The sequence below is a fragment of the Carya illinoinensis genome, chromosome 8, assembly GCF_018687715.1.
Source record: "Carya illinoinensis cultivar Pawnee chromosome 8, C.illinoinensisPawnee_v1, whole genome shotgun sequence".
Taxonomy (NCBI): domain Eukaryota; kingdom Viridiplantae; phylum Streptophyta; class Magnoliopsida; order Fagales; family Juglandaceae; genus Carya; species Carya illinoinensis.
Window position 1 is genome coordinate 11,885,758 of NC_056759.1, and position 144,179 is coordinate 12,029,936.

At 35.7% G+C, this 144,179-nt stretch overlaps 7 protein-coding genes, 1 long non-coding RNA gene and 1 pseudogene across 9 annotated transcripts; 6 read left to right on the top strand and 3 right to left on the bottom strand.

Moving 5' to 3' along the window:
* The first annotated feature begins 33,422 nt into the window (after positions 1-33,422).
* Positions 33,423-39,852, top strand: LOC122318399 (kinesin-like protein KIN-14I). Its single transcript, XM_043135699.1, has 19 exons — positions 33,423-33,881; positions 34,069-34,235; positions 34,336-34,479; positions 34,765-35,001; positions 35,101-35,172; positions 35,524-35,592; positions 35,813-35,884; positions 36,032-36,163; positions 36,256-36,337; positions 36,440-36,535; positions 36,648-36,818; positions 36,903-37,009; positions 37,114-37,292; positions 37,431-37,592; positions 37,703-37,956; positions 38,064-38,227; positions 38,329-38,526; positions 38,803-39,290; positions 39,395-39,852. Exons 1-19 carry the CDS (start codon positions 33,749-33,751, stop codon positions 39,525-39,527), a joined length of 3,060 nt encoding a protein of 1,019 aa, XP_042991633.1. The 5' UTR covers positions 33,423-33,748; the 3' UTR covers positions 39,528-39,852.
* A 2,538-nt stretch (positions 39,853-42,390) lies between these two features.
* LOC122318400 (major strawberry allergen Fra a 1-3-like) lies at positions 42,391-43,298 on the top strand. Its single transcript, XM_043135700.1, has 2 exons — positions 42,391-42,574; positions 43,003-43,298. The coding sequence occupies exons 1-2, from the start codon at positions 42,391-42,393 to the stop codon at positions 43,296-43,298; spliced, it is 480 nt and encodes a 159-aa protein (XP_042991634.1).
* Positions 43,299-48,595: 5,297 nt separating this feature from the next.
* Positions 48,596-56,603, top strand: LOC122318401 (annotated as a pseudogene).
* Positions 56,604-58,280: 1,677 nt separating this feature from the next.
* On the top strand, positions 58,281-60,378 carry LOC122318402 (60S ribosomal protein L19-1). The gene is made up of 5 exons (XM_043135702.1): positions 58,281-58,465; positions 58,989-59,111; positions 59,536-59,849; positions 60,006-60,061; positions 60,135-60,378. Exons 1-5 carry the CDS (start codon positions 58,354-58,356, stop codon positions 60,157-60,159), a joined length of 630 nt encoding a protein of 209 aa, XP_042991636.1. The 5' UTR covers positions 58,281-58,353; the 3' UTR covers positions 60,160-60,378.
* A 4,251-nt stretch (positions 60,379-64,629) lies between these two features.
* On the top strand, positions 64,630-66,163 carry LOC122318273. The gene is made up of 2 exons (XR_006244781.1): positions 64,630-64,918; positions 65,524-66,163. It is a non-coding gene; the product is annotated as an uncharacterized LOC122318273 (long non-coding RNA).
* A 9,841-nt stretch (positions 66,164-76,004) lies between these two features.
* On the bottom strand, positions 76,005-77,368 carry LOC122318075 (ethylene-responsive transcription factor ERF113-like). The gene is made up of 2 exons (XM_043135208.1): positions 77,100-77,368; positions 76,005-76,987 (listed from the first exon to the last, which is right to left on the bottom strand). Exons 1-2 carry the CDS (start codon positions 77,239-77,241, stop codon positions 76,215-76,217), a joined length of 915 nt encoding a protein of 304 aa, XP_042991142.1. The 5' UTR covers positions 77,242-77,368; the 3' UTR covers positions 76,005-76,214.
* A 6,863-nt stretch (positions 77,369-84,231) lies between these two features.
* Positions 84,232-89,307, bottom strand: LOC122319415 (exopolygalacturonase-like). 2 transcript variants are annotated; one of them, XM_043137479.1, is made up of 6 exons: positions 89,061-89,307; positions 86,337-86,645; positions 85,949-86,238; positions 85,152-85,368; positions 84,588-84,835; positions 84,232-84,489 (listed from the first exon to the last, which is right to left on the bottom strand). In XM_043137479.1, exons 1-5 carry the CDS (start codon positions 89,244-89,246, stop codon positions 84,596-84,598), a joined length of 1,242 nt encoding a protein of 413 aa, XP_042993413.1. In that variant the 5' UTR covers positions 89,247-89,307; the 3' UTR covers positions 84,232-84,489; positions 84,588-84,595. The 2 variants fall into 2 exon arrangements, with proteins under 2 accessions (XP_042993413.1, XP_042993412.1); XM_043137478.1 differs by having other exon boundaries at positions 84,232-84,835.
* A 2,048-nt stretch (positions 89,308-91,355) lies between these two features.
* Positions 91,356-97,535, bottom strand: LOC122317958 (pectinesterase-like). The gene is made up of 3 exons (XM_043135047.1): positions 96,580-97,535; positions 95,892-96,052; positions 91,356-92,234 (listed from the first exon to the last, which is right to left on the bottom strand). The coding sequence occupies exons 1-3, from the start codon at positions 97,401-97,403 to the stop codon at positions 91,507-91,509; spliced, it is 1,713 nt and encodes a 570-aa protein (XP_042990981.1). The 5' UTR covers positions 97,404-97,535; the 3' UTR covers positions 91,356-91,506.
* A 39,643-nt stretch (positions 97,536-137,178) lies between these two features.
* On the top strand, positions 137,179-139,213 carry LOC122319366 (probable pectinesterase/pectinesterase inhibitor 7). The gene is made up of 2 exons (XM_043137407.1): positions 137,179-138,181; positions 138,333-139,213. Exons 1-2 carry the CDS (start codon positions 137,179-137,181, stop codon positions 139,022-139,024), a joined length of 1,695 nt encoding a protein of 564 aa, XP_042993341.1. The 3' UTR covers positions 139,025-139,213.
* The last annotated feature ends 4,966 nt before the right edge of the window (positions 139,214-144,179 follow it).

The window sequence follows — 144,179 nt, forward strand, 5'->3', positions numbered from 1 at the left end:
AATATGAAATAACAATAAATATAAAGAGTAAGGATAAGAGAGAAGCAAACTCAGTATGTTAACGAGGTTCGGCCCCACTGCCTACGTCCTCGCCTCAAGCTACCCCTTGAGGATTCTCAAATTCACTATTCAACCTCCTTCAGGTGGAGATAGAAACCTATTACACCTTTGAACAACACCGCTACAAAGGATCCGTGTAGAACACCCTCTACACTTGCAATCACCTTACACGTGGTGATTCAACTATTCTTCGTGTAGAATACTTTCTACACACACAAGGGTTATACACACTCTTTTTCTGATACAAGAGCTAATAGTGGGTAGGTTATCAGAAAACACTCCTCAATAAGTGAAATAAGAACAATACAGTGCAAACTATATCTCTTAAAATGAACAAGGATTAAGGCTCAATTGCTTAGAGAAGAGAGAATGAAAGTTTTGAATGAATGTTGTATGCTCTTGGTGTTGTGAATGTGAAGCTCTCAAATGATCTATTTATAGGCATATGAGACTTCATATTCAAATTTAAAAAGATTCACATGTCAAAGACAACATCATTCACTTTTTCAAAAAAATTCAAATAAAAAGTTCTTCTTTTTCAATTGTCAAAGACAACATTATTCACTTTTTCAAAAAAATCAAATCTAATTTTTTACTTTTTGCATATGACAAAAGTAGCACAATTTCCTTTTCAAAAAATTCAAACCTAATCTTTTACTTTTTGTATATGACAAAAGGAGCACACTTTCCTTTTCAAAAAATTCAAATCTAATCTTTTACATTTTGTATAAGTCTAAAAAAGCATCAATCACTTTTGAAAATATTCAAATAAAACATACACATGTGAAAGATGACAATCAATCATCTTTAATATTTTCAAAGTTCAACCCTTTAATCAAGGCATGCACATGTAAAAGATGACAATCAATCATCTTTCAAAATTTTCAAATTTAATTTTCAAAAATATTCATGCACATGTGGAAAATGTATTTTAATGCTTTATGATAAAATATTAATTTTGAGCATTAATCCTAATTTTGAATTTTAAGAGATTTACAACATTACTCTATGAATTTAATGTGAACTTGTTTCCTTCTTACTCATGCTTGGTTCTTTGATGTGCTTGATTTCATTGTGTGGACAACTTGAGCTTGAAACTCCTTTATTCTTTGAATTCATTTGTTATCATCAAAATCCATGTGTAAATTTATAATCACATGAAACTTGAAACATTGGGTTCAACAATCTCCCCCTTTTTGATGATGACAAATGCTTGATAGAACTTGAAACCTGTATTAATACTTAAGCTCCCCCTGAAAATATGCGTTAGTTTTTCAAGCAAAAGTATAAATATAATTTCAAGCATATATAACAAGTTTAGCAATTTAAACAATGTTAATGTAGCAAGAGTATAAATATAATTTCAAGCATATATAACAAGTTTAGCAATTTAAACAATGTTAATGTTCTAGTTTAAAACTTCTCCCCCTTTTGGCATCATTAAAAAGGATCGGCAGCAAGTAAATGGACTGAAGAAAACGGTGCGTTAGTAGACACTGTAGATAGTTAAAAAAAAATAAATAAATAAATTTCATTCGTCCGTGACCCGACAAGTGCGGCTGGAGATTTGAAAAAAATGCTTGATGTTGTTGACAAAGGAGATTGAAGGCTCCGAGTTTCTAAAAATGTCATTTTCACCGATCAGGAAAAAAATATATTACTCTTTGACTTGGATGATAGCTTGTCTTATTCTTTATGCTATCTCTATAAAATCAGTCCTGAAGTTCATCCAATCCGCATCAAGTTTTCTTCTCATCTCTATAACTCATCTGTATTCCTTCAACATTCTCGTTTTAAGCCTTCTATTCTTTTCTCAATTGCTCATTCTTCTAACATTTCTCTAGATCCATCCATGAGGCATTTTGTATCTCAACCTCCTGTTCTTTCTGCAGCTACCATTGGTGCCATGTTGCAGCAAGAAAATAATAATCTGACTAATAAATCAGATTCTGATGCTATTTATGACTTGGTGAGTCTTGTGACTCGCTACTCTTCCTCTGTTGTTGCTTTTTCTTAGCGGCTACAAGCCAAAAATCACGAAGTTGAAAAGCTCAAAGAACAAATTGTTGTACTTCAACGAATTGTTCAAGAGTCTCACACAAGGGAAGGAATCATTCGGCAGAAGAATAAACAGTTGAAATTTTTATTAGATTCTTCATTCCGCTTGCCGGTTCCCATGGATAAGAATGACATGATATTGTATGAAGAGAATGAGCGTTTCAAACATGAGGCTAAGAATCTCAAGTTTATGTAAAAGTATTTAAAAAAATCTATCCCTATTTTTATTGACTCTGGTCTATCTTTTAAGAGATATTCATAGCATGCATCATACCTATTTCTCTTCTGATCATACATAATCTATCTTCTGGTAAAGGCTTTGTGAAAATATCTGCTAACTGATCGTGTGTGTTTGTGAATTCTAGTACTATATCGCCTTTCTGCACATGATTTCGAAGAAAATGATATCTTATTTCAATATGCTTAGTTCTAGAATGTTGTATTGGGTTCTTTGAAAAATTTATAACACTTGTATTATCACATTTGATTGGAATGTGATTATACATGAGTTTAAAATCTTCAAGTTGTTGCTTCATGTAGAGAACTTGAGCACAACAACTACCCGCAGCAACATATTCTGCCTCAGCAGTAGATAGTGCAACAAAATTTTGTTTTTTACTAAACCAGGAAATTAGTGCATGACCTAAGAAATGGCATGCTCCGCTAGTGCTTTTTCGATCTATTTTACAGCCAACATAATCTGCATCTGTGTAGCTGATTAGATCGAAAAATGTGTGCTTAGGGTACCATAACCCTAAGTTAATTGTACCACTAAGATATCTAAGAATGCGCTTAACTGCAATTAAATGTGATTCTTTTGGAGATGATTGAAAGCGTGCACATAAGCACACACTAAACATAATATCTGGTCTACTGCCTGTTAAATATAATAAGCTACCAATCATATCTCGATATATGTTCGAGTCAACTGGCTTACCGGATTCATCTTTATCAAGTTTAGTTGATGGACTCATTGGTATTCCAATTTCCTTAGCATTTTCCATCCCAAACTTCTTTAGTGATTCCTTAATATATTTTGATTGATTGATGAATGTCCCACTTTTTGCTTGCTTAATTTGCAATCCGAGAAAGAATGTAAGTTCTCTCATCATGCTCATCTCAAATTCTTTCTGCATAGTCTTAGCAAAAACTTGACACATATTTTCATTAGTAGCACCGAATATTATATCATCAACATAAATCTGAATCAAAAGAATATCATCATTTTCATATTTAATGAAAAGAATTGTGTCGATTTTTCCTCTTGAAAAACCTTTTTCAATCAAGAAACCACTAAGTCTTTCGGACCAAGCTCTAGGAGCTTGTTTAAGTCCATATAATGCTTTTGTGAGTTTGAAAACATGATTTGGGGAAATATGATTTTCAAAACCTGGAGGTTGCTCCACATATACCTCTTCATTTATAAAATTATTTAAGAAAGCACTTTTAACATCCATTTGAAAAAGTTTGAAATCTTTATAACAAGCATATGCAAGTAGCATTCGAATAGCTTCTAATCCTGCGACAGGTGCATATGTCTTATCATAATCGATTCCTTATTCTTGATTAAAACCTTGGGCTACAAATCGAGCCTTATTTCTAGTAATAACTTCGGACTTATTTTTCTTGTTTCTAAAAACCCATTTGTTCCAATAATAGTATGATTTTTGGGTCTAGGAACAAGTGTCCAAACATCATTTCTTTCAAACTGATTTAACTCTTCTTGCATAGCTAGAATCCAAAATTCATCAAGAAGTGCGTCATCAATATTTTTGGGTTCAATTTGAGGTAGAAAAGTAGTATGATTGCAAATATTTCTAAGAGATGATCGAGTACTTACACCTTGTGAAGGTTCTCTCAAAATTTGTTCCACTGGATGATCTTTCACAAATTTCCACTGTTTGGTTGCATCTTGCAATAAATTTTGATAATCTTTCCTGATGGCTCCATGTTAAACTTCCTCTATTGTTTTCTCTTTGTTGAAATTGAGACTTTCCGTATTATTTATACCTCCTGTTTCTTCATCAATAGATTTCTTGGAGAGTGAAGAATTAGATTAATCAAATACTACATGCATAGATTTTTGTACAGTCAAAGTCTTTTTATTGAATACTCTATAAACTTTACTATTAGTAGAATACCCGAAAAAGATATTTTCATTAGATTTCGCATCAAATTTGCCTAAATTATCCCTGTCAGTCAAAATAAAACATTTGCATCTAAATACATAAAAGTAACCAATGTTGGGCTTTTTCTCATTCCAAAGCTCATAGGGGGTTTTATCTAACTTAGACCTTAGCATAACTCGATTTATAACATAACATGCAATACTTACCGCTTCGGCCCAAAAATAACTAGGCAAGTTGTTCTCATTGCGCATTATTCTTGCCATCTCTTGAAGAGATCTATTTTTCCTCTCTACTACCCCATTTTGTTGAGGAGTTCGAGGAGCAGAAAAATTATGCACAAAACAGTTTTCATCACAAAATGTTTCAATATTTTTATTAACAAACTCTTTTCCCCTATCACTTCGGATACTTGAAATAGTATAGCCCTTTTCATTTTGAATTCTCTTGCATAACTTGGTAAAGGCATTATGTGCCTCATCTTTATGAGCAAGAAAGATGACCCAAGTATATCTAGAGAAATCATCAACAATAACAAATGCATAATATTTTCCTCCTAGACTTGCAACTCTATTTGGTCCAAAAAGATCCATGTGTATCAGTTGCAATGGTTTAGTAGTGGAAATATGTTTCTTAGTTTTAAAAGAAGTTTTTGTTTGTTTACCAAATTGACATGCATCACAAATTTTGTCTTTAAGAAAATATGTTCTTGGTAAACCTCTCACAAGATCATTTTTTGAAAGTTTGGAAATAAGTTCCATGTTGGCATGACCTAATCTTCTATGCCATAACCAACTAGTTTCATTTTGAGTTGAAAAGCAAATAGCATCTTGTGAGGTAATTTCTTCAAAATCAATTGTATAAACATTATTGTTTCTAAAAGCAATAAAACAAATATTACAATCATGATCATTCAAAATAATGCACTTATCCATTTTGAAAGTAACTGTAAATCTTTTATCACATAATTGACTTATGCTCAAAAAATTATGTTTTAGACCTTCAACAAGTAGAACATCTTCAATTATGAGAGAAGATTCATTACCAATTTTACCTATTCCCACGATCTTCCCTTTCGAGTTGTCTCCAAATGTCACGTGTCCTTCTTCTTTAGATCTAAGATCAAAGAACTTAATCTTGTCTCCCGTCATGTGTCTTGAATATCCACTATCTAAAAACCATTTGTTTTTGCTTGTGGAAGACTTCATGCATATCTATAAAAATAATTAAAATGATTTTTCTTGGTACCCAAGTTCTTTGGGTCCTTTATTTATTAGTATTAGAAGAAATAAGATTTTTAGGTACCCATATGACCCTAATAGTCATTGTATGATTTCTTCTAATAGGACAAGTATGATAATTATGACCATTTCTATTACAAAAATTGCAAATAACATGTGACATATATGAAAAACTTGAATGATTATAATAATATCCTTTTTTGACAAAATTATTTTTATAAAAAGAATTTTGAGTATTAGTCTTTGATGTAGAATGATTATTAAAGAAATTTTTATAAGGTTTTTATTTTTGTTTTGACATATATTCCAAACCTGCCTTGTCAAAAACACATCTTTGACTACCAAAAAGTTTTTCAAAATTTCTTTTTCCATTCGTAAAGTTTTCAACAATATTTTCTAAATCGGTTTTCTTCTTATTCAATTCAAGATTTTCATTTTTCAAAATGATACTTTCTTTTCTTAAAATTTCAATTTCGTTTGTTAAAGAAGAATTTTTCTTTTTTAAAGCAGTATACTTGATACCCAATTTTTCAAATTCCTCATATACCTCTTCTAAAACATTTTGCAATTCTTCATATGAAGGATCTTCAATATTATCAAGATTTGTTACCTCAATGTCATCTTTAACCATAAGACAAAGATTTGCTGATTCTCTATTGCTTACTTCACTATCTGAACTACTTGAATCATCATCCCATGTAGCTTTCATTGTTTTCTTGCCCTTGTTTCGATGTTTCTTTAGCAGAGGACAATCTGGTTTGATATGACCAGGTTTATTGCATTTATAACAAATTAAAGTGTCATTTTTACCTGAATCTTTCTTGGAAAACTTTTTGAAAGATTTCCTTGGAGGAGTTCTATTTTTCTTCAAGAACCTCTGAATTCTTCTTGTTATAATCATCGCAACTTCTTCATCTTTATCTTCATTTTCCTCATTTTCATCACTTTCACTTTCATGAGGAACAGCTTTAAGTGCTAAGCTCTTCTTTGGCTTTCATTCTTCTTATCCTCTTTTCAATGTGTACTCATGGGTGATAAGTGACCCGATGAGTTCATTGACTTCGAGCTTCTTGAGGTCTCTAGCTTCAAGAATCGCTGTCACTTTTGATTCCCAGCGTTTTGATAGAGAGTTGAGAATTTTTCTTACTATCTCCACCTTGGAATAAATTTTGCCAAGAGCTGTCAAGCTGTTTATAATGTTAGTAAAACGAGTGTGCATACTAGAAATAGATTCATCATCGTTCATCTTAAACATTTCATATTCATGAGTAAAAATATAAATTTTTGATTCCTTGACTTGCGAAGTTCCTTCATAAGTAACTTCCAAGTTATCCCAAATTTCTTTTGCCGTAGCACAAGTCATTATTCTATTAAACTCATTTCCATTGAGAGCATTAAATAATAAATTCATAGCAGTTAAATTCAAAGTATAAAGTCTATTGTCTTCACGATCAAACTCTTATTCTTCCTTTTTGACCTTTACTCTATCAACCACTTTTGTTGGAATATAAGGTCCACTTACAATACATTTCTAGATTTCTCGACCTTGAGGGTGAAGGAATATTCTCATTCTAACTTTCCAGAATGAGTAATTATCTCTACAAAAGAGTGGAGGCCGATTGCTAGATTGACCTTCACCAAACGAAACTGAAATGTTAGCCATAAGATCTTAACTCAAAAGATAGTTAGTCTTATAATAGAGCTCTTAGCTCTGATACCAATTGTTGCCTAGATGACTAACACAAGAGGGGGGTGAATTGAGTTATATTAAAAAAAATAACAATTATAAATCAAATATATAATATAAAATATAAATAAAATATGAAATAACAATAAATATAAAGAGTAAGGATAAGAGAGAAGCAAACTCAGTATGTTAACGAGATTCGGCCCCACTGCCTACGTCCTCGCCTCAAGCTACCCCTTGAGGATTCCCAAATTCACTATTCAACCTCCTTCAGGTGGAGATAAAAACCTATTACACCTTTGAACAACACCGCTACAAAGGATCCATGTAGAACACCCTCTACACTTGCAATAACCTTACACGTGGTGATTCAACTATTCCCCGTGTAGAATACTTTCTACACACACAAGGGTTATACACACCCTTTTCTGATACAAGAGCTGATAGTGGGTAGGTTATCAGAAAACACTCCTCAATGAGTAAAATAAGAACAATACAACGCAAACTATATCTCTCAAAATAAATAAGGATTAAGGCTCAATGCTTAGAGAAGAGAGAATGAAAGCTTTGAATGAATGTTGTATGCTCTTGGTGTTGTGAATGTGAAACTCTCAAATGATATATTTATAAGCATATGAGACTTCATATTCAAATTTAAAAAGATTCACATGTCAAAGACAACATCATTCACTTTTTCAAAAAAATTCAAATAAAAAGTTCTTCTTTTTCAATTGTCAAAGACAACATCATTCACTTTTTTAAAAAAATCAAATCAAATCTTTTACTTTTTGTATATGACAAAAGTAGCACAATTTCATTTTCAAAAAATTCAAATCTAATCTTTTACTTTTTGTATATGACAAAAGGAGCACACTTTCCTTTTCAAAAAATTCAAACCTAATCTTTTACTTTTTGTATAAGTCTAAAAAAGCATCAATCACTTTTGAAAATATTCAAATAAAACATACACATGTGAAAGATAACAATCAGTCATCTTTAATATTTTCAAAGTTTAACCCTTTAATCAAGGCATGCACATGTAAAAGATGACAATCAATCATCTTTCAAAATTTTCAAATTTAATTTTCAAAAATATTCATGCACATGTGGAAAATGTATTTTAATGCTTTATGATAAAATATTAATTTTAAGCATTAATTCTAATTTTGAATTTTAAAAGATTTACAACATTACTCTATGAATTTAATGTGAACTTGTTTCCTTCTTACTCATGTTTGGTTCTTTGATGTGCTTGATTCCATTGTGTGGACAACTTGAGCTTGAAACTCCTTTATTCTTTGAATTCATTTGTTATCATCAAAATCCATGTGTAAATTTATAATCACATGAAACTTGAAACCTTGGGTTCAACAGAAATGATTTGTACAAGCCTCACATTAAAGTAAAAAATTGAACAACATGCTAGAATGAAGGAAAGAGTAATCTCTAGCTCACAATGGTGATTCGAACTTCAATTCAATGCTCTTCACGTTCATCAATGAAAATAAATAGTAAATAAACAAATAAAATAAATAAATAGAGATAAAGATTTACATGGTTCGGCATAATACCTACGTCCACAGATTGTTTGGGGGCAAAATCCACTATAATGAGCAATTTTACAATATCTCATGACCTCACATATCTCATAATATAATGGAGGAATTTAGAATTTTGAGAGGCTGAAGATGATACCTCTCTTGAGAGAAGATCCTTTCAAGTCATTGTCTGTGGTGGAATCTGTACCTAGGGAGCCCTTGTAGATTTGTGGAGACCTCCTCTTTATATAGAGGTTTCTTTCCTTCCTTAGAGTGATTGAGTCATACTTGGCTTATGAAACTTTTTCATTCTAGGAGTCTAAATCAACTTGCCTTATTATTTACTATAGATTTTCAATGGGCTGGACCCAATCAACTTTATACCAAATATTGTTTGAGATTCTTAAGATCGATTTGCTCAATAATAAGGCCTTAAGAATTTTCAAGTCAATAATTTTAAGAAAAAACAAACTTCAAAAATTGGTCCCTAATTTTCTATTTGTTTTGTGCTAAGCAGTGATGAGCTTAGCTTGGAGAGATAGGCAGGAGATGTGTTCAACCACGTAAGGTGCAAGCGCGAAGCTGGGCTTGGGTAGGAGATGTGCTCGACTGCACTAGGTGTGAGTGCGTAACTTGACTTTGAGTTTGTTTGTGTGAACGTTTGCCTGATTGGTTACATAAGACTGTTTATTGTCAGCGAAAAGTGCATATTTTCATGATTTTTTTATTTTGCTATTTGTTTGTAGTAGTAGACTTTTTGCCCATTGGTGTAAATTACTGATTGATGTTCCCATTTTGAGGTTGATGTTAGACTTTATTTGCAGTAACTCATGCTTAAGTGGTTAGGAAGCCCATCGTAGGAGGTTGCTGAGCCCGTTGACTCATTTTCATGGGTAACCAGTTCGCGGCGGTTGTGGCATAAGTGTCGTGCAGTCTGAGGACTCAACATTAGTGGGCAAGGGTTGCACTATCTGAGGACTTGTGTGCTTTGTTCCTCATTGCATGTTTAAGGACTCGACATTAGTGAAGGAGATGCTCGACTCCATCGTTGTGGTGGGAGGCTGAGTTCGATTGCGTTGCTGTGGCGGGAGACGAAGTTCGACTGACCTAAAAGGTTTTCACCAAAAACCAAATAGGTTAGTGTAACATAAACTACAAGTTTGAGATTTGTAAACCTGAGTCATTTTGCTAGAGTATGATGAAGGTCTTGAGATTTGTAAACCTAACACATATTACAAGTTACAAGTTTGAGAGAGACAAAACCATAGTGATTTAGCTACTATTTTCAATTCTCCCTTGAGTGAGATTGTTATCTACTAAATTATTTTTGCACAGCAAAATTGCCCATCTTTGAGCTTTGTTGTAGCGATGACATCTGTCTATCTCGGAATGATTTTTTTCTTTTTACTATCGAATCTGAGCGAGCCGCTAAATGTGGCAAGAAAGACTTACTGTGGGCGAGTAAAATATTTTGGGCTAGAGGGAGAGAAACTTACAGTGGGTGAGCAAAGACAATTGCGGCGACCCCTCATCGGCAAGTAAAGTTTTTGTGGAAGAGTAACATGAACTATGGCGAGCAAACTCAATAGGAGTTCAAGCTGAAGCAGTAACCTAGCAGTGAAGTAGTGACTTAAATTTCACTATTGTTGGCGTGTTGATGGCTTGAAGTAGTGACTTGGCATGTTGCAAGATCGCATTAACAGTACCAATGTTGTCATTGCTCGGGAAGACATAGTGGCAGTGAAGCAGAAACTCGGCAATTTCTCAAAGCGAAGTGTGGCTTCTTGGCGGTGACCATACCTGCGATAAACAGGTGAGGTAGAGTGGAGAGCTCACTTGGACTGGATGAGGTAGATGACAATGCCTTGCCAAGTGGTGAGACTGCTTTCATTGCTTGCCAATAAGTGTTGCCTGCCATGTGACTCACAATCGGGAGATGTTGTCTATATTAGTGTAAGGCTGGCAAGATGTTGGTTGCAATGGGGGTGGCGAGATGCTGCCTCGAATAAGGCTGGCTAGATTTGCCACGGTGGTGAGGAGCGATATGGTGGTGGAAGAAAACACCACCGAAGGTTTCTGAGTTCCCTGCCAGTGGGCTCTACAGTACGTCTTCGGTACGCTTGTAAGGGGCTAGTGGTGCGGAGGAGACTTCATGGCTACATCTGGTGACATGCTGCAGTGATGGTTGCAAGGAGCTTTACAATAGACTTAGTTAGTGGATGAGGATCACTGTGACGGTGATAGAGAGCGCCTTAGGTTCACGACGTGGTCGTGGATGGTTCTACGAGTTCACAGTTGGGCTAGTCCTGGGCATGTCGCGAGTGGAAAGTGCCATAGAGGATGGAGCTACCGGGGTAGAGGACCATTGTACTGGTTACAGAGGCCACCGGTGAGCCGTGTGGTGGTCACTAATGGCCTTGCTGGCTAGCTAGTTGTTAGCGGGTGGCGATGCTCGCATCATGTATCATGCACAAATCATCCACCTCCCTTCATTTTTTTGATCTAGGCATACCACTGGGTGAGAAGCACCTCATCGATGACAGACAAAGCCGACAAGCCTTGTCATGGCCACCCGGCCTTAACCGTGCCTAGGTAGCTAATGGGTCGTTTCTCACCAGCTTTTGTGTTCTTGACAGGGAGATATTGATGGGAAAACCACTGCCAGCCTTATCTTAGTGACCTAGTGGTTGGGATTGTGCCACGCCATGCATGGAGGTGGCAGGAAGCAAGCCCGCCATGTACATCAAGCCCTACATAGGGTTGTGTCGTGTTATTCACAAAGTGCATGGGGCTATGCACATTACGTGCCTGTGCATGGCATGCATAGTTTATGTCGTGGACTTACAAATTCTTGGTGCACATTCACAGTGCACGCCCCCTTTCCTTGGGTCTCTCCATATATATATATTCTAATAGTATCGACGAAATAAAGTAATAGGTGTAAGGTTGAGGAATTTATCTGATATTTTCTGAAGAAGATCTTGAGAGTTAGACAATCATCCTCCTATCATTATTGAAAATAAAATTCGAATCCCACATACAACACTACTATTAAAGTCAAAAATTGCACAACAGGTCAGAATGGAAGAAAGAGTTATTTTCCGCCCATAATAGTGATTTGGGCTTCAATTTGGTGCTTTTCATGTTCATCTATGAAAATAAATAGTAAATAAACAAATAAAAATAATAAAGGGAGACATATAAATTCACGTGGTTCAATGTAATGCCTACGTCCATGAATTGTTTAGGGTCAAAATTCACTATAATAAATGATTTTACAATCTCTCATAGTCTCACATATCTTACAATACAATTGAGGAATTTAAGATTTTAGGAGGTTAAAGACAATGCCTCCCTTGAGAAAAGATCCTTTCGAGTTATTGTGAGTGGTGGAGTCTATAAGTAGGGAGCCCCTGTAAATTTGTGGAGATCTTATTCTTTATAGAGGTTTCTTTCATTCCTTGAGGTGATTGAGTCTTCCTTGTCTTATGAAGTCCTTCCTTCCATGAGTCGGAGTCAACTTATCTTGTCTTATTATTAATGATAAATTTTCAATGGGCTGGACCCGATTAACTTTATCCCAATACTTCAAATAGACAAGTGCCGCACAAATCTTTGTAAAAAAGTAGACCCAACCTTGAAAAATTGTAAAAAAGCTATTTTTTATTAGTAGGACTTACTCTTTTACAAAAGGCTTGAACGATTATTTGGGACTTGTATCTAACATTACTTATTTAGAAATGATTAGTCATTTCTGCTCATCCATGTCTTTATATTTTTACAAAAATGCTTAGAGAATTGATCAAATTCTTGCCTGTCTTGCAATTCTCTTATAAAACAAAATCCATAGTGTTGATGTCATGTTTCAAATCTGGGCTATTAGAGCATATGCACCTGCTGTAGAAGATCACACCTCATAAGCCACGTCTGCTGCATGTCCTCAATAGAATGCCTCCTCTACTGATCGTATTTCCTCTGCTAATTGTTCTCAACAAAAGGCCATAATCGACTCTACACTTCATACGGAATAATATAGAATCTTTTAGAATTATTTTCTTGTAAATGATACATTTTCTATTATAAATATGAGCACTATTGTACGGAGGAAATTACATAAAGTAACTTATTTGAAATACACTTTTTCTCTGATGCATTCTTACAAGCATATGAGCTTCATCTATTATTCCTCTGGTTTTAACATGGTATCGAGAGCCTAATAGGGCTAACTCCCATCTTCTCTTTCTCCAATCATCATGGCATCACCCAAACCTTCCTCTCCGAATCCCTCCATCACAAACTCAACTGCCCAATCCATCACCATCAAACTCTCTTCCGAAAACTATCTCCTCTAGTATGCCCAGATCACTACCTTTCTCCGAGGCAACCAACTATTTGGCTATGTCGATGGTTCTACCCCCGCACCTCCCTCCATTGACGATGCTCCCAACCCAAACTACACCTCCTGGCTTACTCAACATCAACTCATAATGTCGGCCATTTATTTGTCTCTCATCGAGAATGTCCTCTCTCACATTCTTGATTGCCTTACTTCTCAGAAAATCTGGGATGCCCTTCACAATCTTTACTCTGCTCACTCCACAGCCCACCTCATGACCACGAAATTTCAACTTGCCACCCTCAAAAAAGGATCCGATTCGGTTTCCACCTATTTCCACAAAGCTAAAGCACTCTTGGCATCTCTCAATGCTGTAGGCCATCCTATCCCTGAATCTGAATTCATCATTTACTTTTTGACTGGTCTAGGATCTGATTTTGAGTCTGTAGTGTCCTCCATCACTATGCGTCCTAAACCTCTTTCCATCTCTCAGGTCTATATTTTTCTTGTAAATCATGAATCACATCTTGCACATCTAACACAATCCCTTCTTTCCAACCAATCTGTCATTGCCAACTTCACCACTACGCATGGCTCTTTTACTCCTCCTAACTGAAGCTGTGGCCGTGGCTATTGGCATGGATGGGGTGGTCATATTTTTTCTCCATCTCCCCTAAATTTCTTTTCCTCCTCTCAGAACAATCACCTTACCTGTCAGCTCTATAATCGCATCGATCACACGGTTGTCTCCTGTTATCATCGTTTTGATCATGCATATCAATCTCCTCCTCCCTCTTTTCTCTCGGCTAATTTCACCAATTTTCCAAATACTTCCACTTCATCCACAAATTGGTTTCCAGATACTACTGCTTCGACTCACTTCACTTTTGATTTTTCCAAACTTAATCTGAAATCCACTGCTTATTAAGGACCGGATCAAGTAACAATTGGAGATGGATCATCCCTTGCTATACAGAACTCTGGCTCAGGCTTACTTCCAACACCCTCTGTTAATTTCCTTCTCTGTCAATTACTCCATGTTCCTTTGATTTCCTGGAATTTATTATCAGTTAGACAATTTTGTTTAGATAATTTCGTTTTCTTTGAATTTAACTCTTCTAGCTTTTTTGTAAAGGATTTGCATTCCCAAGAAGTACTTCTTCAGGGCTCCGTTAAAAATGGCTTGTACGTCCTTCCAACTGATGCTAAGAATGTCAAATTCCTTCATGACATGCTTTCATTGGCAAACGGACCTCACCCACTACATGGCACGCTCGTCTTGGTCATCCCTCCCCTTGGATCACCTCTTTTACCATAAGATATCACAATCTTCCAGTCACTTTAGCATCAACTTCATCACCCTGCTCGGCATGTCTTCAAGCCAAGTCTCATGCTCTTCCTCACTCACCATCACCCTCTTAATCCCAATTTCCCTTTCAGTTGTTATTTTTAGATGTATGGGGACCTGCGTCTGTGCTATCCTCCAATGATTTTAGGTTTTATTTTTCTATTTTTGATGATTTTACGAAGTATGTTTGGCTCTTTCCTTTATATGCAAAATCTAATGTTTCTCAAATTTTTCTCAACTTTGTTAAATTTGTCAAGAATACTTTTTCAAAAAATATTATAACTCTTCAATCCGACTGGGGTGGTGAATTTTGCCCCTTTCATGCTATCTTGCAAACTCTTGGCATTTCCCATAGAATTTATTCTTCTTACTCTCATGCACAAAATGGTAGCACTGAACGGCGTCATCACCATATTGTTAAAACTGGGCTCTCTCTTTTAGCCAGTCTTCGGTTCTTATTAAGTATTGGGTTGATGCATTTCAAATAGCCGTTTTTCTCATTAATAGAATGCCTACACCCATTCTTCATCATTTTTCTCTATTGTAGTCTCTTTTTAATTCTTCTCATGGTTACAAATTTTTATGTGTTTTTGGTTCGGCATATTGGCCCAACCTTCGTCCCTTTAATCATCATAAATTAGACATGAGATCTAAACTCTGTGTCTTTTTAGGCTACACTCTTGTTCACAAAGGGTATAATTGTTTGCATGTTTCATCTGGTCGTATTTACATTTCACATGATGTACGCTTTGATAAAACTCACTTCCCATTCGCATCTGCTCAATTTGTGTCTACACAGAACCCTTCTTCACTTTCTTCTTCATTATTGAATCGGGCCTTCCCCTCATATCCACAACCCTTAGCCCAACCCGCTTCTTCCCATGATAACACTCATTCAACTCCCTCTACCTCCATTCAGCCTTCTGCCCGGTCCACTCCAACCCAACCCATTTCTCCATCTCCTTTCAATTCTAACATCGCAGCCCATGAGCCCATTACCACAAACCCTAATTCTGCTTCCTCCTTTTCTCCCGAAATCATACCTCCTGCACCGTCACCTTCATCAATTTTTCCTGCGCCATCTTCTTCAACCCAGACCTCCTCTTTACCAGATAATCCTTCTTCTACCTTCATCAATATTCACCCCATGACGACTTGGTCCAAAGCTCTCATAACTCGTTTTCTTCAACGTCATGATGGCACCATTTTATGGCCTCCACCAAAACATAATGCTTTCCTCACCACACATTCCTCTGTTCTCAATGAGCCCACCTTCTACACGGAAGCTTCAAAATTTCTTGCTTGGCGTGCGGCCATGGCCATCGAATTTGAAGCTCTCCTCTAAAATGAAATATGGTCTCTCGTCCCTCCCCATCCTTCTCAAAATCTTCTTGGTTCAAAATGAGTCCTTAAGACCAAACGACTTGCTGATGAAACCATTGAAAGGCACAAGGCTCGCCTTGTTGCCAAGAGATTTCATCAACAAGCCGATCTTGATTATTCTGAGACTTTTAGTCCGGTTGTTAATTCTATCACTATATGTCTTTTGCTCTCTATTACAGTGTCTCGGAACTGGCCTCTTCATCAGTTGGATATATAGAACGCCTTCTTGCATGGGAACTTGGAAAAAGATGTCTTCATGTAGCAACATACTGGGTTTGTTCATTCTAATTTTCCTCATTATGTTTGTAAATTAAAAAAAATCCATCTATGGCTTGAACTAAGCCCCTAGGGCTTGGTTTGCAAAACTCAGTTCGAAATTAATTTCTCTTGGTTTTCATGCTTCCATTTCTGATTCATCCCTCTTCATTTTTACATATGCTACTGTCTCTATGTATGTTTTAATTCATGTTGAAGATATAGTGGTTACTGCTTTTGATTCCTCTCTCATTACTGATTTTATTTCATCTCTGTCCACATCTTTCCCTGTCAAAGACCTAGGTTCACTTCATTTCTTTTTAGGAATTCATGTCTGTCGCACAACTAAAGGCCTTTTTTTTTTTTTTTTTTTTTTTTTTATCTCATTCTCGTTACGTCTCTGATCTATTAAGGAAGACTAATATGCATGAGTCTAAAACTGTGTCAACACCGATGTCAACATCTGATAAACTCTCTACTCTTGATGGATCCTAATTTGAGGATCCCCAGCTTTATCGTAGTATTGTTGGTAGTCTCCAATATCTATCTTTCACTCGTCCAGATATCTCCTATGCAGTCAATAAAGTCTATCAATACATGTACTGTCCTCGTCATTCCCATAGGAAAGCTGTCAAACGCATATTGCGTCATCTCAAACTCACTGTCTCCCTTGGTCTATTCTTTTCCTCTATCTCTCCCCTTAAACTCACAGCATTTTCAGATGCTGATTGAGTTGGTTGCCAGGATGATCGGAAATCGACTGGTGGTTTTTCTGTCTATTTTGGGTCTCACGTTGTGTCTTGGGGTTCCAAGAAATAACCAACAATAGCTAGATCCTCGACTGAAGTGGAATATAAATCAATTACAAATACTGCTTGTGAACTTTTGTGGATACAAGCACTGTTAAAAGAATTGGGAATTTTTTTGTCTAAAGCACCCCACTTGTTATGTGATAATATAGGTGCAACTTACCTTTAGGCTAATCCTGTTTTACACTCATGGACTAAACATGTGGATCTTGATTATCATTTTGTACGTGATCGTGTTGCCAACAAAACCCTCATTGTCTTCTTTGTCTCAAGTAAAGAAAAAATTGTAGATATTTTTACTAAGCCGCTCTCCTCGGCACGGTTTGCACTCCTACGATCAAGCCTCACCATTCTATCGGTACCACTTGAATCGCGGGGGGATATTAGAGCATGTGCACCTGCTGTAGAAGATCACACCTCACAAGCCACGTCTGCTGCATGTCCTCAATAGAATGCCTCCTCTGCTGATTGTTCTAAACAAAAGGCCATAACTGACTCTGCACTTCATACAGAATAATATAGAATCTTGTAGAATTATTCTCTTGTAAATGATACATTTTTTGTTATAAATATGAGCACTATTGTACTGAGAAAATTACGTAAAATAAGAAACACTTATTTGAAACACACCTTTTCTCTAATGTATTCTTACAAGTATCTGAGCTTCATCTATTATTCCTCTAGTTTTAACATGGGCAATCCAGATGTTCCTCTTGGTGACCTGCAAGACCCAAAGAGATGAAGGCTTAGGGTGGTGAGGCATACATCTGATGCTCAAGTCAGAATAATTTTTATTTATTTATTTATTTGTAGGGAAAGAAGGCTAGGAAAAAGTATTCAAAGAGCTCTACCTGAGCCTAGGATGTGTTTATATACCCGGTAGGGGTGATGCCCTCCTATTGCTAGCAGGTCGTGCAAGGGTGTATTGGTGGCAAGTTTTCCCTCTATCATGTTAGTCGTCGCCTTACCATATTGTGCATGGGTCTCCAGTTTGTCCCCTATGGTAGGTAAAGGGGGGAGGTGCTCGCATTACCATGGCCACAGAGGTGAGTGGATGCCTGGCTTTGTTATTGCATGTTGGCCTCTCAAATCATTTAATATGGCATGCTCATTGTCCGGCAGTTTGGGCTGCAGTTTGAACAGGTGACGTGGCTAACCACCAAATCAGAAGGGCTCCCTTGGGCCTGGTATAGCTCTCATTGCTTTGTGGCCTTGGCCCGACTTGGGCCCTAAGGGGTATCAATCCTCTCAGCCCAATGGAGGAAATAAACTTCCCCCACACATAACTTTATGCTTTTACAGTTCATTTGGTTGTGTATTTTTCAGTTTTTCCTAAAATAGTGATCCATTAAAGTCATTTTCCTAATTGGGTTTTCAATAAGGCTTGGAGAATTACTCTTACCACACATTGCTACCCGTAAATGTTTAGATATTCTAATCTTATTGAGCGGTCACACACACACACACACACACACACACACACACACACACACACACACACACACACACACACACACACACACACACACACACACACACACACACACACACACACTAACGTTAGAGAAACCTACATTGTATTGAGGGAGTGTCCCTTTTTATACACATTTGTAAAAATATTTCTGTTACAAGATAATCAATAAGAAAATGACAAGTATAAAAGAGTACACATTCTAGAATATTCTAAAAATCAAGCAAAACGAGCTTATCTAGGCTAATATGTCCCCTATAACAACAATGAGAATCACCCAAAACCTTGAGAAACTATAAGAAACTAAAGGCTTTGTTAACACATCAGACAATTGATCTTTAGAGCTGTAGAAGGAAACTGTTAAAGTCTTGGCAGCAACCCAATCACGAATGAATTGATAATCAATGTTCATATACTTTGTCTTGGAATAATATACAGGGTTAGCTGATAAATGCGTTGCCCCGATGTTGTCACATCACAAAATTGGAGATTTTGGAAGAAACAATCCTAGTTCCTGAATCATTTTCTGCAACCAAATTAATTTTGTAGCAGTTGAGGCAAGAGATTTATATTCTACTTCTATACTTGATCTTGCAACTGTCTTTCATTTCTTCGAACTCTAAGAAATAAGATGATTTCCCAAGTATACACAGAAACCAGATGTGGATTGTCTGTCATCTGGACATCCTGTCCAGTCTGTGTCTGAATAGGCTTGAAGAGTGAGGGCTGAGGAAAATTTGAACATCAAGCCATAATTAATTATGGCTTTAAGATACCTTAGTATCCGCTTAACAACAGACCAATGTGATTTCTTTGGAGAGTGCATAAATTGACAAACTTTGTTCAATGAGAAGGATATATCAGGTCTAGTAAAAGACAGATACTGCAATGCACCAACCACACTTCTAAACAAAGTGTTGTCATCAAAAGATGGAGTATCAAACTGTGAAAGTTTGATAGAAGCAGTTGTAAGAGAAGTCACAGGTTTAGCATGTAGCATGTTACTTCTGGCAAGTAAATCTTTAATGTTCTTGTATCAGGACTAAAACAAACCAGACCTAGAGTAATCAATTGAAGACCAAGGAAATATGAAAGTTGACCAAGGTCTTTAACAAGAAAAGCAAGGCTCAAACCTTTCATAAAACTGTTAATGGCACTCTATTTGGATGGTGTCAGAACAATATCATCAACGTATATAAGCAAAAACATATGTAAATCACCATGATTCAATATGAATAGAGATGGGTTAGATTGAGAGGAAGAGAAGAGTTTGAGTTAGAGGAAGAGTCATCGAGATTTTAGATTGGAAGTCACAACCCATCTCCAACACGGATTGCTTTAGGTCGATGGTACGACTTAGATGACAGGTTCAAGTAGCTCAAGTCACTAGTTATGTGATGGGTGGCAACGGAGTTAGGGTACCATGTAGGGTCAGAAAAAGTAATTGGGTTGTTTGAAGTGGTGTAGTGTGCGGAAAGGATTGGGGGGGGGGGGGGGGGTCAAGCTGATAAGAGTAGTCAAATCTGTGATGACACTCGAGAGCAATATGACCAATTTTATGGCATACTTGACATGTAGGTCGAGGCCCACCAGATGTTTGATAGTTGTTTCTTGAGGCTTGAGAAAATTGTCTTCCACCTCGGCCATTATAACGACCCCTGCAGCGTACTTGTCTTCCACCACGAAAAGGAGCACGACCACGAGTATCACAACTACCATTTGTAGTAAAATTTGCTGAAGGTTCAAGTATGATTTTAGAAGTATGACTGATTCAATTTTCAAGAACAAGCAAGAGCCGATAAAGCTCATGAGAAGATAGAGGCTCAGCTCGAGTGGTAATAGAAGTCACAAAGCTTTCATAAGCAGGCCCTAGGCCAATGAGCAGATAAGTGACAAAATCTTTGTCTGGAATAGGTGAGCCAGTGGTAGCAAGTGTATCAGCGAGATTTTTGACCTTCTCAAAGTAATTGGAGGTAGATTGGTCTTTGTGGGACAGGTGAGTTACCTAGAACCTAATTTGAAATTCTTTTGTCTGAGAGTGTGAAGTAAACATAGAGGTTAGAGAAAGCCATAAGGCTTGAGCTGTTTTTGTTGAGAGAATATTAAAATCAAGGTTGGTTTGAGGAGAAGAAGAGGAATAGGTATTTGGTAAAAATTGAGAAGGACATGGCAGAGTTCCATCAACATAACCATAGAGATCTTGCCCTCTAAGGTATGCCGAAATCTACACTTTCCATAGTAAAAAAATTTTAGTTGTTAGCTTTGTAGTAACAACATGGGAGAAGGAAGAAATAACATAGGAATTGAGATGAGTGGGAGAGGAAGTTGGTATGAGGGAGGCCATGGATCAAGAGGACTGCTAGTTGAGCAGCTTTGGTACCACGTCAAAGAAACATTTCTATGAATAACGGAATCCTACATTGTATTGAGAGAGTGTCCCTTTTTATACAAATTTACAAGAATATTTCTATTACAAGATAACCAATAGGAAAATGACAAGTATAAAAGAGTACATATTTTGGAATATTCTAATAATCAAGCAAGACAAGCTTTTCTAGGCTAATAACTAATATTATATTTGGTAAAAAAAAATAATATTATATGATAAATATTGTTCTTAGTTCTAACCTTTTTAAGTTCTAGTCATATTAACTACTATGTTATTTTTAAATAGTTTTTCTTTTAAGTGATTTACTTGTTAAGCTGCTAAGATGTGTCGCATCAGCCAGTATAATTGAAGATGATAAAATTAAAAAAAAAAAAAGATAAAATTGTATAAACTTCGTGATCAAACTAAACAAATGAAGTTTTAGAGTATTCTAAAAACAAGCCGACTTAAGCATATTTTTGTGATGTGGATCAAGAACCATAAACTTTTTTTTACTCCATAATCTCTTTAAAATTATTTCTTAGAGTCATTCTATTTACAAGTTAGTGAGAAAAATACACCTTTTTTTTTACAAGATTTAAATCTGTATGGAAGGGATATTTGAGTCCCCACTACTTTAGCTAAGAGATAAAATCAAGAAGAGATAAGACAGACCGACTCATTTTCCAAAGAGAAAACAGACTTAGATTCCTAATAAGAGATAAATTTAGACTCTTAAAAGAAAAATGCTTCACGAGACTAATTGGACTTCTATCACTTCAAGAAAATAACCTCTATAAATAATTTACGGGAGGTAACAAATTCTTAACATGATTTACGATATACTCTTATTCTCATATTATATTTTTGACTTTGACATTGGAGATTCCACAGGGCAACCAGTGCTGCCCCTTCGTTTATTATAGATGATCCGTGTGGTAAGTAGCGGTAAAACACGTCCTTAATACTATACTTCTTTATTACAAATTAAATCATGTCACATAAGTAGTACCCAGTATGTACTACACACCAATTTATATATAGAATTCTTCTTTCATTATCCAACATCATTCAACGGCATTCTCATCTTTTGCAAAAATCCATAAAATCTTATCACGACATTGTTTTAAAAAATACTATAATTTTGAACCCAACATTCAAACATCCGCTTACAATTAGGGCTGCAAATGAACAGAACCTTTCGTGAATAATTCGAGATCGACTCGTATAAACTCGACTCGGACTCGGTTCATTTAATAAATGAGTTGTTCGTGAACATTAATATTGGTTCGAATATTAAACGAGCAAAACTCGTATAATCTCGACTCGATTCGGTTTAGGCTCGTGAACAATATTCGTATAAATTCGATTTGACTCGTTTTGAACTCGTCACAATACTCGTAATATTTATATATATATTTACATATATACTTACATGTATTCTTTTATTATATATATTTTATATGCTATGTATATTATTTTTTATACTTTGTATAAGTAATATATATAAAAAATAATATATGTTGTTATTTTAAGTTTATGTATAAGTAACATGTTTTATTATTTTACAATAATAATTTATCTAGTTCATAAAAGAATTATTGAGTCAAATATAAAAGTTTTATAAAAATAAACAACTCTAATTGATTGCGACACTTTCTTAACTAATCATATTTTGATTATTTGGCCATATTTAATATTATATCAAAGATAATCGAATATTTAATATTAAATTAATAGTTTAATTATGTAATTTTTTAAATGACTTTAATGTATTAGACATTCTTGATGCCATATGTATTGAAAAGTGACAATGAATCAATGTTACATTGATATCTAGTTAAAATTGATTAAAAGAAATAATCTCATTTATTTATAAAAAAAAAAATATCATTTGTGCTTCAGCCAACCAAAAATAAAATAAAATTGTGGATCAGATTTTAACCGAGCTCGAGTCGAGCTACTCGAGCTCGTATAAACTCGTATATTTTTTGTACTCGAGTTCGAGTCGAGTTCGATCATCATTTATTTTATACGAGCCGAGCTCGATCAGAAATTTTCAATATTTTTCGAGCTCGAGCCGAGTTCGAGCGGATATATATGCTAAACGAGCTTTTGACCCCATGCTCGAATTCGACTCGATTCGGTTCGTTTGCAGCCCTACTTACAATGTTAGATGTTCTCCACGGCGATACGTTATGGCACGCGCTTCAGGTGCCAGTGGTTCTGTGCAAGACTAATTGAGAGGCTCTTAACAAGCTTTTTGAGGTTGTAAACAACTATACGAATATCCAACGAAAATGAACCACGTGGACAGATTCGATTCTTGTTCGCTCCGTGGGCATTTTTAATTGGTGGTTCACTGGCACTCAGTGCCACGAGTGGTGTTGTAATATGCCTGCGAAAGTGCCCGTGACGTGGGCCTTTAGTTAGTAACCGAACCTCGTAGCTCTGGTGCCGAACCAGCGATTTGAATTTTTTGAACGTTGAAGCCAACCAACATTTGAATTGACGAACTTGCCCTCATATCAGGGACCCTCCCTGAGGCTTCTACATGTTCCACACCACCTCTTATCGTGCCCCATCCTTTCAATTATTTAAAAAATGAAAAAGGATACGATGATTTTACTCATCAATTATTTTTTCCAAAGAAGTGAAAAAGAAAAATGATCTGTAGAGTCATGTAATCTTTATAAATTTTAAAATTTATTTAAAAAAATTTATTTTTTTAATAATATGTCGCATTATTTCTTAAAAAGATTGTGCGTTTATAATAAAAATAGTATCTTTTTATGATTAAGGTTACTCAAGAAAATCAATCGGTTAAAAATTTGGAATCTTATTTATTTTTGACTTTATATTTTAAAGCATTAATTAATCAATGCCTAATAAATTTTATAATAGCAAAAACAAAATATATATGAAACTCTTTAAGTTGTCTCTCTTGTTTAGCTATACTCTTTTAATCTGTATCCAAATTTTGAACAGAAAGTCTCTCAAATTCTAATTACGTAATTTGAAGACAGATAAATTCACTTTTGCATGCCTCGAAACATTTAATATTGTTCATATAAATTCATTTTCTAGGATAAGTGATTTCGATTTCTTCATACTCGATTGTTTGCCACACTCCTAGCGTGGTGCGTGGCATGTGTTCCTCACGCGCCATCATAGCTTCTTTGTTTCATGTATTTTGTTTCTTTTAAGTTAAAAAGGTGGATCTACAATTTTCCAATATACTGGAGGCATCCTATGTCATATGGCTGATTTCGAAGTCTACCAGAATAGATGTAAGTTTGTCATATCTATCTTTATGTTTATTGTTATATATATTTTTTTTATTTAGGTAGAATAAAAATGAAATAGTCTCTTGAACATTTTGTACATAGAGTGTAAGTTCTCTCCTCATATGGAATGTGGGGTTTGAAATCTTTGTTTTAGGCAGAGTATTATCTCTTAGGTTATTTGTATGTAGAGAGATATAGTAGTTGTTAAGACTATGTCAATTACAAAGAAATTTATATACTGGGAAGCTTTTAAACGTAGTAATTGACTTGTAATCTAGAAATTTCTCTGTATGTATTAGCTCAAATATGTAACTTATCTTTTATGAATTAATAAAGCATATTTCCCATAATATATATAAGATTTTCGCCACAATGTAAAACTCTGCAGCATCTCTATTTAATTTTGACCATCCAATTCAATAGATAATTAAAAAAAAAATCTCATTCTCCATTTACTATATATATATACTAGGTTTTAGTAACGTGCAAAACATGTTTGCTTAGTTAGATATAACAAGATTTTTAATAAAAATAATATGATTTTTTACAAAAAATTAATTAATGCACCAAGTTGAATTACATCTTTGTAAAGTCCGTGTTGCAATGTTCTCCAAATATGACAAATGCTCCTACATGATATGAATTTAATGCTTGTTATGATCAATAGAAAAGTAAAGAATATAAATGAAAAAAATTCAAAACATGGTAAATCAATACAAATTATAGACAGTGAGATCAAATTATCCCCCACCCTTTTCTATTATTTCTGAACAAAATATATAAAAGAGATACTCATTGACTTTAAAATCAAAAGCTAGCACATTAACTTCTCTTAATCACTATGTCTACAAATTAAGGCCCAGAAAGCCAACCTCTACAAATAAAAGATGTTGTGAGAGACATATAATATATATGTTAGTATGAATAAGCTGTATTCAAAGTTATACCCATAATAGAATTAAATAATATTACAAAAACTAGACAGATTATGAGAATCAGTTATGGATTTAAACTTGATTAAAATGATAGTAAATTATAAATGAAAAAGTAATTTTGAATTGAGAAAATAAAAAAACAAATGTAAATATATGACTAGTAATAATAAATATATATCTAAGGAACAAAAATCACAGATAATTAAATCCATAAATAAAATATTACACAAATACACATCTTAGATGATATACTAATATTAAATAGTAAATACCAACTATACAAAAATACTTGTATTAAGGCGCTGCTAGCTAAATCTTCTAATGATTGACACTCTATTTTTAGAATTTTGTGAAATTTGAGTATCTTGGTTGAGTGGTTGAGTGGAATTATTTTTGTGAAAACTTATTTTCAAGTTTAAGGATAGAGAACGAATGTCCAGTTGAAAATAAGTTTTCACAAAAATAATTATACTCAACCACTCCATGCAGAGCAAGTATGTCCAATTTAATGTTTTCGACATTTATCTCAGTTTCTATCCATTTTTTCCTCCATGTGGAAGACAAGAAACATGGGAAAATAAAAAGTTAAATCTATGTATTAACAACATTTGCAGTTTATATATGTTGATCACGCACACATTATGAATGGGTGTCATGCACGTACATGAATTACATATTGATTTCTATTGAATGCCAAAACTAATAAGTTCTGACATTAATTTTGTGTATGAATTTATAGAGAAATCACAAAAACTTGGAACCATGTAAAACTAATAATATTTGACGAAGTTCTCGACAAAATTTGTCGCATATATAAGCAAGTCTAGTCAACTTCAATAAATCAAATAACTTTTGATCTCAAAAATATTATTTATATTTTAATTTTTCCATTTGATTAAAAGTTGAATAGACTATATATTATTTCTCTTACTTACCAGACTATTTCAATTATTCCAAGTTGATATATTTTTAAGAGATCACAACTGTACACCATATTACAGACATAAAAAATGTGATTAATTGTTTAATAAGTTTTTTATTCAAATTAATTCTTTAATTAGTGGAAGTGTTTGCTTAATTATGAGATAAATTGTTGTCAGCTTCATGAGTATTATTGATGAGTAGTATAGAGAGAGTGGGTCAGCTTTCACTCTTATCTATTTTATTGCCTACCTCTTTTCTGCATCATGCATTCAACATGCACGTTGATTAATTTTAAAAGAAAAAATTGCATATAGTACACCTACGACTTACCTATCTAGCAAATGCCTTCATCTAAAAATTATAATTTTGAAATAGTAATAGTATATTTAATTAAAGAAAATGATGATTAGAAAGAAAGACTTATTTGTCCACAAAGCATGCAGACCCGGCATATAGGAGAATGTGTTCGTGAGATCCCTAGAGATTTATTTTTTATTTTTTATTACCCATTGGCCATCAAACAGAAAAGGCTTCAATTGAAAGGATATTTTTTCTCAACTTTAACTATGTGCATGCATCCATCTTTCTCTTCTTCCAATACAACAAACAACCTTGATCTATTGCAAATGAAATAATTAAGGCTAATAATAGGTAGCAAATTAACAGGGAAGCAAAAGTTAACGAAAAAAGAAAAAAAGTTACTGTAACAATTAGATAGTCACTTATTATAATAGAATAGATATCTAAAAAACAAATATCATTGGCAAAGTATCTTAAATTTTAATTCCCAATATGTTTGGATGAAGTGTTTTTGGTCTATAATAAAAGTTTTTCTCCAACTAATTCCTATCAAATCGTACAAAGAACTTTCTCAATCTTAACATATTTCAATTTTTCATTAAAAATTTATTATTCTAATATAAAAATATTTAGAAAAATATTTAAAATTTTCACAACTTTATGAAAAATATATTGTTTAATTATATTTTTAAGGTGAGACCCACAACTCACAAAAACCTAGTGCAAATCTATACAACTTTCATGTCGACTTCATTTCTTTACAATTCATACAAAACCTCACAGTTTTGTACATTCAAACGTCACCAATTAAGTATAAGAATCAACTTGTACTTATAATTAATTATCATTTACACAATATAAATCCATCCCAAGTTTATATAAAAAAAAATGTGATGTTAATTGTCACTTGTCTATGTCGCAAGAAAATTGTTTATTTGTAGCCTCATATTTCTTGCGAAAACCTTTCTTTTCTCTTAAAATGAGTCTGCTTTCGTCTCAAATAGTTATTCTAATCGTAAATAATCCGTCATAAATATTCCTTTTTTTAATTGTAGTGAATTAATTAATTATATATATATGTCATTAATTAGGATGAATCTATACTTTCTGGGGCAAGTTCTTCCACTGATCATTGATCTTCACAGCTAATTAGCAATATTTCTGGTTGGTCCCTAGTAATATGGTATGGTCATTATCTGTTGGATAACTTTAGTCATCTGAAAGGATATAGTTTTACCCTCTTTAAAGTTTGAAAGAGTGAAAAGAAAAGAAAGGGCCCCAAATGAGGGAACAGATTCAAAGCATCTCTTAGTAATTGGATGACAAGCTCAATGGCCGGCCAAGCTCTGGTGAGGGAAGAGATTTAAAGCATCTCTTAATTCCATTGCAATCAGCTTAGTCGATAACTATTTCTAACAACCACATTCCCATTAGCTGAGATAGACATATTGCCTAACACCTGCTGGGACATTCTGTAATAACATTTGGATGTATTAGATGATTAAAACAAGCTTGCTTTCAAACTTTCGTGGCTTTGAAACTTTTACCCCAAAGTCTTTTTCTGCTGATGCAAAGAAAATTTATGTATTTTACTATATACAAATCGGTGTGTTAACACACCACTTCTTGCAGGAATATGATTTTTTTGTTGGAAATTTGGACCTCCCAAATTCACCCCCTTAGGATCTACCCTTTGTAGAATAACAAGAAAAATAAAAAAATAATAACAACACAAGAAATTTACGTGGAAACTCCAAAACAGGAGAAAAACACCAGACCCAGAAAAGAAAATTAGCTATGTGAAAAAGTGTTACAATCACACAATTTTTCTCCTACGACACCTACAAAGTTACCCCACTAGTAAAACTTTAACTTTACATCTCTTTCCCTTTTACAAAAGGCTAATAGAGGAATTTAACTAAAGTCAAAAGTTACTAGATAAGCTTTCAACTGGTGCGCTTAAACTAAGAGGCTAAGCCTCTTATTTATAATACATGGCCTGTGCCAATTTTATTAATCCCACCGATGTGGGACTAACAAAGTGCAATATTCAACAATTTCCACCTTACGACTTTGACTGGTCCCACAGCCAAGCTTCACCTCAATGAAGATTTTCATAGCTTCTGCTATCATGCTTCACCATAAAAGCATATCCACTTAGAATAAACCAATTCCAAGCATTTCACTTCGGCCCATGTCGAAAACAATCTTGCTGAAAATTATGGTGTAACTTCCACATTTGGATTTTCTGGAAGTTCATTAGCCATCGACATGAATTTCCACCACACACCCTGCATTAATGCCAAACCAATGCCTATGTGCAAACTTGTGGACCCGCTAATATTAACACATTCTCTATCATGACAATTTTGGGAATTAGCGTCATGCCATGAGAATGTACATGTCTCTTTTTAAAGATCAAAATTTTTCATGAAGAGAGACACAATATTAGCATCAATATCAGTATCTCCATTTACTAACTTAGAGCCACTTGCCGAACCTGCTCCAGCTCTTGGACAATTTTTCTTAACGTGCCCAGATTGTCCACACTCCCAGCAGACTATTTTCTTCTTCATGGAGTTCTTCATCTTCCCATTTCCAGCTGCTACCATCACTAAGTTCTCAAGTGGAATATTATTTCCACTACTTAGTTTTCTCTCTTCAGAAAATATTTTACTGGTAACTTCTGAAAAAATTATTTTCTCCTTCCCATGTATCAAAATAGGCTTCATGTACTCATAGGAAGGTGGAAGAGACCAGATGAATCTCAAGGCTTGATCCTCATTATCAATTTTAACTCCAATAGCTTCTAACTCAGCGACAATGCCATTGAGATCGCTTAAATGATCTGAAATAGTCGTACCTTCACTCATCCGCAGTGTATGAAACTGCTCCTTCAGGTATACACAATTTGAGACGCCCTTCGTCTAATACAACTCTTCAAGTTTTTCCCTGAATTCCTTTGCCGTAGATATTTCATGCACATTTGCAAGAACATTTTTGGCCAGACACAAACGTATCGCACTTGCTGTTCTCAAATCCAGATCCTCTCAATCTTCATCGCTCAGTTTAGATCTACTCCTTTCACCAGTCACACTAGTACCAGTGCTGACTTCAGGTGTTGGTCTGCCCTTCAATGCTTTGTGTAATCCTGATTGAATCAAGACATCCTTGACTTGTACTTGCCACAAGCCAAAATTGATTTTTCCATCAAATTTCTCCACCTCAAATTTGACAAGATTTGAAAGCCTATTTCCTGACATTGCTTTGATGAATTTACTGTAGAAATGAATAGTACCTCACTAAGTTAGTTCCCAGAAAAATTTGGAGGGTCATAATGGACATACTTAAAATTTCCAATCTCCTAAACAGAACCTCCTTAGACTGTATGTATCCACACTACCACACCAAAACTCCACCCCACAAAAAGAACCTAGTGGCTCTGATACCAATTGTTGGAAATTTGGACCTCCCAAATTCACCCCCCTAGGATCTACCATTTGCAGGAATAACAAGAAAAATAAAGAAATAATAACAACATAAGAAATTTACGTAGAAACTCCAAAACAGGAAAAAAACCACTAGATCCAGAAAAGAAAATGTACTATGTGAAAAATTGTTACAATCACACAATTTTTCTCCTCACCACACCTACAAAGCTACCCTACTAGTAAAACTTTAATTTTACACCTCTTCTCATTTTACAAAAGGCTAATAGAGGAATTTAACTAAAGTCAAAAGTTAGTAGATAAATTTTCAACTGGTGTACTTAAACTAAGAGGCTAAACCTCTTATTTATAATACATGGCCTGTGCCAATTTTATTAATCCCATCGATGTGGGATTAACAAAGTGCAATATTCAACATTTTTACACACCGTACACATTGCTAAAATAGAAAACTTCAATGTCAACTATGTTAAAAAATTGTTAGTACTGTTTCTATTTTTTAAAGTTGTAATGCGTCATACTCTAAATGATGCATTTATATGCTGGCTTGATATGTTTCCATAACAACAATCATGTGTTGGGCGTATAAAAAAAATAAAGTTTTACAAATAGACTCTTTCATTTATGTATGGATATGGGTACAAGTTTATTGCTCATCTTATTTTAAATATGAATAATGTTAATATGTTTCCTCATTTTGATCGTTCATATATTTAATTTTTTTTAATAAAATTAATTTTTACTTATTAATTAAGGAAGTACTGACTATTAGTGTATTAATATTTTTTTATTTTTTAAAAATGTTTAAACATGTTTAAAAAATGCAAGCAAAAAAGAAAAAAAAAAGAAAAGAAAAGTACAGTTTGTACTAGGAAACACACCAAATAAACAAATTGAGGGGATGTGATAGTGCTACCCTTCAAATATATATCCGTCACCATTCAAAGTATTTCTAAATTCAAATATGATGCTACAAAAAGCTGGTAGCTAGCTAGTAATATTTTGTGGGCATCTTTTCTCTTTTTCTTTTTTAATTCTTCAAAGGAAATCATATATATATATATATATATATATATAGATCTATATATGGAGTTTAGGTGAGAAGTTTACGCCTAATGATTCAGCTTAGTGCGAATGCACAGACATTAGGAGAGATTAAATTCTTCCAATCCTATGCCCATGCATGCTCATGCCATTCATGAATGCAGTACTAAAATATAGGATTAAGGTTTGATTAGGCATCGAAGAGCTACCCTACAATCTAATTATTAGTGGATGCTTGGCTTTAGGGTCCTACTAATTAGAGTCTCTAGTTTGTCGTTAGTGTAATTGAATTCGATTCTCGTGGATATCATGATGAGCAAATGATGACCAAGTTTGACGTACTTAATGTATGAAGAGAGCGTAAACTAAACGGACAAATTAACCCTCCAACTTCCAAGCTATATATGAATTAAAGAATATCATATCTTTCATGGGACCTCTTAATGCATGGTGGGATTTGTTTGGATAGAAAACGAAGATCAAGAGGCTAATGTAAGAAGAGTTTCTAGAAATTGAATAAGAGGCTAGTAATTGTGCATCAGTACGTACCACTCACTTGCTTTTAGACAAAAGTTTGTTTCTTATAGCGATGCTTCTCACAAAGAATTAAGGTGCATTTTGATGGAACATGGGAAGATTATTGCATATGCCTCACCAAAGTTTATAAAGGGCAATGGCTGGTACTATCAATTCTTATCCTACTACGATGATAAAATTTAATTATCAATGTAAGAGAGTTTTTTCCCTCGAGCTTAAGGCTCAAAAGACAAGTCTAAACATAGGGAGCTTGGCCCAGCTGGATAGCCCCTTGGCCCAAGGTCCACGGCTTTAAAGTAGAGGTCGGTCTATGGCTATAATCACACAATAAGTTCCCAAAACACAAGAAATGAATGAACACCTCACCTCGATATTCTCCTTATGACGCTTAGCCTCAAATAGCATTGTGTAGGTAGGTGGAAGAAAAACGCGGGGAGCCCTTGAAGGACAAGGAGCCTAATAATATGTATCCGCTGGATAAAAATGACAGGAAGTCACGTCACATTAATTTTGCCACCCCAGAAGCTATACCACATTAAATGAATCTGATTAAATGAACTATTGAGGGGACATATCCCCCTGACATAGGGCTATAGGTGGTTGACCTCTAGAAACTTAGTATAAAACACAATCCTTAGGTATGAAAAGATTCTCTTTGAACTTTTTACTCACTCGCACAAACTATTAAACCAATACTGACTTAAGCAAACTCCTTGGCCTCTACCATGGCTCCCGATTCTCTGTGGTTTTTTTGTGTGTGTAAGTCCAAGATTGAAGACTCTAGTTGTTGGAGCCTAACTCAAAAGTATGCGAAACACGACGTTAACAATCATGATTAATAAAAATATAACATTAATATAATATGATAAATGTGAGATGAGAAAGTAGTATATAACATACTTCAAATACAATAGAGTCTCTATTTTGATTCTATTTAGGTTAGAACTTAAATCCATATAACTTTCTATCATTTGAATATAACTTTTATTTTCTCAAATATTTTTAAAAATTAAGAGTTGGTGATGATAATGATGATAATAACCACGACCTAGTGATGTCGGCGGTATGCTAATATCATAATGTCGATGGGTGTAGATACAATAACAATAATGTTAATCACAATGATGACAACAATAGTGAGCATGACTTGAAAAGTAATCATGATAGCAATATGATAATCACAACATTAATTTAGTTTATAAATCACAAACTTTTCCATAAACTTAGATAATCTTTAGAGTCCAAGGTGGTACGTGGTCCTCCAAACCTATTACAATATAGTATGATATTGAAATTATTCTTAATGACATTAAATTATTTGTGCAAACATTACTTTTTAATTACATGACATTCCATGTTAGATTTCGAATACACGTATCTATATTATGAAACTACTTAATAATTATTCTATCATTCTTTCGTACAAAAGTTAAACAAATATTCAAAGGTTTTTATTTTTTAGTTTTTTTTTTTTTTTTTTTACATTTGAACTTTTAAGATATTAATTTTGAATAAGCTAGAAAAAGTTAGTCGAGCTGTTTTCGACGCGAGTAATATGACATTTATGCATAACATATAGAGAATCTCATTATTTAATATTGAGATTTACGGTGTCTATGCTGACCATTTAATATCAAGAGATTCGCATGTATATCTTTCTCACTTTAGATTATAAAAAAATATTTTTATGATAAAAATTACAAAGTAGGGTAATTCACATCCTACCAAAATAAAAAATGTTATTTCTACCGATAGTTAGGTTTCATTAAGTCCTGATATTTTTTTTAATTTAATAATTAAGTAAGTATTTTTAATTAGAAAAATACTAAGATCATTGTTGGTGGCTCCTGCGAGAAGTTATTGTTGGCCTAAATTTTTTTTTTAATGATTAGGAAATTTTTTTAATATTATTATAATTTTTTTATTTATCGCTCGGAGGCATCAACGATATCTGTAGCACCATCCTTTTAATTAATGTTATAAAACTTTTAAAAAAATGTTTAAGAAAAAAAAAATCTTTTTACACTTATCGGTAGCCGTATAGGTACCCGTGTCGGTGGGTGTAGCACTGCGCCACCAACGTACAAATCTCAAGCTGAAAATCCCAACTCCCACCCACTCTCTTGAATCCTGATGGCTTTTAACGTAACCTTCCTTCCTTGACCACCTCTATCTCTTCCATGACTGCGCGTAGCTTCACGCGAATGTCTCGATTCCTTTTCAGAACCCAAAAAAGAAAAGAAAAAAGAAAAGAAGAAACAGGTTCGGAGAGTAGCTTTGGGTAAAGATAAGCGAATATAAAGGCAAAGGCTAAAAACTGAAAGCGAAATGAAAGACAGAGAAGTCTAATGGAGAATGTGACTCTGTAACTCTCTGTGTGTTCGTGTAACTGTATGTTCTGCGTATTGTGTTGGTGATAAAAAGAAGCCTTCAAAGGAAAACACCACCCACCCACCAACAAATAGCATATCTGAGACTGTGAAAAACCCAAACCTCCATTAATCTTCTACATCTTCAAACGAGCCTCCAGAAGATCTTTTCATCGTATATAGTTAATGCTAGCTGCTGGTTTTTCTCTCGGATTTTGATGTGATGGCGGCGAAGACGACGACGATGGAGGGTGCATTGTCATTTTCGGTGGCGGATGTGGTCGAGGATGTACTCCAGCAGCACGGGAACCGCCACAGTGGTTTTGATCTCGAGTCTAGAAAAGCTCAGGAAGAAGGTAATTCTTTTTCTTTTTCTCTCTCTCTTTTTTTCCCTCTCTTTTTGTTTCTTCATCTTTCATTTTTTTGTCTCGACGTACAAACGGTGAAAGAAAGATCTTTCATTTTGAAACTCGAGTTTCGATGCGGTGTTCTATAAGATGATTTCAGTGAGACTGTTTAGTTGTTTTGTTTGGGAATTGGCAGCGTCGAGAAGAAAAGAAGCGGCGGGGTGGCTGAGAAAGATGGTAGGTGTAGTCGCGGCGAAGGATTTGCTGGCGGAGCCTTCGGAGGAAGAGTTCAGGCTTGGATTGAGAAGTGGGATTATTCTGTGCAATGCTCTCAATAAGGTTCACCCAGGAGCTGTACCCAAGGTGTCAACTTCATCCTTCATATTCGTCTCAATTTTGGGTCCCTTTTACTTAGTTTTCTTTTTCCTGAATATGGGAAACTTATGTATGTAATTGGTTTCAGGTGGTGGAGAGTCCATGTGATTCTGCTCTGATTCCTGATGGAGCGGCATTGTCGGCTTTTCAGTACTTTGAGAATGTGAGAAATTTCCTCGTGGCTGTGCAGGAAATGGGAATTCCTACTTTCGAGGCATCTGATCTGGAACAAGTATGTATTCAGGCATTAGGATCATCTTGATTTCCTAGGACATTCAACGTAGAATTGTTAAAATGTTTTCTATTGTTTTAACTTAACCGATTTAGATTTTCCTATTTAATTCTACAATTCGGTAACTTATCGTTATTTTTCTTTAGTTAGGAAATTTATGTTACTTTCAATCTAGTTTTCACATACACCAGATGCTTAGGATTGAATGACCATGGTGCTGGAGTAGAACTTTGTGGAAGAGAGTATCTTAATGGTAAATTTTTAAATAAATTTGTTAAATTTCAGGGAGGAAAATCTGCAAGAATAGTGAATTGTGTTCTGGCGCTTAAATCCTACAGCGAATGGAAACAGACTGGGGGAAATGGGGTATGGAAATTTGGTGGAAGTGTGAAACCCACCGTGTCAGCCAAATCTTTTGTTAGGAAAAATTCGGAGCCTTTCACAAATTCCTTGTCAAGGAACTTCTCAATGGGTGAGAAATCTTTGAATGCGCTGTCCTTCGACATTGAGTCTAATAAAATGGTCGGTAAGCTTAACTCTTCTTTTTATTTATTATTTGATTTGTCTTATTAATCCGAAAGGCATAATTTCTTTAGAATTTATTCATGTTCTTTCTTGCAGCCTACAAATTGTTCATTGAGTATGCTTGTTCGTGCAGTTCTGCTAGATAAGAAGCCTGAGGAAGTTCCAATGGTGAGGATTAATATACTCCCTGCTGTAAAAACTTGTCGAAATTAGCTAAGAAAAGTTTGCTAGTCAAGCTGGGCTAGTAGGATCTGTATCCATAACAGTGTGCAAGTTTGCGATATTAGAAGCCTACCATGATAGATTTTAGGTGATTTTCACCCATCATGGTTATTCCATTCAATTCCATTACCATGAAAAATGGAAAGCTTCATGAATGGACTGAACTTGTCCTGTGAGAGGAATGAATACAAATACCATTACAACTGCTACCATCACAACTTTGAGAGTGCTTATAATTGCTACTTATCCTGCTCTACTAGTTATTTGTGAATTATATTGCTCCTCTGTGTGAAACAGTTGGTGGAATCTGTGCTAAGTAAGGTTGTGGAGGAGTTTGAGCATCGTATTGCAAGCCAATTGGAGCTGGTATGTTAATGTGGATTAAGGACCAATTACGCATTCAAATGTGTTTGAAATTCCATGTAATGTGAAGAATTAATGCGAATTCTAAATCACCAAAACTTGGTCTCTTGGTTGGGTCGTTACTGAATTTTTGTCCTTTCCTATTTTCCATTATAACTTAATCGTTTCTACCAGTGTATGTATCTGACTAGTTATTTTTTATTGATTTCTTGGCAATCCCTAGATGAAAACAACTCCAAAAGATATGGCCTTGTCTCATGGCAACAGATTGAAATTTGCTTCAGCTGATAAAAAGGTATTCTGTTGTTTCTTACCCTCTGAACAGGTAGCTAATTAAAGGTTAAAGAATCAATAAAATAGGCACAAATTTTATGTCAGAGCCCATGATCAGAATACTACTTGGATTTCTGACATTTTATTTTGTGTTGCTGTGATATTTCAGACTGAAGACAAAAATGAAAAGGTGAGAAAGAAAGAGGAATTCATCCAAAAAACCTATGTTTCTGACGAGAAATCAAAAGGGCAACTCCTGAAACAACAAATGGCCTTTGATCAACAACAAAGAGACCTTCAAGTATGAGCAATGCGGATGTTTCCTCCATCATTTTTGCTTTTCCTCTTTGTTTAACTGCATAGTGCACTAATTCTAATTTTATTTTTTCATAGGAACTAAAGCATACTCTTCACACTACAAAAGCTGGTATGCAGTTTATGCAGATGAAGTTTCACGAAGAGCTGGACAATCTTGGTATGATTCAGCAAATGAATTGTTCTTTTCTGTCCTTTCTGTAGGGGTGTTTGAGAATAAAAAGGAACTTTGTCTTATTTGAGCTTGCACATTTCTTTGTAGGTATGCACATTCATGGTCTAGCTCATGCTGCTTCTGGGTACCATAGAGTTCTTGAGGATAATCGCAAGCTATACAATCAAGTGCAGGATCTCAAGGGTAAGAAGATAAATGGTAGCCTGCTTGGGGTAAAGGAAAGAAGGAACATCACTGAATGCCTAAAGCTTGAGCACTCAAAACGGATTAATGGTTACTTGTTTTGTTTGATCAGGAAGTATTAGGGTTTACTGTCGAGTGAGACCCTTCTTGTCAGGACAATCCAATCATTTCAGCATCGTAGATTATACAGAAGATGAAATTATCACCATCAGTACACCATTGAAGCATGGGAAAGGCCAGTCTTTCAGTTTCAATAAGGTCTTTGGGCCATCTGCAACTCAAGGTTGATAGGATTTTCATTCATATGCTTTTGACATTCTATGATCTTAGCATTACTTTTACACTTGTTTTTCCTAATGTATTGCAGCGGAGGTCTTCTCTGATATGCAGCCTTTGATTTGGTCTGTTCTTGATGGTTTTAATGTTTGCATATTTGCATATGGCCAAACGGGATCTGGAAAAACTTACACCATGGTAAGACTGTTAGGTTTAGCTCTGGAGATATGAAACGCATGTGCAATGCTGTCTGTTTGTCAAATTATGCAAATGTGGCTAACTTTTGTTGTTTACATCTCCAGACTGGACCCAAAGAGCTTACAGAGAAAAGCCAAGGAGTAAATTATAGGGCTTTGAGTGATTTGTTTCATTTAGCAAAGCAAAGAGAGGAAACTTTCTGCTATGATGTTTCTGTTCAGATGATTGAGATTTATAATGAGCAAGTCAGGGATCTCCTCATTATTGATGGAACAAACAAAAGATATCCTTTATAATGTATTTGTGTCTGTTACTGACATTCAAACGGTTTTCTAAATCTCATTCAAATTTATAGACTTTGATTCTCTGCCACTCTTCCCCCCACCCCTCCCACCAAAAGGCTTTCCTTAATGGTTGATACATTAGAAATTCGTAATAATTCTCATAACGGACTTAGTGTACCAGATGCAAACCTTGTGCCAGTGTCATCAACGTCTGATGTTATTGATCTGATGAACCTTGGACAAAAGAATCGTGCAGTGGGTGCAACAGCCCTAAATGATCGTAGTAGTCGCTCTCATAGGTAAGAACACAATTCTTTGCATAGTTAAATCTATGGATTGGTCTATAACAATGCTTCTTATTGGCTGATTTTTTTTTTTTTTTCGGTTCGTTTGAATTTTCAATTTGCAGTTGTTTGACTGTTCATGTTCAAGGAAGAGACTTGACATCCGGAACTATTCTCCGTGGTTGTATGCATCTGGTTGATCTGGCAGGAAGTGAGAGGGTAAACAAATCTGAAGTGACAGGAGATAGGCTCAAAGAAGCACAGCATATAAACAGATCTCTGTCAGCTTTGGGTGATGTAATATCTTCCCTTGCCCAAAAGAATCCGCATGTTCCTTATAGAAATAGCAAACTCACACAACTGCTCCAAGATTCACTTGGTAAGGTTAAACTAACACATTTCTCCAAAGAGTTAGTGAGGAAATGTACACTTCTTTTTTTTGGAAAGATAGGAGGTATGATTTTGGTGTTGTAACTACATTTTTAGGAGGGCAGGCCAAGACACTGATGTTCGTTCACATAGGCCCTGAGCCTGATGCTATTGGAGAAACAATCAGTACACTTAAATTCGCAGAGAGAGTTGCCACCGTCGAGCTTGGTGCTGCCAGAGTAAACAAAGATAACGCAGATGTCAAGGAGCTCAAAGAACAGGTTCTAATATTTTCTGTCACCTGTGCATTCTCATAATACCATGTAAAAGGGCCTTGTCCATTTGTATTAGTTTTCGACAAATATTTTGAATTCTTCTTCAGATTGCCAGTCTTAAGGCAGCACTGGCCAGGAAAGAGGAGCCGGAGCACATGCAAACTTCTGTTTCTCGAAGCTCTGAAAAATACAGGATGAAACCTAGTGGGTTATCTCCATTTCAATCTAAAAAGCAGGATGCAAGTTTTCTGGGAGATCAAAATAGCTGTCGGCTACCAATGGGTGATGTTGGCAACAATATTGAGGTAAATAATTTTCTCCGATCATGACTTGATAGATTCTTATCATTTCCATGAAAGTAATTTCTAGTATGCACACTGTATTTTTTTAATTGACTTTTTCAAAGTGATGTAAATTATACTATCGATTGAAGTGCTAGTGTGATCCCAATGAGTAGGATAGAAGGATTTATTGCCATTTATAGACTGGCAGATTTGCATCTTTTCCTTTTTCCTATATAAAGTTATCCAGTAATTAGTATTGCGAACCTCAACATGAAACGACACGAAATGATTCTGCAGGTCCTTAGGAAATCTGCCTTGAGGCAAAAGACACAAAGTTTTGATCTTGATGAGCTATTAGTGAATTCTCCTCCCTGGTCTCCGGTGGGTAGTAATGGCCGGAACTATGGAGAAGATGACATGGAAATGGGATCGGGTCAGTGGGTTGATAAAGTCATGGTAAATAAGCATGATGTAGGCAAAGTTCTGAACCCTTTTGGAAGTTGGGCAGAAGATAATGGGGACTTAGCTGATGTATTTTACCAGAAATATCTCCCAAATTCTTCCCAAAGTTACCCACATCAATCCAATAATATGTTTATGGGAGGCAACCAGTTCAATGTCACTAGTACTGATGAAATGGATGAACATGATGCCACCACCAGTGATTCTTCAGAGCCAGACTTGCTTTGGCAATTCAATCATACAAAACTTACCAGCATGACGCATGGAATTGGAGCAAAACCCAAGAAATCCAATCCAAAGCCAGAAAAGAGCCCAGAACCAAGGTAACCACAATTGATCTTTCGTTAGCATATACCATTTAGTCCTTTTTTAATACCGTCCGCCAGGTAAAATTAACATTTTTCTGACAAGTTGTCAACTTCTGCAGCAAGAATACCAAGGCTTCTCTAGGCCCTTCACCTTTAGGGAAACTATCAAATGGGGCGGGGGCTCATCTGCAGCGGAGTGGGAAGCTGCAATCTTCAATGGAGACGAAACGCAAAGCTGGCAACAGAAAATAAAAACTTGACACACTGGTTATTTCCGATGCTGTTCTTTCTTTCTTCCTTCCTTTATTTTCCATTTCTTTGAATTTGTTGTGGAGTGAGAGAGAGAGAGAGGTCTTACTATATCGTCTTAATTTTTTATTTTTATTTTGTTATAATCGTAAATAGTTAAATGCAGCAATAATTACAGATGGCTGTAATCCCCACAGACGAGTTTATTAATTACTGATGTGTTTGTATATACTTCCCAGAATATTATTTGTAATTAATGGAACATAAACCCAAAAACCATTGGCTAATTGAAACAACACAAAGGTGCCTCCAATTTTCTGCTAGTCAAGTTTTCAGGCTCTTCAAGGTGGTCTTTCTGCACTGACTTCTCTATTTATGGAGCAAAAGATTTCAATTAAAACGCTCAGGATTTAATCTGCACATCAAACAACTAGTACTGTTTATCCGGGATTTTTTCAAACCAATGAAAAATGGGTACTGGGTATACCAGATTTTTTTTATGCGGTTCCGGTTCAGGTATACGGGCACCCGCCTAAAGAAAAAATTATTCTAAAATCTAACCCCACAGAATGATCTACCAATGTAATACATTATTTACGATAAATTTTAACGAGAATACTATAGTTACAAAAAGATTTCATAAAAATAACTAATAAATTTTTATAATTTCATGTAATACGTTAGATTTATTTTATAATAAAATAATTTTATAATTTGAGATACTATATTAAGTTATGTCAGTTTATAGATTTATTTTTGTGAAATCTTTTTTATAGTTAAAGTATTTCTTAATTTTAAATTAATGAATAAAATATAACGGTGTGTGACATGGAAGTTCTTAAAGAAAATGAGACCCGTTCCTACAAGTTGGAATTTCCCCTTACACATTTCAAATCAAGCCACAATGTGGAAAACCAACTACCTCAGTTAGGCTTAATGAGTCATCTCATCTGGAGGGCTGAAAGCAACATTCTCCAAAGGAGTGCGGTGTTGGCCATTTTTTTTTTTTTGAAATAGACTTCAATTCATGAATGAATGAAGAAAGTTACAGCTGTGACCAATAAGTTCAGGTATAAACCCTGATTACAAATCAACTACATATCGGTTATACGTTCCCCCGCCCATAACTTTCATTGTGTCGAGTATTGTCTAAAAAATTTCAAAAGAAACTCTCTAAAGACACAGCCGTTTTGAGATGTGAGGCTCTGTAAAAACAGAGATGTCCCTCTCGACTTGTCTATGAGAAAAACACAACTCATAATCCCCCACCCTCCAAAAGAGGAGGGAGATTTTCACCCTCATCCTCCAAAAAAGGATAGGGACTAAACTACCCTTATCCTCCAAGAGGAAAGGGAATTGCCTATTTCAAACTTTTTATTTAAACTCTAACAGACAAAATAAACTAACAAGGAAACTATACTGTCCACGCCGAAAGCTCCTTGACTGTCTGCCCCACTTTGTCCCCCACTATCCTGCTACCTGTAACTGCCTCCAGCCTGCATCCTGCCACATCTTGCAACTTGCAGGTAAGCAACAAACAGCTCCAAAGAGCAACCGACGAGCCATCCTCAAAGCACAACCAGACAAGCACACAGGCAACAGAAGAACTTCATCGTAGGCCCTTATTACAGATAAAATAAACACCAGGAAAACATAAAACCGAGACTAAACAACCCAACGGCAGGCCTCACTGCCTCCTTAACGCTTAAAATATACTAGCCAAAAACCAAAAGAAAGACTAAAACCAAATGAAAGAACCAAACTAAACAGAAAGACTACCCGAAAAGACTAAACAGACTAAAACCGTCTGTAAAAACCAGACTATAACCTTACTGTAATCATAAAAACCACCGTCACCGATCCCCTTCTCCGACCACCATCCATGAAGAAACCTCCAGGAGCTATGGCCGGGCTCCACCCCAGAAAAGGCACCTTAACCCCTCATGCATGTTTACGTGCAAACCGAGACCTCTGTTTTTTATGGATGAAACAGAGTCCTTAAAACTCGCCGAAATGCATCCCAAACTTAGCACGCAAATCTTCACCTCCGAGAGCAAGCCGTAACCTCGCTCCCATCGTAGATCCTCCACAACCGTCCCCTCAGCAGACCAATACGTCGTGTAAACCACCCAAAAACAATTGGTCAGGGACACCCCTTAGCAAACCAACTATTGCCATACGCACCCGATATCCCCCACCGCCGTCGTATAAGTTTCTCCCTGCCCAACTGCGTGTTTAGTGGAGGTTGAGGACTCGGGAACTAGGCCTGGTGATGGCCATTCACCCCATCAGAGACACGGCCACAACTTTTATTAGCAACCCGGATGGTTAGCTTTGACCATACCATGCCATGGCCAAGAACGACATCAAGGCCCTCCTTCACATGCAAGCATCACTCCGTCCACTGCGGGATATAAAAAGAAGGATGGCTTCGGGCTTCTTGACCGGGAGGATGGCTTCCACCTCCAAACTAAAACTTTATTGTAAACAAAAAAATAAAAGCACAAATAGAGGAAAGGAAACGGAAAGGAAAACAGAGAGATGGTCCCTCAGACGGAAACTCGGCCTTTGTTTTTCTAGAGAGATGGAGGAGCTTCTCTCTCTAGTATCGAGACTCTCTTTACATCGATATCGTAGTTGTCAATTATTCTGTAAAGATTAATTTATTCGTAATTAAGGGGGCTTGCGGTGTTGGCCATTGAACTTTGACCCACGACCCTCACATGCATTAATGTACTCGGTGACTCTCAGTCTCTCAGTACTCTATATAAACCAATGTCACTCTTCTTTGTTTTCACATATCCACAGCTTTCAATTCTAAACCTAATTCATATTTCTTCCCGTAAAAACCAAATTTTAGGACAACATGGGTGTCACCACATTTACCCAGGAGTTCACCACTTCAATCGCCCCAGCCAAGTTGTTCAAGGCTTTGATTCTTGACTCTCACAACCTTGTCCCCAAGCTCTTGCCCCAGTCCATCAAGAGCATTGAGTTTATTGAAGGCGATGGCGGTGTCGGTAGCATCAAGCAAACCAACTTCCCTGAGGGTTTGTTACTTTAACACACTTATAATTGGTACCCAAAATCGAAAAATGTTATATCCTCTATCTTACTCTTATCCTACTAGTATAATGACGTGGCAATATGTATCAACTATTGAGTCGTCGTTTAAAAAAAGAACAATGATATATACTGTATTATTATCTTATTTTCATCTTATTATGTAAAATATGACACATTTATTACTATTGAATGATTCTCAATGATGATAAATATGTCACATATTATATAATGGGATGAAAGTGAGATGATAGTGTAATGTATAGAATTTTTCATTAAAAAATAAGAGTTGTTCTAGCGGTTGATATAGATAATACCGCAGTTAGCCTATAAGGTAAGATATATACTGCATAAGATAACTCTGCATTACGAATGCAAATAACAAAAATGGCATGTTGTGCTTGAATCTTTGCAGGGAGTCACTTCAAATACTTGAAGCACAATATTGACGAACTTGATGTGGACAACAATGTGTGCAAGTACAGTTTGATCGAAGGAGATGTGCTGGGTGACAAGCTTGAATCAATCTCATACGAGGTCAAGTTCGAGGCTTCAGGTTCAGGCAGCGTGTGCAAGATGACAAGCCACTACCACACAAAGGGTGAGTTTGTGATTAAGGAAGAGGAAATTAAAGAAGGCAAAGACAAGGCCCTTGGGTTGTACAAGGTTGTGGAGGAATATCTCCTCGCAAACCCCGATGTCTACGCTTAAAATGTTGTGTTTTCTGCTCTAGTTCCTGCTCTGAGCGTGATATTTTTCCTTTTTCCTCGTTGTTTTTGTCTTGTTTCTTCCTTCCTTAGCAGAATGCCCTCGGTTTGTTTAACAAAAAGCCTGATATTGATAAAGCAATATTGTATCATTGGATTTCGTTTTAGATATATGTTTGTACTAAATCATGAATCAATTGCAGACCTCAAAATTGTTCTCAATGTATGGTTCTTTTGAGATAGGTTGATTTTGTTTTTGTTTTTGTCAGACATCGGGACAAAATATGGACCATAAAGAATAAAGCAGGAAAGCATAAAGCAGGAAAGCATAAAGCAGAAAAGCATAAAGCAGGAAAGCAGAAAGAAAATATATTTCTAGTATATTTCGCCCCTTGTCCTTTGTACAACAGTATCCATATTTATAGAGATATTTCTCATAACAGAAAATCATCACCAAAATGATCACACGGCTCTTATTACTTCAGGTTGTTAGGATAGAAAGTTCTAGAGCTTTGGACAGCTGGCGTGCCATCACTAGAGCTCCTAAGTGCCACTGTGTCACACTCCTTTTGTGTGTTGGTTGTGTGCTGCTGTGATGCTGGAAGCAGAGTAGTCTTGTGCTGCTGTGATGCTGGAAGCAGAGTAGGCTCAATAGCCCCCCTCGAGTCAAGCGGCACCGGAGAGATGGTGAGGCTTGATCGAAGTAAGTTGAACCTAGCTGTTGACAAAGGCTTGGTGAAGATGTCCACAAGTTGATCCTTGCTTGAAACAAATGAGACTTTCAAGGTCTTGGCAGCAACGCGATCTCGCACAAAATAATAGTCAAGTTCAATGTGTTTGGTGCGTGAGTGCATTACGGGATTAACAGATAAATAAGTTGCCCCAAGGTTATCACACCAAAGAGTTGGTGGTGTGGATAAAAAAATGCCAAGTTCTCCAAGAAGGGATTGTAGCCAAATTAATTCACATGTGGTGTTGGCTACTGCTTTATACTCGGCCTCAGTAGAGGATCGAGCGATGGTTGGTTGTTTCTTGGATCCCCAAGAGACAAGATGAGAACCAAAGAAAACACAAAAACCACCGGTGGATTTGCGGTCATCAGGGCACCCGGCCCAGTCAGCATCAGAAAAGGCAGCTAAAGAAAACTGAGATGAGACTGAAAAGTGAAGACCAAAATGAGGGGTTAGACGAAGGTAACGCAAAATGCGTTTAACTGCTTGCCAATGAGAAGTGCGAGGACAGTGCATAAATTGGCAGACTTTGTTAACAGCAAAAGAGATATCGGGACGGGTGAAAGAAAGATACTGCAAACTCCCAACAACACTGCGATAGAGTTGAGGATCTTCAAATGAAGATCCATCCAAAGTCGTGAGTTTGGTTGCAGTGGACATAGGTGTGGACACGGGTTTTGAATGATGCATGTTAGTGCGTGTGAGTAAATCAGACACATATTTTGATTGAGACAAAAACAGACCCTGACTGTTTCGAGACACCTCTATTCCTAAAAAATAATGGAGTGCGCCGAGATTTTTAACTGGAAATGAAGTGCGAAGTGAACTAATAAAATCAGAAATGAACGATGCACTTGAACCAGTGACTATAATGTCATCGACGTAGACTAAGACATAAATCGAAACAGAGGAATTACGATAAATAAACAGGGAAGAGTCAGATTTAGAAGCATGAAAATCAAGAGCTAATAATTTCGAATTTAATTTAGAGAACCAAGCCCGAGGGGCTTGTTTGAGTCCATAGAGAGACTTACGTAACTTGCAGATATGAGATGGATAGTCAGGATTTGCAAACCCCGGCGGTTGATGCATATAGACAGTCTCCTCCAAGTCACCGTGTAAGAAGGCATTTTGTACGTCCAACTGATGCAAAGGCCAACCGGAAGAGACAGCAATGGAGAGGAGTAGACGGATTGTAACTGGTTTTACAACAGGACTATAGGTTTCAGAGAAGTCAACTCCAGCTTGTTGATGAAAACCCTTGGTGACAAGACGTGCCTTGCACCGCTCAAGGGAGCCATCAGCTCGCCGCTTAGTTTTAAGGACCCACTTCGAACCGAGAACGTTAAGGGAGGAAGAGTACGGAACTAAATCCCAAGTCCGGTTATGAAGCAGAGCTTCGAATTCGGAAGCCATGGCGTCGCGCCATTCAGGATACTTGGAAGCTTCTGTGAAGGAAGTGGGTTCTTCAGGCACGGAAGAGGAAACCGAGGTGGTGAGATGAAGAGTGGGTTTCGGTGGTGGCCACGGAACAGTTCCATCTGTGCGATGAAGAGGTTGATGAATGTTATTTTTAGATCGGGTCACCATGGGATGAAAAGACAATGCATTGTTGTGCTGAGAAGATGAGGGCAGTGAAGATGGCAGCGGCGTAGGAAAATTATCAGAGTAAATATGAGAAGTTGACCTAGCAGAAGGAGAAGAGGCATTCGGACTTGAGATAGGTGGACTTTGGGCCGAGACTCTGTGAGTTTCTGAAGGTGAGTTATTACGGAAAGAAGATGAGAGGGTGGGCTGAAGGGGCCCAGTGGAGGAAGGAGGGGTCAACGAATTAAAAGGGATTGAGAGAGGGACGACTGAAGAAGGCTTAGGCCCATGACGTAAGGAAGAAGCAGAGTCTTGATGAAGAGGTAACACAGAATTGACTGAAGAAAAGGGGAAAACTGACTCGTGAAACTGAACATCTCGTGAAGTATAGACACGGCCTGTAGGTAGATGAAGACACAAATAGCCTTTGTGGTCAGGGCTATAGCCGATAAATATACATGGTTTGGATCGGTAATCCATTTTATGACGGTTAAAGGGTCGCAAATTAGGCCAACAAAGACAGCCAAAGGTGCGAAGAAAATTATACTCTGGGGGCTTGTGAAACAATTTCTCAAAGGGAGACTTATTTTTGAGAAGAGATGTGGGCATTCAATTGATAAGGAAGACAGAGGTTAAAAATGCTTCAGCCCAGAATTTTTGAGGAACCGATGCATGAGCCATTAGTGATAACCCGGTTTCCACGATGTGGCGGTGTCGACGTTCGACAGTACCATTTTGTGCATGTGAGTAGGGACAAGTTAACTGAGACTGAATGCCAAGTTGTTGAAACAATTTATGAAGCGGCTTAAATTCCCCACCCCCATCGGTTTGTACTGAAAGAATACGGGAAGAAAAAAAATTCTGTACAAACTTAAGGAAAGCAGAAAAAATGGTGAAAACGTTGGATTTAGTTTGAAGAGGAAATAGCCATATGTATTTAGTATAGTCATCTACGATAGACAAGTAGAAACGACAACCAGTGGAGGAAGGCACAGGCGCCGGTCCCCACACATCAAGAAATAACAAAGAAAAAGGTGTACTGGACCTAGAAGAAGAGAGAGGATGGGGAAGAGAATGAGATTTAGCCTGAGGACAGGAGCTACAAAGAAACTGACGACTAGTATTATCAACTGGAAGATGAAACTGGTTGATGGTGAATGAGGTGGTACGTGAATTGGGATGGCCAAGCCGTGAGTGCCAGACTTGAGGAGATGTTCTTTCACCGAGCAAAGCTTGAGGAGAAGATGGTGTGGTCGATACATCAGCTGGTAGTACGTAAAGGCCATTCCTAATGCTGCCCCGAAGAAGATTCGCCCGGGTGTGTAAATCCTTCACAAGAAAAAAATCAGAGTGAAATTCAAAATAAACGGAGTTGTCAAGACAGAACTGGCGGACTGAAAGTAAATTGCGTGTAATTAAAGGGACATGAAGCAGTTTGTGAAGGAGAAAATTGCGAGATGAAGAATGCAAGGTGGCTGAACCAATATTTTGGATGGGGAGATTGGAGCCATCGCCGATGCTAACTTGATCGGAGCCCTGATAACTTGCTGAATCCAAGTTTAAGTTGGCGAGGTCTGCTGTGAAATGATTGGCAGCCGCTGTGTCCGGGAACCAGGCGCTAGTGTTGAAATTAGGAGAAGGCAAAGCAGTATAATGGGCAGCAAAAGAACCAGGAGCAGGGGACTGAAAGGCATGGTCAAAGCGGTGATAACACGCTGTGACGAGATGACCAGGCTTCTGACAGAGCTGACAAACAGGTCGTGGTTGGGACTGTGAGAAACCACCTCGGCGACCGCCTCGTCCTCGTCTACCACGAATAAAACCACCACGGGCTCGATTGGAGAAGGAGCTTTGATTGCCTGGAGAGAGTTGGCGAGTGGTCGTATTGGCCGAAAGTGAAGAACCTGCAAGAAGTGAGTTAGTTTGATGTGCAAGCCGAGACTCGTGATTTAAGAGGTAGCTGTAAACTTGTGGTGTGGTGAGAGGCTCGGGTCGAGTGGTGAGGGAGGTGACTAGAGACTCATAATCATTCCCCAAACCAGCAAGGAGATAGATAATGAATTCAGAGGAAGAAAGAGGCTGGCCGGCGTTGTCCAAAACAGAGGCAAGGGAGGTGGCTTTGTGGAAATAGGATGTGATAGAGTCAGATCCTTTTTTTAACGTAGCAAGTTGAAACTTAGTTTGCATTATGTGTGCTGAGCTCTGGGCGGAAGCAGAGTAGTCTTGTGCTGCTGTGATGCTGGAAGCAGAGTAGGCTCAATAGACCATTCTTGAAAGTGCGTAAGCCCATATACATGTGCCATGTCATGTGCAGTTTAAGGGTGCGTTTGAAAATATAACTATTTTCATACTATTTCATTATTATTTATAAATAATTCATTACTATTTTGAAACTATTATTTATAGATAAATTATGATACTTTCAACATCTAAACGAGCCTAATTGTCATGGGTCAATTCTATCAAAGATAATCATACTATTAGTCCCAAAACCCATTTTTCTATAAATATATAGCAAGCTTGTTCTTCCTAATTTGTACAACTGAAGGAGAGGCGTTGGGTGACAAGATTGAGTCAATTTCTTACCATTTTAAGTTCGAAGCTAGCCGTGAGTTTGGCGGATCAGAAAGTTTCAACAAGATGACTAGCCATTATCACACAAAGGGTGACATCGAGCTTAAAGAAACTACTTTCATTTGAATATTAGTTACTAAGATTTAAGAATGTTATATACTATACTATTATTTATCGTCTACTAAAAAATTAGCAAGATGATCGGATTTAAGATGACTTGGGATGATAAAATGAGTGAGCACGAATACATACATGGATACAAAAAATAATGTTAGACTTTACATTTTTTAAAATGAGTAAATGATCATTGCACAACCTATATTTAGCATTATTCTTTATGGATATTGAGTTGAGATTTATTATTAAGGCGAACCTCTTTTCTCGCCGGTTTTGTTCGAAATTTCTTTAGCGTAGTCTCACAAGTCACGACGTTACACAGGGGTCCCGTGTACCCCACCACTCGCCGCAATATCTTTTTTCATTGTCGATCTAACTTCCTTCCAGTTCTCTGTAATCTTCTACACAATCACCACCTTCCCCATCTTGGTCTCACGCTCTCAGCTCCTACGCTCCTTAGGTTCCCTTTTCTCTCTCTCTTTCTATTATATATACATATATGCACGTATGTGTTGTTGATGATTTGGTAGGTCAGGTAGACTGAGAAATGGTGGTGTATATTGTGTCGCGGCGATTACTCGGCAGGTCTGCGGTCGGGGCGTGGCGTTATGCTACGCTATGGAGACCCTATTCAACGTCTTTCAGAGAGGAGAGAGACACTTTCGGGCCAATCCTCGTCCCCGCAGACAAGTTCGTCTCTCTTTTTCATCCCCTTTCGATTCTACAAAATTCTTTGCTTTCCGTCAGCACTTTAAACTATTTTTTTGAAAGCAACGCTTATTCTGTTTTCTTTATCTTATATATATATATATATATATATATATATATATATATATATATATATATTATGAAAGGTTGTGGGGGGCACATACTCAAAGATCATTGCAGAACTTTGAGATTGGCGGCGAGCGTGAACGAATCCCTGAACCTATCATTCGTGCGTTTGGCATCCTAAAGAAAAGCGCAGCCAAGGTTGGTTATTTTCAGCTTTACTCTTTTGATCCTTCAGATTTAGGGCCATTTCTTCCTAAATTATTTGAAATTAAACTTATGTCTGGATATGTATAATTTTTCCTCTACCATTATAGGAATTATAGTACATCGTGTTCTTCTTATTAAATTATATAAGTCAAAATTAGCATTAGACGTATATAGCAGTTAGTTATGTTACTTATTCTTCTGTATGTGTAAAAATAGACATAAGATACATGTAAAAGAGTTAAGATTACTCAATAGAATTTGATACATTTTCTCTCCAAGATTCTTCTGCTCTCTGTTCTTTCTTGCATTTCATTTCTCTTTCGTTCAATCTGATATGGTATCAGTAGAAGTGAACTCTGATATGAATTCAAAAAATTCGGCTTCTGCCAATATCCACTTTCCTTCTTCATATCATATTCTAATCTTTCCTCCTCTCATAAAGCTTTCACACTTTCTATTTCATCTCACAAAGAACCAACATCCTTAAGAGAAGCCATACAACATAATCAGTGGTGTGATGTTATGGCTGCTGAAATCAAAGCTTCGGAAGATAATAAGACTTGGACTCTAACTCAATATGATTACTTAATACAATTCGATGCATTTTCTCTCCAAGATTCTTCTGCTCTCTGTTCTTTCTTGCGTTTCATTTCTCTTTTGTTCAATCCAAGACTTCTTTCAAAAAAATAAAAAATTATATCGAACAAATGTGTTAAATATACTTTTAGTTGCAGTGTTACAGTCATTGGTCGTGATTCTGTAGCATGCTTTTTAAGATGTAGTTAATGTGTTGCGTTGCAGGTGAACATGGAGTACGGACTTGACTCATCAATAGCGAAGGCGATAATGCAAGCAGCCCAAGAAGTGGCAGAAGGAAAGCTAAACAATCATTTTCCCCTTGTTGTGTGGCAAACTGGCAGTGGTACTCAGACTAACATGAATGCTAATGAGGTTAGTGCTGGCTTATGTGTGTGCTTATGGGTTTTCTGATCTGTTATTGGTTCTCTATGGTTGCCATAGACACCCTATTTACATGGCTTGCTTAATTTGTTTAAGTACTTTCATTGAGTGAAAAAAAGTGTGGTTGAGTCTGATTGTCTAAGGGTTCATTGGGAACTGAGTACTGGTAATAAAATTTCAGACGGATGGCCTAAGTCAACAATCATTGTGATAGTGCTTTTGATTGTCCATTAGATATTCTGTTTAAGAGACACCTCACCACAATGAAGAAAATTATGTGTCTGAGCTTAAAGCATCCAACCAAGTGCTCATAATTTCAGGGAGGTGACGAGATGTGGTGTCTTCTACTGATGAAGCGTATGGTTATTTGTCTTTTCCTTGGTATTGAGTTGTAATTTACTTTTTGTGATTAATCATGAATATAATTTTTGTTTCTAACTTCTAGTATAGTTATGTACTATTTCTAGGTCATTGCAAACAGAGCAGCTGAGATCCTTGGTCATAAGCGTGGCGAAAAGTTTGTGCACCCTAATGATCACGTGAACAGATCACAATCTTCTAATGACACTTTCCCTACTGTAATCTTTTTGAAACTTTTATATGGGCTGGATTATATCTAAGCTGATGTGTAGTTGATTTTAGTTTTAGCTGATTCATTTTTATTGCTTGAGATCAATCACTAGCAATTCCTCCCCATGGCTTTCAATCCATGTCTGGTCTGATCAACCTGGTTTCTTGCTGGCTTTTTATTAAGTAATGTGGTTTTCTTGTTCTCCAGGCAATGCATATTGCAGCTGCAATGGAAATCAATTCAAGATTACTTCCAAATTTGAAATATTTGCATACTTCACTTAATTCAGAGGTTTGAAAGTTATTTTGTCGTTCCTAAGCAGAGTGAAACATGATAGTCAAATTACTAGGTTTTATGTGCCATGTTGGATGTTTCATCTTTTGAAATCCCTTATAAATTTGAGAAATTCATGTGGATTTGTCCCTCTGACATACATGTGATTCAACTTTATATTTACTTTTGGCCATATTGAGATTTTGAGAATTTGTGATGTCACCCACCTGTGCTTTTTGGTCTTTTCACATTAAGACCCTAATTTACACTTTTGGAAAGTTGAGAACTAAGTTTCTCACCAGTGGAAAATCGATATCTCAGTCACATTTTCCATCAAGACGAGGCCCTATAATGCTCTGTCATAAATATAATAATAAAAAAAAGATACAAATACAATAAAAAAAATGAAGTAGCAGTTTTTTTTTCTCTATTTATCTGTCTTATATAGATTTATAATATAGTAACAATTAGAAAAATAAAATAAAATAAAAAAGCTTTTAAAAAATAAAGCAAGAGTTTAATAACAAAACACACAAAAAAAAAAAAAAGCTAAGAGAAATAAACAAACGTTTAAACATAAAAATTAAACATGCATAATTTTTATTAAAAAAGATTGAGGGAGGACATCCCCTTCTTTTCACTTCGTAACCCCATGGAGGAGGAGCCTCCCCCAGCAGGCAGGGGTGGTGAGAGTCATTTTGACACTTCGATCCTCCGTGCGCCCGCCCCCCCCCCCCCCCCCCCCCCCCCACCCCCTTTTTTAAGGGTTTGGCTCTATGAATTTTTCTCTTTTTATTGTATTTGTTTTTTTAGCTTTCTCATCGAAAAATATGTTCTTTGGTTTTCTTTTAACTTTTTTGTTACTGCTATTTTATTATTTTCTACTCGTATTTTTATTTTTTTTATTAATTTTATCATATGTGCATTATATGCTACAATTTACATTTTCTGTCAAGAAAATGATGGAAAATGAGATGGGAGGTCTTGGACTCTTGATTTTCTAATGGTGTGAGACTCAGGTCTTAAATTTCCAAAATAAAAAATGAGCTCTAATATAAATAAATAAAAAAGTCTAAAAAGGCAGGCAAGTATAATCATAAATTTCTTAGGCTTCATTTGGATAGTCAATGAGATGACATAATTTGTGAATAATAGTAAAATAGTTTGTGAATAATAGTGAAATGACTTAAGTTAAGATGTTTTATGGGGTTTTGGGAAAGGAGAGAGAGAAAGTTGAATAAAAATTTATAAAGTTAAAATATTGTTAGAATATATATTTTTTAAGATTATTTTTGTTTTGGGATTTGAAAAGGTTTAATTATTTTTTTTGTTTTGTTGGGAAGTTTGGGAAAGTTGTAATTTTTAGGTAATAATTAGATGAAAAAGTTGAAGATTTGAAATTGAAAAGTGTTTGTGTTTGTGGTGTTTTGATGTTGAGAAGAGATGAAAGGATCTTGCAATCCAAACGGGGCCTTAATCTTTATGATGTGAACCTTGCAGCATTAGGTGGCCTTAATCTCAGTGTGAAATGTATTCCCTCATTTCACATTTGTTTGGGGATGTTGTAATTTTTACATTTGTTAATTTCATGTAGTTGATGCCCATTTGCCCGTGCAACTATGTATTCTGTAAGTAACATGAGAAGTTCAGTATAGGCTTAAGCTTTTTTGGTATGCTTTTGATATAACACTCCTAATTCTTATTTTGTTTCAGCAGTCTTTTGAATTCAGAGATATAGTAAAAATTGGATGAACTCACACCCAAGATGCCACACCTTTGACACTTGGGCAAGAGTTTAGTGGCTATTCTACACAAGTAAGATGGCATATCTTGATTGGAAGGATAGATCATGCTTGATGTTTGTTGTGATGGACTGCTCATTTCTTTGTGCTTTTCTTTCAGGTGAAGTATGGAATTGATTGGGTTGTGTGCACTCTACCCCGAATGTATCTGGTTAACAAATCATATTGAAGTGTTAAACTGTTATTTTTCTCTCTCTCCTTTTACATTTCTGACTGGTTGGAGATTTTATTTGAGCAGCTTGCATAGGGTGGCACTGCTGTAGGAACAGGATTGAACACAAAGAAAGGGTCTGTTATTGCTTTAAGGTTGAATCTGTTTGTAACGTGTACTACTCAAAAAACAAGCATAATTGCTTTGTTATCATTCTTCTTATTTGGTTATGCTATGCTTTATCGATGTTCTAACACCTTTTTGTAAATAATGATTTCTAAAACTCTGCCCTTAATGTCTTTTCTTGTTTGTTTTAGGAAAAATATTGGGTTAATTGCAAAAAAATTTCACATTTTTGCAATAATTTTTTTGCAATTTGAGGCCTTAGTTTTTAATTTTTACAAAATTGATACTTGAACTTCAAGACACTCACAAGTAAGTGCCTCTGTTAATTTGCCGTTAATTACTACATGATTGGCACGTGGCATCAACATGCCATGTGTCAGCCTTTGATTGGCTGGCGTGGATATTGATGCCATGTGTCAGCCAATCAAAAAATGACACATGGCCTCCCATCATTTTTCTTATGGAAAATTGGCGAAGGTATCTAATTGCGAATGTCCTAAAATTCAGGAATCAATTTTGCACAAATTGAAATTTAAGGCCTCGAATTGCAAAAATGTGAAAACTCAAGTACCGATTTTGCAATTAATCTAAAAAGAGAAATGTTGTAATCACAAAGAGATCAGACAAAAGTAAATTTACAAACTGGCATGTCTTGATTTGATATGTTAGATTATAAAGTTATTTTTATTTGTAAAGTAGATCTAATGTATTATATGAAGCCATGTCAGCTTGTGGATTTATTTTTATGGTATCTCTTCGTAGCTGTAGGACTTCTAATCTAAAGATATTTCCATATAACTGCTTTCTTGTTTTCTGTATTGCTTCCTTTAAACATTGTTCGAAAAGATGCTTGCAAGTTTTTTCTTTTTTCTTTTTTTTTTTAATGTTTTGCTTGACAATAGCTTCCATTGGCTGTATTTTAGGTTTGATGTAAAGATAGCTGCAGCTGTAGCTGAAGAAACAAACTTAACATTTATTACTGCAGAAAACAAGTTTGAAGCTTTGGTTAGCTTCTAATTCCCTCATTCTGTTTTTCATCTTTCATTTTTGTTATTTTTATGGTGTAAAAATTGATTTTTTTCACTTTTTTGAGCTATTGGTTCTTCTCATATAGTCCCACATGGGATAGAATAACGTTGTGTGCTCATATATACTTTTTGGCAGGCTGCACATGATGCTTTTGTTGAAACCAGCGGATCCCTTAACACAGTTGCTGTTTCTTTGATGAAGATTGGAAATGACGTACGATTATTTGGAAGGTCTGTCTGCCTAACCCTTACATATTTGTGTTATCATATATTTTGAAAGATTTTCAGCGTTTTCTGTGTACAGTGGTCCACGATGTGGCCTTGGTGAACTCATTCTTCCTGAAAATGAGCCAGGCAGCAGTATTATGCCTGTAAAATCTCCTTGTTCCTTATTTTCATTTTTTTACTAAAAACCTCAAATTCCTTTCAGTTGACTAAGCCTATTTTCTTTCAGGGAAAAGTCAATCCTACTTAGTGTGAAGCTCTCACTATGGTCTGTGCTCAGGTAAGTTTATGTGTGCCGATTTTTGGTTAATTAAATTAATTGACCAATGAGGAAAAAAATTAGCACTGGGGGACTCATCAGCAAGCAAGTAGTAAGATGTATAGAAATGATAAGACTTTCCTAATTCTCCTATAGGATTCAGTCATACAGTGCTACTTCTATAATAATTGGTTTTCAATTAATTTGATTCTCATTTTTAACCTTTCCTTAATTGCTTTTTTCCTGAATATCTTTCAGGTTATGGGAAACCATGTAGCTGTTACATGTATTCAAGCCAATGATTGCAAATGATCTTCTACATGTATGTTCTATTCTTGTATTATTATGGTTTTACTTATTAATGTGTTCTGCTGGATGTAATCTCAGAATCAGTTCCTTATTGGAGGTGCTAAGTGCATCCATTGCTCAATGTCAACTGACCACGATAGTATAGGAAAAATCATTTTGTATCGTCAGTGCTTTGGGGTAGAAGTCAGTCAGCCTGGCAGTTCTTTGTAAATTTTCAAGCTTAGGCCAAAAAAGCTAGTTGGGAATTTTGAAAGTTATGCATATTAAAGTGTTAGTTGGTGGACGTGCGTAGAATAGTTTTACAGAACACCATTTGAATCTATGTTCTTAATCTCTTGATGTCTTCAAGCAAAGTCTCGTGCCCTGCTATTATTCCTAATGCATGCACTGTTACGAGCTTACCCAACCAATGATTATGTTCTCTTACTTAGCTAGCGTTTTTGTTTCCCTACCGACAGTCGCTGAGATTGCTTGCAGATGCATCTGCCTCCTTTGAAAAGAACTGTGTGAGAGGAATTCAAGCTAATAGGGAAAGGATTTCAAAATTGCTGCATGAGGTCAGTTGATGCTGGGTACGGAATATAAAACTTGTAAATATTATTCTATGCTCTAGATTTCAGTGCTAATGGACATTTGTTGTTGCTGCTGCTTGGCATTGCAGTCATTAATGCTTGTCACATCCTTGAACCCTGTAAGTTTCCACCTATAGTCTTCCAGTGTTCATGTCTATGCTTCTGCATCCCACTGCTTGGTGTTTCAACTCTTGTCACTGATTCTGTTACAAAAAGTTGGTTATGACAATGCTGCTGCCGTTGCCAAGAAAGCACACAAGGAGGGAACTACTCTGAAGGTATAATTCCTTCTCTTGTCCATGCAATATTCAGTATGTTCCCTTGCGACATTTGAATTTTTGAATGACACAATGCTCGTTCTTGAGTAGTGAGCCTAGTATGCAAAAATCAATTGCTTGTGATATTGTATTTCGCTTGTAAAAATATCCTGTTCTTGTTTGGCATTATTTTCTTTCAGTGCTTCTTGTTTGGTCGATTGGTGCAACATGCTAGTAACCTCGCTGTTTTATTTAACTCTTGGGAAGGATGGGTTTGTCTTTAGGTGGAATATAATGTCTACTGTGGAGCGTTTTATGTTGGTATCTAGTAATAGTGTTTTTGGTGCCCTTTGGATGGGTGAAATACCAGATCTAACCAATATTTAACTCTGCAGGAAGCTGCATTGAAACTGGGATGCTAAGTGGCGATGAATTTGATAATCTTGTAATGCCTGAGAAAATGATTGGCCCATCTGACTGACAAGCTTATCAAGATTTTTAAGCTCCTGATAATTGATTTCAGCAGTAAGTGTCTGATGTTTCATTTGCGCATTATATCTTTCAAACAGATGAATTAGGAATCTAACATACAACAGACACAGTTTTGAGTTACAAACACGAGTATTGCTTCTTATAATACCACCAACTTTTAAATCCAAGTAACTTTAGAACTCAAAAATCAAACCAGGCTCATTCAATACATGCCTGTCACATTAGTTGTGTTATGTGGATATTTCGCCAGTGATGTTATTATAAGAATTAGTCTTAAAGCAATATTCTTGAGGTTGTCTCCGTGGCTGGTCTTGGTCATTGACTCATTAGGGTATTGATGATGCCGGTTGATTTGGTAAACAAGGGGGAAGCCTCTCCCATTTTGTAGTGGTTCGTAGAGAAATCTAAGCGCCATAAGTAAAACAAATGTTCGCTTTTTGGAAATGCATTTGTACTGTCTTGTACGTTAAAGGAGTATCGGAAGAATTAAAGTATAGATTCCGTTTAGTCACGTGTCAAACCGGTTTAAATATATATATATAAATTAAATTTTTAATATTATATAAAATATTTTATATATAGAATTTTTATATATAATTATATATGAAGTTTTTATATATAATTATATATCATATATGAAACAATTTTATATTATAATTTATAACATGAAATTTTAATTTTAAATATGAATATTTGTAATTTGTTTGATCATATGTTATAAGAATTATAGAATAATATAGTTAACTTAATATGTTAGTGTTAATACTATGATATTAGTATAATACGATACTATGATATATATTAGTATTATATTATGATATTATCATAATATTAGAATTTATAGAATTAACACTATAATACTATGATAGATTAATATATAATATAAATTGATATTTGATTAAAATCGAAAAATTAGACCGAACTAGAATCGGTAAAATCGAAAGTACCAGTTTATGAGGGTAATTAGTGTGAAATTAGTTTTTGAAAATGTAAAACTGATATAACATGTTTGATCCCAAAAATTCTATAAAACAGGACCAAACTGGATTGGTTACATCCCTAATTGAAGTGATAGAGTCTATTAAAAAATGTTTAAAAAGAAAAACTTTGGAAATATTTATTTTTTTATGTTTGTAAAAGTAGTGAAATTCATTTAAAGTAAAAAAAATGTTATAGTGTTCCTTTAGTTTCAATAAAAATAGTGAAATCCTCTCATAGTTTGATGAAAGAATAATGATATATACAAGCTTTAAATGTACAAGTTTCGTGTAGTGATATATGTTTTGAATAATTCTTGATATAGTCGTAAAGTGCATAAGTGTTGTGCAATCATTTTGAAAAAAGAGTAGGGTTCACTTTAAAAAAATTACATTTGTATCGTGTGTATCTTATATTTATTCATTTTTTTTCAAAATGATTATGCAATACTTGTGTATTTCATGACTGCAAATATAATTTCTCTTAAAAAATAATGGTCCCACTATGAAAATATGTGAAAAACTCAATTTTCTTAGTAAGATCTAATTTTTTACAAAGGCTTGTGTGAAATTTGTGTATTTAAAAACGTGTCTCTAACATTTGAAAATTATGTTGGAAAAATTGAGAAGTAATTATGGAGTTTAAAAGCATATGTATTGAAAGTTATAAACTTGGCAAAAAAGAATTTATTGGCAAGAGAAATGTTATTCTAAGGAGTTTACACTACACATTATCTACATAATATAATTTCAAAAATTTAAATTTTAAAATTTATTTTTTAAATTAAATTACGTTACTTTGATAATCTGTAATGTAGAGTTCTTCGAACAGAGTTATTCTAACGTTTTTAAAAAGCCCAAGTCGATTACAGGAGGGCCGAGGCACATATCTAAGATAGTATGACACGTGTAAGCATCGGCACCGTTTACATCCAGCCCTAAAACGCCCAATAATGTCGAACCTGTCCCAAACCCTAGGGTAATCACATTTCTGTGGCCATATATAAACCTCAGCTTTCACAAACCCTCATCCTCTCTGCCATAGCAGCTACCACAGAAAGAGAGAGATGGTTTCGCTGAAACTCCAGAAGCGGCTTGCCGCCAGCGTTCTCAAGTGCGGTCGAGGAAAGGTCTGGATCGACCCGAATGAAGTAAACGAAATCTCCATGGCCAACTCTCGTAGGCTCTCTCTCTCTCTCTCTCTCTCTCTCTCTAATTTCTCATACCGGAAAATCAATAAGGAGAAATATCCCTTTTTATTTTTATAATTTAGTTCTTGATGGTTGAGATACGTTTGCTATTGGATCGATGTGATTAGGTTTAAATCTTCGAACTTTGTTTGGTTGCCAATTTTTCTGGTAGGTTTTTTGTTTGCTGATAAGTCGTACGCAAAAGAAAAGAAATGGAAAGCGTTTTAGGGTACTGTAGCCTACAGCTGCAGTAGTCGCTAATGAAAATTCTTAGTTTTTTTTTTTTTTTTTATTCTGCTTATTGCCGTATTGTCTTTTTCAGCAGCCAAACGAGGCATTAAAACCTGAATTTGTCTGTTAGGTTTTCTGCTGTCGCTAAAACTGGTATGCGCTGGGGTTTAGGGTCTGTGCTGTTAGGGTGATTTGCAACTGTCAGTTTATATTTTTTTAGCTTGTTTTGCTGTATGGAATTTTTTATTTGGTAGATGATGATTGTTCATTGCTAACTGCAGGCCAAAACATAAGAAAGCTGGTTAAGGACGGTTTCATCATCAGGAAGCCAACCAAGATTCACTCGCGTTCTCGTGCACGCCGCATGAAGGAGGCCAAGAGGAAGGGACGCCATTCTGGATATGGTATTCTTTCACCCCTGAGAAATGTGTAAATTTTGTTTCAAATTAAATGAATATTGACTTCAGAACTTAGACCAATCATCACCCATGATGACTAAACGTCCTCTAGTTATTTGCTGAAGATATTGACACCAGAAAATTAGCATGCCCCTGCTGAACAGGCCCATTTGTACATGCTAGTTAGTCAAGGAGTGGTCTAGTTTCTAATAATTTATTTAGATGCATCTGTAAAAGATCTTCTATACCATATTTAGAAAACCGAAGAACTAGAAGTGATGGATCTCGGGTAGAACATGATGATTTATTACAACTTGCCAAGAGGCTTTCAATTATATGAAACACGCAATATATATTTGGGGTTTGGTTGCTGATGTAAGAGCTGAAGTTAGTCGATATTTTGTAAAACTGATTTATGAATTGCTTTCAGGTAAGCGTAAGGGTACAAGGGAAGCAAGGTTGCCCACCAAAGTGCTATGGATGAGGAGAATGCGCGTACTCAGGCGCTTGCTCCGAAAGTATAGGGAATCAAAGAAGATTGACAAGCACATGTATCACGACATGTACATGAAGGTGAAGGGTAACGTTTTCAAGAACAAGCGAGTCCTGATGGAGAGCATCCACAAGTCCAAGGCTGAGAAGGCAAGAGAGAAGACTTTGTCTGATCAATTTGAGGCAAAGCGGGCGAAGAACAAGGCCAGCAGGGAGAGGAAATTTGCAAGAAGGGAGGAGCGATTGGCCCAGGTAAGGTTTTTCATTTTTCTTTTGTATGCTATCCTGCAAGTGCTTGTAGGGATGCGTAAATATTAGATCGTGTTAACAGATGATTATAGAATTGGTTACTGTGTTTCCTTAGATTGTGACTTTATTGTGATTTCTACTTTTTGGCAAAAATTGTAGGGACCTGGAGAAAAACCAGTGGCAGCTCCACCCGTCGCTGCTTCTCAACCTACTCAGTAAGTAATATAGTTATGTTCTGCACCTCTTTGAATTCAGCATGTATAATAAGTAAATTTCTATCACTTACAGGGCAGCAAAAAAATCCAAGAAGTGAGACCTCATTGAAGAGCACTGAAGGATGCTTGACTTTTGATGGTCCATGCATCCTCCGTTGTCGTGCTAGAGTAATTTTGACGAGTATGTGTGTTATTCGATGGTTTTGGAACTTGTTATTAGTTTATATCCTGGACAAAAGGAGTCCTGTTTTGTTGCGTTGTTCAATTAATGTTTTCTTTTGTTATATTATTGATTCTTCAAGTTTGAATCTGACTTAGTTTGAAGTGTCTTTATATTTTTTTTCCCCCGAATGAGCCCTGCTACATGCACGGAGCAGAACACACCAAATGCATGGACAGGAACAAATCTTTTTACCCTTCATGCATGTTCAAACCTTAAACCATGCATGGTTAAGCCATTTCTCTTCAAGTACACGGTACAAATGTTCAACAAATTTGAATTTCCGTAATGGGGATAGCTTTGTTAGGGATGTAGTTTGGGAATTGTGAAAAGAAACCGACGTGTGCATCGATCGAATTTAGCTGGTGAAGTCGAGATCATCAACTGGCTAGTAGGGCTCTGTACATAAATAACCGGTGCAGATAACTTGGAGGTGGGTTTTTTACTAGGACTTTCCTTGGATCATTCGAGAAAGTTGTAAGGGTTGTTCTTAAATGGCTGAATCTATTCCTCTTTTCTTTCTCAATTATTGAGAAGGCTCATTAGGCTGAGATATTTTTTTGGCATAATAAAATAGAAATAAAATTATGATTTTGGAAACAAGGGAGATTGATCAAAACCTGCAACAGCTCCAGGTGTAGGATTTTCGCTTGGGACCGAGAAAGTCGACCAGATTGAATTTTCCTCGAGAGTCGTTTTACGGAGCAGTCATTGTAACAGTGCACATATTGCATTCATTATGTGGCAGCTTTGGATTTTATTTTTATTTTTATTTGTTTTGGTAATGAAGCATCCTCCTCCCTCGACAGCAAAATCTATTGCATGCAAAAGTTTGTAACCTTATATTTGGTTGCCGAGAAAACAAAAAAGAAAATAACAATAAAAAAGGGAATAAACTAAAAATTTGAGATTTGATTCTTCGTTTTTCTTGATGATTTGATCTCCAGAATTAGAATCTTGTGCTATAAATATTAAATATAAAATTTTTACTCAAGAATGGAAAGCCAATGGAAATTGAAGCTAACAAGAGAATGATGTACCTTTTTCAACGGGAGTGAGACAAGGGGGTTGGGTTTGGGCAGCTGAGAGATAGAATGTCAAGAGGGTTCAGGAGTTGAGAGAGAGAAGGTATAGAGGGATGAGTTTTGGAAATGAGAGAATAGGAATGAGTTTGAGAGAAGGTACGGAGATGGGTTTCGATGGCTTTGAGGGCTCAGTGCTTCAAGGGGGTGGGATGGGTCTTGGGAGGGAGAGAGTAGGGATGAGTTTGAGAGAAGGTGCATAGATGAGTTTTCGATGGCTTTGAGGGCTCGGGGGGTGATTTAGGCTGCTTCTTTCAAGGGGGTGGGATGGGTCTTAGGAGCTAGAGAACATGGGGTTTGAAAGAAGGTGCAGATATGGTTTCAATGGCTTTGAGGGCTCGGGGGGATGCCTTCGGTGGGGTGGGATGGATCTCGAGAGGGAGAGAACAGAAATGGATTTGAGAGAAGGTGCAAAGCTCGGGCGCGGGGGGGGGGGGGGGGGGGGGGGGAGAATTTCTGAACGAGGGGAATGAGGGCTGAGACGGAACAGGGGATGTCTTCGGTGGGGTGGGATGGGTCTCGGAAGGGAGAGAACATGGATGGGTTTGAGAGAAGGTGCAGAGCTCAAGAAAAAATTTCTGAACGAGGGGAATGAGGGCTGAGACGGAACGGGAGTAAACCAGTTCATTGGTGTTAATAAACCCGGTCTACACGTCATGTGTGCACTGGATGTAGCCAAATAGTGGCTGCTACGTAGATTTATTCTTTCCTAGATTGGTTTACACTGGACTGATTAAGGAACCGGTTGGTCTCGGTTCAAGAAGGTAAAGAAATTAAATTTCCAGTTCGGTCTCTGGGTAGGGTTTTTCACCCCCGAACCAACCGAGTTTAATATATTTAAGTTTTAAAATAATTTTTATATGATATTTTATAATTTTTGTAATTATTTATATAAATTAAAAGCAAGTAGTTATGTAATTTTCTTTAACTAATTATAAATAATTATTTAATTTTCTTCTGACCTAAATGTTAGAATATACAAAAATTAAAGGTTAAGAACTTTAAGACAAATTATTAACTATTAATTATTGATAGTACACACTACTAACATGATCAATTTATTATACTTAATTAAAACACGTAGTTTAGTTAGTATATACTTAGTTAGACAATTTAGATTATATCATTCACTTAATTTTTTTTTTTTATTATAGAATCTTTTGTCAAAAACTTGAAAAAAGAAGAAGAAGAAGAAGAAGAAGAAATGGTCTGGACCAAAACACCTCAATTAGAGGTGTAACTGATTCAATTCGATTTGGTTTTGAATAAATTTGGGAATTGAATTGGTAAACATTGGTTTTAAAAGATTAAGAACCAATCTGTCACTAAAATTGGGATTTTCAAAATTTTCAATTTTGGTTCGGTCTTATTTGCCTAGTTTTTAGATTAATAACTTAATATTAATGTTTATATTTAAGATTAAAATTTTATATTATATTAATTTTATGTTATAAAATTAAAATTTATATGTTATATCAAAATTCAAATGTTTTGTTAAAAACTATAAGATTATTTTATGTTATAGCATAATCAGATGTTATATTAGAATTTATAAGATTAATTTTATGTTATATAAATGCTATATAAATTTTATGTTATAACATAAATAGACATGAATAATAAGATTAAAATTTTATGTTATATTAATTAGCAATTTAGCATATACTATATATAATGAAAAATTTTATACACCATACTACTATCTAACTTTTATCTTATTAAGAAAGATATGGTACATTTATCATCACTGAATGATAATTTATATGTAATGATAATTTATTTATTACATACTTCTTTATCATCTAATAATGATAAATGTGTCATATCTTATTTAGTATGATAAAAATAGGATAAGAGTGTGGTGTATAACATTACTCATACATAATATAACATAAAATATATATATTATAAAAATCATATAAAAGATATTTTATATAATATTAAAAATATATGAATTCATCAATCCGATCCAGTTCAAATTGGTTTTGTAAATTTTAAAACCGGAACAAGACTGATTTCTATCCAGTTTTGATTATTATGAATTAGAATTGAACCAAATCGGCTACGAACTAGAATTGGACCAGTATAAACCGGACTGAACCAACTGATTTGGTCTTGTTTGGTTTGTTTTATCGGTTCACCTATTTTTTTTACACTCTTAACCTCAAAAAGACTGATCAAACTGAACCAAAGTGGCTCGACGAGATGTTTGGTGGATTGAAAAAATCAGTTTGGTCTGAATTTTCCCTCCAAGACCGAACGGACCAAACTGATTACATGTCTACATGCAACATTATTGTTTGATAATGAATCGAATGATACGTTTTTGAGATTTATTTAGAGATTTGATAATGTTTTGTAGTCGATGAATCATTCTGTAGATACTTATAATCATTATAACAAATGAATATTGGTGATAATAATAAAAAATTCATTTTATGTTCATTTTTCTTTTCTCTTTCTTTTGAAGAAAACCTATTCATTTTTCTATTTTAATATAACATGACATTGCCAAATCAAGCGGTCCATCGAAACGATAAGAGTCGAGGAGTCCCTTTTCAAAGTGATATTTCTGGTTTAAAAAGTTTTAACTGATCCATGGTTTAAGTACCTATAAAAAACGATATTTATGTGAGAATGTTAACTTATATGGAAAATACTGACAACATCATGTCAATATTTTTTTAACACTTTTAAATATATATATATATATATATATTTAAAAAAATTATAATATTATTAAAAAAATACTTTCTTAATCATGAAATAAAAAGAAAATTAAAAAAAAAAATGTCAGCAGTAGCTCCAACAAGAGTTGGAGCGGTCGGACTACCATTTTCCATTAATTAAGGAAGGATACATGTCCTATACAAACATACTTATCTTTTTAATAAATATTCACGGTGAACATGCTATTTTAGCAAAAACTATTAAAAAAATAGAAAATACCATAAAATATAAAACTTATTTTGTAAAATTATAAAACTTAAAATCACATAGAATCCCACAAAAATAAATTTAAGAAATAAGAAAAAGAATTTATAAACTAATGTGTTTTACAAAATAAATAGATATAACTGCCAGAAAAAATATAAAAATATGTAAAAAATAAATAAAAGGAAAATGTTAGTTTGTCCTTGGCTTTGCCTCTAGGTTTGACCCCTAATGTAATTTATTTTATTTTTTAATTTTTTTCTAAAATATTTAAACAAATAGAAAATCTCTTATAACCAGCCCACCTGGTTATCTTAGAAAATCAACCCTCCAATCTGAACGTGACATGTCATTATATTTGCATAATAACCATGCATCTCACTACACCTGAACACAACACCTTTTTATGCTTAAACCCCTTTCTTCATATTCAAACACTCACCTGATTCTATTCAAACCCACACCCAACGGCTTGCATTCAACCAAACTAAAAGTCGATGACACCTCACTCCATCCCAACCCAAAGTTGACGGCAGAGAACCGGCAACTGCCTCTCGAAGGAGCTCGCGCTCAACAGCACCCAACTCATCCCAACAAATTGCATTTTCATTGGATTGGCGGGTAAAATGTGTATATTTTGATTTTTTCATGCTTAACAGAACTTGTATTGGAGTTATTGTATTGGAGTTAGATCTCATTTTGAAGTGATTGTAATTTGGGCTATAGAAATTATCTTGGCGTGGATTGATAACTCATCTAAATCTATGAATACCAACTGTTTGTAAAAAAGTCTCAAAGCCCTTCGGCCACGGCACCCCACCAAAAATATGAAAGCCAGCGAAAACTATAATAGTAGTTTACCTTTTCGTAAGGTGGAAAATAATTACATCAATTTTAATTAAAGCCATTAAGTGGGGCCACATCATAGTCTAACTATATGTAGCTAATCAAATAAATAACTAGGGCCATATCATGTTTGTGTTTGAGCTGCAGTAGCTTAGCTCTCAAAAGACTTTGCTGACTTTGTCTGGTTCCTTTGATGGTAGGTACGTGAGATATAGAGATCCCTTTGTATATTTGAAGTCCGCCCACCGCTGTCCAAATTCTTACCAAGCCAATTGTTGGATTTTAAGAGCATTCATATTTGACATTTTCTGCTTAATATTAGGCATTCAGACTTGGGAAAACTTTTTACCTTATTATTTATTGTTTTCTGTATATCACAGCCAAGCATTTATGGCAGCATTTTCTTCATTCAGTAGCATTTTGAACCATGGGCCTTTGAACCATCAGTTTGCAGTTGAACCATGAGCCTTTGGTAGCATTTTGAACCATGAGCTGTTGGAGGATTTTCTGCATTCTCTAATACTTTCTCCAGTGGAATTTTCACAAGCACTTGCTACTATGTGAATGAAAGAGGCAACAAGCAGGGGAAAAAAATCAAATTCAAAAGTGAAAAAAATCAAACCATTAGGTGATGACGGCAACCATAGTGGGTTTGCTTGCTGGTTTCGGAGTGATTTCTCTAATACTTCCGTTTGCTGGCTGGTTTCAGCGTGATGGTTTCAGAGTGCAGCTTTGGCTTGGAGCTCCTTTGGTTTCGGTGTGAAGTAGTCGGATTGAAGTGCACGATTTCTCCCCTTTTTACTTTCTATCTCTTGTGTTTTGGTCTATAGTATTAATTCCACAATTACTTACGTGTCTCACTTAGATTGGAGGGCTGGTTTTCCTATAAAATCAGATGGGCTGTTTAGAAGCATTCCCCTTAAACAAATTACCACTAGTGATTTGTGTATTTTTTTAAAAATGATTGAAAAACATTAAAAAGATTTTTTGAAAAAAAAAAAGAAGAAGACTAGTTGCACTGTTGTTCTGTGTTTTGTAGCCACCAAGCAACGACAACTCTCCCGTACTTGTGAGGGTGGATGGTAGGGGTGGTTGTGTCATCTCCGATGCTAAAGTAGAACTTTCCTCCAAGAACCATGAAAACAAGAAGCTACGAAAAGTTAGAGAGAGATACCGATCGCACGTAACCCCTTTCCAATTGTCAACCAACTTTCCTCTATTTATAGCTGATTTCTCGTGGGATCATTCTATCGCTATAATGTTTGCATTTGTCCCAGACGACATGAAATTGCATTTAATGCAGCTAGTCCTGTTAGCTATAGGAGCCTGACCTCAAGGCTGGCCACTTCGAGCTACATTCAATGCCACCAATTTTGCAGAGGACATGATCTTGGTCTATTTGCTCCCCATTAATGCATTGTGACTGGAGGAACCACCGGCTGCCTTTCCCCTTCTTGGGCACTTGGTTCACTTGGGTCTCCCTCCCCTTGCCATTCCCTGGTTCCCCTATCAGCAGTCATGGGCCTTGGCGCGAGGGACCTGGTCCTAGCCTGGAATACGTAAAACCCCATTTCCAGTTACCTCACAAATTCTTATCACGTGGGTGTGGCAGGAATTTAGTTTGCATACACGATCCCTCTTCCCCTTGAGTTTTTCCTACCACTATTTGGCATTAGAATGATGGCCTTCCAATTGCGAGAGGTGATATCGAGGACTAGAACAAAAGTTGCAAATGGTGCCTTCCAACACCTTGATTGCGTGAGTAGCAAGGAACTCTTGAACAGTTAAATCGGGATACTCCTCTCTAGTAGGTTCCAAAATCATTCTCCAAGCAACTAGGGGTGAGAATCGGCAGGTCCGGACCGGCCATTTTTGGACCGGACCGAACCGGTCCATTTTTAGGAGGATCAAAGTCATTCGGTTCGGTCCTGGTCCAGGGGTTTTTCACCCCGAGCCGGATCGAATGAAAAAAAAATAAAAAAAAATAAATATAATTTATATAAATAATTTTATAAATTAATTATATAATTTTTTACTTATACTAATATTTATAATTATATACTAATACTAATAGTCTAATATGGTATTAAAAATAATAATATTAATAGTCTAATATTATAATATACTACAGTTATACTTATACTAATATAGACTATATAGTTATATTAAATACTATAAGTAATACTAATACTAATATATAGCTAAATCACTATAAGTATAACTGTGTAACTATATATATTTAGTATGAATGTATTATTATATTTTTTAATGTATAACTATAATATATAATACTACTATATATATTAATATATTAACATATTATAAGAGTTATAGTATAAATTATAATATAGAAATTATAATATACTAAATCACTATAACAATATAACTAATACTAATATATAGATATACAATTAGTCTACTATTAGCACTATTATATAGTTATACTTTTCATTATAATTACTATTAATATATAGTTATACAGTTGTACTAATACTATTAGTCTCTTATATAGTCTAAGACTCTTAAGTCTAATATAGGATATATGGTTATAACTAATACTAATATTATTAATACTAATAATGTAGAAAATAATTATACTAACTGATTGATTCAATATAACTAACACTACTGATATAATATAACTATACTAAATTACTAATAGTTTAATACAAATTACTGATAGTTATACTAACTGATTGATTCAACATAACTAATATTACTAATACTAGTATAAGTCTATAACTATATATATTACTAATAGTTATAGACTATTAGTATAGTCTATAAATTCTTATAGACTATACTAATAGTCTATACTAATCGTAAATTATAGTACTAATACTATAAGTAATACTATACTAATTTATACCATAACTCTTATAATATGTTAATATATTAATATATACTAGTACTATGTATCATAATTAATAGTTATACATTAAATAGTATAATAATACATTGATACTAAATATATAGTTATAGACTTATAATGGATTCGTAATATATAGACTTTACTAATAGTCTATAACTATATATATTTAGTATCAATGTATTATTATACTATTTAATGTATAACTATTAACTATAATATATAGTACTAGTATATATTAATATATTATAAGAGTTATGGTATAAATTATAATATATCATATATGTATAAATTTATAATGTATTAGTATAGTTAACTTAATATATAATATGTTAGTATTAAATCACTATAACTATATAGAGTATTAGTAATATAGTATTTAATATAACTAAATAGAGTATTAGTAATAAGAGTATTACTATTATTTAATATAGTATGACATAGAGTATTAATAAATGTGTAGTGTTTGAAGAGATATAGTAATACTAGTATATTACATATAGTATTACTATTATTACATATAGTTATTAATTATAGTATTAGTACTAGTGTATTATTAGTTATATCAAATAAGTTAATAACTATTACTAATTTACTATATACTAATAGACTAATAGTATTAGCATATTATTAATATATATTGATATATATAATAGTATACTATATATATATATATATTAAATATATCACAATATAATTACATAAGTATTAAACAAAATGTCATAGGATTAAAAAAAAAAAAAAAGTCAACTGTGGACTGAATGGACCGAACCGAATGGGATCGGATCCAATAGGTCCGGTCCGGTCCGTAAAACCTCCCCGGACCGGATCAAACTCACCCCTACAAGCAACACAACAACACATTAGAATTCTCCAAGCATTAAAGTGAAGTTGAGCTGGTGCTAACTTCAAGTAGTTGAGAACGTCATGCACTAGCTGACAAAAAGGGAGTTGTAACCCATGAGAAAAGGCACAAGTAGTGAGGGCCACCTTCTTAACGAAGCCCTCAGAGTTGATGACCTTGTGGGGAGGAACCTCAAGAGTCATTGAATTGGGGATTCCATACGAAACCCTCAACTTCCTAAGGTTGGCTGTGGTGAGGACAGATGACCAATCGTAACCTTCATAATAAGGTTAATGGTCCTATGATAGAATTACTCACCCACCGTGAACTCATCAATATCCTAGAGTGACATACATATCTCGAAGGAAGTCTTTTCGACCCTATGATAGAGGTTACTCAGCCATCGTGAGTACTCACCCATAGTGTGTTATTTGTCACGATCAATGCACACCATGGTACCTCCATACACGATTCCTTATCATCTCTTCAACATGATTGGTGGGCAAGCTCCCTTGCCTGCCCAATGGATTTTACCAACCACAGATGATATCAGTCAAGTGAAAATTGGAAGTAGTGACTAGATTGCTCCGATTTATCTCTCTAAAAACTTGCTATTGAATTTTATTTCTACTACAAATTTGGTTTTTGGAGGTTCTTCCCATAAATGCTCAGGTTCCACATAATCCAAGTGTCCGCACACCCCGGGAGCATACTTTGTCAGGAATTGCATGTGTAGCTCAAACTACCAGCCACAAAAGCCCCTCGCGGGTACCACACAAGCATCTCTACTTGTCTTCATAAGAGTAGATAGCTCAGTATTGCGAATGAATCTTTGTTATCACTAAAGCATGGTTGTCGGATGGCCTCGCCTATGCCCTTTAGGCCTTCACCACATTCAAGTGAAATGATTTAGGTTTGCAGATCTTGAACTCCTAATTTGGCATTTTCTATAAAGTCTGTTTGGCTTTTTATGGAAAATCCACAGCTCGGTCGAGCTCTGTCTCTTGACCCACCAGATCGATAGAGCTATGTCTCTCGACACATCAGTGTGGTCGAGCTCTATCTCTCAACGCAACAGCACGCCTGAGCTCCATATCCCGTTGCAGCAGCATAGTCTAGCTTTCTCTCCTGTCACACTCGACAATCAACCATGGGAACACCTTTCCCAAGTGTCCTGCTCCTTTCCTACCAAAAGTAAATGCTATGCACTCGCACCCGACTATCAACGAAGGGAACATCTCTCCTAAGTGTCCCATCTCTCCTAGCTTCAATGCGATCGAGTCCACCTCCCTCCATTAGCTGAACTCTGCGCTCGCATCCAGCAATCAATTGAGGGAGCACCTCTCCCAAGTGTCCCACTCCCTCCTTACATAAGTCAATGCTTTGTGCTCACACCAAGCGATCAATAGAGGGAACACCTCTCCCAACTATCCCATCTCTCCTAGTCTCAATATGGTTGAGTCCATCTCCCACCATAAGCTAAGTTCCAAGCTTGCACTAGTCAATCAACAGAGAGAACACCTCTTCCAAGTGTACCACTCCCTTTCTACTATAAGTCGATGCGTTGTGCTCGCACCTAGCAATCAATGAAGGGAACACCTCTCCCAAGTGTCCCATCACTCCTCACCTTAATGTGGTCAAGTTTATCTCTCGCCATAAGCTGAGCTCCGCACTCACACCTAGCAATCAATGGAGGGAACGCCTTTCCCAAGTATCCCATTCCTCCATGCAATAAGTCGATGCTCTGCGCTCGCACCCGAAGATCAACAGAGAGAACACCTATCCTAAGTGTCCTATATCTCTCCGTATCTATGCAGTCAAGTCTATCTCCCACTATAAGCCTAGCTTCATGCTCACACATAGCAATCAACGAATGGAACACCCCTTCCAACTGTCTAACTTCCTCCCTACCATAAGTCGATGCTCCGCGCTCGCACCTAGAGATCAACGAGGGAAAACCTCTCCCAACTGTCCCATCTTTCCTCGCCTCAATGCAGTTGAGTCCATCTCCCGCCACAAGCTAAGCTCCATGCTCGTACCCAGCATCTATTGGAGAGAACACTTCTCCCAAGTGTCTCACTCCCTCCCTGCCATAATCCAATGCTCCACGCTCGCACCTGATGATCAAATAAGGGAACACCTCTCCTCATTGTCCCAATCTCTCCTCACCACCCAAATAGGTATCCAAGCCAATGCTTCTTGCTTGTGCCTGGTGATCAAATGAGAAAACGCTTTTCCCAAATATCCCAGTCTCTCCTTGCCACCTAATGTGATCGAATGCATCTATAGCCTGGTCACTTAAGTCAATGATCCACGCTCGCACCTCGAAGATCATAGGAGGGAACACTTCTCCCAAGTGTCCCAGACTCTTCTCGCCACCTAGTGTGGTTGAGCAGGCCTCCCACTTGGATCAAAACAGATCAATGTGCTTGCACTTGGACAACAATGTTGGCACAACATCTTCTCCAACAAACATCGAGTGTTTACACTCGTGCCACAACCACTGTTGGCGGGTTACATTCGAGCTCCACAATTGCCTCATGTGAGTTTTCTTTAGGAACAAGTCGATGGGCTTGACAACCACCTAGGATGGACCCAGGGCGTTGACGAGCTCCCTGACCACTTAAGTGGGGATTATTATAAACAAATTCTAACATCAACACCAAGATGGAAACATCAAACAACAGCTCACATCAAGGGGCAAAAATTTATTGAACACTCACAGGGATACACACTCTTTGCTACCAGGCAAACGTTCATGCATAAGACGAGCTTCACACTCGTCACCTCACGCAGTTGAGTCATCTCCCACCTAGCTCGACAAGCCCAGCTCCACGCTCGTCACCTCGCACGATCGAGTTATCTCCACCTAGCTCTACAAGTCGAGCTTTGTGCTTGCCACCTAGCGTGATTGAGCCATCTTCCGCCTAGCTCTACAATTTGAGCTCTGTACTCATGACATAGCACGGACTAGTCATCTCTTGCCTAACAAGCGAGCTCCATGCTAACCACCTGGCACGATTTAGTCATCCCCCGCCTAGCACTACAAGCTAAGTTTTGCACTCGGAGGTCTCCATTACTTACATAAATAAACGGAAGATGAGGGACCAATTTCTAGAATTTATTTTTCTACAAGATTTTGCAGGCTATCTCTATCACAACTTGACTTGAAAGATTTTCAAGGTCTTCTTGTCGAGAAAGTCGACCTTAAGAATCATGGACATAATGGAAGGGATAAAATATCCCAAGTCCAGCCCACCAAAGGACCATCATTAGGAAATAAGGAAGGGAAAGAAAAGAAGAGAAACTGAAGGGAGAAAAAAAAGTTAAGTGTTAGAGGGAAAGAGAGAAGTAACTGGAAAAAGACAAAAAGAGAGAGAGGTTCAGGTGTGCAAAAGTGTACAATGAAGAGACATAAAGCAGAGTTCTTCGCTTATACCATTGATAATGGCTCAATCAAAGGGATTAGATTGGCTAAAAGATGGGATCTCTTCTGGACTGCTTCTGGGTAACTTCACAAAAGAGCTTTTTCAACCTTCATATGGGTAACTCCAGCTTAATTACTTTCTAGGTAAAGGGGTTCACCGACCCCCTTCTGTGTATTGGGCTACGAGAAATTGTAAAATATTCATATTATAGTGGATTTTCCCTCCAAACGACTTGTGGATGTAGGTCTTGTACCAAACCACATAAATCTATATGTATCCCTTTCTATTTATATTTTATACATTTATTTTCTATTTATTGCTTGGTTAGAGCACTCGCGAGCAAAGTGCCCTATCTGGCCACATTTGAAACTTTGGGTCCCACGATGGCTGCACTTGCCCTCGTGGGATCTATTACATCTACTGCAAACTGGAACTCAGCCTCCCATACGTACACCGGAGGCTGCTTGCAATCGGGCTCCAGTCCTCTGCACAAACTTCTGTGGCAACCTGGGACTACTCCATTCTCTAGCAAAATTTCAAGTCCTCTGACTCAGAGGGGAGCCTACCTCAAAAGTATTTTCTCGCTCTGCAATAGTGGCTTCCTCGACCAACTTTTGAAAATCTTGAATTTCATGCAAGCAACCTGCTTATGAATCTGTTGGTGTAACCCTTCTTGAAAATGTTCTGCACGTATCTTCTCAGTGGCTATTAGATGGGTTGCAAATCGCCCCAGCTCTATAAACTTTGAGGCATACTACTTGACAGTCATATCCCCTTGGACCAAATTTTTGAATTCCCGCTCCTTCTGCTGCCTCACAGAAACAGGGAAGAAATGGTCATCGAACTCTTTCTTGAAGCACTACCAAGACACAGCCTCAAATGATCCCAACTCCTTCTCCAAGAGTTTTCACTTGGTCTTCCACCAAGTAGCCGCTTCACCTTGCAGTAGATAACTCACATACAACACCTTTTGGACCTTCATGCAACCACAAACTTCGAATGTCCTTTCTATATCTTCAATCCACTTCCCAGCCTGAAGCGGATCCTCTTAACTTGTGAAGGTAGGGGTCCTATGTGCTAAAAGGCGCTCATAGGTGCATCCGGCTTGTGCTGCCCTATTTTGATCTCCTTATGGTGGATAAAAATTCTACTGAAGGAACTGTCATTTGATTCAATGCCTTGGCCATGGCGTAGTTCTCATTGCCTCTTAGCAAATCATCCACAGGCTCATCGGATGGCCTTCTCGGTCGTATCATCTTCCAACCATAGCATAACCCTTAACCCTACTTTTAACTCAAAATAAAATACAATCAAAATGCAATTCCATAAAATAAAATAAAATAAAATAATTTCAAAACAATTTCAAATTAAAGCTTTAATAATTTATGGTACTGCACCTACAGGACATGTGGTTTTATCTAGAACTAAATTGCTCTGATACCACCTGTGGTGCCATTGACTCTCACGTAAGGAAATACGGGAATCGTGACATTGGGATGATGATAATACGGGGGTCACACACCCCAAACGACAAATGCTAAGTGTGTATAGATGCAAAAAGTATACAACAAACATTACAGTGGATAAATAAATACAGATTCACCAAAATAAAAGCTTTTCAAAAGGTTATACAATTATTTAGTAAAATATAATACAAAGACAAAATACACAGCCAAAAAAGGGAAAATAAATCCCAAAGCCAACAAGCGACCCCAGGTCACTCCTTCGACAAAGCTGAAATCTCAAGCTCGATGTCCTCATTTGTATCAAAATCTACGATTTTATAAAATGAAACTGTAGGGTAGGACTACCACACGAGATTATGAGTCTCAGTCAGTAACCAACCAAACAACCCAAGAGATAGAAAGAAACACATTTAAACAATCAACATATATACACGCATGTGCTAAAACATACATGAGACCAAAACTATAATTTTCTCTGAAAAATGACCATTTTTTCAACGCATGCCAAAATATCTCATTTGGCCTAAAACAAGTTCATTAAAATACCAACCGTCATTTTTCTAAAAAACGGCCACATATATCCATTTATCAAAATCTGCTATTTTTTCAGAAAATTGCCCACATATCCAATTATCTCGTATGCACCATGATCTCCTCTAAGGACCATTTGCACATTCTAGCTCCCTTCATCACACCATGAGTAAAGACTGTGCGCGAGACTTCGTAACGAGCGATGCCTAGCTCCACGCCCAGGGCATTCGTGACCAAGCATCCTCTAGCCCCCGCTAGTAGAGGGCCACAGAGTCGACACGAGAGTATTATCATCTCGTCAGATCTTGTTGTCATGTTGTCACTTGGTGACATCTTAGGAGACGTCACTCAGTTTTACACGCTCCCGAGTGACCAGAGAAGCTCCACTGAGATAATACCTAATCACGGCTTGGGGTCGTGATACACACGCACCCAAAAATCTTTTCTAAACAATGAAAGTCCAGTTTTCGTTCATAACACATGAAAATGTTTGCAACAGTGTAATGAATGTCAAGACACAATACTCAACTGAATAAAATACCCAATCATAGTCTAACTCTATAAATCAACCCATCCTCCAATCCGGCCCAAGGCCCACATTCGATACCAACTACCATTATTAATCCCAACACTTCACAGGCCCGAGGCCATCACAACCAACCAGACTGCAGAAAAAAAGGTAATTTAAAAATATATTTAAATCTCATTAAATTCTTTGAAAAATTGCTTACAATGAAGAAAAGGCAAAAACTCTGAAAGATCAAAGCGCACAAACACCCGATTAATGCTAAAAGTGAACTCGAAATAAAATAACCAACAAGCACGATTTGAGACTAAAAAATGGACTCGAAATCAAGGAAATTCAAGACGAAATGTAAGGGAGAATTGGTCTGATTTACAAGATGAAATGAAGATGATAGTGGCCGGACAATGGCGTTCACGACAAGAGAACATACAACCAAGCAAACTAAAATGAAGCTCACGGGTTGGACCAAAACAGGGGCAGGGGTAAGGCCAAAAATAGAGCACGAGTTAAGGGAGAAATGAAGGTGGCACGAGTGGATGGTGTAAGGCTGAGACTAGTGCTTGAATGGTGGGGGTTCGGAGGTGAAAATGGGCGGCCTCACGGTTGGGTAGTAGGGCAAAAACAAGTGAAAAAAACTATAAAGAGGGAAGAGGGAGTCACGTCTTCCAAATGAAAAAAAAGAAAAAAAAAAAAGAGAAACAAACCAAAGGAAGAGGAAAACAAAAATAGAGGAAAGAGATAGAAGCTATGATAACACAGATTTGCAGAAGAAAAAGAAAGAAACTTAAAAGAAGAAGAAAAAGAAGAAGTTGATCGGTGCAAAGGAGAAGAAGGAAAATTAAGCCCTAAGGGCAAAAGCCAAAACGACACCATTTAGAGAGAAATTGAGGGTTGAAAGCAAGCCCACGGGCTGGGCTTGGATACCGAATGAGTTGGGCCCAAAATAAAATAAAACCTACCAAAAAGCAAGTCCAAATCCAAAAGGTAGTCCAAAAAAAATGCACAATAAAATAGATAAAAGATAAAAAAAAAAATATAACTAAATATTAATAAAAATAAACAATAAAACCCAACAATAAATTAAATTAAAATTGAGAGCAATTAAATAATAAATAATAATCAATATCAAGCACTTTAAAATAAATTCCACAATTTATGAAATAATACAAAAATCATGTTAAATTTAAAACAAGACAATTAATATTAATAATAAATTAAATAGATATTTAATTAAAACACACAAATTATACGGGATGTCACTCCGGTCTGCCACCCATCTCCACCTCGCACATGCAACGATGGAATTTCATTGGGGGAAAAAAGTAGACAAATACAAGACAATTTCACAAGAAGACCAACTTCTAGAAGATAATGAACAGAAGTAAGGATCGATCCCAATGGACGCCATTACTGAACCGAAGAGGTCCAAGAGGCAGGTTCAGGAACGACGTCCTCTTCATTGAAGCTCCAGAAATCAGCCACAACGCTTTCCTGAGCAGTACGGGGTGCTGGTGGTGCCGATTGGCTATCGTAGTACGGAGTCTGACAGAATTTCATGTAGTTCTCGTCCTCTATTAGCTCTTCAGACAGCTTCTGCACCTCTCTCGCTTCCTCGATTTTGTTAACCACTTTCTCCTCCTCTTCAGCTTTCGCCTCCTGGTCATTAGCGCAAACCAACGCTGTCGATGGATAAATATTGTAATTTGCAGAAACAGTGGTTGGGTCAGTGTTCGGTTCCCCAACAGACTCAAACCCATTAAAACCGAATCCTCCAATTTGGTTCAGATCATAACCGAACCCAAAATCTGAACCTCTTGAATATTTATTGTTCAAGTCAGCATTGTCCTGGGGATGATGATCAGGGAAACTGGGGACGCTTCGAACAAAGGGCGGGTTATAGTGATTTTGGTTTTGGGAGGTGGTAGTGAAGTAGCAGACCTCGTTCTCGTCTTCATTGGGGAAATTAACTTTGGCTTTCTTTCCACGGATCTTCCGGGCCTCTCGATCGTAGGCGCGGGCCGCTTCCTCGGCAGTGTTGAAGGTACCGAGCCAGACGCGAACTCCTTTCCTCGGATCGCGTATCTCGGCGGCCCATTTACCCCACGGGCGTTGCCGAATCCCTCTGTAGAGATTCTTCCTCTGCCTCTTCGAGGGCTTCTCAGCTTCTCCACGAACATCACCTGTTTACATAAAGCTCACGCTCAGAACCTCACTTCACTTCTCTTGTTTTGAAAAAACTATGGATAAATTACATTTGCTAATCCCTCTGTACAGTAAGAGAAGGGTATGTACCTGAAGGAAGCTGCTCTCGTTTGAGTGGGGATGAGACATCATGGACGACTCCACTCAGATTTGACTCGAAGGGGTTGAGCTCGGCGTTGGGCAAGGGATCAGAATCGGGGATGAGATTGGCGAGGATGGCACCGCCACACATTCTTGAAGCGTAAAAATAAGTTCAAATCGTGAGATTTATGAAGGGTTTTAGGGAAGATAATATGAGGGGCTTTCTTTCAGACGATAATGAAAGAGTTGTCAAAACTCAAAAAAGGATTGAAGAAAGAGTGAAGGCAGAGGATGGGCCTTTTTGTAGGGGTAGGAAGTGCCTGACACTGGTGGATCATGATTTGCGTGACAAAGGAAACTTCATGGGTTTCAATTTTTTTTTTTTTTTTGATAATTATTAGAACAGTTTATCATCTTTCTGGTTTATACTTTGACTACCAAAAAAATTATATAAAAATAATCTTAAAATTAATGTAGCTTAATATGATTGGTTATATTATAATTTTTTTTTGTTAGATTATAATGTTGTTTTTATTATAAAACAGATTTGACAGATCACATGAAATTATATCAATTTGTAAGTTTACTTTTATAAAATCTCATTTTATCTTTAACACCTCTCTTTTTAGATATATATGTTTTTGTTTCTTCTGTTTTTTTATGATATTTATTTTAAAGAATACAAATGTAAAATTAAAGAGAGAGAAAAATTATTTAGAAAAGCTAATATTCAAAAAATAAAACAATAAAAAGTAAAATAAATAACAAAGCTAAACATCTTGTGGGTAGTACAAGATTGAAGCCGCTGAATTATCTATTGATAGCCATACAAAATTGAATGGTTCTATATTATTAGATAGTCATACAAGTTTGAATGGCTTTGAATTATGTGAAATGGGAATGATTTGTGCAAATTTCAGGTTAAGTCTAAGACAATCTTTTTAAAAATAATTGAGTATCTAGTGTTACTCGGCGCTCGCCGGGACAACTAACTGGTATTTGTATATGTATCCGTATCAAGTACTAAAAGAGACATAGACACTTGTTTTATACATACAATTATTGTACCATCCATTTAATATTTCTATCTATCTACCATTTTAGTCCTTAAAACTACAAGAATATTAATTGAGGAATCTTGATCATGTACATTATTGTCAAAAGAATTTTCCTTTTCGAAATTTACGTATCAATAAATAGTAAAAATTGTGTCCTCCATTTTTTAGTATGAGCAATGCTACATACAGTCGTGGAATTGCAAACGCCGTGCAATCGTTTTGAAAAAGAGTGGGGTCTACGATTAAAAAGTTAGTTTTTTTTTTTCATGTGGGTCCCATATTAATTCATTTTTTTCAAAGCGACTGCACGTCGCTTGCACAACCACGACTGCAAATATCATTTCTCTTTTTAGTATTTGTGTAGATGATCCTCGTGTTTGCATCACTTAACCTGAATTCATTTAGGCTTTGTTTGAAATTTGAATTGAACTGAGATCAACTAAGTTCAGTCTAATTTTAAATTGAATCTAACATCCAAATACTCAATTCTCAAATCATTAAACTCATTTATAAGCCTGTGCACATGGACCGACGACCCGAGTGACATAACTTAATCAACCCGATCAGACCGACATATGACAGGCAATTATAAAGTTGGTTCCCCAACTCGACTAGTACCGAGTTTTTTCTTCAGGTGTTAAACTAACCAAACTATAGGTAGTCAGGTAAGCTCCAATCTCATAAACAAGCTCCTTCTCGAGCCTTCAAAGAAAGCTGCAAGAACAATGATGTCCCAAAGCAAACCAAAGGCATCCTTTCCTTTGAGGTAGCCATCGTTATGTCAAAGACCATTATTTTTCACAAATCCCTGACCGATTCCAAGATCTCCAAACTCAAGACCAAGGTCTTGAAATCTGAAGGAGTGTTGAACTTGGTGCCCCCATTTTAGTCCTTAAAACTACAAGAATATTAATTGAGGAATCTTGATCATGTACATTATTGTCAAAAGAATTTTCCTTTTCGAAATTTACGTATCAATAAATAGTAAAAATTGTGTCCTCCATTTTTTAGTATGAGCAATGCTACATACAGTCGTGGAATTGCAAACGCCGTGCAATCGCTTTGAAAAAGAGTGGGGTTTACGATTAAAAAGTTAGTTTTTTTTTTCATGTGGGTCCCATATTAATTCATTTTTTTCAAAGCGACTGCACGTCGCTTGCACAACCACGACTGCAAATATCATTTCTCTTTTCAGTATTTGTGTAGATGATCCTCGTGTTTGCATCACTTAACCTGAATTCATTTAGGCTTTGTTTGAAATTTGAATTGAACTGAGATCAACTAAGTTCAGTCTAATTTTAAATTGAATCTAACATCCAAATACTCAATTCTCAAATCATTAAACTCATTTATAAGCCTGTGCACATGGACCGACGACCCGAGTGACATAACTTAATCAACCCGATCAGACCGACATATGACAGGCAATTATAAAGTTGGTTCCCCAACTCGACTAGTACCGAGTTTTTTCTTCAGGTGTTAAACTAACCAAACTATAGGTAGTCAGGTAAGCTCCAATCTCATAAACAAGCTCCTTCTCGAGCCTTCAAAGAAAGCTGCAAGAACAATGATGTCCCAAAGCAAACCAAAGGCATCCTTTCCTTTGAGGTAGCCATCGTTATGTCAAAGACCATTATTTTTCACAAATCCCTGACCGATTCCAAGATCTCCAAGCTCAAGACCAAGGTCTTGAAATCTGAAGGAGTGTTGAACTTGGTGCCCCCCCCCCCCCCCCCCCCCCCCCCGACGAGATCCACTGACTCGGTCTCGAATGTGCTTCTAAGTGCAGAAGTGTCAAGTTGTATCAAGGATAAGTCCATGATTGTATTCTACAGGGACAAAAGATTATCAAAGCGTTAAATGCCCTGCATCATAATTTAAATATTTACTACTTGAAAGGCAATATGAAATATTTGTGACCAAAATATTGACATCAATCAATTGGAATCCAGTATTAGAATTTGTTGCATAATTAAATGCTCAACTTTTATTTGATAAAATAAATCATTCACTTTAAGCAACTTAATTACGCAATTCTAACACTTTATCATCCACCTTCTAGAGCTCACATTATCGAAGAAGCTCGACAACTTGAACTACGTTTTTGGCATGCGCATCCCTGTCTTCTCTGTCTTCTTTGCATCCCTCAGATGTACAAGTACTATATCCACACGTAGGACATCTATGCAAAGATATACTGGGAAACCATATTCCTTGGGACTGTTTGTTTTGCAAGGATGTCTCTCGATGGTACCTTAACCTACAGGGTCATGCCTTTTGGCATGTCTTCATGGGTTCAATTCTTATTTTGCAAACACATTCTTGATGTTTTGTTGTGCTCACCAACTAGGACGGAACAAAAGTGGTTCATTTCATGGGATTTTTTTTCCCTATGTGAAGCTGACCCATTAAACGAAGTTTTAGTGCAACAAAATATACTCACTCTCCTTTCTCGATCTCTAGGATAGGCATATTGTTTTTGTAGGTCATCATAGAAACCACGATCATTTTCTTCCCTTTGTTCTTGATGGTTTTCAAATCTTAATTTGTCAATGTTTTCACCTTGCAAAAGAAAAAATAGGGGGCTAAACTCATCTATTTACATGTAGGATCCACAAATTTTTTCAACTTTTCATAAATACATCTAAATTCATCTTAGGTGGGTCCCACAAAACTCACTCCACAATTTCAACTCATTACTATTTATAAAGAATTTAACTCATTTCACATCAACTCAACATTCAAACATAGGGGTGGGCAGCAGGGCTACGCCCCCGTTCGCCCTACTTCCGCATGGCGGGATCAGTAACCCTGCCCCGCATTTAGCCCCCTAGTGGGGGTGAAGGGCAAGGAGGGCCGATCCCTGCCCCACCTCACTTATATATATATATATATATATATATATATTTATATACACAATTTGTAAAATATAAATATATATATATATATATATATATATATTACAATGTTTAGACTTGTTTACAAAGTATGCACTAGCAAATTTAAAAACTATATAAATTTTAAATTATAGTCATATTTATAAAATTTAAATTTATAATTTGGATGTAAAAATAAATTTTTGATCACTTTTAGACTTAGAAATAATTTTTAAACCTATTGAAATATAATCCATATTTGAAGTGAACATAAGGTGGAACGGATTGGAAATTTGCTTTGCACCTCGCCCCCACATTGGAAATTTGCCCCACACCCCAGCCTCGGGATGCCAGGGCAGACCTTGCCCCCTGCCCCAAGCAGGGTGGGGTGCGTGAGACTAGCACCCCTATCCAAATGGGCCCTTAATGCCTATAATTAAATGCAGCACCTTAACCAAGTATGCAAGGCATGTACTTGTAAATAGAAGTAATAGAATGAATAAAACTCCTCTTAACATTTTTTTTCCTTACTTCTCTTTAGAGATCAAGAGACCTTCACTCTTTCCCTAAGGGCAGCATCCATCACCCTCTTCTTCTCCCACTTACGCTTTCATTTTCAAACTTTTTGTCTATTAAGTTGGAAAATAAGTAATGTTAAATACAGTTAAAGAATGCATAAACTAGTGCTATCTTTTTGAAAAAGAGTAGAGTCAATTATTCAAAAATTAGTTGTTTTTTTTTTTTAATGTTAATTTCGTATTTATTCACTTTCTTTCAAATGAATTGCATGGATTTTATCCATTCTACAACTACAAGTATCATTTCTCATATTTAAAATACATACAATTATTTCCATTTCTACCAACACTCACGTCGTTACAACAGCCGATTCTCATTGTGTTGTCGGCATTGCTGTTTTCCACCTTGCTCTGACTATCCCATTATATTTTTATTTTGGAAAATGACACTTAGTCCCATGTTTTTGTCCCCTCAGAGTTATTGTTCGGGTATTTTTTTATTATTTATTATTATTTTTTAATAGTTAAAGAAGTGAATATTAACGAAGTTATGATTTTTTTAATAGTGAAAGATGCTTAAAAAATATTTGAAATAAAATTAAAAAAAATATAATTTACACTAATAATAAATTTGAGAACGTAAAAACAGTAACATCATATTTTTTTTTTTTTAATTTTGTTTTTAAACGTGGAAATGGTGGCAATAGAAGTAAATGCTGTGATTTTTTTATTTTGTAAAATTTTTCTACTTAGCGATTAAAAAAATATTTTTTAATGATATGAATCTTTTATCTTTTTTAAATATTTAAAAATATGAAAAAAATGTATATAAAAATAAATACAAAATACACTAGTGGGAGCAGTGGCTAGCCACTCTAATTGATTACACTGTCTTTTTGTTGGCTATGCTTTACAAACCAATCCATACCTCAACCAATAGTATTATTTTATTATTTTTACGTATTATATATCACACTTTTTTTTTAATTTTTTTTTATTCTTCTTAAAATAATTAAATTTTATTATTTATTATCTATACATACCATATATTTAACGAGAGAAAAAAAAAATTATATATAATATGCCGTGTGAGCCATACATTTTTTTACTCAACTCAAACCGCTTTTACCATATTCCTCTTCATATGGCAAGTTTGCCGAAACCATGTGAAAGGGTGTTTCGAAACCAGCAGCGCCGCAGAGCGCTCGTGGAATTCCCAAACCGTTTGCCCTATGTTTTTCTTTTTAATTTAGTTGTTTTTACTTTGTCGGTAAAATTGGACTTTTGACCTAAAAAAAAAATGGGCGCTGCTACGTGCAGTCATAAATGGGGACTCTCCTTGCAGGCCTCACATGTAGGGGCACGTGCCTTTCTGCGTAATGAAACTAAAACCAAGAATGAAGTCTCCATCGAACGCAAACCTGAAAAAAATCTCTCCTCCTGTACAAAGAAGTCCGAGGAGTGGTAGTCGTTTTCTCTCATCAACATCGCCGGCATCCTCCACCACCATCTGCTGGCATCGACTCTCTATTCCTCTCCACCACGCTTAGCCGCCGAGCATGAAAGGAATCTATTTGTGCTTAAAAAGAGTTGTTATAATGCATGCTGAGATCTAAGAAGTTTAGTTTCGTACAAACTTTTTTTCTACTAAGATAATCTTAGCCAATTTTGCCTTAAATTAATTAGGTCTCTCCATTTATTTTGCTAAATAGAAATATGAATTTGGTTTGACTTCTGTGTTTTTTCTAGAAAATGAATTATCACAGACAAAAATCATGTCTTTTGTAGTTTCTATACAACTTAAAATTGAGTACTGGCAGTGATTTATAAGAAATGGAAGCATCTGGTTTGTGAGCATGAAGAGGAAGAGGAGCAGAAGATTTGAAGGCGGCGATAATTTGAAGAAGATAAGGAGATCTTAAGTATGGTTTACCTTGCTAGGAAGGAGATGAAAAGTCTTTCAGAGTTTTAATAAAACGACAACGTATAAACTTTTAATAAAATGACTGGTTTCTGGTCGCGCGCGAGCAGTCCCCGAGTGGGGACTACATTTAGAACTTTTCATTATATATTAAGTTTATTTAAAAATGACTGATTAACCATGGTGAATTTTTGTTTTGACACTTGTTCTCGTTTGTTTTGATAATATATCTCATCTTATTTAATTATTATAATTTTTTTAAACTTTTACACAAAATAAAATAAATAATTCAATTTTTTTAAATTCTAAAATAATAATAATATTAAAAAAATATATTCTAACAATATTATATTCAATTTTTAATTTTTATCTTGACTTATCTTATTTTATCTCATCTGCGAAAACAAGCAAACCATAAACTCCTAAATAACATTAGAGAGATTGACAAAATAGTAAACCTTACGATTTTGGAAATCAATCGTTCCACTATATAATTAATTTTAAAATATAAATTGGAAATGAAGTAAAATAAAAGAGGATTAAAAGATTTAAAAATAAAGAAAATAGCGTATATACTATTCTTGCATAGGAGGGCGAATAAATTAATGGACAAAGTGGTATATAATATTTGATATTGGAGAAGAAAACTAAATTGGAAAGTAAATAACAGCGCCCTTGAACAAGGTTTGAATTGAAGTTAGAGAATTTTCTCATCATCACCAACGGTCCAACATGGAAACAAAGAAAAGCAAGCGATAGAAGATCAAGTTGCTTGACCAAAATTTGAGATCAAAATATGAGTATTTACCGATCTATTAAAGGTTCTATTTATTGTATAATGTGTCAGCTGGGTATGTTACAGTAGTTACATAGAATATTTTTCCTTTGAGAAACGTAATCGATCATTAATGCATGCACTTGGCGTACATTTATGAATATGTATAAAATTTGCACAACTTGGAAGGAATATGTCTCCAGTATCGGAGTGCCCTTGCGTTGACATGAGAGGCACTTGTAGAACAAATTCTGTAAACTACAACATTTAGAAATACAACGAAAGAAAGAATAAAAAAACGAAGAGAATTAAGGAAAATATATGGTGCTCGCTAGAGATGTTGAAGAACCTAATTAATTAAGTATCACAAGCTGCTGGATTCTGTTTGCCCCCACAAGTAATCTTTGCGTTCAAGCATGAGGATGAAATGGATTTTGCTTTCCCACTAAGGCCCAGCTTGTATTGCAAATCAATATCGGTCAACTGAACATCCGTGCAAGGAACCGCTGAGCTGCAGCCTAAATACACTGCGACAGGTGAAGTTGAGGTGCCCCTAATGTTCTTGAAACGAACGTTGCTAATCTTTACTCTGGATGGCTGCAACATCATGAATATCATGAAACAGATTAACAAAAATCAATGTTTTCCTTTTTTGTAAGTGAGTATATAATCAGACTAATGCTACTTTTCATCGTAGATCTTGTTATCGTCAATCATCCTTGTTGGTTATTGTGCGTTTTAAGTGGCTTTACGTGATGTCAACCAATTAAATGATAACCACTTAAAACATGTCTCATAATTAACAAGTATGCCTGAGGATGAGGTAATTGAGGAAATAGAATAATATATCTCTATATTATGGTAAGGGATCAATCGGTGGAGATAGCCGTAGATAGAAACTAAGATATATTACCGCACTCTTATGTGAACCATATTTCTGATCTATAACAATAGGATTTTTAACAGAATCCATAGTTATATCTTCGAAAGAGATGTCAGAAGCTTGGCTTGGAGGTGAGTTAGGCCAGGTTTTGATCCTCACACCGTTCGTGGTTTCTTTTAATGTGCAATGAGTCACATGAATCCCGCTCACATCCTTCTCGTCCTTGTACTTGCCAAGGCTGCCAACACTGCAAGATACGTATAACCCAAAGTTGCAATGTCAACACCAGCCATATCTATAGGGAATTTGCATTTAAATTTGGGCGTGGATGGTATGAGTAGTGCTAGGTTCACGGGAGATCCCGACAAAAGTAATGTTCACAAATTGATATGGCTTGACTAGTTATGATGTGTTAAATATGAGTAATGCTATTTAAAACACCATTATTTCATTTGCATTTTACTAAATAAGATGTAACACATTCATCATTATTGAATGATAAAGAAATATATAATAAATGATTATTTAATGGTGATGAATATGTCACATCTTACTTAGTGAGATGCAAGTAAGATGATAGTATGATGTATAGAATTGTTTCCTTTTTATTAAAATCTCTTTCTAACCCAAGCTTTCCTCTCTATATATGGAAAATAATTTATACAAGTTCAAAATGTGCGTGCAAGTTCTTTGAAAAAAGTGAAACTCACTTATAAAATCTATTTTTTTTTTTTTTATTTTTTTATCTTTTTAGTGATGAGTTCCATTTTCAAAATGCTAGTTTACACACTTTGGACTTGCGTTTTGCATTATGCTAAATAAATTACCTTATGCCATGTCCGGGGCCACAAGTGACATTAGAGATGGTGACATGGGTTGCCCCTTGTCCAATGGAAATGCAATCATCGCCTGTTCCGATTTTGGTGTTGGATACAGTGACAAGACTGGACCTGCTGATATGCATGCCATCGGTATTGGGGCTATTAGATGGAGCAATTATATTGAGGTCATGAGCGGTGAAGTTTTTGCAGTTAACGACGTGCGTGTGGAACGATTTGCTATTGAGGGAAGTGATGCCACGAATCTCGGCGTTGTTCACAAAGTAGAATTTGATTGACTGCATAAAACACATGCCACATCATTCCAGTGCAATCATATCATCTTTTTTTTTTTTTTTTCATGAGCGGATAATTTGTGTAAGTGTGCAGGGCTTACAGAGGGAAGAAGTTGGCAGTTGGAGTTTCCGTGGCAGTCATTGTACTTCCAGACAGTGGCACCTTTGCCATCGAAAGTTCCTCTGCCATTAAGTAGGAGACCATTGAGGTTTTCGAAGGCAAACCATTCGGGAGAACTGTATTCAGAAATATCTGTGGTTGCTTGAATAGTTCCTTGAACTTCAACAGTCATAAAGCCCTTGCATGGCCCTGCAAACACGACTGGCCCTGTCACAAATGTTCCTTTGGGAATAAGAAGCTTAGCAGGACCACCAGATTTACAAGCTGCAACCCATGCCTTCATGAATGCCTGGATGAAATATTCAACAGTATAATATAGGTTACTTGTTTAGATATATGAATGGTTTTTTTTTTTTTTTTTTTTTTTTTTTTAGGATAATTACGCTAAATCCTTTAATATATTGTACCTTTTAAGTATGTCTCTTAATTTATGGATCATAATGGAATTGAATAACATAAATCTTCAATTGAAAGTACTGATGTTACTTTCAAGGCCTTGAAAGCTCTATATATAGGATCTTGGCCTAGGCCAAGATCCTATATATAGAGCTTTTTGATGGGAACCAAGGTGGAGCTACCCTTAAAGATCCCTTGCAAATTCCAGATGGGCCAATTACAAGATCAAGAGCCAAGAAGATCAAGAAAGCAATGCAAGGATTGGTGCAATCCACTTGGGATGAAGTTAGGAAGAGCCCAACACTCAAGATGGGCTTCAAGGAAAAAGAACCAGTTTTGATCCACTTGATACAAGCTATGGAAGACATGACTTAGAGATTGGGCCTATTGTTGTTAAGGCTTTCAATTTGTTTAACGGTATTTTATTATTAATTTAGAAGAAGTGGGCTTGAGGATGCTTGGCCCACGTATGTCTTATTTCTAATGGACTAGGGTTATTTTTGGGAAGGCCTTGTATTTTTGGCCAAGGGTTTATTTGGAAAGTTAAAATTTTATGTCTTACTAGGGTTTCAGAAGTAACTGTAGCGCGGCGTATGGCACTGTTCACGCTACAGTACCCCGACGCATTGTTTACTTAGGGTTTTGGGGATTGTCTATTTAAACCACTTGTAACCTCATTTGAGAGGCAGACTATATGGAATTGTGATTGAGAGTTGAGTGACCTGACATGACTTAGAGATTGGGCCTATTGTTGTTAAGGCTTTCAATTTGTTTAACAGTATTTTATTATTAATTTAGAAGAAGTGGGCTTGAGGATGCTTGGCCCACGTATGTCTTATTTCTAATGGACTAGGGTTATTTTTGGGAAGGCCTTGTATTTTTGGCCAAGGGTTTATTTGGAAAGTTAAAATTTTATGTCTTACTAGGGTTTCAGAAGTAACTGTAGCGCGGCGTATGGCACTGTTCACGCTACAGTACCCCGACGCATTGTTTACTTAGGGTTTTGGGGATTGTCTATTTAAACCACTTGTAACCTCATTTGAGAGGCAGACTATATGGAATTGTGATTGAGAGTTGAGTGACCTCCTCTTGTTCTTCTTGAACTTCTGAACTTATCAAGGGTAAATCAAAACCTTTGTGGCGTTCTTCCTTTGTAATCTAGGTTCTTGAGACGGGTTCTTCAATGGGTCTAGATTTTGATATAATCTAGGTTCTTTGAACGGGTTCTCATTGGGTCTAGATTCTCCATCCATATACCTGAGTTTGGCTTTCTTGGGGTTGTTTTTCCAGTATTGTTGTTGGGTCTCAAAGCAAGTCTATTGGGGTTCACATCACTTTTAGCGAGCTCTTATCTAAGAAAGCTTCATATTACATCTAGGCTTGATCTATTTAAAAAAGACTAGCCAAATTTATACTCATATAGGAGCCTAAATAATAATACATGACCTTGGTTCATACTTTACAAGGACTGGAAAAGGCTTAAACATTATGAGATCCTATTTACCACATATTACAGTACATTATATTACATTAATCAACTTGATCTTAAATTCCGAAGTCATCGTCAGGTTAAATGGATCTATCGAAGATACGTAGATGACATAACTCAAATCATATTTTTTTTTTCAATTTGGATTGGCTCTAATACAGTTTATGCCGACCCAAAGAAGGCCCAAACCAATATATATAAGATGCCGGCTCAAATCATCTATTTCTAGCTGGAACTGGCTGGTATATATAGTACTATTTGTAACGATCCAATAAAAATTCAAATCATACATTTGTGATTGGAATTAGTTGATCTACTACCATTTATGATGATCCAAGGAAAGCCAAACTATGTCTAGACCTATACTTTAAAAAGACAAATCAATGTTACAAATGTAATCCTTTGGAGCTGTCATGATAAAGGATTTGAGCTTTTTCCTTCTTAAAAATATGGAATGTTGTTCACCGGCCACCTTAATTCCCACACATTTAAACACAATTTGGGGTTATTTTAATTATTGGGGTATTCCAATTATTTGTGTCTAATATTGGTTAGTTAGTTAATGCAATAGACACTTATAACGTTAACAAAACAAAATAAAGAGTTTTCTAAGATTGAGTGCAACTTTCAATATATTTGAATTAATTCAAGTGACGTTGGAAAGACCAAAGAGGTGGAGATTAATGTGTGTGTGTGTGTGTGTATATATATACATATGGGCTAGCTAGGCCGTGAGATTTTTATATCATATCAGGAAGGAGTAGCAGTACTGTCGTTCGAATGTGAAAGAAAATAAATGTTATCGTCTTTGGAACTCACCTCTACATTATTTTTATGGCCATCTGCCTTAGCACCATAAGAAGTAACATCGAAAACCTTTGAACCAGCGCCACTAAGGCTACGACGGTGATACGTAGATGTGGCGGCCACGCAAGAGAGCAAAGCTAAGGTCGTCCCTAGGACAACAATGGATAATTTTGCTTCAAATCTTTCTGCAATGGCCATGGTAGCCTTAAGCGCTGGTCTTACGTACGCGGTTTGATCAATACGTTTAATTGCAAAAGCTCCAGGCTTACGGCTTTTTAATTTATACAAATATATGCCTTGTTTTAGTATTAATGACTATCTATCCGTTACTCCTCAGCTATCTTTAGCAGTTTCCAAACAGAAATGTGAATGTGGATATCCTTCACAAGAATTTGTTTCTGCATGCATGCATGACAAGGCGTAGCTTCCCCATTATTAGTAATTAATTCTGATCTTTAACCTAAATTAAAAAACCTTCCACGACCTATTTAATATGCAAACGTACGTCAATTTAGCCACCAAATTGAGAACCAGAATTCTACCCCGAAAGTTTATCACAAAAAATACCATCAAAGACCTTTCTTGATCAAGTCAAGACGGGACTGAACCTATATATATTATTTGGTGCAACTTTAACAGCTGCATATATAGTACTGTGAATTTAATCTTATATATATGGTATTATTTTGCTGTTTTTGGTTTAAGAACTTTGGATAGCTATAGGGGTTGAGTGATGATTATGTTCTGGAGTACTTGATTACAAATGATCGGATATATATAGAGCATGCAACGACTTCAGTCTGCATTGGCATGCTGCACGGAACGCAAGTTCTATTATCTTTCTCTTCGTTTTTCTCTCCTCTTCTCTCTCGGTGCGTGCACACGTTTCCTGCTGCAAGGTGTTAATTATGGGCAGGGGAGATCATGTATATCTCTTTCGCAGAGTTTCTGTTTCGTGATGTTTTCTGGTTGTACTTTTAATCACTTGGAGCATTCCCATGAATTCCTCCGCAAGTTGTTGGTGGACCAACATGTTTGAGCAAACTTCTGCTAGAATTTGACCTCTTTCTTCATTTCCAATTCTGAAATGCCATCGGTTTCGGCCTCTTTATTAAAAATGCATCGCCATCTTAGCCTAGATGATAATTTTGCTTGAATACAATTTTAGTTGGGATATATATGCACTGATGTCTCTAGGCACATCTAGGCCTATATTCTAAACCAAATCAATGGTTCAATTAAAATCTCATTGGAACCATTATAAAGAGTAAGAATTGCTGAAAAGCTAGGTATACTGTAACCTGAAAGTTATCGAAGTAAGAATACATCAATGCGGAAAAGACCCATTTTAGTCTTCTTAGCATCCAGAGACAGAACTTTAGGTAAGCACGAAATCGCCTCAGGTACCAAAAGAGGTGACCCCCCATTCTGGCAAAGGAAACTCCCTGCATTGGCTTATGGCACATTACCGGTATTCTCGAACTTCTTCTTTCCAATCAATATGGAACTGATCATACACCACTTATGAGTACTCAGTATGAGATATTATAGTTGCATGCCATGTTTTCTGCTTTTTATTGTTTTTATGATTAAATTATATTTCATGCATAGGTTCTAGACTTTCAATTTAGATCTGAAAGTAGCTAGCTCCAGTTTTTGTATGTGGTAATCATCTATCACAACCTCATCCAGCCGAAGTTACCTACCCTATAAGCTCGGCTTCCACATTCATCACTTTGTAAGAGGGGCTGGATGGTTATCTCTAGCCATTCTGTTTTAGCACGATCTGAAAGGGCAAGAAAGCAACGAGTTCCAAAGACGACCTAGTGGGGCCTAATTTTTTTTAAATGTTCTATTGGGTTTGCAAGGCAGACGCTGCACTGGTTGAATGCTGCAAAATATGGAGGTCTTAAGGCCACAGCTTGGTGCTTAAATTCTAGGCCCTGTGGGGATTTGAAAGCATTTAGTGCGGGGATTCGGTCTATAACTTCCAAGACCCATAAAAAAGGAACAGAAACGGTTAACTATTCTTCAAGGTTTTAACATGGTCCTCCAAACTAAGCAGATAAACTACTATAATGGGTTGGCCCGGTACAATATGTAGAAAGCTAAAATGTCCCAGAAGTATGGCCTTCATTTTCATCTTCCACTCCTATATATGCAGGGCTTCATATCGTCCAAATATTTTTACAAGTTTCTGCCATCAAGCATTGGCAAGCCCCACTGCCCCTTGGTCCAGTTCAATCAACAAACTGCAGTGAAAGTAAACAATATAGACATACATAATGCAGTGTTCAAAATTGCAACTACTGAATAATGGAAACTTTACTCCTTCCTTGATCACTGCTCAACATCGGAATCTGTCCCAGAGAAGTTTCAGTACTTTCATACAAACCCATATAAATGATTGTTGTAATTCAATCATATAGCTTCTTAACATTACAAATAAAGCAAATAATCAGGAGGCAATATTATAATTTTCTGGCTTAACGTAACTCAAATTGAGATAATAAGGAACACTAGTAGAATTCAGCCACTCATTTCCTTGTATAAATGCCCCTACTGTGAACTGGCTTGCCTCGGCCGAGCTGTTGATGACCCTATAACCAGGCCATGTGACTCTTGCACTTGTGTTTGAACCCGGACCTCTGTTCATGTATTCCCCATAATAAAGGGTGCTCAATCCAAACGTTCCATTCCATTCCAACCACCCAGCTGGGTCAACCAAATCATCAATGTTTGACTTGAGAAAAACAGTTCTAGAATACTCCCTCCAAGGACGACCTAGGTAAGTTTTAAAGGATGCCTTCACTGGAATCAAATCAGAAGCAGCAGTAACTTTGCAGTTCAAGATTGAGATGCCAGTGTTTTGGTTAGGGTCCTCTCTCCCTTGGGCAGTGAAAATATTTTTCTGGTTTTCATCAGGTTTCCGGGCGTACAAGTTGCAGTTTTGGAGAACAACTGCAGCGTTTCCGAAGATGAAGTCGATTGTGCCATAGATGTCACAGTCACGGTAGAATTGTCTGAGGGAATGGACATAGAGAGTGTCTTGGTAGGCTACAAAGCTGCATTTGTAGAAGGCAGAGAGATCTGCGCCGCTCCTTAAGGCCACGGCTTGGTGTTTACTTGGCCCTGCAGAGTTCTCGAAGGTGATACCTTTGGCTATGAATCCGTTGCCCACCACAGCTGAAAGAAACCACAACGATAGATACAAGGATTGGACGGTGACAAAATATGATTACATTTTTTTGGGTCTGATTGTAGAGCATAGACTCCAAAAACTTTGCAAACATGCCTTTTTTTATTCCTTAAAAATTCACTTAATCCGATAATTAAATCTCTTTTCTTAGAATAAAGAAATAACTCAGATGTGTTTGAGAACATTATAAAGAAAAAAAAAAAAACCCCAAAAAAGAATATAAAATGAAGAGAACGTATAAAAAATAAACACATAACAGACTGCTCGATCTACTTTGGAAACATGTCATCAATGGTCTCCCGTTGGTAGAGGCTTTGATGCAATTTGTAATGTCTAAAGGAGACCCGAGACACATATAAATTTGTACTATTAAAGGAATAATCAATTATGCAATTAGGATTCATTAAAATCATTATAAATAATAATAACTAATCATTTTAAAATAATTTAAGATTTCATACATCATCTATTCTCATAATTTATTAGTTAATATAAAGTGTTAGACTTAAATTTTTTTGATAATTTATATTTTATTTTTGTGTAATATCTTTATAACTAAAGTATTTCACTTTTCATAATATCCAACTATATGTTAAACGTTTTTCTTTAGATAATATCGATTCCAAGTTTAAATATAATGAGATTATATGCTTATACATTTTAAAATTATAAAAAAATATCAGATTTAAATTCTTAAAAACATACAAAAACAATAATAAATATCCTAAGCACTTTCAATGAACTTTTCATCTTATCATTTAAAATATATCACTAAAATTTATTTTTTCTATTTTACATACTGAATTTTATAATATACTATATATCAGTTTATTTATTTATTTATATTATTTAAATATTATATTTTTTAATATATTTTATTTATTTCAAACAAAGTAAAAAGTAAAAATTATAGAAAGAAATGAATAAAGAGTTAAAAGAAAAATGAATTAAATATTTATCTAAATATGAACATATAAATATAGAAGAGGTACTGTAGCAAATATTAGAAATAAAATAGATAATGTATTGGATGGTTATTTTGATATGTTTCTTCAAATTTTAAAAAAATTATTTTACGGAAACAATAATAAATGGACGTTGCTACGTCCTGTAGAAATTTTCTACCGATTAGTGCATTTTTTTTTTAATTTTTCTTTCAATATTTTTTAAAACTATTTAAATATTTTTTAAAAATAAAAAAATCACATATTTATTTAAAAACACTTACTTAATCATTAAATAAAAAAAATTTAAAAAAAAATCAAAACAGTTTTCGGTAAACCCTTTTTGTGGGACTAGTGTTTTCCATAATAAATATCTAAAAGATCGTATCCTCTGATAAAAAGAATTAAAAGGACAACTACTTTACCCGACAACAAAAGCAACTCACGCAGTTCAAGGATGCACGCGTGGGACACAGTCATCCGACCTTCCTAAGCTACCGACATCCATGCACATTAATATAAATAATGTAATTACAGTTAAAATTGAAAAGAAAATTTATTAATACATTTTAAATTTAAATTTAATATTATTTTATTGGTGGGTCTAAAAATTTGAATTGTCTTTATAATTGTCAGTAGCTCGGTGCCTTTCTCAGAGGCCCGGCTTTTCAGTTTTCAACTCGTAATTCAGAACCGGGACCCGACCTCTGTCAACCAAGTATTGGGACAAGAATCGGCAGTACTCATTAGGTGATGCTAAGCTTTTTATGCTTTGAGTGACTATAAAGACAAATTTTTTCTAACACAGCAATCTTATATTTTTTTAATTTTTTATATATATTTTTAATCATCTTTAATATATTTTTAATAATTAAATAAAAAAAATAAAAAAGATAAAAATCTTTTATCGAGACACTAGATCGGGATGCTTACCAATTTCCTTTTAATTTTAATGTGGTCATCCGTCCACATTAACAATAGGCGGTACAAACTTTAACTTGAGTATTTTAATTTGAAAAAAAAAAAATTAGCGTACAACTTATTTTTATTATTTTTATAATCTTATAATAATAAGAAGTAATTTGAGAAAATTAAACTTTATTTTTAATAAAATTACATAATTGCATTAGTTGGTCTTCCTTATAGTAGATGTACTATTACCCTTTTAATTTAATATATAGTGGCCTTTAATCAACACGACATTATGGTTCTGTGTTTTCAATTTGTAGTTTAAAGTGTATTTGGAGTTAGTAACGTACGTGTCCTTAATTGGCTCAAATTAATCAAATCATACTCCATATATAATTAGATTATGCATTCATGATAATTACACGAAACTATAAACATAGTTAACTCAATGAGTGGGAGATTAATTCCCAATATTGCATGGTCCATATTGTCCCCACCTACTTGTTATTTGTGGGTGCGCATGCGCAGGCAGCTTTATATATGGCAGTGGATCTACGTGACCTTAAAAGTCTTCACGTGTTAGGTCCCGATCTGGTGTCGCCTTAACTTTAAGTCAAAGTAATATATATATATATATATATATATATAGAAAAATAAAAATTTTATGTGTACTAACTTTTACATATTGATCTTTTGTATATTCTATAACTAATTTGATCTATCATATGAATAAAGTGTATAAAAAATATGTATAAATAATTGTATATAGCAAAATTCGATCTCTTTATATCTGTAACACTTCTCTTATTATATAGAGGTCCCTATTATTGATTTGGAATATCATGAATATTATAAGAACAATTTTGTGGGAGTTTAATTAGAGTCATTGTGTAATTATATGTAGGGGTGGGAAAACAAAATAGGTAAACGGGTAAAACAGTGGGTTTGGTCTGGTACTGGGTTCGGTCCAGTCTTTTACTGATTTCATTTTTAAAAAAATTGATCGAAATTAGTCTATTTTTGGTTTTCCTTAATTTTTCTAACACCGGACTGGATCGGTTTATATATATTTTTTAATTTTTTATATTATATAAAATATTTTTTGTATTATATATAATTTATATATATAATATTTATAAAATAATTTGGAATTATATGTTAAATTTATATTTAATATAATATTAAAATTTAAAGTCCTATACAAATAACTATATATTATCACTATAGTCTATTATAAAATTATAATATATATTATAATATACTACAATATATTATCACTATATTATTATATACTATAATATATATACTATATAATATATTAGTAAAGTCGGACCAGACCGATCTGAAACGTATGTAACTAGTGTGGTACCAGGTTAGGTATGTAACTAGTGTGGTATCGATTATTCAAATTTCAAAACCTATATATACTTGTTTGTTTCTAAAATATATCCAAAACCAGATCTAACTGAACTGGTTATACTCTTAATTATATGGTCTAAATCCCATAAATCAATCACCCATTCAATGGAGTTGTTCGAAATTAATGATATTTTTTGTATGATCTGATCTTTTGGATTTTGAGTATTCCACGTTAATCTAATCGAATTGACTTGCATTAGAGACTTCGATCGACATTAAAACATACATGAGTGAGGTTCATATGATTGAGGCAAACAAGAAGATGCATTTGTTTTTCATATATATAGTAGCTAGTAACAAGCTCAAGAATAAAATTAAACATGTCAGAGAAAGAAGAAGAGGGAGAAAGTTAAAGTTTTGGAACTAACTCACCTACGGTGGCTGAACGGAATGTAGTCCACCCATCAACCACATTTCTACTTGCTTTCACAATCGTCTTTCCAATTCCATCTCCAATGAACATCAAATTGGTCTTGTTCCTCTCAACCTCTACATTCTCAAAATATGCACCGGCCTTTATGTATATCACAAACCTACACCACAAATTAATGTTGGAGACCTCAGCTTTCAAATTTGGCAAGATTAGTACAAGAGAGTCGCAGTCAGTATTCCATTAGTAAATTAATGGGGGATCACATGTCAGTTTTTGATTGGCTGACTCGTGGCATTAGTATCCACATTAACTAATTAAAGGCTGAAAGTGACTTATTAATGTTGCGTGGCAATCTTTATTAGTTTTCTAGCGAGAGATTCTTGGGATAATTAATTACAAATTTTTTTGAGGTTTGAGTACCAATTTTATGAAAGTTAAACATCCTAAGGCCACAAAATACATAAACTTAATAAGCCAAGTACTAATTTTGTAACTAACCCTTAATCTTACAATAATTGCAAGGTTGATCAATAATTCTTTTAAAGTATAAATCTATGTCCTTGAATTGGAAAGGAAAAGATATTACTTTACATAGTTCATTAATTGGTGAAGAGCACAAATTCAGTAACATCTGAGACTGTATATATACATATATATATATAGGGGATAATGTACTGTATGACAAACCTGGTTGTGCTGGAGTTTGGAGCAGCAGCCACAGCCTCACCGATAGTGGTGAAATTCCCGGTTCCATCCTTGGCCACCACCAAGTTATAATTTGTCCCCTTCACTGAAGATTGTAACAGTTTTCTGTCCTTCCCCGGAACCCACGAAGGAAACCCATCTTTCATTTCTCCATACTCAGGGTATACCTCGGACTCGGATTTGTTAACGCCGGGGGATTTCTTGAGTATGGCGAGAGCATTACTTAGATGGTGAGAGATACTATGCAAGCTCTTTTTGATCACTTCTCTCACATGACTTACGTTGCTATAAGCAAATCCATCAAGGCACGTGTACTGGTTAGTCATTGCCGCGCTTAAAAATGTTTGCAAGTTATGGAAATTATTCTGGGTGTCTGATTCCTTATGGAAGAGATCGGAGATGGTTGCATGAAGCTCGGCAAGGGTGTTGTCAAAGAGCTCAAGGCAATCGTCGAGAGCTCTCTTTCCAAGGGGGTCGAGATTCTTGAGCTTCTGTCGAATGCCGGTGCAGTTTGAGGAGGAGGTTCGTACCTCGGATATTGTGTAGTTTACGGTGGCCGAGATTATCTGTCGGGGTGTTTTGGCGATGAGATCTGGGAAAGAAGAGAGGGTTGAGACGCAGAGGTCAGGGTAGAGTGTGCCTTGGCATGTTGAGTGGGCTACTTGGAAGTGTTTGTGGATGTGTATGTGGGGATTGTCTATGGTTTTGGGGCTCTTTTTCAAATGGGTGGAGAGTAACACCAAGACAATGGCTGAAATGGGCAAGAAAGTGGCCAAGAATCTAGTTCGTTTTCTGAGATTATTCATGGTGCGTGTACGTTGAGAGACAGAGATACTCGAGGGAGAGAAGGGAGGCCCGGGGGAAGGATATATATAGCACCTACTCAATAGGTGTCAATGCTTGTTAAATGTCGTCATGGGTTCAACATCAATGAGTTTTTGTTCATTGAGTATTTAATATTTACTAAGTAATTAAATTCAACTAAGGGCATGAAGGAAATATTTATGTCAAGAAATTGGAGGAAATATAATCTAAAGCGTAAGGATAATAGGATTGTCAGGATCTCACGAGGACACCATAGAAATGACCTTTTAATGGATATGGTTGTAAAGGAAGTGGAGCAGGAAGAGCCTCCTTCGCTACTCGAGAAAGATGTGTTGACCATCATTCATTAATTATGTGATCCCAATAACTTCTAGCTAAATTTCTAAAAATGGGTCCACAGATTTTACGGTTAGAACTGGTACAGCATGACAATGCTCTTCGTTACCATTTAGATATTAGTCGAATTGTCTTAAGATAAATATAAATAATTAAATATATCTATTTTCATCTGTTTAGTCTTTTGGAATAAGTGATAATTTTACTTTATATTAGAGTAGAGGTCTAGTTTGAATCATAACTCTACGCTTTAGTCAATTAATTTAATATTTTTCGTGTTAGTGATGTGAACCCGTGGGATCAAAATCTCTTGAACCCATAATCAAATTAAAAATTTATCCAAGAAAACCAAGAATTAAGTCGAGAATATCTAATCCCATTGAAATCTTATTTCAAGAACCTAGATTTGCTGAGAACACCACAAATGATTTGCTTTTGATAAGTTCTTAATTCAATCAAGAACAAGAAGAAAAAACTAAAAGTTCTCTACGAAACTTCATTTACGTTAAAACTTGTCTAAAATGTGCCTAAAAGACTGTTTTTAATCCCTCCATGAACGCCTAGGCTGACTAACATGAAACCCTAAGCCAACTAAAGCCTTCATTAATTAAAAGATATGGGTTGAATATTTTCAAGCTCAAAACATCCCCTATAGCTAATAAAAGAAGTCCATTTAATGAATTAAATATAGAAACATAAAATAGGCTCACATGCCTTTACTTATTAAAATAAAGAATCTACACTAAGCCTTAGGCTATGCCGCCCCCCTTTGTAGCTTGTATCACATAAATTAAAATTGGTTCTTCTTTTTTCAAGTCTATCTTGAATGTTGGGGTCTTGTTTGATAAATTTGCAAACTCGGTCCAAGTGGATTGTATTAATCTTTACATTACTTCCTTAATCTTCTTACCTCTTAACCTTGTGATTGGCTCATCTGTAACTTGCAAGGGATCTTTAAGACTCAGTCCACCATAGTGCCCATCATTCCCCCTCTACTCAAAAGGATTCGACCTCGAATCGTCTCCTGTATCAAAGGGAGAAAGATAAAAAAACACTGAAAGTGGCAGAGACATTATACTCACCTGGAAGATTCATTTGATATTTTCTCAAAGATTTGAAAAGGTCTATCTCCTTGATGATGCAATTTAGTCTTTCTGTGGGCTAGAAATGTTTATTTGCGCATGTGAACCCAAACCTAATCTCTTGGCTTAGAGATGACGCACCTTCATCCTTTATTGATTTGGGAAGCAAATTTTTCATTCCTCTGTACAATTTGAAGTCATACCTCTCATGAATTAACTTCACCAATTCGGCCTTCATGTGTCCATCCAAACTACTCATTTCATCAATAGATAAAGACATCAAATCTAAAGGAGTAAATGAATTAGAACTATAAAGAATTTCATAGGGAGAATAAGAAGTAGTAGTATCCAGAGTCCTATTATATGCAAAATCTATAAATGGCAAACAGTCCTCCCAAGTTTTTAAATTCTTTTAAATGAAAATGTGTAAAGTTGAGTTAGAGTCTTGTTGACTACTTCAGTCTGTCCGTAAGTCTGTGGATGACAAGTAGTGGAAAATAAAAATTTAGTTTCTAATTTTCTCCACAAAACTTTTCAAAAGTACCTAAGTAATTTAACATCCCTACCAGAAACAATACTCCTAGGTACACCATGGAGTCACACTATTTCCTTGAAAAATAAATTAGTTGTGTTTGTGGCATCATCTGTCTTATGGCATGAAATAAAATATGCTATTTTACTAAATCTGTCCACTACCACAAAAATAAAATCTCTATACCTTTTTGTCCTAGGCAAACCTAAAACAAAATCCATAGATAAGTCTACCCATGACTCGCTAGGAACGTGTAAGGGTATATATAACCTATATGGTAAAACCTTAGATTTGACATTTCTATATGTAATGCATCTACCACATATTCGAGTGACGTCTCTTCTCATCATAGGCCAAAATAAATGTTCATGTAAAATTTCTAAGGTTTTTCTAACAGCAACGTGTTCCATTAATCCTCCACCATGTGTCTCACGCATCAATAATTCATGCATTAAACAATTTGGCACACACAATTAGCTTTCTTTAAATAAATAACCATCATGCTGATAAATATAAATGAAAATGAGTGTTAAGATAAATATAAATAGTTAAATATATCTCTTTTTATCTACTTAATCTTTTAGAATGAGTGTGGATTTGTAGAGGAAAATTTAATTATTTATATTTATTTTAACAAATTCTACCTACTTTATTCTTTATTGATTAAATGGCAATAATCTCTCAAAGTTTTCCATCAATCTTTTGCTTATTTTCTTACATGTTGTACGCCTGCAACCCGATGCACCAAAGCTGGATTTGGCCCGACCCGACTGGACCATACCGTTTACTAAAAGCTGCCAACCCGACCCAATTCGAACTGGTCCATTCGGGTTAGGTCATTATCCTCATCATCGTTTGTAGACTTTGCCCCAACTTCCTCATAGTCATTATCCAGCACAGCCAAATCTTCCCTCGCCTCTAAAAACTCTCCTTCCTGCATACCCTCATTGACATACCAATGCACAAAAGCCCTATTTGCATACATCAAATCAAACTTATGATCAATCCTAGAGAACACCTCCACAACGCTTGTCGAGTTAGAGATCATGCAAACAACCCTCTAAACCTTAGCCAAGTGACTCCTAGGAACCACTGTGGGTGGTTGGTAATTGATTCCACACTCAAACTTGGAATTCCCAGAAGCCACAACTCTAGCAACACCATATGCATCAATACCCTGTATCAATCCGTATATTCACAAAACAACTCAAAAATTACAGCAATTGCAGTACTCACAAAAAATGACCAAAATCTCTATATTATATATCTTGGTAAATTAAGTATCACGTACTTAATTTGGTAGATGTACCTCATCGAAAGTTATGCCAACAGAAAATTTTATGGCACGTTGATAGAAGCTATAACTCTTCATGCAATTAAGCCGGTATGGGTCAATCGATACATAGAGATTCTTCACTACGACATCACTGGACATAGGCTCCACTGTTAGAGTAAGAGATGCAGTCTTCAACTCGAAGTGTGACTCTTCCGATGCACCATCGATGTGAGTCTTTGTTACTATGTACCTGGCCTCTAGATCTCTAGATCAATCGAACAAGAAAAATCCAGATAGATCTAGCTTTGGTGAAGGGAACCTGGAGACCCAGCAGTGTTTGAATCTACATTACAAGAAGAACTACTCTGGCCTAAGACTTGGCGTATTCAGATCTAGATTTGGTGAAGGAAGCACTCAGACCCACCAGTAATGGAAACTCAATGGAGTGAGGGGATCTGAGAGAGTAGCTGAAGCGAGAAATGAGAGAGGGGCTTCGCTTTTTTCCTGCAATGGATTTTGAATCGGGTTCAAATGTCATCTGATATTGGTCGAATTGGATGGTTATCCAAACTGACATTTACTCAACCCGACTTTAGCAGGTTCGACTCAATTAGGTTGTGTGGCCCAGCGGGTATTTTGCACAGGCCCATTATTTGATAAATAGTAATGTTACTCATAATCTTTTTTATTATTATTTTTTTATTATAATAATTTCATCATTTTATGATTATTTAATATTAAACAATTGGAAACTATTTATTATATTTCACTCATATGCTTATCATTTAATGTCACATTAAGAGATATTGAGAGGATGATCATGATAAAAGGAATAATAAATAAATTTTTATAAATTGCAAAGCATCAAGACCTAATATATATATATATACCATTCAATACGTTAGTTTTTTAATTAGATTTTTTTATACATCGAACAATTTTTTCACATTAAAGGATAAAACATGCTTTTTAAACCCAAAAGCACTTATGCAAGAGTTTATATTTTATACATTAGTAGAGAAATTTTATTCACCATCCTCTAAATTTTCATCATTTTAGCATCTCATTATGTGGCATGAAATGATTGGACAATAAATAATGAATGATAATTAGCTTAGAAGATAAATTTGTAAAAACTACCTTTTACAAATGTGCTTAATTTAAAATTTGATTTTTCATAAATTGACGTGGTTTGACGTACTATGCTATATTGTAAAACTATTTTTATTGTTGTGACACCCTGTTTTTATGTGTATTTTCACTGAAGGAATATTTTAATTTAATTAATATAATATTTCTTTTATTTTAAATTATTGGATTTTAATTAGATTTTAATTGCTGTTGAATTTAAATTGCTGTTTAATTTATTTTAGCTTGTCTTTGGATTTAAAATTAAATAGTTTGTTTTTACTAGTTAATTATTATATTTTAGCTTTACGTTGTGTTTAAAATATTTTCTTAGTTTTATTGCTTTTAAACTTATTTTCGTTGGATCAGTTGTTGGACTCCAGAGGTGAGGATTGTACCTCATTTCTTTTCTTTTCTCTTTTTCTTTTCCCTTTTCTTTTCTTTCTTTTTCTTTCTTTTTCCTTCTTTTTCTTTCTTTTCTTTTTCTTTCTTCTTCCTCCTCTCCCGCGTACGCAGCAGCCCCTTTTTTTTTTCCTTCCATCGCCGCCTGTTTGTCAGCCCCGTTCTCCGCCGTCCGGCCACCTTTTAGTGCACCGGCACCACTATTCTCTTCCCCTTCCACCAGAGATCATCTCCACCAATTTTCAGATCCATCGGACCAGCCGTTAGCCTTCGAGAGCCGCCGGAAGTCGCTGCACCTGCTCTATTTTTGCCCCTGTCGCCGGTTGCTTTCGCAGCCCAGAACCGCCACTCACCGGCGGCGTGGCCTACACCACCCACCCAGTTTTCTTCCCCTCTCACCGGTGAACATCCCCACCAAGTTTCACCTCCATCCGAGCCACCGTTAGCCGCCACGAGCTCCTCCAAGCCATACGGTTTTTCACCGTTTCCGGCGCCGTCGCACCACCTCCGGCCACCATCTTTTCACAGCTTCTTCCCCTACCTCTTGCCGACCTAAACCACCCATTTTCGGCCTCGATCCGTTGTCGGAGCAGCTCCCATGAGCTCAACTCCGTTCAGCCCTTTTTGGCCTTCGACCGCCATTTCCACCACCACCCACGACCAAAACTCATTTTCCTTAGCTTCATAAATATCTCAAGGTCATTCCCTATCAATCCTGAGTCTTGGTTTGTCCCCGTTCGAAAATGGGTAATTTATTGCCCACGGCAACAATGTAAATTACACTGTTACGTTGCTCTTCCTCCGCCGTTTGCAACGCCGCGAGCTTTCTAAAAGTACCATATAGCGCTGTAAGTATTTTTCAAACTCTACTTTTAGATTTAAATATATTTTGCTCATTCAATAAATATTTTATCTGCTGGTTGGTTGATTCCGGACTGAGTCCGAGGAGTTCGGGGGTCGGATGGATGGAGGACGGAGTTGCTTGTTTTATGGATATATGTTGGTTGATTATTTTTGTGCATTGATATGGCATTACATGGTGCATGCACGTGTGTTTTTGTTCAAGTGTAAAAAGCATGTGTATTGGCGTAAATGGACTTACGGGTGCGTGTGTATCACGACTCCAAGCCGGGATGGGGTATTATCCCGGTGGAGCTCCTCTGGTCACTCGGGAGCAGAATAAACTGAGTGATGTCCCCTGGGTTATCGCTAGGCGACGACGTGAGCGAGGGCTAGGGGTTGCTTGGCTACGAATGCGCCGGGCGTGGAACCGGGCATCGCTCTACGCACCGACTCCGTGACCCTTCGCTGGCGAGGGCTAGAGGATACTTGGCTAGGAAAACACGAGGGGCTTGGAACTGGGCATCGCTCGTTAGGTGTCACATGCGTAGTGGTACTCTGCGGTGTGGCACTGGAGCCAGGGTGTGCGGATGACCCCTAGGGGAGGTCATGGTGCATACGGATAAATATGGTTTTTGGTTTGAGACGGTTATAGAGGCCAAATGTGACTTTTGGCGTGGTTTTTGGAAAAGATGTGTTTTTGGGCCAAATGGAATTTTTGGCGTGTGTGCAAAATTATGTTTTTAGAATTTGTGCATTGGGCATGCTTCATGCATTTTGTTTGAGTTCTATGTCTTTTTATCTAGTGGTGTTTGGGTTTTACTTACTTGCGGTACCATTTTTGGTTCCGTAGCTTTTGGTGCAGGTTTTGAGGATGAGGAGGTGGAGGCTGAGCTCGAGGATGCGGCTCCGCCGGGTTGCTGATGTTATGCTATGTTTTTGGTTTTAAAACTATGTTAGTGTTTTGTAATATTTTATGTATGTTTTGAACAGCTTGTAATACGTTAAGAAAAATTCTGGTACTTAGTTATATGACTTTCATTATCCGCTGCGTGTTTCTTCGTGCACATATGTTGCCTTTGCACACACTTGGCACCCGTCCTTAGGGTGGTGACCCGGGTTGTCACCATCCGGACGTCTCAATTTTCCCGTGTCCGTGCGTGTGGATTTGGGGGCGTCACAGGTGGTATCAGAGCGGTTCGGCTCTGGGTAAAACCATATGTCCCATAGGTGGAGTACCAGAAAGTTTTAAAAGCTGGTGTTAAAATTATTTTAATTTATTTAAGTTGAATTGTTTTTCTTTAACTTGATTTGATTTGATTTGATTTGAATTTATTTTATTTAATTCCATTTGATTTGGTTTGGTTTGATTTTATTTTATTTGAATTGCAAGTATGTTGTTTATTTGTTTTATTTATTTTGTTTTAAGTTGTTTTGTTTTGTTTTGTCCGGGGTTAAAGTGGGGTTGAGGATTGTGCTATGGAAGGAGGACGGTACTATTGAGAATGTCGTTGATAGGAAAAAAAAAATACTTAGTGAAGTAGGGTTGAATTTTATAGAGGTGGGTTACTTTTATAATATTGTGGCTAGAAGGGAACGACATGGATTAGGCAATTTCTTGGGAGTGGGAATGTAAGTTGCAACTAAGGAGGGGAGTTAGCTTTAAGTCGCTTAAGATGGTTGAGGTCTTAGGTTTTGTAGAATTTATGTAATGAAGCTATAGAATAGGAGAGTGTAGGTTCAACGAACTTTAAGGATTGGTTTAAGATAATTTTATCTAAGGTTTGAGGCCTTATAGATTTTAGGAAATAAGATTTTGGTAATTAAGGTTTTAGGTTCGACAGGCTTTGGGGGAAATAATTAAATTTCAAGTTTTAAATTTCGCTGATTCGGATGAATAATTTGGTGGCAATTGGGGTTTTAAAATTTACAAGTTTTAAGGTGAATGTTTTGGATTAAAGCTATCAATCTCGAGGATTTCAGAAAATGATTTATTATCTGTTAATGTATTAGATTTTAAAAGTTTTGGGAGCCGATTGTACTATTATGGGGTGTAAGCTCATTGATCTTAGAAATTTTAGAAATTATTCTTATTTGATTTAAGGTTTTAGAATTGCAGAGTTGAAGGACCAATTTATAATAAGAGTTGAGTTCTTAGTTTTACAGACTTGGGGTGCTAGCTTGATCCACTCTGGAGAGTGATTAGTTTGCAACTATTAAAATGGGGTTGATCAGAGTTTAGTTAATAATATGAAATTTTTCTGGGGTACATTTCTTTGAGAATGGAAGGTAATGATTTAGCTCATATACTTCTTTGAGGATTGTAGATATTGACTTAGTTCAGAAAATTACTATTGTTAACTCGAGGTTGTAGTAATCGATTTTAGGAAATGATTTTTGTCGGTTCGGAAGAAATAGATCCATTGAGGTTTTGGAAGCAATAGTTTAATTGTTGGTATTAAATTCGATTGAAGTTGAGACCTTATGTTCTAGAGACTTTTGGGAACGGATTATTAGCAGGTTTAAGGTCATTTTCAGTACAAAGTTTTAAGCGATAACTATTTGCTGATATTAAGGGTATAAGTTAAGCAGATATAGGAATGATTCATGTTGATTTGCGGATATAAGTCCAGATGATGGAAATAGTAGTAATGGATTACTTGTACGTTGGAATGACTATTGGTTTCGGCTAAGGACGTATGAGATTGACACGTGATAGTGGTGAATCGATTGGAGCGTTCAGTCGAAGAGTGTTACTCAATGGAATGTGGGTTGGCAATAATTGTTATAGCTTGAGGTTATAGTGACAAGTTTTAGGATTGATTCATACCGAGTTGAGGATAATAGATGATGCAGGTTTTGGGACATGAAATTTTGTTTATTTTGAGGATAAGGTACGGATGTTGGAAATGGAAGTGATGGATCACTTATACATTAGAATGATTATTGATCTTAGCTAAGGATACATGAGATCCATTTATAGTGGTGGTGAGGGTGTAAGGATTTCGGAGAGTACAAATCCTAGTCTCTTTTTGGCTTGAGAGAAGTGGCTTTGGTGAGTACTGAAGTGGATTACATGTGATAGTATTAAATTCAATAGATTTTAACTTCTAGTTCTTAGTGAGTTGATCGGAGTGTATAGTTGAAGTGGGTTACCAATTGGAGTGATGGTTGGCATTTATTGTTGAGACTATCTTCAAGAATTAATTGTGACTTGAGGTCACACAGGAATTTAAATTTTGAGGCTATACTTTCCTTTGGAGTTTGAGTGTTCAGTTGGGAGAATTATATACATTTTATTTAACTTGAAGAGAGATTGTTGAGTCGCCATGTGTAGTGGATAATAAAATCTTGAAAGTGGAAGTTTGGGGATCAACGGTGATTAGCCTAAACAGGTACGTAAGGTAATAAGCAGTAGAAGTCAGGAGGGTAGTGCCATAGTTTTGATGGATTGGAGGTTTGAATAGCATGGCCTATCTTGAGATTTAATTTTGTATGCAATTGAAGGAAATAGTCGTGCTCATATTAGGGTTATGAGAATAGAAGTAGGTAAGTGAGTTTATAAGAAGGGTTTATTAAGGTTATCGTGAATTTAATCATGGTTCGTAGTGAATTTAGTTATCTCTAAATTAGACGATATTCAGAATTTAAGTGATGATCTTGAAAGTGTAAGTTGTTAAGTAGGAGTTATAGGTGCTTTATTAGTTGGTCGGGACGGATTCGAGCCCTATGTTCTTTATCTTAGATGAGATTGGCGTATTTTGAGATAATGATACTTGTTTTTAATTTGGAAGGTTGCAATTGGTTGATATCGTCTTCTTTGTTGATGATCATGGGTGTCGTTGCGGAATTTTGATTTAGTTAAGGTAGCTAGAGATAATTGAGGAAATAGGAGTGATAGTTCATGATTAGGTGTGCTGATTTTGAGTAATTAGTGATGACTTAAAATTTCGAGAAGGTGCTTGTAATTGGAGAGTAATATTTTGTTTGGGCAAATTATGTTTATTGATGGTTTATTTTGGAAGTGACTATTAGGTTACCAAGATATAGTATACAATGAAAGTTTCAATGATATAGCATGAAAGTTGATTGAGGTTAATACAATTCATTCTAAGAAGTAATAATTTTTAGAATTTTCTTGGGCGTGGTTTTGAAGTTCTTGAGGATATGGTGATTTCGGTTTACGTGGCTACTTTAGGAGTTCTAGACGTGATGCGTCGCTGGGAGACTAGTACGAATATGATGGAATTGCTTTAGGAGTATAATTGGAGAGATCTTTAATCATACTTGTGTGGAAATGGCTGATGGTATGATTTTCTCAAGTATACTCTGAGTTGCGTAGTGTATCCTACTTGGCGCTGATATTGATTTCACAAATTTCGAGGATGAAATTTATTTTAAGGGGGGGAGGATGTGACACTCCGTTTTTATGTGTATTTTCACTGAAGGAATATTTTAATTTAATTAATATAATATTTCTTTTATTTTAAATTATCGGATTTTAATTGGATTTTAATTGCTGTTGAATTTAAATTGCTGTTTAATTTATTTTAGCTTGTCTTTGGATTTAAAATTAAATAGTTTATTTTTACTAGTTAATTATTATATTTTAGCTTTACGTTGTGTTTAAAATATTTTCTTAGTTTTATTGCTTTTAAACTTATTTTCGTTGGATCAATTGTTGGACTCCAGAGGTGAGGATTGAACCTCATTTCTTTTCTTTTCTCTTTTTCTTTTCCCTTTTCTTTTCTTTCTTTTTCCTTCCTTTTCCTTCTTTTTCTTTCTTTTCTTTTTCTTTCTTCTTCCTCCTCTCCCGCATATGCAGCAGCCCTTTTTTTTTTTCCTTTCGTCGCCGCCTGTTTGTCAGCCCCGTTCTCCGCCGTCCGGCCACCTTTTAGTGCACCGTCATCACCATTCTCTTCCCCTTCCACCAGAGATCATCTCCACCAATTTTCAGGGCCATCGGACCAGCCGTTAGCCTTCGAGAGCCGCCGGAAGTCGCTGCACCTGCTCTATTTTTGCCCCTGTCGCCGGTTGCTTTCGCAGCCTAGAACCGCCACTCGCCGGCGGCGTGGCCTACACCACCCACCCAGTTTTCTTCCCCTCTCACCGGTGAACATCCCCACCAAGTTTCACCTCCATCCGAGCCACCGTTAGCCGCCACGAGCTCCTCCAAGCCATACGGTTTTTCATCGTTTCCGGTGCCCTTCGCTGGCGAGGGCTAGAGGATGCTTTGCTACGAACACGCGGGGTGTGGAACTGGGCATCGCTCGTTAGGTGTCACATGCGTAGTGGTACTCTGCGGTGTGACACTGGAGCCAGGGTGTGCGGATGACCCCTAGGGGAGGTCATGGTGCATACGGATAAATATGGTTTTTGGTTTGAGATGGTTATAGAGGCCAAATGTGACTTTTGGCGCGGTTTTTGGAAAAGATGTGTTTTTGGACCAAATGGGATTTTTGGCGTGTGTGCAAAATTATGTTTTTGGGATTTGTGCATTGGGCATGCTTCATGCATTTTGTTTGAGTTCTATGTCTTTTTATCTGGTGGTGTTTGGGTTTTACTTACCTGCGGTACCATTTTTGGTTTCGTAGCTTTTGGTGCAGGTTTTGAGGATGAGAAGGTGGAGGCTGAGCCCGAGGATGCGGCTCCACCGGGTTGCTGATGTTATGCTATGTTTTTGGTTTTAAAACTATGTTAGTGTTTTGTAATATTTTATGTATGTTTTGAACAGCTTATAATACGTTAAGAAAAATTCTGGTACTTAGTTATATGACTTTCGTTATCCGCTGCGTGTTTCTTCGTGCACATATGTTGCCTTTGCACACACTTGGCACCCATCGTTAGGGTGGTGACTCGGGTTGTCACCATCCGGACGTCTCGATTTTCCCGTGTCCGTGCGTGGGGATTTGGAGGCGTCACAATTGTAAAGTAGATTTAACGTATAATATAATAAAGTCATATATTTTATATATTTATTTTCGTAATATCTTTTTGTAATTGTAATACTTCGAAATAAAATAGCATATCTAGAGGCACATATTGGTCATTTCATTCATTCTTGGTTAGCTAGAGGCACATAATAGAGGGAAAAACTAGTTCAGTTTGGAGTTAGACTCATTTCATTCTTTCTTGCATGGTCACGACGGTTGTCCATGACTGGGTTTTGGAGGGAGCCACCGCACTTCTCGCTCGTTGTGCTAATTGAGCTAGTCGCGAATGCTCTCCTCTATTTTTATTCTTAATTTCATTGCTTATTTTCACCTTCAGAAAATGCTTTGGGTCCCAAATTGTGTCCCAAAACAATTTTTTATTTTTATTTTTTTACATAGTAATTAAGGAAATGTTTTTTAATACCGCTCCCATACTATTTTTATAAAATGATGTCAGTTTATACTTAAAAAAAAAAAACCCTAGCTCTCTCTCTCTCCCCCCTCCAGTCTCCTCTCCTCTATTCTTTCTTTCCCTCTGAGAGTCCCCCATTCTCTCCTCCTCCTCCTCATCCCCACCCCAAAACATCAATGATTCATGCCCTATTTTTAGCATTCGTGAAGTGTGGCCATGGAACCCTGACCACAAATGGCCATGGGTTTGTTCACAAGCCCATAACCATTCATTATTGTAGTTCCCTTACTCAGACTATGGTCTTGTTGTAACGGTGATTTTAATTTTTTTTTCTCATGTATCACTGTTTGTACTTTGTAATTTATTGGATTTTTTGTTACATGATAGATTTACAGATTTTAGGGATGGATCTATAGATTTGTTGTTGTTTTCTACCATGGGTGGACAATGGATGGTGGGGGATGGATGGACCAAGGGGCCAATCCACCCCTGGCATGCGGATGGGGCACCATGTGCATGGGGTGCGAGTGATAATTTCAAGGCACAAATCCCAACCTTCACCCATGTGAGGACGGAGTGCGGAAATGGGGTAGCCCCCCCTCAAAAGGTGCAGGTAGCACCCCTATGGTGCATGAAGCTTTACTTACACTCTAAGCTAGAAGTTGAGGATGCTCTTGCTGAAGTGGGGCAAAGAATGCCCCCATTAAAGTTGGCCAAGTGCTCGTTATGGACCCTCGCTCGATACGGGCTTTTGGGCTAAGCCAGCTGGTCGAGTGCTCGTTCCAGACACTCACCTGATCCGGCCTCCAAGCTAACTCAGTTGTTGAGAACACTCCCCCTAAAGCAAGTTGAGGGCCTCTTCTCGAGCAAGCAGTAGGCAAGTGGGGTCATTCATTTGAAAACTAAACCAAAAGCAAGGATCAGGATCAGGTCAAAATGGGAAGCTTAAGGAGTCCAAGAGAAAGTTTAATAATCTCCTCCCATGAGGAGTTAAGTCCAGACTCCAACTTGAAAACCCATTGCTGAGACATGGCCAGCCTTTCCTTCACCCTATCAGTCACTTGGTTGAGTTGGAAGAACATTCTATCATACACACCTAGGGCATCTTGGACAGACCTTTAATTAGCCAACATCCTGACGGACAACTCTGGGGTATAGGATACGAATCATCCACCAACGTGAGAGGTAGTGTTAGGCGGTGCCTCTCCTAGTGGCAAGTAGACAACTGGGACTGCTTCTGGGTGGGGGGATGCGACATTTCCCCAAGCATGAATAGTCCTCAATGGGAGTGTGTCCCCTAACAAATATGGTGAGCATCCACCCTCGAAGGTGGGGGCAAGGGCGCCTCATTAGAACAAATCTCTGCCAAAGGAACATTAATGGGCGTAAGTGTAGCAAAAACCTCCTCCTTGTTCCTCATAAGCAGCTCCAGATGAAATCTCACTAGCAAGGAAAAGTTAGGCTCTAGCAATAACCTCTTAGATATTGCTAACGATAGTCTAGCCTTGGCCACAACCCCCTATACATAACATTCAGACTCACTCGTTGACAAAGAGGAGATTGAAGCTTTAAATCTCTCAAAGGAGACCCTAGGAGGTGAGCCTAGAATGAACATTGAGGAAACATAAAAAAGAAAGGCATTGAATGTCAAGTCCGTCTCCTCTCTCATCTATTATAGAATGTCCACCAGGCGTCCAAGGTACGATGACAAGATAGACTGATGGAAACCATGCTGGGGGCCGGAGCAAAACGATGAGCACAGGGGGCTCCCCTCAGGTTGTAAGGATTACAACAAATCCCCGCTCAGCCTAGATCATGGAGGAACCTTAGGACTAGCACCCTCCATGAGCGGCACTCCTTCTGGGCCTAACGTGAGGAGCGTAGGCCTTTCCCACCCCTAGATGGAACTTGAACCCTTGGAGCCGAACACCGTGCAACCAGAATAGGTCAGTATTCTCCCTAATAAGGATTGCCTTGGAGCTTAAAACAACTTGATTATCTTAAGCCTAGACCAAACCAATGTACTTTTGCTGCCTCACAAGGCACAACCATAGGGAACAAGGCTCTAGGAAGCCTTTAGGGGAAACTCTTGACTGTTAACCTCTCCAAAGGGAAACTCCCATTTGATTCAAGAGATTGAGAAGAACATTTGGTCCTAGTTCTTAAGATAGCAGAATTTTAGCTCCAACTGGGAAACCCTAAAGCTTGTCCACTAGCATACGCTACACTGGCTCCCATCTTGCTGCCTAAAACTACTGGTATAAAAACTCACTAGGGATAAGATCTAGATCCTACTCCCTTGCGGCTTCCAAGACCCGCCACCTAACTTTGCGGCAGGACAACATGATTCTCCAGGCGTTGGGTAACACTTGAGTGGAAGCCACCTTTAACAAACACAAGATGTCGTGAACTAGTCAAGGGAATGGGAGTTGGAACATATCGACGCACAATTTGACCAACTCGGCTGCCCCCTGAGGGTCGACAATCTGATCAAATGGGTCGGGCAGCACCAACTGCATGGATTTAGAGACCCTGTAGAGATCCCTTACAGAATCCAACTCCAACAGAGTAGTGGTTGGGGAGCCATTGCAACCTTCAAAAAGTTGTAGCCACAAAGAACTACCACCAAAGGCTTCAATGGAACTTACCTGAAAAGGCCCAAGAGAGTTCTTGGGAGCCACGGGAACAAAAACATCTACCTTTAAGTACAAAGGGGCTAAGACAACATTGGGGGCAGAGGTACAAAGGGAATGTGAGGAAGAAGAAACGGCCCATTCCTCTTAAGGTTAAGAATGGCCCTCAAGGAGAATCCTACAAGCCAACATGCCCAATCGACTATGTCCTAGTAGGATATTGCCCGTGAGAACCAACACTATCAAGATGGGCTAATGCATTCCTGGTATTAAGTCAAGTTGGAACAATCCCCCATACCCCATACCCAAGAATGGTCACAATATTAAATGCACCGAAGTGCCCTCTCATGCCCATGTCAAGTTGTGATAGTCAGACGCCCTGAGAGCTTACCGCATTCAATGTTGTGATGTGCCTCCTCAAAAGACGCGCTGTTGTCAGGCTACCAAAAGAAAGGAAGTGTATGTAAACCCTCAGGCAGTATATAGGAAGAGGAGGAAATCCCAAAGGGTTGTCATTTGTATGAAAAACACACACACAAGCATCTACAAATAGAGATAACAACTAACTTATGCGTCGAAGTTGCCCCCAAATCAAGCCATCAATTTCATTTTGTCTATAGTTAGCGCAGAGGTGGTAGGCGTAGTGAAATTGACATCAACACTTAGAGTGAAATTTCATGATAAAGAAAATGTTCAGAATGATTATCATTCTTTAAATAAGTTTTTAGTTGTGAATTCAATTGAGTTTTGTGAACGTTATGAGAAACTTCAATAAAACTTTGTACTATTATTATTGAAAATCAGTAGATAGATTTAAAAAATTGTTTGAATATATTTTTAAGGTTCTTTTATAGAGTTGTGTATTTTTTTTGTATTTTTCACTAAAACCTATATAAATGATTAGATAAGAATTTTTTTGGTGTAATACTTTTCATTTAAATTTAATGCTGGTTGAAATTAAAGTGAAAACTTTTTTATGGAAAAATGTTGTATCTTTCTTGGTAGCCAAGTCTTACCGCCTTAGGGCTATAATTGAGCCAGTTTTTAGCTTTCCGAGCTTGACTCAACTCAAAAAACTCAAACTCGAGACTTTTATTTAATCTTTATTCAAGCTAAGCTTGGCTCAAGTTGTTTTTATTTTTATTTTTTGAATAAGATTTAATAATTAATATATTAGATAAATAAAAAAAATTTAATATTAAATTTTTACAACTAGCAAGTAGGACTTCTATTGAATTATAAGATTTTAATTTTTTTTATAAATAATTAAAATCTAATTAGTTGATATTTATCTATGATAATAATATTATATTATATGGTTACATAAATTATTAATACATATACATAATATGATAGCATATATCTATTTCATATATGGTTCCCACATACTAGTATATGAAATTATTAAATTTTGTTGATTAATTAGTGTACAAATTATAAAATATAGCTATAAAGTATATTTGATATATAGGCATAAGTAATTAGGTTACATATTATATATTTAATCATAAAAGTGCTATGCTTCTATTATTAGCTAATAAATATATATATATATATATGTATATATACATAGGTGTATGTATATATTTATCAATATATAAATAAGTTTAAATCAAGTCAAGCTAATGAATTAACTTGAGCATAAACAAGCTGAACTTAGCGAGCCTTAGTCAAGTCGATTCGAATTTTGTTGGCTATGTGTTATTTACTAATCAAGTGAGTATTTGCTTTCACAGGTGATTTTTTTTTTTTTTTTACGAATCGAGTTCAATTCAAGTTTAACCAGACGAATACTGAATGGGCTATCGAACAGAATGATTCATTTACCGTCCTAGCCTATTTGGCCTACTTTGTTTTATTTGCCTCTCTAGATAAGAAAGCACAATTTCTCATGAAGATCTTGTTTTGGAAGGAACCTAACCTCACCCCCTTGGGAAAAGGATGAATCGGCATTAGAGCTTAGAAAATTACAAACGGACTGCTGTACTGCTCAAGGCACAACTTGCGGCACATTTGTGCTAACTATAGTAGGAAGTACATATAGTTGTGCTAATTAATTAAACATGCTTTGGCAAATGATTGTTCATCTTCTTCTTTTTATTTTTTTAGATCTCTTGTTCTCAAGTTTGATAGGGATACACCCATGAATCGGGTTGGGACTTGATGCAACGATGGAGCCTGGAGGAGATCATTGAAGATATTGACACCATTTTTTTTTTTCCTCTGCCACGCAAGAGCTTTTGAATTGACCCTCCTTTTATAACCCTTCCTTGTTTGTCACTGTTTTGAAAATGATAGGCATGCATGCCATCCAAGGGCACTTTAGACACAGAATGATGTCATATGGCCATGCGGCAAACAAATAAAAAACAAGTTTGATTCTTTTTCAAGAGTTAAAATGCCCTTTTTAGGTTTGGATAATGAGATGAGTTAAGTTGAGTTGAGTTGAAATAAAATAAAAGTTAAAAGTTGAATAAAATATTAATTTTTTAATATTATTATTATTTTAAATTTTAAAAAATTTGAATTGTTTATTATATTTTATATTAAAATTTAAAAAAATTATAATGATAAGACGAGATAAAATACTTATACTATCCAAACTGGACTAAAATGTTCAAGCCACTTTGATCCCCCCATTTGGTTTCCCCCACCCTAAATTTTAGTCCTGCCCCTTGCAGCACGCCATTCTTCGTAACTCTGTTATCGCATGTTTTATATTTTGCGGGAATTAAAAGTTTTGGCATGTCATGATTGTGGTTCCCTTGTAGCCCGTTTCTTTCTTATGATTACAACGGGCTTAACGACCATTTCTTGTCGAATGTGGTTGACATGACAAAAATCTTGTTCTTAAAAAAATTTAAATTTAAATTTTTCCAACAAATCAAATCATACATTATATTTTATTGCTAGTGCAGTGGGCATTATCCAGCCAATGATAACACCTCAATGGAAGGCCCAAGTTACATAATTTATATTTTAAAAGAATTAACTAATGATACAAATGGAACTTTATTAGAACATTATAAAAGAACGAAAATTTCTCATTTCTAAGTAATTTAGAACTTTCACTTATCATAAAAGGATATCACAATTATCCTCCCTTATATTCCCGAGGTCCTTGTTGAGTTAGTTCATTGTAGGTGGTATATCTCAAATCCCACATTTCTATTTGAGATAACCTCTGATACCATTTGCAACATTTCAATGAAAGACCTAATCCACATGACTTATATTTTAAAGGGACTAAGCAATTCTACCCCACATTGGAATAGTACTATAAAGAGCAATAACTTCTCTTTCCTAGCAATATAGGATCACATACACCACATATTCTTATCACTCATCATAATGGGGTATCACAGTAAAGGTCTTTTGTCTATATTATTATAGTAAATAAATATTTCTAAAATATTTCTCTCTTATTTTCGAGATTTTCTTTTATTCTACATTTTATAACTAACTCATGTTTACACACTAGTATAGTTTCGCTGTTTACTAATTTGGTGGTCCCACCCCATCTCAACCATTTTTTTACAAATGACTTTGATGGTTGTGACAGTTAAAATAGATTGTACGTGACATGATTATAAGAAATAATGGATTTATGAGATTTTAGAGAATATTTAGTAATGTTGAGTTAATTTTTTTGGAAGGATTTTTGAGGTATTTGATTTGGAGGATTATTGTATTTAAGGTTTATATTTTACGGATCTCGGGCTAAAAAGGTTCGCTCTTGGTACGGGGTGTGACAATATTTGCAATACGCCAATGGAAGGTCTAAACCATATGGCCTATAATATAAAATTACTAGTTAATGATACAATTAGAACCCTATTGAAAAATTATAATAGTAAGAACTTCTCATTCTCAAGCAATGTGGGATCTCACACACTACCTACCCTTATTATTTATCAATATCCATATTGTGGTATCACAATCTCCCTCCTTTATATTCCTGACGTCTTCGTCAAGCTACTTCATTGTAGGTAGCACAACTTAAGTAAGTCCCACATTTCTAGTTGGTGTAGGCTCTGATATCTTCTGTAATACTCCAATAGAAGCCTCAAGGCACATGACCTACTTCAAAATGACTAGTCAATGATATAATTGGACCCCTATTAAAACATTATAAAGAACAAGAAATTCTCATTTTCAAGTAATGTGGAATTCCATACATCTTCGACCCTTATCACTTATCAGAATTGGGTATCACAATATTAAACTCCAAACCAACAAAATAACTTCCATAACATTTATAACTACCCGAAACTACTACAATTAATTTCACTAATACTTCATTTCCACTTACTTCCATCTCCAAGTCAAGAACTAGATTCCATCCTAATTTCAATGAAACATTACATCAACCAAATCATTACCAATACGAAATAATTAATACACCCAGAAATAAAAATCAAGCTCTACAATGGGCAAACAATACAAACCCACCATAAACCTGGTTTTCAAATTCTAACTAAATTCCCAATGGTGGGTGAGAAATGAGCACAATGTGAACATATGGAATGATTGCTGGATACCCTCCTTATCCTCATACAAGGTAGGTTCCTCTCGACCAGGTGACTGTTGGTGTGAGTATGTCAGTGATCTCATTGATACAAACTTCAAAACTTGGAAGGAACCACTCCTTGAGGAGTACTTCACTACACAAGAGGTCGAAGCCATCAAAGCAATACCATTGAGCATTGGAGGAAGAGAAGACAGAATGGTATGGCCACTCACTACTAATGGGCAATACTTAGTGAAAAGTGGGTACCATCTTCACAGACAAATGGAAGATCAACTGGAAGGTGAACCATCCAGTAGAGCCCGAGACAAGTAGGTGTGGAAGAGTATTTGGAAGCTGAAGAGTACTCCAAATGTCAAGATGTTCATCTGGAGAACATGCAGGGAGGCCCTCCCTACCTTAGCCAACTTGAAAAGAAGGAAAATTGTGATTGACAATTCATGCTCTTTCTAAAAACAAGCTCTTGAAACATCAGGTCATGCCTTGTGGAGTTGTGCTACTGCTTGGGATGTTTGGAATTAGAGCTGCAAGAAGATACAAAAAATGACTTGCCATAGTGAGATGTTTTTTGATATTTGGTCAACTCTAGTAGAAAACTTAGATGCTGCTGAACTTGAGGGGAGACTGTTGCTACTTTGAAGGGTATTTGGACTAGGAGGAATGAGTTCTATCATGGCAAAAAGTTTATGCATCCTACAAAGGTCTACCAGTAGGCCATAGGTGAGCTCTCAACATATAAAGACACACTCCAAGTAGCAAAGGAGGCTAGTGAGAGGGCTTCAACAATAATACACAAGTGGACAAAACCTGGAATGAATTGGTATAAACTCAACTGGGATGCAGTTGTTAAAGCAGGAGAGGGGAAAATTGGGGTAGGAGTGATAGTCAGAGATCATCAAGGCTAAGTCATTGGTGCTCTCCTTGCTCAAAGATCACTCAAAGGAAATCCATCTAATGCTGAAGCCTATGGATTACTAGTTGTAGCAGTTTTTTGCAAAGAGCTAGGTCTACAACAGGTCCATCTAGAGGGGGACTCTAAGCATGTAGTGGACTTGTTACAAAGCCAAGGTCTGGATTGGAGCTTGGGGGGTTGTCTTATTAAAGATGCAAGACGAGTGCTGAACTCAAGTATCAATTGGACAACATCTCATATCTATAGAGAGGCCAATAAGGCAGCTCACCAACTTGCAAAAGCTACCCTTGAAGAATTAGAGGATGTATATGATATTGAACTATGTCCAACCTGTATTTTGTCTATTGTGACTTAAAAAATTATGTAATCTTTGACACTCTATGTCGTATTGGACCATAGAGTCGTTTAATGTTCTTTTAGTGGTACTCTAATTAATGAGATCAGTATTTCAAAAAAAAAAAAAAAAAACCCCTCAATCTTTTGATTGAAATAAGGATCATAACAGTAGCACATTTTTTTAACAAGCAAAACATCTTACCTTAAGAGATGGACTATAAAGCCATGGCTGAACATGACGTGTGGTATGATGTACTCCATGTATGATGTGATGGAGGCTACAGTGTTGGGGAGGAACTAATAGTGAGCAAAAATAAACGGAGATAGAGAGATAGAGCTAGTAAACAGAGAAAGAGAGATGAACGAGAAAGGCTTACCATCAAGGCAATGTGTGATAGACTAACGAAACCGAAGTATAGACAAGGGCTTGATGAGGTAGAGCTTTATGGTGTAAGGCTTGAGCGGCAGTAGTGACTGACTACAACACAAAACCAGGAGATGAGCAAGAGAGACGGAAGGAGAAGGAAAGAGATGGAGGATGAGAGAGGACTTACTGACAAGGCAGAGTATGGTTGTGATGTGGCTGGGTGAAAACATGGGAAGGGAGGCTGTAGTTTCATGGACAAGCATAGAGAGTGAGAGAGGCACTAATGGAGAAAGAGGGTAAACAGAGGGGTTAATTGGAGAGGGAGACTTGTCGGCTTCTTAAGTGCAGTAGTGCATAGCGGATACAAATAAACAAGAATATGAGAGAGAATCGAAAGGCCTTCCTATGACAGAATAGAGAGAAGAGAGAGAAAAAAACTATAGGAGAGTGAAACTGAGAAAAGAGTGTGAAAGGTAGGCTTGCCAATTTGATGCAGAGGATGGCAGTGGTGCAACAGAGAGGGTAGCAGGAGATGAACTGGAGGTAGAAAGAGAGAGAGAAGGGGAAATGAGACGTCGAGGGGGGGCTACACAAGAGATGAAATAGAGAAGAGAGAGAGTTTGACTCCTTGGGGAAAAAGATTAAAGGGTACAAGAGATTATTTAAGGGTCTTAATCAAGAAATCTATCATTTTCTTTTGATTAGTAAGTTCTGACATTGGTGATTTTATTGACAGTTTTTGGAGTTTTTTATTATCTATGTTGGAGGAATTCATTGAACTCCTTGTAGAGCATGCATTCTAATTAAGAAGGCATGTGTTCTAATTAGTTTGGCATAGCCAAACTCTTATTTTATTAGGTCAGATAAGGCCATTACGAGTAGCCTCATCCACTTCCCTAAAGTTCCATATTCTCCAAATTAAATATAGGAGAAACTTTGAGAAAAAATCACTCGTCCTCCCTCCCATACATTTCCCTAAATTATGGATTGCATTATGGGTTTCTATAGTGGAGCTACTGTACATCCCAAATGCTTGGTTTATTCTTTTCTTGCTCCATTGTCCTACTTTCACTCTCTCTTGCTCCCTGTTTGGTATCAACCCTCTCTAACACCGTTTGTGTCCATCGACGATAGCTCCTCTGATTGTCTTCTACAAAGGAAAGTTTCTACCTTTCTCAGACACAAACTAAGCCACACGCACTTTCAACATCTCTCATCAGTTTCATCTTAGAGAAATCCCTGTTTCGAATCTGTATACTCATATATTCATGTGTTCCATTGGTTTTTCATGCGCTATAAATTGAAAATCCTAGCCTTAACTGATTGTACAATGATATCTCACATGTCCCTATCTAAGCTTCTTTAGGGTTTCACCAATTGAGATTTGGAAAGAAAATTAGGAAAAATTCGTTCGGTGAGCTTCTTTGATTTATGTTTTGTATAGTTTCTGTGATTTTCATACACTCCAATGAACTCTTTGTGCTATGTTCTTTGAGTTGGGTATTTTGCTATTACCAGCTTTCAGACACTATGATTCTATGATTTGAGCTGCTAACATGTTGATTATGTGATTTTCAAATTCTCCAGGATGGGCAATTTGCGTGATTTTGTGATTTGAGGAAGCTATTGTTGTGATATTTATTTTATAAGGAAGCTATGGCTGTGGTATTTCGAAAATATTTGTTGCTTGGATATTTAGCTTACAGAAGGTGTCATTAGTGATATCTTGATTAATATTTTGTTTTGTTGGCTAACCTGGTTCTTATTGTTCATTATTTATTTCCTTTGTTTTTTAGTTATACCTTTGTCCTTTGTAGCTTTTGGTGTTGCTTTAGGGCTCTCGTTGGGGTTGCATGTGTAGTGTAAGGCTATGACGATGTTCAACTTGTTATTGAAAGTGTAAAATCACGAGTGCTATGAATAGGGTTTAATTGATATGGCAAGGTAACCCAAATGGCTATTTTTGTTATGATAGTTTCACCAAGGCAACCAGGGTTAAATGTGTTGCAGCCATTTGAGTTTCGGCCCCTTTCCTGCACACGCTATTAAAAAAACCACTTTGATCAGTCTCATGAGAAAACTTTTTTCATACTTTGCTATTAGTTATCCCCAATTTGTTATATGTTGTGCTGTGTTAGCTTTCCTTCAGTTAAATTGATTAATAAGAAGTTAGAGTTTTAAAATTGTTAAGTTTAACAAATTTAACATATTCTTTTTTTGGTGGAATTTTTTTTGTATCTTTTAGGATGAATCAAAAGGTTATTGTCTGTTAATATTTGTAAGTTTATATATACACTATAATAGCTTAGCTTTGTGATGATATAGAGTTTATAACTTTTTAATGAGTGATTGGATGTTGTGCAAGAGCTAACTAGCTTTGTCCATTTTGAGCATGATGATGATGGGGGAAAAAGAAAGAAAAAATAGAAGAAAAGAGGTCCATCCCTAGGTTCTGCACTTGGTGTAAGTTGCAGTTTTGATGCTATTGGTAGGAATGAAGTTTATGTGAAAAATGGGTGTGTTGCTATATGCATAGCTGCATTAATCCAAAGTTGATCACTCATAACAAATAATAACAAGAAGTTGGTCAAAATCTGCTATGTTCCTAGAGAACCATGGTTGCATAATCCTTTTTTATGTCAAGAAAGCATGATCATATATAAAACTGAAAAAAAAGCTCACTTATCTCAAGTTTTTTCTTGTGATTTTCCACTTTTTTGAAAAGGTTCACATTTGCTCTGCCCTTTTATGTGAGATATTAGTATCACTCACTCTTCCAAACAAGTATTTGTGAGTTGAATCATTAATTATTTGTCCAAGTATTTTTTACCTCTTTTACTTTGTGAGAAAACCCATCCATTGAAAGCAATGTGTTGCACTATGTTCTTGTTTGACCAGAAACCTTATCCAATAAGATTCATGTGTTGCATGATGTTCTTGTTTGAATCTTTCCTTGCAGAAAGAAGTTTTAATTTTAACGTTACAATGCTACAAATAAATAGGCGAAGGTTGGGTAAAAATTCTTAAGTTCTAAATTTTTTAAATGGTTGAAAGTACCCCCAAAATTAACAAATGAAAATCATATTTAGATAAGTCTAAGAATTTAAGTTCCAAAATTACCTTCATTTAGCACATCTTACGCATTTAGCATGCTACTATTTGTTCCATTTAGCATGTTGTTTTGTTCCATTTGGCATACTATATTGTACTAATGTATGTGCTGTTTTTCGAACTTGGTTTGCTACCTCATGCATCCCGATTGTTGGTTGTATTTGTTTGTTGGCAGTTAAATTGTATAGCTTTCAGCTATGATGATGGCAAAGTTGAGTGGGGATAAAGGAAAATTGGTACATATTCAATGGCAAAGTAACCTGAATGGCCAATGAATACTAACAACCTATTGTTGCTATCATTGAGGGAATTGCCACTTCCTATATGTCACCATTTATTTCTTGAGGCGGTTTGCAATAACTTGTTCCCATTAGTTTTGGGCTTCTAACATGTTTGAATCCACTGTTCATTGTCTACAATCAGTACAAATTGACGGATTTACAAGGCCATGGACATATTTTCTTCATGAACCTACTAAATGAGGACCCTAACACCGACGAGGCTTACTTAAGTCAAACTCTCTCCCATGATGGTGGAAGGCCCTCCACCCCAAACCAATTACAGATCATTTTCACCATAAAGTCAATAAGGAGTGCTAACTTTACCCAAGAAGAAGACAAAATATTTATCTTGGCATGGTTGAATACTAGAATAGATGTCATCCAAGGAATCGATCAAAAACACATCTAACTTTGGGAAAAAATTAGTTATACTCCAACCAGTATAAACAAAGTAAAATGGACCGGACTGTTGAGTCCTTAATACATTGGTGATTGACGATTAAAAAAGAAACCAATAAATTTTGTGCAAAACTAACCCAAGTCGAAGGGTTGAATCAAAATGGCATGATCGAGCAAGACAAGGTATATCCATCCACAAGTTTCAATCTCTTGCACTTATTATTTTACTTAAAATTTGGCCCAAATTTACTAATTATTATCTGTTTGGTTATATTTTACAAGTTTGACAAAGCAAAAATTATATACCAATTATAGGAGAAAAACAACTTTCGTTTAATCATTGTTGGTACCTATTGAAGGACCAACCAAAATGGTTGCTCAAAGGAAGGTCCAAAGCGAAGGTCAACGATTCATTTGACCCCGATTTGTACCACTACTAACATGATTGTAGATTTAGTAATTGATACCAAGACAAAGCATATTGTTGACAATGATGTTATTGACTTGGAGAGGCCAATGTGAAGGAAATTAGAGAAAGCAAAACAGAAGGCTCGAACCAGACCAACTGAGGACATTGTCGAAATCTTTAGGATGAAATATACCCTTCTTAAGAAGTCACACACTCAAGAGAAAGAGTTATTCTATCTTAAGGAGGAGAAGATGCAATATGATAGAGAAATGGAAGGGCATAAAATATGGCAGGAGGACGAGAGGCTCAAATTGGAAGTTAAGAGACTTGATATTGTCTAGTTTAAAGCTAAGAAGAAAGCACAGACAAGGCTGCTAAAGAGATAGAGTAGTGGATGATGTTGATGGATGTCAATTGCTTACTTGAAATACAATGCACATATTTCAAGCAATATCAAAGGAAAATCGTAGCGAAACATTATGTAGAAAAGTAGGGATAGTTGTTTTAAAATATTTGTTGGTTTTCCTTTTGTATATTTCTAACTACATTCACCAATGTTAAATCAATGATCCCTACACCCTAAAAAACTACTAGAGGGCCCACCTATGCTACTACCAAGCCCACTACTTCCAAGCAAGGGATGACAATTGGTTAATTTGTAACACATTATTATTTTTTATGTATATGTGGTTTTGGATAAAATTTGGGAATGGATATATTGTAAACTTGTGCATAGAGGGAAAGATGATAGACAAATATTTCAAATATTACAAATAACTCAGATGGTCAAATTTTTTGGTCAATGTTGTTGTGCCAACATTTTTTAGGGAAAGGAAATTGTACAATCGGGAATATTTAGGCACTACTGACAACATAAATTATAGTGAATTGCAACTTTTCCAATTTTAGGAATATAATTTCCATTGATGCTCAATTATGTTTGAATGGAGCCAATGATAAGTTGAAGTGTCTCTACTTTTATGATGGCAATGAATGAACTCCATAAATTTTGTTGTAGGATTGAGTGACAGCCCAGGCAAACCCCCATCAAGTTGTTCATACTCGAACTTGGAAACCCCATTATCATTACACTCATTTTCGATGATCATGTTATGTAGAATTACACATGATTTCATTATATTTGTTAGATAACTGATTTTGAACATTTGAGCAAGTTTACAAATAACTGCAAATCATTGTTGAAGGACCCCAAATACATGCTCTACATCATTTTTTCCTATTCTTGTGCTGCTACAAATTACTTCTTCTTGTTCCCTTGTGAAGATGGGATCGTCTTCACAAATATTGAGCACTTTGGATAGATATCATCAGTAAGATAGTACACCATAATATAGTCCTTACTATTAATTGAGTAATTCACTAGCGGGGCACGCCTTTGGAAAAGTTCAGTAAAAATAAAAGATATCTCTAGCACATTGATATCGTTAGTAAAAATAAAAGATATCTCTAGCACATTGATATCGTTATGAGAACTAGATAATTCAAAAAAGACATGTCATATCCAAAGATCATATAAAGCAACTGTTTCTAATATAATAGTTTATTCAAAACTGTGCCCGGAGTACATACCTTCCACGCAGATGGACAATGTTTCCACTTTAACGCATAGAATCAATGCTTTGTAGCATCACTGGAAATTCATGTTGTTTACTAATAGCGAACAATATAGCAATATCATTGGCGTTTGAAGACCTTTAACATTCTTTCGAAAAAACATTTACAACTGCAGTACAAATTTTTTTGATCTCTCCATTGTAGTGCTTTTTCCAATTCGAATGTATTCATCTATTAAATCAGCAGTTACTCCATACTCAAGCATTCAAAGTGCAACGATTATCATTTACCGGGAAGATAGACTGAATCTTTTAGCATTATCTATTCTTTGGATGGAGTAGGGCTCGTAAGCCTCTATCTCATGCTGAATATGAAGAAATAGAGAGTGACCCATACAAAATCTCATTAGAAATAGGATGAAGGGATAAAATGATGCTTCTACAAAATAGTTGCAAAATAGCTATTCGTGCCCTTCAATATGATCATACCTAATGTATTTGGGACATTGGTGAGGACCACGACGAGTACATGTTGATCCTTCATCATCATTAAAAACAAGCTCCAACTCATCTTTAAAGTCTAAGTGAAGTAGCAATTTGCAAAAGAAATAACGAAGCATTTAAGAAGCAAGTGGAAAATGAGGTTAGAATGAGAATTTTCTCTTAAAATTAAATGAAACTTAGGCTTCACTAGATATGAATGGACTCAGAAATGCTTTTATTTATACAAAAAAAAATATTACCTTTTGAAAATATGTTCGTTAGGAAAATGATGAAAAATTACTGTTACAACTCAAAAAAGATGTGTTACCGTTGGACAAAGGACAAACATATTGCTGTTAGATAACAAATAAAAAGTGTTACTGTTAGACTAAGGATAAAAAATATCCATTAGATTTCAAACAAAACTATAATCTTGATTTTTGTTTATCAGTTAAAAATAAAATACCATTGCGAAAGGTGAATTTATATATATATATATATATAAATTATTATTCTTAAAATCGCATGATAATTTCAAAACTATGATCGTATCTGCAAAAAACAAAATCAGCTCTAGGTTTAAAATATTAGCTATTAGGTGATAGTAAAACATTTTTTAAAAAAAAAAGACTAGAGTGTGAGTAGTTAAGATTGAAAATGGAAGTGAGAGAAAAATAAAAAGACATAATAGAGAAACATTATTTTAATAGAATAGATAATTGATAGGGAATGAAATGTATGAGGTTTTTGAAAGGAAAAATTCTACTCATCATCCTCACACACTACACATTATACTTTCTTTTTCTCTTACTAAATGTATGGTATATGGATGATAAATAGAAGAATTTAATTAGTTTAAGTAGAATAAAACTAAAAAAGTTTTTAAAAAAAACTAAAAATAAGTGTGGTGTGTAGTTTGTGAGGATGATGAGTAGTAAAGTTATTTTGGAAAGAAAAATGAGTAAAATTTAGAAGAAAATTTTAGGAATGATGTTTTTTTAGTCAAAATTTAAAAAAGTTTATTGTAAAGAGGCTATGGATACTCTAAAGTAAAGTTTTAAATTTAGTACCGTGCCAACTAGTACAGCGAAAATATAGCGTATCGGAATAGTAACTGGTATACAGAATGAGTCTGCTTTGTACTAGCTAAAATATCTGCCGTACTGGTGTGTTTCTGCAAGTATTTCGGATTTTGGCCGGTACGTATAATAGGGGCTGGCTATTGAGTGATCTAGGCATTTTTGTGATTTTGGTAAAATGACAGTGGTATTTTCATAGTCACAACAATAGAAACATAAAAAGCATCGCTATTGCTTTCCATTTTTGCTTCAATTCTCTCTTGATGTGGGAATTCCACTTTGGCCTTTACCTTTTCCTTTTTTTTTCTTCCTCCTTCTTCTTCTTACTCATTTACTGGTCTTTTCTTCTGGAATATTACCCAATTTCAGATTCCCTCCCCTCTATCTTTGTCTTCATCACTGACTCTTGAAGAGACTCTCTCTGCCTTAACTTCTTCACTACTAAGGTCTCTCTTCCTCTTGACCCTATCACTAGAGAAGGATGAAACAACACTATGAGGGAAAGCTTGTCGATACAAGTCTACCGATTCTTCACAGCCTTTCAAGTTTCATGTTCACATCACTGAGAGACCCAAAATCAAGGACAACTCAAAATTATTTGGAGTCATGAAGTATGAGCAAGGTTCTTCTTCTTAATAGGCATGATTAGATTGGTTGCTTATTTTTTGATATAGTTTATTGTATAGGTCTTTTTTATTATATTAGTTTTGATGCATGGGATGGTTGTCTCTAAATACTTGTAAATCCCAAATGTCTTGATTGTTACCATGATTTTCCTCCGCTATGAGCAATGGCTATTAATAAAATTAGAAAGCTGTCATCTTCTTATAAGAGAGAGAGAGAGAGAGGTTTCTTCTGTACTACTGCCCTTGATGGAGTATAATTATTCTCTTGTGATGTTGTGAGGTCTAACCTAGAACAAGGCATGTATTACAAACATCATCAAAACCCATTTTGGTTTGCTTATTAAGAACAGCAAGCTAGCTCTTCTGGAGAAGACACAATCTGTGTTTTGTGAAATGGGGATGAGAGATAATATGGTTGGTGGACGTTAGAGGGGGCGTGTCAGCGGTTTCGATTTGTGAGGGAATCTGAAATGGGGTAATCCAGGAGAGAAGATTAGTAAATAAGAAGACAAAAGGGTAGAAAATAAAAGAAAAAACCGAAGTTGAATTCCCACGTCAAGGGGAAGCGATAGCAGTGTCCCTAGCATTGACCAAAGTAAAAGGACTAATGGACCATTACATTACTGCACATTGCACCTCATTTTAAAAATATTTTCTTAATTAATTTAAAATAGATATGGATATTGTCTATTCTAAACAAAATAATAAAAATATATATCATGTCTTTTAATCATTTCTCCTCACTTCACTACAACAAAAAATATCTTTTGGGTCCCAAAATATATAGATTTCGTTCCGAAAGATTATTTTTCGTCCCAACATCACTGTCCCAGAAGATATATTGGGACGAAGATCACAAGTTCGTCCCAAAATATATCTTTTGGAACAATTTTGAAATTGACCGTTCGATACCATTCGAACGATGACATTTTTTTGTCACGGTTAAAATTCGTTCTAGAATGACGTTCGAATGCTTCTCAGTTACCGTTTGAACGTTAATGTATCTTTTGAACAAATATCAAGATATGTTCAAACGATCAATAGAATTACGTTCGAACGTTAAAGGAACAAATCGAACGGTAGAAGAGATCGAACGGTGCTGATCAATGTTCGAACGCTATGGTAATGACCTGCGTTTGAACCTTTTTTTGAGCATCTGGTATCGTTCGAACGGTTTGGTCATTAATGTTTGAACGGTATATTATCGTTTGAACGGCCTACCCATTAATGTTCGAACGTGACACGGTCGTTCGAACGGATATTATTTTTATTAAAACCAATAATTATAAAAAAAACTAAATAGACATCCATAATATTTGAAAAACATAAATTAGGAACTGTTTAATTACTCACAAAAGTTCTATAATAAGTGCGAAGAAATAAATAACCATGAGACTAGCATTGTTCATACATAATTAGATAATGTCATAAGCTAGACGTAAAAAACCATCAGTTGGTTGGAGGCCTGTACTGTTGCATAAACTGTTGCATTTGGAGTTGCATATCTCTCCTGAACTCTGCTTGTTCTTCTTCATGTTGTTTGAGGCGCATCTCCATGTCTTCTTGTCTCACCAATTGAGCCTCTAACTCTTGTTGTTTTGCAACCAATTCTTCAATTTTGCGATTCGCATTCTCTTGTGCTATAGAGGCAGACCTAGAAGAAGAGGAAGAGGGAGATGGTTTTACACAGCGACCCAAACCCCTCAAATATCCTGAACGTTCACCCAGACCTTGTGTAAAAATCTCAACATCATTATTTGAGGAATTTTGATCTGGCGCAGATTCAGCACGCAGGGCAACCATTTTATCCTACACATAAGATAAAGAGTTAATATCATCATAAATATTCAAATATATTTATTTAAAAAAAATTATAATACTTACATAATTTTCACGGGCATTAGGATGACTCCACTCTCCATTACGATTAGTATGTGATGCAGCATATAATTTTGTCAGATCATAATTGGCATCTGAATATTGCTATAATAAAGATTTGTTAAGATATAAAGTAATTATGATTCATATATTCAGTTAATTATATACAAATAAAAGAATAACAATACTAATTTCTTAGAGAGGCGGTCGAAAGATCTTTAGCCTGCATGATGAGTAATCTTCAATTTTGATCTATTTGTTTTGTTTATAGAACTTCGCTCTTACATAAGAATTGAAAATATTAGAAAGCGATATTAAAAATAGGACGACTAAAATAATTAAATTAATTATACCTTATATGATGGATCCTCAAACATGTCACAAAATTTTTCCCAATCAGAAGGTTGCACATCTTGAAAAGGATGTTGGCGTGCTTCTTCACTATTCTCAAACTTATTATAATGCTCATGACACCTCGCCTTATACTTACTGAATGCATTAATCATAAGCTCTTCCACAGTTTTACGCTCCTCTCTCCGACCAAAATTTAATTCGAAATCATCCTTACAGAAAAAAATTTAGACAAAGATATTATCATTTATAATATTCTAACTTTAAAGTAAAATAAAATCATTTACCAATTAAATTTCTTTTATTAAACATTACCAAACAACGCTTCTTGATAAGGTCCTTAACATCTTGGGGGACTTTTTTCCATGAACTTGTTGCCAAAGGTGCATAAGTTCATGTAAGAGCACCCACATGTGATGCAAGCCAAGCTGCTGGTTGTCCTTTACCTCCGGTATGTTCATCAAGAACGTTAACTTTGATCTTACCCACCTTACGATATTTTTCCAACGTCACGCCTCTAGTAGTGCCTCGACCTTGACGAGATTGTACTGTGAAGTCATCATGATATATAATATTGTAATCAATTTTCTATTATAACTTTAATTAATAAATTTTATGAGTATTAGAATTTTACCTTTTTTGTAGAGTCAATCTCTAATGGTGAGTCTGAAGGAGAGCTAGAAACAGGTGGAGATGGGATGGGAACTTCCTTTCTCTTCAGAGGCATAATTTCAGAAAACTATCTGTGCAAACATAATTTGTTAATCACTATCTGTATCAGTATCATTTGACAATTCAGACTCATCATCTGTAGATACTTCAGTGGAATCAACATTTTGCTCACTTGTTGCATCAATAATTTCAGCCTCAATATCTTCTCTATTTAATGGAATCATCTCATACTGGCTCAAATCTACAAACAAATTAAAGACGGGCTGACTCTCTTGGTATGCTTCTTGAGTAGAGGGATCATCTGCTTCTTCATCTCGCCCTTCCGCCTGAGGGATAACACCATATATATTTCTTGGAGAATACTTTTGTACTACTCGCCATTGATTTCCTAACTTCGGGTCATCTAAGTAGAATACTTGAGATGCTTGAGAAGTTAAAATAAAAAGATCATCTTCATACCATTTTTTTGATGTATTAATACTCAAAAAATATTCTTCATCACAGACTTCAGTTCGAAGATTGCTTAAATCCCACCAATCACACTTAAACAGATACACTACAAGTTCTCCCAAATATTTCATTCCAATTATATCAACAATAATTCCATAGAAATCAATATTTTCTCCATTATGACTTCCCTCGACTACAAATATTTTATTAATTCTAACTATTTGTATTTTAATTAACATTCTAGTTAATAATTATAACTATTTGTATTTTAATTAACATTCTAGTTAATAATTATAACTATTTGTATTGTAATTAACATTCATTTTATTAATTATAATTCGGAATTTATATTTTAATTCAAATTCATTTGATTACTTTTAACTTTTAAATATTTAAGTATTATTAAATCTAAATTATTTGTATTTTATTTAAAATTCATTTTATTAATTCAAAGATTAAGTATTTTTGCGTTATTAAAACAAAACTATTTGTATTAACCTATAGTTGAATAATTCAACTATTAAATATTTAAGTATTATTAAATCTTAGATGATTTGTAATTTAATTCATTCTCATTTGATTACTTTAATCTTTTAAGTATTTAAGTATTATTAAATGTAGATTATAAATAATTAATTTTTAATTCAATTCCTGCATTTAAAGTGTTAATTATTTTAACACTGAACAAAATAACATTCAAACGGTGCTAGTCACCGTTCGATCTAAGGACATACGTTCGAACGACACACGAATACTGTTCGAACGGATTAATTCTAGATTACAGTCGTTTTCAACCTCCGAAAACCTCAACATTTACAGTCTAAATTACATCAAAAGACAGCAAACTATATGACGAACTCATTATAGCAAACGAAAACACTTATATAAAAACTAAAATGAGAATATATTTAAGGAGAATACTTGATTTGGAGAGATAAACCGGAAAATCCACCTGTACCCAATGCCCAAAACTTAAATACTCTTCACCAAACGGTAAAAACAACATCTTAATCCGAAAATATAAGAGATTGATAGAAGTTAGTAATATTTGAGGGCTGGATTGAAGAATAATAGCGTTGGTTGGAAGAAAACGAGCGTGGGAGCGACTGGAAGTCGACTGGAACGAGTGCGAGATTGTGAGATTCTGTTGTGTAAATGTAGAACATTGACGTTCGAACGGTTATTTAATGAACGTTCGAACGTTAAATAGATTAGCGGGAAAATTTTCCCCCGCTAATTAAACGTTCAAATGTGAAAATAGCCGTTCGAACGTTTTCTTATACATTTGAACGGTTATTTTAAACTATTCAAACGTCAAATTAAAATGTTGCTTGTTGTATTTTTTTTTGCACTATACTTTTAAATATAATAACTTGTAAATATACTATAGTTTAGAGACATAGTAATATAACTATATAATATATAATCAAACATATATTATATAGTTTAGTAACATATATAGTATAAAATAACATATTACATCTAGTATTATAGTCAAGTACATATATTAACCTATTATATAAAACATATATATGGTATCATAGCATAGAGTTATATGTATCACATGCATATATATATAGTGTTTATTATATTATATTATTATTATAATATTATTTAATAATAAGATATCTACTATTATATATAGTGTCATCTATACTACTAGCAATTAGAATGTATTATAATGATACAAAAGTTAAAATTGAGCATATATAGTGTCATTTATACTGCTAGAATAGAGAGTGTCATCTAATTAGCCTATGACTGCAATATAATATGAAAAATATACTAAACAAGTCATGTAATACATATACTATTAAATATATATGTATTAGTTAATATCACATATAATATATATGTTATATAAATACATGAACATAGTTTCATGTATATAGTAGTCTATATTATATTAATTATACTATATAATATAACTTATACTATATACTATATAATATTCAATAGTATAATATATTTTAATTAATATAATATAATATATACTATATATATAAAAAAATTATAAATATAATATATAGTGTTTAATAATATATAAGTGCATTAAATATATTGCATTTAATATATTTAACAGTTAAAATATATTATAATTGAATTAATTATTATATTTAATATAATTAATACCGAATATTGCATTTAAATAACATTTATTATCATGAAATTTGGATTAATTAGGAAAGGGTATTAATTTTCAGTTAATACATTCGAACGGTACTGCATATATAAGGCCATCCTGACGTCATTTTCACGAAAGTTTACGTATGCATTTCCTCCGTTCTAAGCCTTCAAACCGTCAATCTCCGCCATTGAACGCCGTCTTCGCCGTCGTCGACAGTGCTCACTCAAAGCCTCTACCTCTAACTACCGGTATTTTTCATTTTTAAAGCATTTTAACGTTTAGATTTAGGTTTTTGATAGATTAATTGTTTAAGTTAGGATAAACCGATTTATACATCAAAATAATCGGCAGATTTGCATAAATCCATGTTAGGAACGTTTATTTAGGTTTCTATTGCATTTATTTTGGTGTAAAATCCATGGAATCGAAGGATTCCATGGATTTCAATGGCCGAGTCGATTCGGCCTGGAATCCCGATCGATACGAATATCGTTCGAACGCTATGAGTAGCATTCGAACGTTATTCATTAACAGTCGAACGATATAACGTAACGGTCGACCGTTCGACCGTTACACGAATTGTTCGAACGGTTATTCATATGGTCAAACGGTCAGCCTATTTTCCAATACATTAATATTAGAAATCTAATATTTTCCAGTCTTTTTTTAATATTATATTTCTATTAATATTTATCTAATTAATATTGATATTGAGAGATATATTTATTAAAAATAATGTTGTTCATAATATCAAATATTATTAAATTGCTATTTGTTTCAAACTACTGTAAATAGTTCTTTATTGTATTTTTCTTGTTAATGTTATATATCTAATTTGTAATTATAAATTTCAAGTTAATTATAATGTCTACTTCTAGACCGGCACATAAGCGATGCAATCTTGGTGAGAATAGTAGTGGTCCAGTTCGGGAGAGGACAGTTTCACTGGAGCGACTAGTGAAGATTTCTGATTTCCAGAATCTTCTCTGGGAGGGTCATTCATTGCCCTCAGTATTCAGTGATCGTGGTTGGGGACCTATCTTGGATGAGCGGGAGGAAGCATGGGAACCAATCTCCTACATTGACATTGTTGCTGAGTTCTATAGAGAACTCGGCAGTGCCAGCGCAGATGATTTTGAGGCCTATAGGATCACTGTCCAAGGAGTAGCCATTGTATGTTCAAGGGATGGACTTGCTGAGCATCTCGGTATTCCTAGGCTGCCAGATGCATATCCGAATGTGGTGCCTAGAGAGTCTAATTCTTCAGTTGAGGCAGAGACAGCTAAGGAGGAGGCATCAGTTATACTGATGAGGTCGATACCCTTGCTGATCACGAGGTGAGGGATTTGGTTGTCGGTCCAGTTGCTTCACCATATGACGGGACAAAGAGCATCAAACAGGCAAATTTATCTTCTTTCTTTAAGATATTAAATTTGATAATTGCCAATAACATTGACCCTCGGCAGTACAAGACAGAAGTTGGCATTGATCCGACGAAATTTATGATACAGGTCGCTCGTGGCATTCCTATCGACTTGGTGGGGTATATATTCGATAGGATTCGATCAGAGTTTCGGTACATTTCGATGGATGTACTACCATTCGGAGTCCTGATCACCCGATATCTACTATGTGCTGGTATTGTGCCAGATGTTGCCGAGCGTAAACGGGAGCCGATGGGACCGATAAATAGCACCACCCTCCACGCAGCACGAGACACTTGAGACTGCGTTTTCGTGCACATGTTACAAAACCAGTTGATCCTCACAGAGATGCACAGCCGAGAGATCATGGAGTCTCAGCTGCAGCTGCTGAGACATCTACACGGGCTGAGGCATCAGTCCACAGTATTACTCGTGAGGAGATGACTGAGATAGTGCGTGTAGCGATTAGCGAGCAGACATCAACAGTGATTGATGCAGTGCGTATGGAGATCCATTCTGCTGTGTCTGAGCTTCGTACAGAGTTTGTCGCTATGTCTGCGACTCAGGTCACCATCAGTACTTGACTGACACAAATAGATGAACGTATAGCTGCAGTCGAATAAGTGTGCAAAGACTTGGGGTCTTAATTACTTTATGATATATTTTATTTATTTATTTACTGTTTTTTGCATGGACAATATTTTGTGTTTTGTAAATTCAGTATTTAAGTATGAAATAGTATTGTTTTATATTTTCTAACTAATTCTTAATTTAGATTATTCATATTATTTAATTAACCAATTTTTTATAATTACTAGTTAATCTAAATATAATTTGGCAAAAAACTTAAAAAATTAAAACCCTGATCACCGTTCGACTGCTTCAAATAACGTTTGAACGGTGAATATGCATCATTCGAATGTTTATAATTTACCGTTCGAACGGTTTGTCAATTTCTCTTCAAAATAATTTTGCCTATCGCGCCAATATTACGTTCAAATGGTAATAATTAAACGTTCAAATGGTTAATCATTAACGGCCGAACGGTTAACTTATTTGGGACAAAAAATTTCGTCCCTAAGAATAGCGTTCGAACGGTCTGGTATTCCGTCGTTATTTTGGAATGAAATTCAAATTTCGTTCCAAAATCTCACTTTTTGGGACGATTTCCAATTCGTCTCAAAGCAATTTCGTCCCAAAAAATGATTTTTGTTGTAGTGCTTGAAAGTTCATAATTGTATTATTGTTTAATTTATGTGATCTCAATGAATTTTTTTATTATTTATTTTAGTTGGTAGTATTATTTTTTATTTTTTATGGAATCTCAAGATGAGTGATTTTATTTTAATGGTTAGATTTAGACTTATTCAATTTTACAGATACCTGTATTGTTAAAACTTAAGATTTATTATTGAGTTTATGACTTATTAAGAAGTAGGATTATTGAGTTTGTGACTTATTTTATTATTATTTTAGAATATATTTTATGTATGTGTATATATATAATTTATACATGCATAGACTATTTTAAAATAATAAATAAAATAATATCAATAATAAAATATTTCATTCTAATGTCTTAATCAAAACTGTCACTATAACGATAGTTAAAACTTTGTTCTAAACCCTTAAAATTCAGGCTGGGCGTACGTGGATATATAGAACATGCATTTTCATTACGTGTATTAATTAACTACTTATTACCTGCCAGCTTAGACAGGATATAGTTTTCCTTTTTAAAGAAATAAAAAACAAAAAGGATGATTTTATTTATTTTGCTCGATGACTTTGACCGAACCTAAATAATTCTTGTATATATTTTTTTAATTACTTAGCAATGGACCGATTATGCTGAATATGCATATATAGTACTGTCAATGGCTTTTTGCCATCATATGCCACCAACGTCTTACAAATAAAATTAGTGAAAAAAGATTTTTTTCTCACATAATCTTCACTTATTTCGACCAAATTACCTCACGAGAAAAACCAATATTTGTTGTAGTTGCATGCATGATATTTGTCTCATCCTCCTAAGAAGGATCGATTCATAAGCATCATATATATACATATATATATATATATATTATATCCCAAATTCTCGATCCTAGCTATCTCTTAATTAATTAATAAAAATATATATATTTATAAGATGCGTACTCATGATCATGTCACTAGATAAGTACTGACAAATTAATCAAACACATCCAGCCTGTTAAAGGACTCAATTCAATTCCCCTTTCACCAACTTGATTGGTACGTACATTTCCCCAACACATGTATCAATGAACATGCATTTCATGAATTCAAAGTATAAGGTTTTGACTTAGCTGTAGTGCAAATATTTTTGATTAGTCGTAACAACCAATTAATCCGATTAATATCTAATAATACATTATAAGCAGTACCATTTCTTTTACAATATCCATATATTATATATTATATATATATAATCTTGTCACATCGTGACTTATTACAAGAAAAATAATTATTTATTATTAGTTATTTGTCATGATAATAGTATAGCTAGATTCATTGTGATAAGAAATGATAATTTTCATCGTAAATAACAGGTCACATATAAATCTTTTTCTTGCCAACTGTTTATTTAATATTTTCAAAACTAGTGGAAACGCGTATTAATTATAAAAAGTCAAAGGATCAATAGCTTGCAGAAGCTTCATTCCTTTAATTTGCTGTATTATATTTTCTAAACTCAAAACTCCAATGTTTTAACAAGAATTTGGTTGTCTTTTGTGCTTTCCAAAGTGGCAAGTGATCATCATCATGTAAATGAAAAAAGTTTTATTATATTTAGGTAAGGCCTCATCAAAAGAAATTAAAATATTTACCCAACTTGATAAAGAGGTCAATGTTATCTCATGATTGGGAAAAAGATGGTAGTAAATAAACAAGAGCTAGCTAGATCATGACGGAGATCATGAAAATTAAAAAATATATAATACTTGTTAATTCCATTTTTTTTTTTTTGTAGATTTGCAATTACACATATGCCCTCATGATCTTACCTCAAATAAGAATTTTTCGCATCTTAAATTAATCAACCCTTGGAAATTAAAGTGTCTGAAATTTCGTTGCTGATCATGCATGCAGTGCCAATCAACTGTGGCAAAGTTATATATTTGTCCTCCAATTTTTAGTAATTATTTATTTTAATGGTCTTTAATTCAAAAACATCTGACGTGGCAGTCACAACCATGAGAATTCTAACCATTTTTTATATTTTGGCACAAATTAAAAACATCGATCAACTCAAAGCTAGCATTTTGTCTTCAGCGGCTGACATGATCATGCATTAATTAATCGAACTTTCATGCGAGGATCGATGGAACTTTAATCAGCACATGATATATCAAAATGGCGAATCAAGAATTTCCTCCAAAACTTAACGAAAGAGGAATTAATTACTGCATGTTGATTTTAAGACAATCATGAAGTATATCCCAAACTAAGATAGATTACGGCAAGAAAATTATTTATTTGAGACCATTTTTTTAACAAAATATCTATTTTCAGTTAAAATGAATCTATTTTCATCACAAATAATTCTTTTTTCTATAAAATATTGATTACAAATACATGTTTTTCCTATGAAAAAGTATAGTTGCAAGCATAATTGTGCACTAATCTGTACATTAATATGATGTGATTGGTCAAAAAGTAGATTTTATTGAAAACAATATTAATTTAAATTTTAAGTATGAATAAATCAGTATTAGTGTGCAGATTAGTGTGTGACTGTGCTTGTATGTAGCAAAACTCTTTTCCTATAGTGAATATAATATAAATCGAGACATTTTCTTTGGGACGATTTTATTCCTACTTGATAAGGATGTGCCTAATCGTTCCCCCATGTCGACCATTACATCAATATTAAGCAACATAATGAATATATATATAATTATATATATATATATATATATATATATATATATTTATCAAGTACTCAGCATAGAGCCCGGGAAAATAAAATGAAAACAAATTCCTCTACCACCCAAAAAGTTGACTTTCACAAAAACAATCCCCTTAAGACATTCCCCATCCGACGACCATATCATCGAGCTTGTTTATTGTCTCCCTCCGCTCCTATAAATTAAAGTCCAATGAACTTCTACACCAATACACATTCTTCGAACTGTCCCCTATACAACTATGGCGTCCAAGCTTTTCTCTCCCAAAACATTTTCAATACTTTTCATTCTCCTTCCCTTGGTAATTGCCACCCTGCAGCTATCCTTTGCAGATAGCTCTGATCCAACTGTTGCCGTCTCACCCGAAACCATTTGCAAGTCCACCCAGGATCCTTCTTATTGCAAATCTGTGCTCCCTAACCGCAATGCTAGTGTCTTCGACTATGGTCGATCTGTGATTTTAAAATCATTATTGCAAGCACGTAAATTTTCGAACACTGTGGATACGTATCTTCAAAGTAGATCCACTTTGTCCGTAACCACAGTACGTGCCCTTGAAGATTGCCAGCTGCTTGCTGGACTAAACGTGGATTGCCTTCAAGCTTCCTATGAAACTGTCAATAAAACCACTGTTTCTCTCCCTAGCTCCGAAGTGGATGATGTTCAAACCATGCTTAGTGCAGTTTTAACAAACCAGCAAACTTGTTTGGATGGTGTAGAAACCACGGCTTCAGACTCAAGCATAAAGAATGGTCTTTCAGGGAAACTCCTGAATGACACTAAGCTCCATGGCGTCTCTCTGGCCTTGTTCAGCAAGGGTTGGGTTCCTATCAAGAAGATAAGCTCTCAGCCAAAGAGGAAACATCCTAAGTTCAGAAATGGCCGCTTACCCTTAAAGATGTCCAGCCAGAAACGAGCAATTTATGAATCAGCAAGACGGAGAAAGCTTCTTCAGACAAGTGATGAGGTAGCTGTTACGGTTTATGACATTGTGGTAGTGAGCAAGGATGGAAGCGGAAATTTCACCGACATTACCTCTGCCGTTACTGCTGCTCCAAGCAACCTTAACGCCTCTGATGGATACTTTTTGATCTATGTCACGGCCGATGTTTACGAAGAGTATGTGTCCATTCCGAAGGGCAAGAGTTATTTGTTGATGATTGGAGATGGCATCAACCAGACTATTATCACAGGAAACCGAAGCGTTGACGATGGGTACACTACATTCAATTCTGCAACATTTGGTAAGGAATAACATCTCCCACACTTTAGGCAAATGCATGCCAAATTACATAATTCGATCGCATGCCATTGATCTGTAACGAGTTTAAATATTCAACATATATATTAAGTATTTTGAGCATGAACTAACCTAATTTCACATCAATATTGCAGCTGTGGTTGCACCAGGTTTCGTAGCCGTGAATATAACTTTCCGCAACACTGCTGGGGCAATCAAACACCAGGCGGTTGCACTACGAAGTGGTGCAGATCTGTCAACATTTTATAGCTGCAGCTTTGAAGGGTACCAGGACACATTATACACACATTCTTTTAGACAATTCTACAGGGAATGTGATATCTACGGGACGGTTGACTTCATATTTGGAAACGCTGCGGTTGTTCTCCAAAACTGCAACATATATCCTCGCCTTCCATTGTCAGGACAATTTAATACCATCACTGCTCAAGGTAGAACAGACCCAAATCAAAACACAGGCACTTCAATCCATAATGCTATAATTAAAGCAGCCGATGATTTGGCTGCAAATGGCGGTACTACTCAAACATACCTAGGGAGGCCATGGAAGCAGTACTCTACGACGGTTTTCATGCAATCTTTCATGGACAGTTTGATAAATCCTGCTGGCTGGCATGAATGGAGTGGAACTTTTGCACTGAGCACGTTGTATTATGCGGAGTATAATAATTCCGGACCTGGATCAGATACTACGAATAGAGTTACATGGGATGGTTACCATGTGATCGACGCCACTGATGCTGCTACCTTTACTGTGTCTACCTTCTTACAGGCTGATGATTGGCTGCCTCAAACAGGAGTGCCTTACACCGATGGCTTAATATGATCGACGTACGTTCGTTTTGTGTTATTAAAATATTGTTTTAACCGAGCAAAGAAATAAGAAGGGTGGTCATGTGTTGCCATAACCTATAGGCGGCCTGCTAGTGCATGCAGCTCGATTCTGCAGATTGATTTAAAGTACTATACAAAATTACTTTAAAATATATGGGATCGATGCAGCAAGCTGTTACAAGGTGGCCTAGTTATCTATAAAGCGTGTTATAAATGTCTACTTTGGCTTGTAGCTCAGTTGATTTGGCGATTTTCCAAATGCCAAACGTGGCTTCAACCAAGTTAAAATCTGGGTTGAATCGGGTTTGCAAGTTTGACTTTTATTAATTGTTCCCTTTTCCTTTTTTTTTTTTTAGTTTATATATATATATATATATATACTAGGTCGGAGCAACGTGCAAAGCACGTTTGCCTAATCAAGTAAGATAATATTTTGCACATAAAATATAATAAACCATTCAATTTTTTCAATTTTTAAAATAAAAATAATATTAAAAAATGATATTATAATAATATTTTATTCAATTTTCAACAAAACATCTCATTTTATCCTATTTCATCTAAACTACCTAATCAAACCAGACATAAAGTTTGTAGTAATTTAATTTTTTTAAAGATAGTTTAATAATCTAGTTCATTACCATCACATTACATAAAACATTTAAGATGGTTTTTTTCTTTTATAAAGTATTTGTTAAATAATACCTTAAAAAAAGTAAATGTTTTTTTTTTATATATATTTGAAGGAGTGGAGTTTCAAACTCCAACTTCTATTTTAAAAGAGAAATGATATTTGTATTCGTGGTTGTGCAAACATCGTGCAGTTTCTTTGAAAAAAATGAATTAATACGGGACTTACATTAAAAAAAATTAATTTTTTAATCGTGAATCTCATTATTTTTCAAAATAATTATGTGGCGTTTGCATATTTCACGACTGTATTACTAATTTTAAAAACTGTAAGTTATGCCAATCAAATCACATGTATTTGATAAAAAAAAAAATTATTGTTAAATAAAAACTGAGATGAACTTTTTATATAAGATTTTTTGTATTTATTAAATAAAAACTTTTTATTAGATCACTCTATTATATTCGTACATATTTTCATTCCTTTTAATTTCTTAAACAGTCGTAACAATTACAACATGTTCACTTGTCCTCAAAAGGACGATTAGACAAACTCATGTCTATCCATTTAGGTATTTAAAAAATAAAAATAAAACCATTGTCAGAAGGAGCTGAAAAAAGAAGACGCATATCTTCGGTTTTATTCAACATTTAATAACCTGTTAAAAACAGAGGAGAGAGGGATATTAATGAAAGAACTGCAAAAAAAATTTTCCCTTATCTCTCTCCCTCTGCAATTCAGTCGTATTTGACTCTCTTTCTTCAAAATTACAGGGTTAGGTTTCGTGAGCCTTGTCATTTGGCTTTGAGAAATGCCTTTTGCAAGCGCCGGATACAAGCGGCACGCAATTGGCCATTTAATAATATTTTTTTTAAATTCTCTCTCCTCTCTCTTTTGTTATCCCACCCGCCCAACTTTTCTCTCTCCCTTCCCCCCCCCCCAACTTTTCTCTCTCCCATCCCGCCCAACTTTTGGAAGTAATAGGCCATCTGGTTTTGCTTTTAGAAGTGATTGGTAATCGGACTTGTGCTCAAAACCTAGGCAGACATGTTGGTTTTGCAGTGGACGAGGTTTATGAGCTGAGAGTGGAGAGTGCGTGGTCTTTGGGGTCTGGTTGGTAAAAGTTCGGTGATTTGAAAATTTCTTCAAGTTATGAAACTCGGGGTTTGGCGTAAGATTGGAAATTAATCGCTGAGGTTGGATTACAGTTTAGCTTTTGAGTTAGAATTAAGTGGATTTTGTGAATTCATGAACGATTTCGAAATACGAGAGATTTAGATGGCAAGCACAGCGCCATCTCCGGATTCATCTCCCTCTACCGTGCCACCACCTTCTACCATTATATCTCCTTCCACCAGTTCCTATGGCTTTTTATGCTCTGTTTCAAGTTAGCTTTCCACTTCCACGTGTTTCAGGTTAGCAGCTGTTTTTTATTTTATGTGTGAAAGATCTGGAGAAGGATCAAAGTGGTAGGGGCCAGCTTCCTGTTCCTCCCTCTCTCTCTCATTAGCTGAGCAACTTTTATGTGGCCTTCACAGCTCGGGAATGGGTTTTCTAAGAAGGTTGAGGAAGGTTGAAGAGGACAAGGAGGTGAAGAATCTTCGTCGGTCGGTCATCATCGAAGATTGGATGGAGAGGCAGAGCATTCACAGCTCTGTGCTATTCAATTCAACCTCAAGCTCCTCTGAGTCTAGCTCTGGCGCAGGCTTCTCATCGTCCTCTGAGTCTAGCCCCGCTTGTCTGTTTTTATTTTTTTTATTCTTTTCGTACGGTCGTTTACACGCCGCTTGTATCTTGCGACTGTACCTAGCAGTTCTGGTTTTTATTTTTTTTATTCTTTTCGTACGGTCGTTTACACGCCGCTTGTATCTTGCGACTGTACCTAGCAGTTCTGTTTGGCTTTTCTTCAAAATAATCAGCGACATCCAAATGCACGGATGCGAGGACGGAAGGCAAGAAAAGAAACGCACGCTGGAGGGCTTACAAGAAGGGAAAAAATGGTGTAGGGGTGTTCTTCATTTTTCCTCTTGGGTTTTATTTTCAGGATGAAGATAAGCATATCTTGAGCTAATCTTCTTTCTTTCCCTCTCCCTGCCTATCTTGAGCTAATCTTCTTTCTTTCCCTCTCCCTGCCTATAAACCAAAATCCCAAAATCGGGAAGTGAATTGAAAAAATGTTGAATAGCACCCTATTTTTCTGTGCTTCCTCACACACATCTCCATCCATCGCCAACCACCGTCTACCAAACCAAAGATTTCCAGCGACACCCAAATGTACGAATGCGAGGACGAAAAGAAATACAAGCTGGAGGGTATACAAGAAAGGAAAAAATGGCTCTTGGGTTTTATTTTCGATACGAAGAGAAGAGATCAGAAGAATTAAAGAAGAGAGCAAATGAAGAGACAGAAGGAAATGAGTTTGGTTTTGGAGAGAGAAACGAATGAGAATATGCAGAAAAACATCGAACGTAAAGGTGAAAGAAATTAAAGAGAATAACTAAGATCGAAATTTACGATACAAACGGCGTTAAATATAATAATAAAGTAAACGGAAGACAACAAAATCTGTTAAAACAATAAAAATCCGTTTCATAGCCACTTTTTAAACTCAAGGAGCAATGTGCAAAGCACGTTTGTCTAATTTTATGAAATGATTATTTGTAAAAAATAATATATATTTTATAAAAATTATCGATGTCACTTAATAATTTAAAGCATATTGGAGAAAATAAAAAAATTAGTTTAAAATATCATAGAATCCAGTACATGTTTATAATATCCATAATTTTAGCAAAGATGTATACGAAAAATTTAATAAAAGTCTAACACAAACGGTAGTTCAAAATATGTGTCGTTTGATGTTTGTATTATTATTCATCAATTTATGTCATCCTGTAGACGATCAATAGAGATAACATTGAAATTCTTATTTTGCTGTTGGTTGAGTCGATCAGGGACAACATAAAGTTAAAACATAATCTTTTTATAAAATTTGTGGTATAATATTTTCTATATATAGCATATATATAAATCCTAAAATATATTTTGAAATTGTTGGCTGAATTTACTCTTTCTTGATTAGCTCAAAGATTACGGCCTTTGTCACGTACCCATCATAGCAAGCTCACGTGTGGAATATGACTTAGCAGAAGCTACGTCCTACTACCATGGGAAAAAAAACACTTTGATTAAACACATTTGTATTATATATTATATAAGATTTTTAAATTTGGAATACTCAATAATCTAAGTTAATGAAACGTATAATACACGTATATTATACTTAGGGATTTACGTCTTATGCACCTAATACATGTGTATATGTTAAGGAAAAAGAGAAAAATATAATAACTAATCTTTAATTACTTATTATTATATAAACTATTAAGTATTATAATTATTGTGATTAATAAACCATATAATAAGATTGAATCCTATCTCTCATAATATTTATGTCTTCATTTTATATGTCAAACCGTTAAAACAAACGGTGTTAACTTTAAAGGAAAAACAAGAAAAACCGTTAAAACAAGGTTTTCCGTTTCATACACACTTTTTATATATAGAAGATATGCCTTTATCACTTATTGTCGTATTTTAATTCCGTATTTATCTCATGAACAATGAATAGACCAAGCAAGCATGCCACGCCTAACCTCTCAAATAAAAATAAAATCAAGTGGGATTTTAAAACAATATTAATTATACACTAGAAGTACAATGGAAGATCTTCTCAGAGATAATGCACTCTCTATATATATATATTATCATGTGAACAGAACATTGAATATTGCCTCAAAAGGCCAAAGGCCAACGGCCTGATGGCATGAAGCCCCACCTCCAAAAGTGAGGTCTGGGGTTCGATCCCCTCCCCAAATCCCCATATCAAAAAAAAAAAAAAAAAAATATTGCCTCAAAAGCCTAAAATTTGTTCACATGATTAAGAGAAATGCTTAGATATCGTTAATAGTTCTCGAGCACATTTTTTTATATTGTTTTTTTATTTAATGATTAAGTAAGTATTATTTTTTTATTAGAATTATAAATTTTAATTTTTTGGAATAATTATAAATAGTTTAAAAATAAATATAAAATAAAAATTAGTCGAGACCGAGTCCGTGGCCGTAGAGTATCCACTCATCATTAAACTGCAATATGCCATGCATGGTCCACGTACACTTACAAAGAGTTCCTCGATATATAAATCTCGAATTAATGCATGGCAACAAGAACCTTCATCAGCTGAGCTGCTGAAGGTTGAAACAACGACACGCAAGATATTTTAGCTGTCCTTTTTTCGCTCTTTGATTGTCAGGAACCTCACAATCCCCATATTCTTTGCGCACGTCGCTTATCAATTAATATAGCATCAACGTGAGATTAATTAAATTAATCTTAACTAAAGTCTTTTTTGTTTTAAAGAAAATAACCGGCCAGCTCATGCTTTCCTAACACATCATATAATATTTTATCCAAAAAAAAAACACACATCATATAACATCTGATTCTCAAAATA

Excerpts from the sequence above, each read along its gene's own strand:
- LOC122318399 (XM_043135699.1), top strand. The coding sequence starts at position 33,749 with ATGGCGGCGAAGACGACGACGATGGAGGGTGCATTGTCATTTTCGGTG. Across the intron at positions 34,236-34,335 it reads ACCCAGGAGCTGTACCCAAG|GTGGTGGAGAGTCCATGTGA; the intron begins GTGTCAACTTCA and ends AATTGGTTTCAG. Across the intron at positions 38,527-38,802 it reads ATGTTGGCAACAATATTGAG|GTCCTTAGGAAATCTGCCTT; the intron begins GTAAATAATTTT and ends ATGATTCTGCAG.
- LOC122318400 (XM_043135700.1), top strand. The coding sequence starts at position 42,391 with ATGGGTGTCACCACATTTACCCAGGAGTTCACCACTTCAATCGCCCCA. Across the intron at positions 42,575-43,002 it reads GCAAACCAACTTCCCTGAGG|GGAGTCACTTCAAATACTTG; the intron begins GTTTGTTACTTT and ends GAATCTTTGCAG.
- LOC122318402 (XM_043135702.1), top strand. The coding sequence starts at position 58,354 with ATGGTTTCGCTGAAACTCCAGAAGCGGCTTGCCGCCAGCGTTCTCAAG. Across the intron at positions 59,112-59,535 it reads GGGACGCCATTCTGGATATG|GTAAGCGTAAGGGTACAAGG; the intron begins GTATTCTTTCAC and ends AATTGCTTTCAG. Across the intron at positions 60,062-60,134 it reads GCTGCTTCTCAACCTACTCA|GGCAGCAAAAAAATCCAAGA; the intron begins GTAAGTAATATA and ends TATCACTTACAG.
- LOC122318075 (XM_043135208.1), bottom strand. The coding sequence starts at position 77,241 with ATGTGTGGCGGTGCCATCCTCGCCAATCTCATCCCCGATTCTGATCCC. Across the intron at positions 76,988-77,099 it reads ACGAGAGCAGCTTCCTTCAG|GTGATGTTCGTGGAGAAGCT; the intron begins GTACATACCCTT and ends TTATGTAAACAG.
- LOC122319415 (XM_043137479.1), bottom strand. The coding sequence starts at position 89,246 with ATGGCCATTGCAGAAAGATTTGAAGCAAAATTATCCATTGTTGTCCTA. Across the intron at positions 85,369-85,948 it reads GGCCCCGGACATGGCATAAG|TGTTGGCAGCCTTGGCAAGT; the intron begins GTAATTTATTTA and ends CGTATCTTGCAG. Across the intron at positions 84,836-85,151 it reads ATGGTTCACATAAGAGTGCG|CCATCCAGAGTAAAGATTAG; the intron begins GTAATATATCTT and ends ATGATGTTGCAG.
- LOC122317958 (XM_043135047.1), bottom strand. The coding sequence starts at position 97,403 with ATGAATAATCTCAGAAAACGAACTAGATTCTTGGCCACTTTCTTGCCC. Across the intron at positions 96,053-96,579 it reads CCAAACTCCAGCACAACCAG|GTTTGTGATATACATAAAGG; the intron begins GTTTGTCATACA and ends TTTGTGGTGTAG. Across the intron at positions 92,235-95,891 it reads ATTCCGTTCAGCCACCGTAG|CTGTGGTGGGCAACGGATTC; the intron begins GTGAGTTAGTTC and ends GGTTTCTTTCAG.
- LOC122319366 (XM_043137407.1), top strand. The coding sequence starts at position 137,179 with ATGGCGTCCAAGCTTTTCTCTCCCAAAACATTTTCAATACTTTTCATT. Across the intron at positions 138,182-138,332 it reads ATTCAATTCTGCAACATTTG|CTGTGGTTGCACCAGGTTTC; the intron begins GTAAGGAATAAC and ends TCAATATTGCAG.